The following is a 127,952-nucleotide window of genomic DNA, read 5'->3' as shown; positions in this document are numbered from 1 at the left end:
TACGCACGCGCCCACTCCGGGTCCCTCCACCACTGCCAACCCCACCTCGGTGGGGCTCTGATGGCAGCGGGGCGGGGCATATGTGACGTCACTCCCGCAATTTAATCCGCCAGCGGGGCGTGCGCACCTTTATGGATGGAGTGTGAGTCCCCTCTCAGCGCCACCTCCAGACCACACTGAGGCGGGCCGTTGAGCGCCCAAGCGCATGGGCAGTCCGTCCCAAGCCCTCAACCAGCGTCTCTTCGCCCCGCTAGAGTCTTTAGCCTCGGCGTCACTGAGAGTTCGGGGTAGGGGGCGGGGCCGATGGGAAGTGGTCGGGGCCAGGATCGAGCGAAGGGCTGTGCCCAGGAGAGAGGGGAGGAGAGTCTCCATCCTGCTAGGAGGGAGGCAGCCCCCGTGTGGGCGCAGAGGCTGACTTTTGGAATTTAGCCACGTTATGGTTAAACTTGAGAAACACAGAGAGTGGGGAGGAGGTGAGGAAACAAAAAAGGAAAAGAAAAAAAATAATAATGTGAAACACAGAAACTTGCAAGTCAAATGTAGATCACGGCCGGGCGCCATAGCTCATCCCTGTAATCCCACCACTTCGGGAGGCGAGTCGGGAGGCTCCATTTAGCCCAGGAGGCCGAGGCGCAGTGAGCTGGGACCGTGCCACTGCACGCCAGCCTACACAACAGATCGAGAAAAATGTTTTTGTTTTGCTCTGTCGCCCAGGCTGGAGTGCAGTGGCGCGATCTCGGCTCACTGCAACCTCCGCCTCCCGGGTTCAGGCAATTCTGCCTCAGCCTCCCGAATAGCTGGGATTACAGGCGCTCACTACCACGCCCGGCTAATTTTTGCATTTTTAGTAGAGAAGGGGTTTCACCATGTTGGCCAGGCTGCTGTCGAACTTCCGACCTCAGGTGATCCACTCGCTTCGGCCTCCCAAAGTGCTAAAATTACAGGTGTAAGCCACTACGCCCGGTCCCCCCCCCCAAAAAAAATGTAAATCACAACAGGCTACAGAGCAATGAGTTTGAAATCCCACCCAGCCCCCCCAGGCGTCCCCTCTGCATGTGTTAGTCAGCAGCTACCCTCACTTTGACCCTTTTCCAGGTGAGAAAACTGAACCTCAACAGTGAGGAGTCCCAAGGAGGAAGGCAGCAGGCCTTTGTGGGGAGAGCCCTGTCTGAGGAGGGGAGCAGGGTCTGTGTGGGGAGAATCCTGTCTGAGCAGGGAAGTAGCGTTTATGGGAGAACCGTCTGAGGGACGCAGGATCTGGAGGGGAGGGATCCTGTCTAACGGGAGAAGCAGGCTCTGTAGGCAGAGGCGAACCCGCCTGGGGACTATCAGCGCGTTGAAAACCTTAAGGCTGGTCCCGGGGGGCGCGGGGGGGGTGGGCTTCAGCCCCCAGTGCAGGGTCCCTGGTGTCCGGAGGTCTCCGTGACAGGTGACAACGGTGGGGCGGGGGGGGCAGATGGCAGCTTCTGGGGGATGTTTGGAGGCCGCGAGGACTGGCGCGAACAACCATGAAACCCGCTCGCCACTCCCGAGGTGCACACAGGTAAAGGCGGCGAGCCGGACGGGGCGTGAGGGTAACGGGTCTCAGCCTCCCCAGGCCCCGCTCCCAGGTGCCCGCACGTGGCAGCAGCACCGGCACGTCGGCCGCTGGGCCGGGTGTGGCCTTTGTTCCCGACGGGGACTGGGGGCCGCGGGGCTTTGTCCCCGCCCCTGCCTTTGTTCCAGCCCTGGCGCGCTGCCCCCCAAATCCGGGCCCGCCCCCTCCGCGGCATAGTCACCGCCTCCACGCCCAGCCTGCCCCTTCTGGCGCCACGCCTCGCAAGCCGGCCCGCCCCCTCCAGCCCACCACCCTGACCAGGCCCTAGCCCCGACCCTCGCTTCCTTCCTCAGATAACAGGGAAAGTTGGTGGCGGAGGCTGACGCGGGAAGATCGAAGCCCAGGGAGTTGACTGCAGTCAGCTGTGATCGCGCCTCTGCACTCTTGCCTGGGGCGGCAAAGCGAGACCCTGTCTCTTTAAAAAAAAAAAAAAAAAAAAAAAGTTGCCGGGCGCGGTGGCTCACGCCTGTAATCCCAGCACTTTGGGAGGCCGAGGCGGGTGGATCACGAGGTCAAGAGATCGAGACCATCCCGGTCAACGTGGTGAAACCCCGTCTGTACTAAAAATACAAAAAATTAGCTGAGCACGGTGGCTCACGCCTGTAATTCCGGCACTTTGGGAAGCCGAGGCAGGCGGATCACCTGAGGTCAGGAGTTCGAGACCAGCCTGATAAATATGGTGAAACCCCGTCTTTAAAAATAATAATAAAATAAAAATTTAAGTTAAAAAAAGAAAACGCATGGGGTTTTACTTCTCAGTGCACATTTGTGCGGCCGTGTTTGACCTTAGTTCGTCCCCTCCCCTTGTTGTGTAGAGTCTCACTATATGAATATCCTTCAGTTTGCTTACATGTTCTCTTGACTGCGTTCTCTCTCCTGCCTGGGCTGTTATTAACACAGCTGCTACAGTGGGCAATACCGTATGTGGCTTTTGGCTGGGTGTTTTTTTAACTGTAATGAGCTAACAGAAGGTTTTAGCAGAACGTGGCGTGATATGATTCCCATTTCAAGGGTTCCAGTTAGGGAATGGGTGGAAGCAGGACAGAGAACAAAACATGAGTGTCCAATTAGATCTTCTCAATTGCTCTTTGGAATCACTATGATTCCTCTGTTAGTTTCCTGTGGATTTTGTACATATTACCACAAACATGGTGGCTTAAAACAAACATTTCTCACGCCTATAATCCCAGCACTTTGGGAGGCCAAGACGGGTGGATCATAAGGTCAAGAGATTGAGACCATCCTGGTCAACATGGTGAAACCCCATCTCTACAAAATACAAAAATTAGCTGGGCATGGTGGCGCATGCCTGTAGTCCCAGCTACTCAGGAGGCTGAGGCAGGAGAATTGCTTGAACCCAGGAGGCTGAGGCAGGAGAATTGCTTGAACCCAGGAGGCGGAGGTTGCGGTGAGCCGAAATCGCGCCATTGCACTCCAGCCTGGGTAACAAGAGTGAAACTCCGTCTCAAAAAAAAAAAAAAAAAAAAATTATTCTCTCAAAATCCTGAAGGCCAGGGGAGGATCCTTCCTTGCTTCTTCCAGTTTCGGTGGCTCCAAGATTTTCTGGGCTTGTCACTGCGTCACTCCAATTTTGAAGACTGACATCTTCAAATATCTCTGTTCTCAATTCATATTGCCTGTCTTCTGTACATAGTTGCTATGGACTGAATTGTGTCCCCTAAAACTCATGTGTTGGAGCCCTAAGCCCCATTGTGATTATATTTGGAAATGGGGCCTTTGGGAGATAATTAGGGTTAGATGATGTCCTGATAGTGGGGCCCCCATAATGGGATTAATGCCCCATAAGAAAAAATGCCTTTAGGAGGCCAAGGCAGTTGGACTGCCTGAGGTCAGGAATTCAAGACCAGCCTGGCCAACATGGTGAAACCCTGTCTCTACTAAAAATATAAAAATGAGCCAGGTGTGGTGGTGGGCACCTGTAATACCAACTGCTCGGGAGGCTGAGGCAGGAGAATCACTTGAACCCGGGAGGCGGAAGTTGCAGTGAGCCAAGATCACACTGCACTCCAGCCTGGGCAACAAGAGCAAAACTCTGTCTCTTCGATGGTACCCATCCAGATAAAATAAAAGAAAAAAAAAAAGAAAACTCTGTCTCAAAAAAAAAAGAAACAAAGAAAAAGAAAAGAAAAAATGCCAAAGAGCTCCATCCCAGCTTTCCCCAACCTAGCAAGAGGACAGTCCTCAGAATAAAACCTACTTTGCCTGCACCTTGATTTTAGACTTCCCCTTCCAAAACTGTGAGAAATAGACTTCTATTGTTTGCACCATGTAGTCTATGTTATTTTCTCCTCTGCCCCTCGCTTATGACTCATGTTAATTTACATGTAGGGCCCACCAAATAATTCAAGATAATCTCCCCATTTCAAGATCCTAAGTCACAATTACAAATACCTTTTTTCCCCAATAAGGTAACACTTCCAGGTTCCAGAATTAGGATGTATATATCATTGGGGCCATTTTCAGTTACTTCAATCCCCATTTCACATATGAGAAAAATAATTATCAGAGAGTAGAAGGGGCTGTCCAGAAGTCCACAACCTGTATGAATCCAACCCAGTCCTGGACGTGTCTGTTCCCTTCCCAAAGCGTCCTGTAGCTTCCAGGGAAAGGAGGGAGGGGAGAGGACAGGAGACATTCAGAGCCCAGAGTATCATCCTTTTCCCTGCTAATAGGAAGCAGGACTCCTGGGACTGTACAGGGATGGAACCACACAGGGAAAGTCCCAGCTGAGCCTGAAACACTTTGTTATATTACAAAGTGAGAAGTGCCCAAAGAATGATGGAAATACGTTAAAAGGACTTAGATGCCAAACCTGATCAAACCACTGGAGCATCAGAAAGAACTGACTGTCATCGGCTGATGCACAATGAATCCACGCTACCCATGAGTCCTTAAGTGTTCTCAAATAACAGAGATCCAGAAAAATAAACCATCTGTCACCGTATGATGCTGATTTTAAGCCAGCCCCTCACTCTGAGAACTTGGCATCAACCCTGCCTTCCCAAGGGGAACTGTATTTCAGGGGAACACATGGCCCCAGTTCTTGCTTGCTTACAGAAGAATGCCCACCGATAATTAGATGCTACACTTTGAAAAAGCCTAATTTCCCAACCCATAATGAAATCCCTGCACTGGCCAGGATTATCTACCTATATTATGAGGTACATGGAGGGTGTGGTATCAACATGGCTGCTTAGGGGACCCGTAAGTGGACAGGGGACAGTCCAGCTGCCAGTGCCCACATTAAGGCTGGTGACGTGGAGATCCCACCCTACAAATGCTGGATATATTTCATGGCATCAATACAACTATTTAAAAAGGAGGGGATGAGGTTCAAAGAAGACATCCAAATGGCCGATAAATGCTCCACATCAGTGTTCATCAGGGAAATGCAAATCAAACCACAACGAAATACTGCTTCACACCCACTAGGACGGCTTAAAAATAACCGAAAATGACAAGTGAGAGTGAGGATGTGGAGAAATTAGAACCTTCATACTTTGCTGTGGGAATGCAAAATGGTGTAGCCACCATGGGAAACAGTCTGGCAGTTCCTCAAACAGTTAAACGTGATCCAGCAATTCACCTCCAAAGTATATACCCACAGGAATTGAAAACACGTGTTCAAACAAATCCTTGTGCAGGAATGCTCATAGCAGCACCATTCATAATAATTAAAAGTAGGGCTGGGCGCTGTGGCTCATGCCTGTAATCCCAGCACTTTGGGAGGCCGAGGTGGGCAGATCACCTGAGGTCAGGAGTTCGAGACCAGCCTGACCAACATGGAGAAACCCTGTCTCTACTAAAAATACAAAATTAGCCAGGCATGGTGGCACATGCCTGTAATCCCAGCTACTCGAGAGGCTGAGGCAGGAGAATCGCTTGAACCTGGGAGGTGGAAGTTTCTATGTTTGGAGACAGCGCCACTGCACTCCAGCCCGAGCAACAAGAATGAAACTCGGCTGGGCATGGTGGCTCATGCCTGTAATCCTAGCACTTTGGGCGGCCGAGGCAGGTGGATCATTGAGGTCAGGAGTTCCAAACCAGACTGGCCAACCAGTGAAATCCCGTCTCTACTAAAAACTACAAAAAGAATTAGCTGGGCGTGGTGGCAGGCACCTGTAATCCCAGCTACTTGGGAGGTTGAGGCAGGAGAATCGCTTGAACCAGGAGGGCAGAGGTTGCAGTGAGCCGACATCCTGCCACTACACTCCAGCTTGGGCAACAGAGTGAGACTACACCTCAAAAAAAAAAAAAAACTAAACGTAGAAACAACTAAAACATCCATTAGCTAATGAATTAATGAATTAATACAGAAAAGTGGCATATCCATACAATGGAGATGTGCGTGTGCTCACGCGCATGTGTATGCACGCATGTACGCTCTCATGTCAAGGTCTCTGTCATCCAGACTAGAGTGTAGCAGTGCCATCACGGCTCACTGCGGCCTCGACCTCCCAGGCTCAAATGATCTTCCTGCCTCAGCCTACCCAAGTAGCTGAGACTACAGGCATGCACCATTATGCCTGGCTAATTTTTGTATTTTTTGTAGAGAGGTTTTGTCATGTTGCCCAGGCCGGTCTCAAACTCCTGGGCTCAAGCGATCCACCTGCCTCGGCTTCCCAAAGTGCTGGTCTTATAGGTATCATGAGCCACCACGCCCAGTCATAAGGGGGTCTCATTCAGCCATAAAAAGGAAGTACTAATATGTGCTACGACACAGTCGAATCTTGAAAACCTATGCTAAGTGAAAGAAGTCAGATACAAAAATCACATATTGCATGGTTCAATTTATATGAAGTATCCAGAATCGGGGGTGGGGGCTAGGGGAGCGAGAGCATTAGGAGAAATACCTAATGTAGATGACGGGTTGATGGGAGCAGCAAACCACCACGGCACCTGTATACCTATGTAACAAACCTCCACGTTCTGCATATGTATCCCAGAACTTAAAGTATAATAATAATGAAAAAAATTCCAGAATCAGCACATTTATATAGCTAGAAGTCTAGGTTAACAGTTTCCAGGGACTGGGGAGAGGTGAGAAAAGTTTTTACTTTGTAGCGAGAAAATTGTTTTAGAACTCGATAGAGGAGGTGGTTGTACAGCACTGTGACTATACTAGAAGGCACTGTATTATTCACTTTAAAATGGTTATTTACAGGCAGGCGCAGTGGCTCACACCTGTAATCTCAGCACTTTGGGAGGCTGAGGTGGGCAGATCACCTGAGGTCAGGAGTTCGAGACCAGTCTGGCCAACATGGTGAAACCCCATCTCTACTAAACTTTTTTTTAAAAAGTAGCTGGGTGTGGTGGCGGGCAGCTATAATCCCAGCTATTCAGGAGGCTGAGGCAGGAGAATCACTTGACCCCAGGAGGCAGAGGTTGCAGTCAGTTGAGATTGCACCACTGCACTCCAGCCTTGGTGACAGAGTGAGACTCTGTCTCAAAAATAAATAAATAAATAAATAAATGAAAATGGTTATTTATTTATTTTTTGAGATAGGATCTTGCTCTGAGTGCAGTGGCACGATCTTGCCTCACTACAGCCTCAACCTCCTCAGGCTCCTATCTCAGCCTCCAGCGTAGCTGGGACTACAGGTACATGCCATCATGCCTGGCTAATTTTTTTTTGGTATTTTTTTGATACAGGGTTTTGCCATGTTGCTCAGGCTGCTCTCATACTCCAAGGATCAAGTGATCCTCCTGTCTTGGCCTCTCAAAGTGCTGGGATTACACATGTGAGCCACAACATCCGATGCCATCCTTGTTTTCAAAGGATGCTTCATGAGCTTAAAAAAGGAGTTCATCAGCCGGGCGAGGTGGCTCTTGCCTGTAATCCCAGCACTTTGGGAGGCCAAGGCTGGCGGATCACCTGAGGTCAGGAGTTCGAGACCAGCCTGGCCAACATGGAGAAACCCCGTCTCTACTAAAAATACAAAATTAGCCAGGCGCAGTGGCACACGCCTGTAGTCCCAGCTACTCGGAAGGTTGAGGCAGGAGAATCGCTTGAACCTGGGAGGCGGAGGTGAGCTGAGATTGCGCCACTGCACCCCAGCCTGGGCAACAAGAGTGAAACTCTGTCTCAAAAAAAAAAAAAAAGGAGTTCATCAATGTCTGTTTTATTTGTTTTCTCAGAGTTTTACTCTGTTGCCCAGGCTGGAGTGCAGTGGTATAATCTTAGCTCACTACAACCTCCACCTCCCGGGTTCAAGTGATTCTTCTGTCAGCCTCCTGAGTAGTTGGGATTACAGGCATGCACCACCATGCCCAACTGAGTTTTGTATTTTTAGTAGAGACAGGTTTTCACCATGTTGGTCGGGCTGGTCTCAAAGTCCCGACCTCAGGTGATCCACCCGCCTCAGCCTCCCAAAGTGCTCAGATTACAGGTGTGGGCCACAGCGCCTGGCCCAATGTCTTTTTTTTTTAATTATTTTTTTTATTTTATTTTTTTTGAAGACAGAATTTCACCATATTGGTCATGGTTGGTCTCGAACTACTGACCTCAGGTGAGCCACCCACCTCGGCCTCCCAAAGTGCTCGATTAACAGGTTTGAGCCACCATGCCTGGCTGGCCCAATGTCTTAAACACAAAGCAGGCAGAGCAGAGAGCAGCCCTTGTAAAGAGGGAGGGGTCAAAGTCAGGGTGTGGCAATCCCTCCTGGGGGGATAAAGTCAGGGTGTGGGAAGTCTGGGCTGATCCTTCCTGGACTTTGGCCTTGGCCACCAGGGGTCCAGCAGGAAGACGGCTGGGAGAACAAGGCCGGGTGGCTGTTCTGCCTCAGTTGCCCACTTTAGTAGGGAAGCACTTCTCAGACTAGCCATCCCTGAATGGAGAACACTGAACCACTGAACAATGTGACCAGACGAAATTGACAACATCCAGGTGGCACATGAGCCTGAGACAGTGACAGGGCTGGAGAGAGCAGGGACCAAGACTTCATGTTGTGTGATTCCACTGACAGGATGTGTCCAGAACAGACAAATCGGTGATGACAGATTATTGGGGACAGGGGTGGACACTCAGTAAATGGGCTGAGCAATCTCATGGGGTGATGGAAATGTTCTAAAACAGGAGGGTGGTGAAGGTTACACACATAATAGACTGACTACAAATGACTGAATTGTGCACATGGAAAATTTTATGACACAGTTTGTGTCTGGAGGTGGGAAAGGCTGTCCCTTGGGGCCTTAAAACTGGAGGTGCCAGGCTTACACCTACTGTGGGTGGTGGAATTCCTCACTCCAGGACAGGGCATCAAGGAGCCCGGGGTGCAACAGAGGAAAACTGATTAAACGGAGAACGAGTCTAACCTGGCTTCCATGGAAGTATTACCTTCTCGTGATGAAGCTGCAGCTTCACTATGGCTTTTTGGGATGGAACCATCCAGCTGTCCCACAGTAGGGGATTGGGACTTTCCCATTCAGCTTAGAGCTTTACTCAAAACAAATTTTGTGGCCGGATGTGGTGGCCCACACCTGTAGTCCCAGCTTCTCAGGAGGCTGAGGTGGGAGAATCCCTTGAGCCTAGGAAGAGGAGGTTTCAGTGAGCTGTGATCACACCACTGCACTTCAGGCTGGGCGACAGAGTGAAACCTCTGTCTCAAAAAAATAGTAATAGCTGGGCATGGTGGCTCACACCTGTAATCCCAGCATTTGGGGAGGCTGAGGCAATGTGGATTACCTGAGGTCAGGAGTTTCAGATTAGTCTGGCCAACACAGTGAAACCTTATTTCTACTAAAAATACAAAAATTAGCTGGGCTTGGTGGCAGGCACCTGTAATCCCAACTACTCGGGAGGCTGAAGCAGGAAAATCACTTGAACCCGGGAGGTGGAAGTTGCAGCGAGCCGAGATCGTGCCACTGCACTCCAGCCTGGACGATAAGAGTCGAACTCTATCTCAGAATAATAATAATAATAGTCTTTTTCTATGTGTGTATACTGTAAACAGAACAAAATAAGAACACCGGTAATTTGATAATGTGAATGGTATAAATCAATTCTCCGGTCTGTGCTATATTGTCCTGTGTTTCTGGGGGTTTGTTTGTTTTGAGGTGGAGTTTTGCTCTTGTTGCCCAGGCTGGAGTGCAGTGGCAAGATCTCAGCCCACGGCCACCTATGCCACCTGTCTCAGCCTCCGGAGGAGCTGGGATTATAGGTGCTCACCACCACACCCAGCTAATTTTTGTATTTTTAGTAGAGATAGGGTTTCACCATGTTGGCCTGGCTGGTCTCAAACTCCTCACCTTGGCCTCTCAAAGTGCTGGGATTACAGAGGTGAGCCAGTGCACCCGGCCTGTTTCTTGTTTATTTATTTATTCATTTATTCTATTTTATTTATTTTTGAGACAGAGTCTCTCTCTTTAGCCAGGCTGGAGTGCAGTGGCACCATCTCGGCTCACAGTAACCTCTACCTCCTGGAGTCAAGCAATTCTCCTCCCTCAGCCTCCGAATAGCTGAGATTATAGGCACAGGCCATCAAGGCCATCATGCCCAGCTAATTTTTGTATTTTTAGTAGAGACAGGGTTTAACCATGTTGGCCAGGCTGGCCTTGAACTCCTAACCTCAGATGATCCACCTGCCTCAGCCTCCCAAAGTGCTTGGATTATGGGCATGAGCTACCGTGCCTGGCTATTTTTTACTTTATTTTTTTTTAGAAACGGGGTCTCACTGTGTGGCCCAGGCTAGAGTGCAGTGGCTGTTCACAGGCGCGATCCTACTACTGATCAGCAGAGGAGTGCTGGCCTGCTCTGTTTCTGACCTGGGCCGGTTCACCCCTCCTTAGGCAACCTGGTGGTCCCCCCGCTCCCGGGAGGTCACCATATTGATGCCAAACTTAGTGCGGACACCCGATCGGCATAGCGCACTGCAGCCCAGAACTCCTGGGCTCAAGCGATCCTCCCACCTCAGCCTCCCGAGTAGCTGGCACTACAGGCACGCGCCACCGCGCCCGGCTATTGTTTACCTTTACTTAATTTATTTCTTTTTTTGAGATGGAGTCTCATTCTGTCGCCCAGGCTGTCACAATTTCCACTTCCCAGGTTCAAGAGATCTCCTTTCTCAGTCTTCCTAGTAACCAGGATTACAGGGGCCTGCCACCACGCCCAGCTAATTTTTGTATTTCTTAGTAGAGCTCGGGTTTCTCGGTGTTGGTCAAGCTAGTCTTGAACTCCCGACATCAGGCGATCTGCCCGCTTTGGCCTCCCAAAGTGCTGGGATTACAGGCATGAGCCACCACACCCAGCCTTTGGGTTTTTTAAACTCTTCAAAATTACTCCAAGTGCACAGCACAGGTCAAAGTGCTGGGACCCTGGAAAAGCAACAGTGGCTGCTGTGTCATGACTATTGTTTCAGTTTAGCTTTCCTTCCTGAGTGTCTCAGGCCTCTGTCTCCTAGTATATTCTTCTTTGTATTTTACATATGAAAGCACATTAAGTCTTTTTTACCCCCACCCGCCTTTGTTGATAGCCCTCAATAGCTGTCTGGATGCTGTTACTTTTCTGATAAATCCCAAAGGCACCACCCGTTGCTTCTACCACCTCCCTAGCTCCACCAGGTCCTGGGGCTGGGCCTCCCTCCAGCCCCTCCCTAAGCTGCAGCCTCAGAGGACTTTCTGGAGCATAGAGGGGATCCTGCCACTGCCCCTTCCCCACCTCACACGGTTCCCACGTCTTCTCTGTCCCATCTGAAGGGTTCGAGTCTTCTATAAATTCTTTTAGGCTGACTGATGGCACTACGGACTGCATGGTAACTTCTGTGACCTGCACATACACTTCCAGATGAGTTCCTGGAAGTAACTGGAAAACCACAAAAGGGAAGAATGACCAACCCCTGTGGCGCCCAATTAATTTTGAAACATTCTCTATTGTTCCTTCTTCGCATCACAACTGATAAGTCAACTGGGCTTAGTAATGACCTTGGTCACCCTCCTGACTCCAGACCCTATGAACCCCTCCCAGCTTGCAAAAACCGCCCTTAACTGTAACTTCTGTAACTTTTTTTTTTTTTTTTTGAGATGGAGTTTCGCTCTTGTTACCCAGGCTGGAGTGCAATGGTGCCATCTCAGCTCACCGCAACCTCCGCCTCCTGGGTTCAGGCAATTCTCCTGCCTCAGCCTCCTGAGTAGCTGGGATTACAGGCACGCACCACCATGCCCAGCTAATTTTTGTATTTTTAGTAGAGACGGGCTTTTACCATGCTGACCAGGATGGTCTCGATCTCTCGACCTCGTGATCCACCCGCCTCGACCTCCCACAGTGCTGGGATTACAGGCGTGATCCACCTGCCTCGGCCTCCCACAGTGCTGAGATTACAGGCATGATCCGCCGGCGTAGGCCCCCCACAGTGCTGGGATTATAGGCGTGAGCCACCACGCCCGGCCTGCCACAGTGCTGGGATTATAGGCGTGAGCCATCGCACCCGGCCGACGTCTGTAATTTTCTACTGCCTACCCCAAACCTATAATATCAACTCCTACCCCACGCCCCTGAGCTGACTCTCTTTTTGGACCTCAGCCCACTCACACCTGGGTGAATAAACAGCCTTGTTGCTTACACAAAGCCTGTTTAGGGGGTCTCTTCATTCAGAGCAAGTGTTTTCACATCTTAACTGCTGCTATTTGCCTTTCTAGGGACCACTCCTTAGCCTCTACTCCTATCTGCCTTGTACCAGGAAGGATTTCTGCAGGTATATGCCTAGTGCCTGCTCCTGGGTATACTCATTCAGTATTTGAAATGCCCCCACACCACGGGGCATGGATCATGGGACCTGTATTCCACACCCAGCACAATCCAAACCAACTAGGATGCGGCCGGGTTTGTGGACACAGGGACTTGAGTGTGACTGCCACAGAGGGGAAGCCTCGATGAAAAGCTGGCCTGGAAGTGATGGAGAAGGGAGGGAGGTTGGGACCCTGACTGAGATGGAATCAGGCACAGCTGAGGTCCTGGAAGACTCCTTGGTAGGAGCTGTCTGTTCTCTGACCCACACTGTCAGGGGCCCTGCCTTAGCCAGCTGAGGAGGCCCAGTCACCATGGAGCTCAATTTCTTCTGCTCCCTCACATCTGTGGTCACTGTGCTGTCACACAGTCTTCCCTCAATGGCTAGCCGTTTCCCATCTCAGGCCTTAGGCTTAGCCTGGAGTTTTTAATATTTGCAGACCACACTGTCCCCCTCCCTAGCTTGTTAAACCTGTGTTCTCAGGTACAGGTTTGTTCCTTAAAAGGCCCCCATGACCAGTGATAAAGTCTCTGGGTTCATATGTATATATACACACACACACACAGATATATATTCTTTTTGAGACGGAGTCTCCCAGGCTGGAGTGCAGTGGCATGATCTTGGCTCACTGCAACCTCTGCCTCCTGGGTTCAAGGGATCCTCCTGCCTCAGCCTCCCAAGTAGCTGGGACTACAGGCGCCCACCACCACACCTGGCTAATTTTTGTATTTATTTATTTTTTAAGATGGAGTCTTGTTCTTGTTGCCCAGGCTGGAGTACAATGGCGCAATTTCGGCTCACTGCAACCTCTGCCTCTTGGGTTGAAGCGATTCTCCTGCCTCAGCCTCCCAAGCAGCTGGGATTACAGGTGCCCACCACCATACCCAACTAATTTTTGTAATTTTAGTAGAGACAAGGTTTCACCATGTTGGCCAGGCTAGTCTCAAACTCCTGACCTCAGGTGATCCACCCGCCTTGGCCTCCCAAACCGTTGGGATTACAGGTGTGAGCCACCACACCTGCTCAATTTTTCTTATTTTTAGTAGAGATGGGATTTCACCATGTTGGCCAAGCTGGTCTCGAACTCCTGGCCTCAGGAGATCTGCCTGCCTCAGCCTCTCAAAGGGCTGAGATTATGAGATTACAGGCATGAGCCACCACACCCAGCCTTGTGATAAGATCTTTAGAGAGAACAACCCAAATGCCTGTCAATGATAGACTGGACAAAGAAAATGTGGCACATATACACCATGGAATACTATGCAGCCATAAAAAATGATGATTTCGTGTCCTTTGTAGGGACTTGGATGAATCTGGAAACCATCATTCTCAGCAAACTGATGCAAGAGCAGAAAGCCAAACACCGAATGTTCTCACTCATAGGTGGGTGCTGAACAATGAGAACATGTGGACTCAGGGAGAGGAGCATCACTCACTGGGGGCAGTTGGCGGGGTAGGGGAGAGACAGTGGGGGGTGGGGAGGGATAACATGGGGAGAAATGCCAGATATAGTATGCACCTAAAGTAAAATAAAAATTTAAAAAATTTAAAAAGGATCTTAAAAGAGAAAAGCAAAATAACTTGAGGCTCTCACCTCCTTGGGCTGCCTGAGAGAGGTCAGGGTCTGGGTTTCTTCTTCCTATGTCCTTCCGACCTTCTTGGGCCAGGTCTTCACCCCTATCTTGCCCTAATCCTCCAGGCCCCATTCCTTGGGGCTGAGACTTCCTCTAAAGTCACCCATGGCCGGGCGCGATGGCTCACGACTGTAATCCTAACACTTTGGGAGGCTGAGATGGGCGGATCAAGAGGTTAGGAATTCAAGATCATCCTAACCAACACGGTGAAAACCCGTCTCTACTAAAAATACAAAAATCAGCCAGGCGTGGTGGTGTGCGCCTGTAATCCCAGCTACTTGGGAGGCTGAGGCAGGAGTATCACTTGAACCCAGGAGGTAGAGGTTGCAGCGAGCAGGCACTCCAGCCTGGACCACAAAGAGGAGACTCTGTCTCAAAAAAACAAATAAAAAATAAAGCCACCCGTGTCGTCTCTTTCCTAACCTGAATCAGTTCCTTTCTGCTCTTCCGTCGGAGCAGCTATTGTTTCCTGCTAGGACTCCTGCATTTGCCACCCCACTAGGCACACTGTCTTCCCTACAGCCCCTCAAACATGCTAATGGGACATAGCTTTCCCTCCCTCAACACACTCCAATCCTGCTACTCAGCCCAAGGTTCTCGTTCACCCATTTGTCTTGCACAAGGAAGGGCCACCCTCCCTCCTCAAAGCCCTCATGTACACCTTCCCAACTATCCTATGCTCTTCCCAAAACTCAGCCCAGTGAAAGCAGACTTAGTGGGCCCAGAAGGCCATGGTGTGAGTCTGAACAAACACAATGACGACTGGCTATTAGACTTGTATTTTAATGAGGGTTCCCACCTGGCACGTATTTTCCTCCCCGACCTCCAAATACCACATCTGTAACACAGCAACCCAGTAGTCACCCTGGGTGAGGGACAGGCATCCTGACCTTGTCTCTCTTCTGGAGGCTTTGTTCTAGTCATGCATTTGGACAGTTGGTTCCCTCTTTCACTCCTGAGTCCCCTCTGTCCTCTGAGATAGGGGAGTGAGAACTGCCCCCTGAAGAATGAGATCACGAAATGGCCCGAAAAAGGCTGGGAAGGCACAGAAATGAAGCTTTCAGCAAGAAGGAAATGTGAAGCATGCGTTCATCAGATAGGAAACAAATAGTGGCATTTATTGGACTCTGTGGGGAGGCCCTGGGTCTCAGCAGATGTATTTGTTTCATATTGTTACTGTAACAAACTACCAGAAACTCCAAAGGTTAAAACAATATCCAATTATTAGCTCACCATTCCACAGGTCAGAAGCCCAAGTAGGTCTTCTGTGAGTCTCATAAAGGCTGAAATCAAGGTGTGGGATGGACTAAGCTGCTATCTGGAGGCTTCCAAGCTCATTCCAGTTGTGGGCAGAATCTAGTTCCATGCACTTCTAGGACTGAGGTCTGTTTTCTTGCTGGCTGTTGCAGCTCTTCTCAGATTCCCAGCATGACACCTGTCCCGTTGCATTCCCTCTCATGGACCTCTCTACTTTGAAAGCCTCTGGAACCCTTCTCCTACTTCCTGTTTTAAGATCAGCTAACGACTAACCTTAATTATGTCTGCAAAAACCCTTTCACCATGTAGTGTAACTATTCATAGGTGAGATGATCCTATTTACAGGTTCTGGGGATCTGGGCACGGAATCTTGGAGGGGGCCATTGTCAGAATTCTGTCCCCCATACCAGAGTAACTTGCAATGTCCCAGAATCTCACAGGGACATGCTGTTACTTTTCTGATAAATCCCAAAGGCACCACCCGTTGCTTCTACCACCTCCCTAGCTCCACCAGGTCCTGGGGCTGGGCCTCCCTCCAGCCCCTCCCTAAGCTGCAGCCTCAGAGGACTTTCTGGAGCATAGAGGGGATCCTGCCACTGCCCCTTCCCCACCTCACACGGTTCCCACGTCTTCTCTGACCCTTCTCACAGGGTCTAGCTCAAGGGAGACACAGAGCGGGGTGAAGCAGTTGTCTGCTCCTGTCTGCGTTGCAGCAGAAGGTGCCAAGGCCGAGGTGGGGATCTGCTCTCCATCCCACCCACAGCAGGCCGGCCAGGAGGGACTGTCGTAGGGGTAGCTCGTCTGCGCCTCCCAACGGCCAGGGAGCGAGACCTAAATTCAGCTCTCGCCCGTGTCGAGGGAATAAGGCCACTTCCCCGGCTCGCAGTGGGGTTTAAACTGGCCAGAGGAGGTTGGTGACTCGCGCCGCGAACTGCCTTCCGGTTCTCCATCACGGGGCGTCCGCGGACTGACCGCGCAGGCCCCGCCACACCCACGATCTCCTGGGCGACGCCGGAAGAGCGCTCTGGCCCGCAGATTCCTCGCGTCGCGGCAGCCCCAGCCTCTTCGACTTTGGTTCCGACTAAGAGGAGAGCCGGAGTGCGGACTGGCGGGAGCCGATCGTCACAAAAATACCGGAAACGTGCTTCGGCCTAGGGTTTCCCCAGCGCCGCCGCGGCCGCGGGCTTCGGTTCCGTCGGCGTCGCGGCCCGGAAGTGCGGCCTTGGAGTCGGTGGCGACGGCCGGGCCTGGCGGCTGAAGAGGAGCCGGAGGAAGAGTTGGACGGAGGAGGCTGGGGCGTGCCAGCGGAGGGGCACCCGCGCTCCGCCCGAAGCGCACGCTGCGAACGCGAGGGGGCGCTGCGGGGCCGGGGTACGGCGCGATCGAGAGTGGGGGGCGGCCGCGGGTCACAGGGATGCTTTGGGCTTAGGGTGGGGCGCGGGCAGTGGAGCAGAGTGTGGGAGCGCGCGGCGCCGGGTCCGGGAGGCTGGCCTGGCTAAGTCGGGACCGAGGAATCCAGCCCGCCGGGGGGCGGGGCGGGAAAGGGAGGTCCCGTCCCCATCGCCCGGACACGGGTTAGAAGCGTTTCAGGTGCCAGGTGAATACAGATGGGCGGGTGCTGCTTGCTGAGTTAGCCTTTGCGGGGGTGCAGGCCTGCCTCTTCTGAGGCATTGTACGGGGGGCTCAGCGGAGCCGGGGGCGCGGTGGTGTGTCCGGATCTGTACGGGGGAGCTCAGCGGGGCCGGGGGCGCGGTGGTGTGTCTGGATCTGTAGTCTGGAAACGCTCCCTCTGGCTGCCGTGTGGGGAATAGAAAGGGAGGCGAGGGCGCGGAGAACAGCCAGGTTTCTTCATCTGTCCAGGACAGCGGGAACCGGGCAGTGGAGGTGCTCCAAGTGGTCCGAGGGTCAGATGTGGGGCATGCAAGAAAGGGTGGCGTCTGGCTGAGCAGAGAGACGGCGGATTGGGCATAAGGAGTTGAGACCCCAGTAGAGCCCAAGGGTGTAGGGGCAGCATCGAGCCCGGCCCACTCTGGGGCTTTGTGACCCCAAGGTGGATCCTATAGGGATGCCACAGTCCAGAGCTCGTACTCGCCTCCCTTAGACTGTAGGTGTGAGCAATCTGGGTGCAGGATGAGCCAAGTATCTCATCCCTCGTTTGATAGAAGGGGAAACAGGTCGAAGGATCACGGGTTTACCGGCTGGGTGGAAGGAGTCGCAGAGCTCTTCAGATTCCAGGGTCTTCTGAGGACTACTCCCGCCCCTTTCTGGTGCCTGATGGTGGCCGTGTCCCCGCTTGCTCCATTACCTTTCCAGTCACACACCCTGCTCATTCCACAAGTCCTCTCTCTGTGCCACACCCACACTCTGGGCCCCACAGGCTCCATCGAGATGGCACGAAAGCTGGGGCTGTGGGAGGCACCTAGGGTCTGCCAGGGACCATGTACTGGTTTCCCTGGGACATCTGCCAAGGTCATGCCCAACCTTTTACCCTTAGCCCTTAGTGACCAGGCATATCCAGAACCACTCTGCCCAGGAAGCGGGTCGTGCCATCCCACTCCTGCAAAAGCCCCTATATACTAGTTAAGGTGACCTCCTGAGGCTGCAGTCCTGCCTGTGCACAGGGTGTCATGTTGGGGGATGTGGCTAAAGTAAAACAAATGGAGCTGCCAGCAGGGGTGGGGGAGGAGGGGAAGCTAGCTGGGTGGAGAGCAAGGTCTACTCCGGGTGAGGCAGGTTAGCCAGCTGGGATGGGGGTCCCTGGCCTCTTCTACACACAGGGCTGCCCTCTTGGAAGAGCACATGGGGAGGCTTAGGGTTACTGGAATTGGGGTGGGGTGGGTAACTCAAGATAGAGTAGGCCAAGCTGTGAACGTTTTTGGGGGCAGTGAGCGAGGCCGGGAGAGGGGAGACCTCTCATATCCCCAACACCCTCTCCTAGGGGTGTGCTAGGGTTTGCTGCGGTGGTGGGGGACTGTAGAGGGCCTAGCCAGGGCTGAGCTGGGGGAAGGGGGGAGTGCTGGAGTGTCCTGTGTTGAGAATGGGAGCTGTGAAAGGCAGCTAGGGAAGGATGGGTTGGGGAGGCCTGGGAGCGTGGTGCACTCTTGGGTCCTGTCCTGCAACAAGAAGTGAGGGGAAGGGACTTTGGGAGGAGGAGGGTCCTCAGTCGACCTCTCCCTGCCCCCCTCTTATTTTGTGCAGATGGCGGCTGCAGAGGCTGTTCACCACATACACCTGCAGAACTTCTCACGCTCTCTGCTTGAGACCCTCAATGGGCAGAGGCTGGGTGGGCACTTCTGCGACGTGACTGTGCGCATTCGTGAAGCTTCGCTGCGTGCCCACCGCTGCGTGCTGGCAGCGGGCTCGCCCTTCTTCCAAGACAAGCTGCTGCTGGGCCACTCAGAGATCCGTGTGCCCCCGGTGGTGCCGGCACAGACGGTGCGACAGCTAGTCGAGTTCTTGTACAGCGGTTCGCTCGTCGTGGCACAGGGCGAAGCTCTGCAGGTGCTCACGGCGGCGTCGGTGCTTCGCATACAGACAGTGATTGACGAATGCACGCAGATTATCGCACGCGCTCGAGCCCCAGGCACCTCTGCACCCGCGCCCCTGCCCACCCCCGTGCCCCCGCCACTCGCACCTGCGCAGCTTCGTCACCGCCTGCGCCACCTGCTGGCTGCGCGCCCCCCGGGGCATCCCGGTGCCGCGCACAGCCGGAAGCAGCGCCAGCCAGCGCGTTTGCAGCTGCCTGCTCCCCCGACACCTGCCAAGGCCGAAGGGCCCGATGCCGACCCCTCCCTGTCCGCGGCCCCTGACGACCGAGGTGATGACGATGACGAGGAAACTGACGATGAGACCGATGGCGAGGACGGCGAAGGTGGCGGCCCGGGTGAGGGCCAGGCACCTCCTTCCTTCCCAGACTGTGCTGCCAGCTTCCTCACTGCTGCTGCTGACAGCGCGTGTGAGGAGCCCCCTGCACCCACTGGCCTCGCTGACTACAGTGGTGCGGGGAGGGATTTTCTTCGGGGAGCTGGGGCAGCCGAAGATGTATTTCCAGACAGCTATGTATCCACTTGGCACGAAGAGGATGGCGCTGTCCCCGAAGGCTGTCCAACCGAGACCCCTGTCCAGCCCGACTGCATACTGGCTGGACCCCGCCCACCTGGTGTGAAGACCCCAGGGCCACCCGTCGCACTCTTTCCCTTTCACTTGGGTGCTCCAGGGCCACCTGCACCACCCCCTTCAGCACCATCGGGGCCGGCTCCTGTGCCCCCACCCACCTTCTACTCCACACTCCAGCCGGAGGCAGCACCCAACACTCAGCTGGGGGAGGCCCCAGCTCCCTCTGCTGCTCCCACCACGGCCCCCTCAGGCATCCCTGTTCGCACCGCAGGTGCAGAGCCACCTGCCTATGAGTGCAGCCACTGTCGAAAGACGTTCAGCTCCCGGAAAAACTACACCAAGCACATGTTCATCCACTCGGGTGAGCCAGGGCGGGAGAGGAGAGGGAGCAGTCAATCTCTCATTGGAGTTAAACCTGAGGGGGACTGAGCACTAGGTACAGGGCACTGGCACTGTTCTGTTACTTCTGGGTAGCAGGGGGCCTGGAAATCGAGCCTTCCCCCAAGTGCAAGGCATGTGGGGGAGGGAAAGCCCCGCTGTGCTGCAACAGTGGGCGGTGGCTTCTGCGGAGGGGGATCCTGAGGCTGGGCTGGAAAGCAGGAGCCTATCCTAGCATTTGGAAGGGTGGTGGTGGAGCCTTTAGCAGTCTAGGATGCACGCGACAGGGATGCAGCCTGGGCAGGGCGTCCTGCCGCGGCTGGGAGACCATGCTTCCAAGGAGCCTCCTGTGTCTCTCTGGTTGCCAGCAGTCCCGTTATGGGCTGGCAGAAAGGGAGGGTAGATTTACTGGGCCATGGTAGAAAGCCCTTAGAGAGCTGGTGGGATGAAGGCCCCAGGAGCTCTTGAGATCGGGGCAGGAGAAGGAAAACACGGCTGCAGTGTGGGGACCCCTCAGCTGCAGTGAACAGCCCCCGAAAGCTGTGGGGAGGTTCCCTCGACCTTGGCTGTGTCAGGGAGGCTGCTGTGCAGGGCTGTCGGAGGGGTAAGGGGTGCGAGGATGGCACTGCAGAATGTGGTAGGGGTGCTCCCTGGGGGCTGAGATGGAGGACGAGGGAATGGAAAGCAGAAGCCTGCTGGGCATTGTCAGAAAAAGCAACAATTTGGCTGGAAGACCACAGTGGGAGTGAGGGGGGTTTCTTCAGGGGCTGGAACTTGGGATTTACTGTGAGTGGTGCAGAAGCCATGGTGGTCTAACCTGGGGAGTGACTGAATTGTCAGTTTAAAATCACCTCTGGCTGCCTTGGGGATGATGGGGAGAAGCCAGGGGCCTGGGAATAAGGGAGTAGGGTGATGTGTGATCTAAGCCAGATGCCTGGGCCTGGTTAGTCTGGGGGACCCCCTGGCAGGCATTATCTTTAAGTCCTCTGCCACTGAGAGAGGCATTTTTTGTTTTGAGAGACCAAGTCTTGCTCTGTTGCCCAGGCTGGAGTGCAGTGGTGTGATCTTGGCTCACTGCAACCTCTGCCTCCTGGGTTCAAGTAATTCTTGTGCCTCAGCTTCCTGAGTAGCTGGGACTACAGGTGTGCACCACCACACCCAGCTAATTGTTGTATTTTTAGTAGAGATGGGGTTTCGCCATGTTGGCCAGTCTGGTCTGGAACTCCTGGCCTCAAGCAATTGCCCGCCTTAGCCTCGGAAAGTGCTGGGATTACAGGTGAGAGCCATCATGCCTAGTTGAGATAGGCATTTTGTTAACACCTGATGAATCTAGGGGCAGACCCAAGCTGCCTCCCCTCCCCTAACCCAGAATGAGGAGCTCTACCACACCAAGGACATTATAGTGGCTAGCGGGCAGGGGTTCTGGTCAACGGGGGCTTCCCCCAGGCAGGTGGCAGATGTGCCCAGGTCCCTCCTTATGAAAGGGCACTGGCCTTGTCAGACTGAGTTTAGAAGGCTCTACGGGCATGGGTGAGGGGGGCCGGGCCGAGTGGCTCCCTGTGCCTAAGGGTGGAGGGGGAGGGTCCCTGAGGGTAGAGGAGAGCCCAGTGGGCAGTCCAGATGGGCAACTCATGCTGGCAGGGTGCTTGCTGGATTTAGGGGAGCCCTGTCAGTGGTATCCCAGGATGACAGAAAGGGGGTCTCTGCCAGGAAAGGGTGGGAAAGCCCGAACGTGAAGGGAGGTCCTGGAGAGGAGGGGGTGTCCCTGCTGGGCAGGAAGATCCCATAGTGAGGGGAGGGTTCCCTGACAGACAAGGGATGCCGGGGTGGTGGTTGGGGAGTGGAGGGGAGTCCCTGCCAGGTCCAGGCGCCCAGGGGGCGGGGGGGGGGGGGTGGATAGGGGTGGGGAGGGGAGCTGTAGAGTCTGACTTGCGTTCGCGGCCCGCCCTGTCGTCCTCAGGGGAGAAGCCTCACCAGTGCGCCGTGTGCTGGCGATCGTTCTCGCTGCGTGATTACCTGCTCAAGCACATGGTCACGCACACCGGCGTGCGCGCCTTCCAGTGCGCCGTCTGCGCCAAACGTTTCACGCAGAAGAGCTCGCTCAACGTGCACATGCGCACTCACCGGCCGGAGCGCGCACCCTGCCCCGCCTGCGGCAAAGTCTTCTCGCACCGCGCGCTGCTGGAGCGCCACCTGGCCGCACACCCTGCGCCTTGACGGGGCTGGGCCCGGCCTCGCCCACGCCCGCTGCGGGACGCGTGGTTCCCGCCACTAGGCCACGCTCCCTTCTGAACCCAGATAGTCTCTCTCCCTTCGCCCCTTTCTCCACACCAGGGTCCTAGTCTGCCTCACTCCTCTCCACGCACTTGAACCTTCCGGGTGGTGCCGGGCTGGAACCCGGACTGGTTAGGTACCAAACCACCTGAGAACTAGGCCATTTTCGGCCTAAACCGGGCACTCAGGCCCTGGGACCCGGCCCAAGATTTAACTCCCGGTTCTCGCCCTGCCCTCTTCTGGGGTGGGGTTGAGGGCTGAGTCCACTCCCCTGCCCCACTGTTAGGCCGGGTGAGGTCCCTGGCTCCGTACCCAAGCTATCACTCCCTCGCGGGGCACCTAAGGAGGATCAAGTGGACCTATCATATATGAAGGCTGGACCTCGGGACCCTCACTCAAATAAAGGACTGTAGGCCATGGGGCTACACCACGAAGCTGTGAGCGCCTGGATCAGTGCGCGCCTTGCCCTCATAGACAAGCTGTGGGTGTCAGGGCTTAGTGTCCCTGTTCTTGGGCGGCATCCATGCCACCCACAGGCTCTCCTGGGCAGGGACAGGATGACTTTGCCATCTCGGACCTCTATTCTGTAGAGGATAGGGCGGGCTGCATAGATAATCGGCACTTGGTTCTGCGGGGAGGAAGACGGGCAGGCCACATCTGAGGTGGGCTTCCCCTCCCCCACTCTGAGGGACATGGCTGAGCACCTTACTTGTGGGGAGCCCAAGGGCAGCTGGGGACTCCACCGCTAGTGGCCAGCCAGTGTCCCAGGCTCCTGCATCCAGTGCAGAGAGCAGCCACTCTGCCCCCACCCTTCTTCAGCACATTAGTGGCTCCTAGCCCAGATCCCCTGCCCTAAGGATTTGGAGCTGGTGGAGTGGGGTACGGCCTAGAGGGCCATGCCCCAGCCTGACCTGCCAGACGCCTAGGCCAATGGCAGCTCCTCTGGGTTGACCTTCTGAGACTGCCTCCTAGACGTGAGAGACCAGGGCTTTGACAATCCCACTGTGCATCATGGGCAGACTTCAGTCTCCTGAATCCCAGGACTCCATCTTCATCAAAGCCAGAGGTGGGGCAGAGAGTCACAGAGCCAGCACATGGGTGGGGGGCAGAGCTGGGTTTGAATCCAGGCAATGCAAATGTTCCTCTATTTACTGACCACTTGCTGTATGCCTGGCAGGAGGCTACAATTCCTGGGATCATGGGACAAGGAGCTAAGCCTGGCTGAGTCCGTCTCCCCAAGGGTTAAGTGGGTGCCACAGGATGACCTCCCAGTGAGAAAGGCTATGCTTGGGGAGAGGTCCACCTTGCTGTCGCTTTTGTTTGGCCTGACTGGAGTTTTCCCAAGGGCAGGGATTTCTGTGCTCTGAGTGCCTGGTACACAGAAGGGATAGGAGGGGAGGGAAGGGAGGCAGATGCCAGCCCTGGAGGGTGCATGGGGCAAGCAGAACAGCAGGAAGGAGGCTAGTGGTGGGGCCCAAGGGGCAGAGACCTGGGAGCCCAGAGGCCAGTGAGGGAAAGGGGTCACACCTGGCAAAGGAGGAGGGGGCTTGTTGTGGGAATTAGGAGCCTACAGGAGGGTTTTATTAAGGTACGCACCTGCTCGGTGGATTAGCATCCCAGGCTGGGCGCGGTGGCTCACACCTGTAATCCCAGCATTTGGGGAGGCCGAGGTGAGTGGATCACCTCAGGTTGGGAGTTCAAGACCAGCCTGACCAACATGGAGAAACCCCATCTCTACTTAAAATACAAAAATTAGCTGGGGTATGGGGGCACATGCCTGTAACACCAGCTACCCAGGAGGCTGAGGCAGAAGAATCACTTGAACCCATGAGGCAGAGGTTGTTGTGAGCCAAGATGGTGCCACTGCACTCCAGCTTGGGCAACAAGAGGAGACTCTGTCTCAAAAAAAAAAAAAAAAAAAATCCCCAAAACGGAGCATCGAACAAAGATAGGGCTTGACTTTTATACACAAAATGCAGGAGCAGAACAAAGGCAATTCATCAAACAATGACAGGTTTACAACTCAAGCTTACACATGACTTGCTGTGCGGTCCAGATGCACGGCTTATCTTGCATCCTTATCTTGCATCTTTCGCCATGGGGCCTGGATGGCTGCAATCCAGGCCTGTTTAGACATGTCACACACACTGACCTGTGCTGCTCATATGGAAAACAGAAACTTACAAAACTTGCAGAACAGGTCCACGGGAAGGGGTAAGGTCTCAGGGAAGTTTGCTTCTACCTAAGAAGGAAAATTTGTTTTTCTGCTCCTATCTCTGGCCTCAGGCTGATGAGGGTGGCAAGCAGGCAGAGAGGGGCTGGAGCCATACACAAGACCACGCAGAGCAAACAAACACGTAGAGGAGAAGGGCTGGGGGCAAAGTCCTAGGGAGAGAAGCAGCCACTGTCAGCAGCGCCAGGGTCACCACCCCTGGGGAGGAGCCACTGTGCTACTCTGAGAAGCCAGGGGTGAGCCTGGACATTCGGCAGCTGCTGCTCCTAGGGAGGAGCCGGTACCATGGCTGTCAGGCGACGATTGGCCCTGCTGCCGCTGCTGCTGCTCCTGCTCTGGGGCCTGGGACAGCCGGTGTGGCCGGTGGCCGTGGCCTTGGCCCTGCGCTGGCTCCTGGGGGATCCCACGTGCTGCGCGCTACTTGGCCTGGCCATGCTAGCACGGCCCTGGTTCAGCCCCTGGGTGTCCCATGGGCTGAGCCTGGCGGCCGCGGCCCTAGCACTAACCCTGCTGCCGGCACGGCTGCCCCCGGGGCTGCGCTGGCTGCCGGCTGATGTGATCTTCTGGGCCAAGATCCTCCACCTGGGCCTGAATGTCAGGGCATGCTTAGGCCGACAGCCGCCTTATACCTTTGTAGATGCCTTCGAGCGACGGGCACAAGCGCAGCCTGGCAAGGCAATCTTGGCGTGGACTGGGCCTGGGGCCGGCGCGGTCACTCTTGGCGAGCTGGAAGCCCGGGCCTGCCGGGCGGCATGGGCCCTGAAGGCTGAGCTGGGTCGCCCTGCGAGCCTGCGTGCCAGGGAGCCGGCTGCCCTCCTGGTGCTGGGTTCCCAGGCCGTTCCAGCCCTGTGTGTGTGGCTCGGGCTGGCTAAGCTGGGCTGCCCAACAGCCTGGATCAACCCACATGGCCGGGGGACACCCCTGGTGCACTCTGTGCTGAGCTCTGGGGCCCGGGTGCTGGTGGTTGACCCAGGTGAGGGCCTTGGAGCCAGTGGAGAATTGAAGGGGGCAAGAGCTGGGACCATAGGACGGGGGTCCTGGTGGGACTGGCAGAGACCCATGCTCCCCACCCACCCACCTTCACAGGCAGTTAGAATCAAGACTTATGAGCAGAAAGTAGTTCACAGGTCACCAGAGGTTAATTTTCCCACAATGCTATTTCAATCCTTTTTGACCAAAAATAACTAACGATGGGATTCTTTAGCAAACAACACGGATGTTTTTCTCTGCTAGCTGCTCCTCTGCCTACGTCTGTGGGTCTCAGATCCCGCCTCGTGACCTCTAAGGTAAAAGCTTTGCCTCTCTTTCTCCTCTGACCCATCCCTGCAGACCTCTCGGAGAGTCTGGAGGAGATCCTTCCCAAGCTGCAGGCTGAGAACATCCGCTGCTTCTACCTCAGCCATACCTCCCCTACCCCAGGGGTGGGGACTCTGGGAGCTGCCCTGGATGCGGCGCCCTCCCACCCAGTGCCTGCTGACCTCCGTGCTGGGATCACTCGGCGAAGCCCTGCCCTCTTCATCTACACCTCGGGGACCACTGGTGAGGGTGGCCATCAGCCCTGGCACCAGCTCTGAACTCTCAGGCTGCCCTGACCCCACACTTGACCTGTGCCTCCGTGTTGACCTCTGAAACCACTTTACCCTCTGTCTTGTTTTGTTTTGTTTTGTTTTGTTTTGAGATGGAGTCTCGCTCTGTCGGCCAGGCTGGAGGGCAGTGGTATGATCTCAGCTCACTGCAACCTCCACCTCCCGGGTTCAGGCAAGTCTCCTGCCTCAGCCTCCTGAGTAGCTGGGACTACAGGCATGCGCCACCATGCCCAGCTAATTTTTGTGTTTTTAGTAGAGACGGGGTTTCACCATGTTGACCAGGATGGTCTCGATCTCTTGACTTCGTGATCCACCCGCCTCGGCCTCCCAAAGTGCTGGGATTACAGGCTTGAGCCACCGCGCCCGGCCTTTTTTTTTTTTTTTTTTTGAGATGGAGTCTTGCTCTGTCGGCCAGGCTGGAGGGCAGTGGCGTGATCTCAGCTCACTGCAACCTCCACCTCCCGGGTTCAGGCAATTCTCCTGCCTCAGCCTCCTGAGTAGCTGGGATTACAGGCATGTGTCACCATGCCTGGGTAATTTTTGTATTTTTAGTAGATAGGGGTTCGCCAAGTTGGCCAGGCTGGTCTCAAACTCCTGACCTCAGGTGATCTGCCCGCCTCAACCTCCCAAAATGCTGGGATTACAGGAATGAGCCACTGTGCCCAACCTTGATTTTGACATTTGGCCTGAACTCTGAGCCCCAATGTAATTTGAGCGCTCAATGCCAGAATTCCTCCTGTGTCCAGTAAACAGCCACTGAAACTTTGGTCTTGACAGTTCAAATTCAGCCTGTGACCCAACCTCAAATACTTATACTGACTGCTCTCTGAGAGCCTCAAACCCCAGTGCAGGCCTGGCTGTGGGAGATCCATCCCTCTGGTCAGGCCCCTCTCTGTGCTGTAATTTCACCACCCTACCCTTGCTGTGTCTTCACCCCAAGGCCTCCCGAAGCCAGCCATCCTCACGCATGAGCGGGTACTGCAGATGAGCAAGATGCTGTCCTTGTGTGGGGCCACAGCTGATGATGTGGTTTACACGGTCCTGCCTCTGTACCACGTGATAGGACTTGTCCTTGGGTTCCTCGGCTGCTTAGATCTTGGTAAGCCCACCTCTGAGGATCCGTCCAGTTTGCAGGACTACTGGAGTAAGTGTCAGGGTAGAACTGTCAAGGTAAAAAGACCCTGTAGGTTACCCAGCATCCTGCATTCTCACTTTTGAGAAGGGACATCCACCCATGAGTACCAGGGCCACATGGACAGAAACTTGGACACCCACACAGTCCCTAATGGCTGTGCTTTGGTCAGGAGGTGACAAGACTGGATGTGAGTGATGGTCACAGGCATCCAAGGAAGGCGGGGTGCTCAGGAGACGATGGGGATGCTGGGCCAGATTTGTGACATGGCCCAGGGGGAGATGGAGTAGGAATGCTCCCAAGCACTTTATAGGGCTTTCTGGACACTTGATTCAGAATTTAGATGGGGACCTCTCCATAGCTTGCTCTTTTTCTTCTCTCTTTTTTTTTTTTTTTTTGAGATGGAATCTCCCTCTGTCATCCAGGCTGGAGTACAGTGGCATGATCTCAGCTCATTGCAACCTCCACCTCCCGGGTTCAAGCGATTCTCCTGCCTCAGCCTCCTGAGCAGCTGGGATTACAGGCATGCACCACAATACCTGGCTAATTTTTGTATTTTTGGTAGTGACGGGGTTTCACCATGTTGGTCAGGCTGGTCTCGAACTCCTGAACACAGATTCACCCACCCTGGCCTCTCAAAGTGCTGGGATTACAGGCATAAGCCATCGAGCCCAACTTTTTTTTTTTTTTTTTTAGGCAGAGTCTCATTCTTGTTGCCCAGGCTGGAGTGGAATGGCATGATCTCGGCTCACCACAACCTCCGCCTCCTGGGTTCAAATGATTCTCCTGCCTCAGCCTCCTGATTAGCTGGGATTATAGGCATGTGCCAGCACACCTGGCTAATTTTGTTTTTTTTCCGGGACAGAATCTGGCTTTGTTGCCCAGGATAGAGTGCAGTGACATGATCTTGTATCACTGCAACGTCCACCTCCCAGTTCAGGCAATTCTCCTGCCTCAGCCTCCCAGGTAGCTGGGATTACAGGTGCCTGCCACCACACTCAGCTCATTTTTATATTTGTATATTTTTTTAGTAGAGACGAGGTTTCACTGTGTTGGCCAGGCTGGTCCTGAACTCCTGACCTTGTGATCCACCCGCCTTGGCCTCCCAAAGTGCTGAGATTACAAGCATGAGCCACCATGCATGGCCAAAAAAAAATTTTTTTTTAATTTAAATTTTTATTTATTTATTTATTTACTTTAAAAATTTTTTTTTCCTCAAGGGCATTGCATCCAAAAAAATTTTTTTTAATTATGAAAAGTTTAGACCGGTGCGGTGGCTCACGCCTGTAATCTCAGCACTTTGGGAGGATAAGGCGGGTGGATCAGTTGAGGTCAGGAGTACAAGACAAGCATGGCCAACATGGCAAAATCCCATCTCTACTAAAACTACAAAACCTAGCTGGGCGTAGTGGTGCGATCTCGGCTCTCTGCAACCTCCGCTTCCCAGGTTCAAGCAATTCTCTGCCTCAGCTTCCCAAGTAGCTGAGATTACAGGCGCCCGCCACCATGCCTGGCTAATTTTTGTATTTTTAGTAGAGACAGGGTTTCACCATCTTGGCCAGGCTGGTCTTGAAGTCCTGATTTTGTGATCCACCCTCCTAAACCTCCCAAAGTGCTGGGATTACAGGCGTGAGCCACCGCACCTGGCCACTTCTGTTTCTTTCTAGATTGTATCAGAGCAAATCTGAAACACTATCTTTATGCTGGTAAATATTGCAGTATGTATCTCTAACATATAAGGTCTTTAAAAACTGTAACCAAAGTGATTATCACACCTAACACCATTAGTAATAACCCCTTAATTTCATATGATGCTCAGTCTATGTTCAGATTTCTCTAATGGGCTGTTTTGGCTTGGTTTTGTTTTTTGAAAGTCTTGCTTTGTCACCCAGGCTGGAGAGCAGTGGTGCAATCTTGCCTCACTACAACCTCTGCCTCCTGGGTTCAAATGATTCTCATGCCTCAGCCTCTTGAGTCTGGGCCACTATGGCCAGCTAATATTTTGTATTTTTAGTAAAGACAAAGATTCCCCCTGTAAGTTCAGTCTGGTCTTTCAACTTCTGTCCTCAAGTGATCCGACCATGTCAGCCTCCCAAAGTCCTGAGACTACAGGTGTGAGGCACTGTACTCAGCCAATTGGCTTTTTTAAAAAAAACAAAAACAAAAACAGTTAGTCTCCCCTTTGTATTTGCTTGCAGGTCTCTGTTCCTCTTTCCTCTGCATTTCTTGTTAAATTGGAAACTTTCTTTAGAGGCATTAGGTTACGTTTCAATTTTTTTTCTTTTTTTTTTTTTTTGAGACAGGGTCTCACTCTGTCACCCAGGCTGGAGTGCATTGGTGCAATTTTGGCTCACTACGGCCTCCGCCTCAAGCGATTCTCCCACCTCAGTCTCCTGAGAAGCTGAAACTACAGGTGTGTGCCACCACTCCTGGCTGATTTTTGCATTTTTTGGTAGAGATGGGGTTTTACCATTTTGGCTAGGCAGGTCTCGAACTCCTGACCTTTCAGGTGATCCACCTGCCTCGGCCTCCCAAACTGCTGGGATTACGGGTGTTAGCTACCACGCCCGGCCCCCTAAATCTTATTAATCCATGTGTCCATATATCAGTAAATCCATACATACATCCACCAACCCACCCATCCATCTACTCACCTACTTCCTTATCCATTCATCCTTACACATACCCATCTTTCTACCCACCTGCCTATGCATGTCACCACCCACCCATCCATCCACTCATTCACTAATCTAACTGTCCACCCAATCATCTTTCCATCCATCCACCATATCCATCCACCTGCCCACCCATCTGCTTATTTGGACATTCATTTATCACAATCGAGAATGATTTAAGCTTCAAGTCAGTGACAAGTAAAAATAAAAATAAAAAATGTGGCCGGATACAGTGGTTCACACCTGTAATCCCAGCATTTTGGGAGGCTGAGGCGGGGGAAATCACCTGAAATGTCAGGAGTTTGAGACTAGCCTGGCCAACATGGTTAAAAACCTGTCTCCACTAAAAAAATACAAAAATTAGCCAGCCGTGGTGGCAGGCACCTGTAATCTCAGCCACTGGGGAGGCTGAGGCAGGAGAATCTCTTGAACCTGGGAGGTGGAGGTTGCATTCAGTCGAGATTGCACCACTGCACTACAGCCTGGGCAACAGAGCGAGACTCTGTCTAAAAAATAAAAATAAAAGGCCAGGCGTGGTGGCTCACTCCTGTAATCCCAGCACTTTGGGGGGACGAGGCAGGCGGATCACTTGAAGTTGGGAGTTCGAGAACAGACTGACCAATGTGGAGAAACCCCATCTCTACTAAAGATACAAAAAATTAGCTGGGTGTGGTGGTGCATGTCTGTAATCCCAGCTACTTGGGAGGGTGAGGCAGGAGAATCACTTGAACGCTGGAGGTGGAGGTTGCAGTGAGCCGAGATCACACCACTGCACTCCAGTCTGGGCAGCAAGAGCGAAACTCTGTCTCAAAAACAAATAAATAAAAATGAAAAAATTAATATTTATAGCCCTTATTTAGCAATGCTCATTTTATACCAGGCACAGGGCTTTCCAGGCATTCTGGAGACAGGATTTGAACCCAGGCCTGCCTATGCTCTACTAATGAGGGCATTCCTGTCTGGGCCAAGGACCCAGAGATGAACTCAGTATTGTCCTGTGTTTCAGGGTGTGAGAGTGGGTGAACCCAGGTGGTAAAAGCAGCTTCTTACAACAACTTAGAAGCATGACCTGAAACCCTCTCCCCTCTCCTCCCTCAGGAGCCACCTGTGTTCTGGCCCCCAAGTTCTCTGCTTCCTGCTTCTGGGATGACTGTCGGCAGCATGGCGTGACAGTGATCCAGTATGTGGGAGAGCTCCTGCGGTATCTGTGTAACACTCCCCAGGTGAGGCTCTAAGATTAGGGCTCCCTGATGAACACCCAAGTATGAAATCCCAAATGATATCCCAGGTAAAAGTCTCAGGTAAAGATTTAGGCACTCAACTCAAGCAAGTCCCTCAGATAATACACCCCACGCAAGAACCCTAGATACTGAGTTCCACACAAGGTTACCAACAGTGATTTCTTTGATAGTCAGCTGTGCTACCTTGAGCCTCAGTGTCCTCATTTGGAAAACAGGGATAATAATAGCCACTACCGGGCCGGGCGCGGTGGCGCACGCCTGTAATCCCAGCGCTTTGGGAGGCCGAGGCGGGTGGATCACGAGGTCAAGAGATCGAGACCATCCTGGTCAACATGGTGAAACCCCGTCTCTACTAAAAATACAAAAAATTAGCTGGGCATGGTGGCGCGTGCCTGTAATCCCAGCTACTCAGGAGGCTGAGGCAGGAGAATTGCCTGAACCCAGGAGGCGGAGGTTGCGGTGAGCCGAGATCGCGCCATTGCACTCCAGCCTGGGTAGCAAGAGCGAAACTCCGTCTCAAAATAATAATAATAATAATAGCCACTACCCCTATCATGAGAATTTCCATTATAAATTAATTAAAATTAAATTTCCATTAAATTAAAGTTCTAGGTAACTACTCCCAGGTGAGACCTCAGATGAGGCCTCCAGTCACCCCTGGTAACTTCCCCCAGGCAAAGCTCTCAGGTCACTCCTGCAGGGAACCCCGTATTTAAAAGACTCCAGTAACTACTCTCATGTAAGAAACCCAGGCCGGGCGCGGTGGCTCAAGCCTGTAATCCCAGCACTTTGGGAGGCCGAGGCGGGTGGATCACGAGGTCAAGAGATCGAGACCATCCTGGTCAACATGGTGAAACCCCGTCTCTACTAATACAAAAAATTAGCTGGGCATGGTGGCGCGTGCCTGTAATCCCAGCTACTCAGGAGGCTGAGGCAGGAGAATTGCCTGAACCCAGGAGGCGGAGGTTGCGGTGAGCCGAGATCGCACCATTGCACTCCAGCCTGGGTATCAAGAGCGAAACTCCGTCTCAAAAAAAAAAATAAATAAATAAAGAAACCCAGGTAGCTCCCTTACGTAGAGGTCCCCTATCACCTTCTGGGTAACTCCCAAGGTAAGGACCCAGGACAACACTGCCTCTAGGTAAAGGTCCCAAGGCATGCCCCAACAGCACGTCCTCCTCACCTGTCTGGGGACATTCCTGTAGCGACAAGAGGACCGGACACACACAGTCCGCCTGGCGATGGGCAATGGACTCCGGGCTGATGTGTGGAAGACCTTCCAGCAGCGCTTTGGTCCTATTCGGATCTGGGAAATCTACGGCTCCACAGAAGGCAACATGGGCTTAGTCAACTATGTGGGGCGCTGCGGGGCCCTGGGCAAAATGAGCTGCCTCCTTCGAGTAAGTGTGCAGGTGGCCGGTGTTAAGTTGCCCTGACTGAGGCTGAGCCCACAGGACCTCTATCGATACCCCCACCTTCCACCCCAGATGCTGTCCCCCTTTGAGCTGGTGCAGTTCGACACGGTGGCGGAGGAACCTGTGAGGGACAATCATGGCTTCTGCATCCCTGTAGGGCTAGGTATGGGGTTTGAGGAGCCCTTCCTGGGTGGCTGGGGTGGCGACCCTCGGTCTTCTCCTTGGCTGGAACAGTCTGCCCAAAACGTTGACACTGGTGCTCATTAGATGCAGCCTTCATCTGGACCGTCAGCCAGTGGCCTGTCTTACATCATCTGGGGCCTCTGCCTCCGCTTCTTGGCTCTGCCCTGCTCCCCTGCCTTGATCTGTCGCTCTGGTCTGCTGGGTCTCTGGGTGTCCATCGGATTTGTTCTCTGCAGCTCTCTGTGGAATACAGCTTTCCAAGCACTGGTCCCTTGTCCTGCACCTTCTGTTAGCGTCTTCTCCCAGGGCCTTGCAAGGTCCGGTCTCATCTCTCCTCACTGCCATTTGTCGCTGGCCATCTTCCACCCCTTGTTATCCTTTTCCCGTTTCTCATGGGCTCCCCGACACCGCCTTCTCTTCTGTATTTTTCTGTGTTCCTCGTCGCAGTCTCTCAGTCTCTCTCTCTGAAATCTCTGTCTCTCTAATCTTTGGATATTCCTGTCTCTGTCTTTGGATCTGTCCCTGGCAGGGTGCTGGGTGACGAAGAGTCCACCGTTGTTGAAAACCTCCAGCAGGGGGCTTGGCTGGTGGGCTCCAGGGGTTCTGGTTCCTGCTCCTTCCCCCAGGGGAGTCGGGGCTTCTGCTGACCAAGGTTGCAAGCCACCATCCCTTCGTGGGCTACCGCGGCCCCCGAGAGCTGTCGGAACGGAAGCTGGTGCGCAACGTGCGGCAGTCGGGCGACGTTTATTACAACACCGGGGACGTGCTGGCCATGGACCACGAAGGCTTCCTCTACTTCCGCGACCGCCTCGGAGACACCTTCCGGTCCGAAGCGGGATTTCTCGGGGCGGGGCTGGGGCGGGACCACGGAGGCTTTCATATCCTAGAGGGAGCAAGGCTGAAGAGGCGGGACTTTCCTATCGCAAGAGGGCGGAGCTTGGGGTCACGACTTCCCTTGCAAAAGCAAGGCTTCTCGATTTTGGAGGGGGCGGGCCTGACCGGGCCTCCAGATCCCCAAAAGGGGCAGGGCGGGGCTGAGAGGCGGGGCCTCTCCTCGCTGGGGGCGTGACCACAAGCGCGAGCTCCAACCCTGCAGATGGAAGGGCGAGAACGTGTCCACGCGCGAGGTGGAGGGCGTGTTGTCGCAAGTGGACTTCCTGCAACAGGTTAACGTGTATGGCGTGTGTGTGCCAGGTGCGGAGGGCTCTCATTTTAAACTTCAAACAGCTTTGTGGGTGGAGGGTCGTTATTCCGATTTTACAGGTGGGGAAGTGCTAGGTACGACTTGCCGGACCTCACAGCCAGTGAGCACAGCTGGGCGGGGCTGGAGAGTCAGCTGTGGGCCCTCGAGATGGGTTAGCCGAGAGTAACCAGACTGCTTCCTAGGATGTGAGGGTAAGGTGGGCATGGCTGCCGTGCAGCTGGCCCCTGGCCATACTTTCGACGGGCAGAAGTTGTACCGGCACGTTCGCGCTTGGCTCCCTGCCTACGCCACCCCCCATTTCATCCGCATCCAGGTGAGCCCAGGGTGGCAAGGTAGGTGGGTGGAAGATCATAGCGGGGGGATGGGTGTCACAGTGAGGTGACTATGATCACTGCCCTGCAGGACGCTGTGGAGGTCACGAGCACGTTCAAACTGGTGAAGACCCGATTGGTGCGTGAGGGCTTTAACGTAGGGGTCGTGATTGACCCTCTGTTTATACTGGACAACCGGGCCCAGTCCTTCCGGCCCCTCACGGCAGAAATGTACCAGGCTGTTTGTGAGGGAACCTGGAGGATCTGACCACCTGGCCAACCCACAGGGGCAAGGATCAAAGCCGGCCACCCCCACCCCAACTCACTCGGTGTCACTTTCATCCTGGGCCTGTGTCAATCCCAGCCTGGCCATATCCTCAACCTCAGTGGGCTGGAAATGGCAGTGGGCCCTGTAGCAGTGGCAGAATAAACTCAAATGTGTTCACAGAAGTCTGTATGTCTGCATGGATGAAGGATCAATGGAGGAGTGCAGGGGCTAGTGCCCTGAAGACCTTCCTTGAGGGTCTTCCCTGTCTCCCAGCCAGGAACCTCAGCCTTCGCTGTGGGATGACCCTGTCTGTGTAAGGCCAAGGGTATGGGAGGAGCCGGCCAGCCTCACAGCCGCTCTAATGTAGAGAGATGAAAATCCTGATTCCCTCTGTGGGTCTTCTGTGGCCACTGAAACGGTGGCTGGGCCTGGGTCACAGTGGGCCAGTGGATGTGGAGAATTCCCCTGTATAGTGCTATGGATACACTATCTGACAAAGCCTGGAGGGTGCTGGACTGTGGCTAGAAGGCCAAGCAGGAAGTAACTGGCGGAGTAGTGTCCCTGGCAGTGTGAAAAGCACATACAAAGGCCCTGGGGCGAGCGTAGCAGGTGGGGCACAGCAGGAACAGAGGTCTCTGGAAAATGGGAGTCTGCACAGTCTCAGGAGTTGGCCGTGCTACTCGAAGCATAGTGGAGATGTAGGTAGGGGTGTATGGCTCAAAGGCCGTAAATGCTTCTTGGAGCTTAGTAGGAACTATAGGTTAGGCTGCAGACACAGGAACAATTGTGGTGGTGCCGGGCCAGTGCTCCATGGGTTAACTTTGGGAGCACAGCTGGGGCGATGATGGTGACAAAAGGAACCCCACAACAGTAATGGGCCATTGGTGGGCAGTGCTGCAGGCTGTGACCTGCCCATCCCTTGTGTGCATAGTACACACACCCAATGGCAATGGCAATGGCTTAAGCATACCTGAGAATGGCCCTATGCAGCAGATGCACCTGAGCGTGGTTCATATTTCCTGGCTAAGGAATCTGGGAATGTCCAACTCAGAGATTCATTCCTTACTTTTGAGGAACACCCGATCCTTTGGCCTTGTCCCATGGAACGCTAGTGGTGCAGAGGATCCTGGCCTTTTGCTTTCAGTTAAATGAAGGTTGCCTGAGGGAAGAGTGTTAAGTGAAAATGCTACATAAACTGCATGCTTTTTTTTTGAGACGAAGTCTTGCTCTGTTGCCAGGCTGGAGTGCAGTCTCAGCTCACTGCAACCTCCACCTCCTGGGTTCAAGTGATTCCCCTGCCTCAGCCTCCTGCTGGGACTACAGGTGCACGCCACCCCGCCTGGTCAATTTTTTGTATTTTAGTAGAGATAGGGTTTCACCATGTTGGCCAGGATGGTCTCCATCTTTTGACCTCGTAATCCGCCCACCTTGGCCTCCCGAAGTGCTCGGATTACAGGTGTAAGCCACCGCAGGCTTTTTGCAAGCAGTTCTCCTGCTCAGCCCACTGTCCCTGGACTCTCCCCTGTATATAAGCCCCCAGTAAAACCCTATTACCTTGTTTGCTGGCTCTCGGTCTCTTCTTCTGCCTCTTGAACCTGGTGCCATCCCCACTGGAGTCAATAGGGGTTTGGCACAATATTGTGCTCTCCTGTGCCTCGGCCTCCATCGTGCTATGGGCCACTGTGAGGACAGAACTAGCCTTCGAAGGGAGCGATGCAGGCAGCACCCCACGTGGGCTATGGAGCAGCTGGGCTTCACAGAGTTCCTGGTAGCATTTGGGGCTCTTCCTGTCAGCCCTACAGCCTGGAGCTGAGACAGTACCCTTAGAGTCTGTGGTCATTTCAGTTTGGGTCCCACTATGAGAATCTGTTCATCACTGGTGGTGGCTGTGCACTGTAATTATCTTCTGTGAAGTGATAGTTGTTGTGACTTGCTATTTCTCTGCCCTGCATGGCCAACGGAGCCCCACGTGTTCCCTGAAGAGCGCTAGCCCTTTCATACACCTGGACTTGGGTCCAGGCCATCGTGGTCCTGCCCTGCACACCGTAGGTTGTCCAGTTCATTCATATTCCTCTTTGCTCCAGGAGAGACCCTGGCCAGGAAGGGAGCTAGAGCTGTGTGAACATAGCAGAGGCCCAGGCATTGCCCCTCTTGGGGAACAGTAGGCAGGGACAAGTGGATACCAAGGCCTTGGTATCAACTCTGTTCACAGAAGTCTGTGTGTCTGCCAGTGAAAGAACAGTGGGGGAGTGCAGGGGCTAGCGTCCCAAAGACCTTATTTTGGGAGTCTTTCCTGCCTTCCCACCAGGGACCTCAGCTATCCCTGTGGGATGACCCCATCTGGGCTTCCTCCTCCTGTAGCTAGGTTCTCAAGTTCAGTCTCATTCCTATTTCCTTCAGGAGGGACCCTGGCCAAGACGTGAGCCTGAAGTTGCATGAACATAGCAGCAGAGGTCAGGCTGGTCACCCTTGCTGCTCCTCCAGCTTGCCTTCCCAGATGCATGGTAGGTAGCCATGCTTGAGAAGGAAATTCCCTTTGTGTCTACTGAAGCCAGGAGTGATGAGTTCCAAGGCCAGTGAGGCTGGTGAGTGATGTGGGCAGCCAAGGAGCAAGGGAGGCTGGAGATCTGTGGCAACAGAGGTTTGGCCTTTCTGGGCTCAGCTGCCCTGTAGATTATTATTATTATTGTTATTTTTTTTTTTTGAGATGGAGTCTTGCTCTGTTGCCCAGGCTAGATTGCAATGGTGCAATCTCAGCTCACTGCAACCTCCGCCTCCCAGTTTCAAGTGATTCTCCTGTCTCAGCCTCCCAAGTAGCTGGGATTACAGGCACGTGCCACCATACCCGGCTAATTTTTATATTTTTAGTAGAGGTGGCCAACCACCATGTTGGCCAGGCTGGTCTTGAACTCCTGACCTCAGGTGATCCGCCCACCTCAGCCTTCCAGAGTGCTGGGATAACAGGCATGAGCCATAGTGCCCGGCCCAGAAATCAGGATCCTTATTCAGAAACTCTGTATCATGAAAGTGGAATTTATGTTAAAATTCTAACACACGGAGCAGGAGAAACAGAAGCCAACCTTGCTTTCCTGGGTCTTCTGCTGCCCTCCACACTGAGACCTCAAACCCAGCCTCTGCACAGAGGGGTAGGAAGGCACAGTTTTTGAACACCCACCTGAGGCAAAGAGGTCCCAGGAGAGGGAGGGTTGTCAGCCCGGGCCATGATTCAGGAAGGGAGGGAGCCTGATGCTTGGCAGTCACCCCACAGGCACTGGCCAGTCATAGAAGGGAACCCAGACTTCCCTCCAGGAGGAAGGGGCAAGAAGGGAGGAAGCAGCTCCTTTTCCTTACGCCCAGGTCTTTTGGGGGAAGGCAGGCCAGGGGAAGGGGACTGGCTTGGGACCCCTTGTTCACTCCAGCATTCCCTGCTGCCTCCAGAGTCTTCTGCCGGTGCCCCACAGGCTGCATCCCGGCTCTGAGAACACCGAGGCCCTGAGGGACTGCACCGCCTGGCTGCTCACGGAGCCTCCAGCCGGTGACTCTTAAGATGGATGACCAGCTGTGACTTCCAGTCGAAGGCGCGGCCGCAGTCACTGCAGAAGTGGCGCCGCTGGCCCGCATGGCTCTTGCGGTGGATGACCAGCTGTGACTTCCAGCTGAAGCTGCACCCGCACTCCTCGCATGGGTAACTCCGGGGGCTTGCGAGTGACCGTCGCGGGTGGCGCGGAAAGGCCAGCTCCCCTTGCGGCGGTTTCTCTGTGCCTTCGCCAGCGGCTAGCCCTGGAGACTGCGAACCTGGCCTGCTTGTGTGTGTTCGGTGGTGGATGACAAACACTGACTTCCAGTCAAAGCTGCGGCCACACTGCTCGCACCTGTAGGGCTTCCTGGGGGTGGCGCCCCGCTCCAGTCGAGTCTCTGTGGGTGTGGGCGTAGCGGGCGCTGGCGGTGTCCCTGGGCGTGCAGTGGGGGCAGGAGCTGTGGCCCCAGACGGGCCATCCCGGGCTGCAGGACCTGGGCCCCGGGGTGGCTGGGCCTCTGGGCAGCCCGGCAGACCCTCATTCTCATCTCCTGGGGGCAGGGGCAGACCAGGTGAGTCCCCGCACTCTGCACTTGTGACACCGCCCACCCATCCCTCAGGCTTGTGGCTGCGGCACAAGATCGCACAGCGTGACTCAGGTCCCACCCATCCAGGAGGGGTGGTTCAGGCTGCACGGTGTGGGGCACTCACCTGAGCCCAGGTTTCTGCAGACGCCTGCCCCCGTGAGCAGCATCCCCAACTCCGACGGGGCCTGTGCCTCTGGCTGGTGGGGTGGTAACCCTGCCCGGGTGGGAGGCACAGTCAGGCGAGGGGTTTGCATGAAGGAGGGGTAGGGTGGGTTCTAATAGGTGACAGGTGTCCCTTTGGAAGGTGAGAGAGCTGGGTAGGGCTGGTACCACAGAAGCCCTGCCCAGCTAGGCCTGCTGCAGGGTGGGTGCAGGCCCCAGGGAGAGGGGCGGGGTGGGGCTGGCTGGTCCTCACCCAGGGAGACCACCGTGCCGTACTTCTCCAGCATCGCGTCCCAGTACAGTTCCTTCTGTGACCGGTCCAGCAGCCCCCACTCCTCCTGCGGACGTGGCCCATCACTGTAGGCACCCTTCCACCCTCCCTTGCCCTGTCTGGTTCATAATATTACCTGGGGGAGCCAGCAGGTTACCTACGCCTCATCTGCCCCTCCAGCTGAGAATGATCTTGAGGTAGGTGTTTGTAAGTGCTGGGGTCCTCAGATCTCCTGACCAATGCTGTTGCCAGCACTCATCCCCCCCCCAACTACCCCACCCTGCTGAGAGGGTGTGCTTGGCAGCATCACAGGGACCTGAATGACTATATCAAGGAGTGAACTCCCTGCCTGGGAGTCAGGCCTCCTTGCCACCTGAGTCCCATCATCTGGGGCTTTACTGGGTTGGGAAAAATAATCCTCAAGGACAAGCTGTGGCAAGTTCAGGGGCACGAAGGCAGCAGCTGTGAGGAGCCACAGCTAGACATGGTGGTGCTGGCTGGAGGTGAGGACACCGTGGAAAGTGTAGCCTAGCCACTCTCCTCACTTTCTGACTGTGCCATGGGGTTGTGAAGGGAGCCTGGAAAGACTTCTCCACCTTGAAGCACATCTCAACCAGCAATTCTGCTGCTGAAGCTCCCCAGTGGACTGGCTTAGAAGCAGAGGAGACAGGAGAGGAAAAGGCCTTGCTACCCACACTTGGAAACCAAGGGATCCAGTAGCAGAGACCTCAAGCTGAGCTTCCAGGCCCAAAAGGTCGCCTCTGAGGAAACCCCTAGGAGAGAAGGGACTTTGGGCATTTTACAGGAAGAGTGTCTCCATCTGTTTCAGGTGTTGGGGGAACCCCACCACAGCTGGTCTTCTCCACTCCCCATCTATACACAAAAGTTCAAATCCCCAGGTTCTGGCTCAGGACCTCTGGGAGCAGCAAACCTCCCAACTGACTTCTCTGGATGTGAGAAAGCCATGCCTACTAGTTCCAGCCACTCTAAACTGGGTTTCCATGGCTTGAGGCCCAAATCCTTTTTTTTTTTTTGACATGGAGTTTTGCTCTTGTTGCTCAGGCTGGAGTGCAGTGGTGTGATCTTGGCTCACTTCGACCTTTGCCTCCTGGGTTCAAGCGATTCTCCTGCCTCAGCCTCCGTAGTAGCTGGGATTACAGACACATGCCACCACACCTGGCTAATTTTTGTATTTTTAGCAGAGACAGGGTTTTACCATGTTGGCCAGGCTGGTCTTGAACTCCTGACCTCAGGTGATCTGCCCACCTCGGCCTCCCAAAGTGCTGGGATTACAGGCATGAGCCACCTTGCCCTGCCCCAAATCCTTTCAATAATAGATCACCAGTCTGTCCCTGTGCCCCAGGTCCTGTGGAGGGTACAGCTGCTACACACTCCACTTCTGGGCAGCAAAGAGCCACTAGCCAAGGAGCCTGGAAAACCACAGGGCAGAGGGCAGCCATGGGGACACTCCTTTCCCACACCTCCGGCCTACACCTCCCACCTGGAGCTGCTCACCTGAATCCTAGGTGGGTGGAAGGAGGTAGAGCCTGGTTCTTGGTGTCCATGGTGCCCCTCAGGGGACTGAGCTGCAAGTGGAGGGCTGGAGGGTGCTGGAAAGTGGGGCAGATGGGAGGGTGGTGTCAGAAGCTGCCCAGAAGAGCCATGGCAAATGAGGAGCTCCTCTGCTGTGTGACATGGCAAGTAGCCAGCCCTTTGCTCCTGCCTCCCAGGTCCCCATCCCAGACAGGGACATCCACATTCATTTCATGAGTCCCAAACTTGACACACCTCTCCGGGGACTCCCACCCGAGCCAGGAATGTCCACACTTCTTCCAGGAGCTGCTCATCTCTGGTGGCACCCCAACCTCACCCATTTCCTGTCCATCGACATTGGGCTCCTCCTTCACACTGCAGCCAAGCTGGACAGACCCCTCTATTCTGGTGTCCTGGGGACCCTCCCCAGGGGACTCCACTGTCCCTGAGGGGTGGGGGCTCCCCAGTGATTCCTCTGTCTTCTGGGCTGCAGGGAGCACCTCCTGCTTCAAGACATGGGCTGTGATCTGAGGAGAAGAAGTAAGTCACAAGGGCTCTAGCCTGGGTCTGTTCCTCCAAGAAGCTGATGCCGGCCACACTCACCCAGCCCAATAGCTGCCCAGGGTCATGCTGCAGTCCTTCGACCAGGGCAGCAGCCTCCTCAGGACTGCCTGGCCGCTGACCTCGCACCCAGGCCTGGATCTCAGGAGGCAGAGTGCCCAGGAACTGCTCCAGCACCAGCATCTCCAGCATCTGCTCCTTGGAGTGTGCCTCAGGCTGCAGCCACTGGTGACACAGCTCACGCAGCCGGGCCAGGGCTTCTCGGGGACCTGCCACCTCCTGGTAGCAGAACCCTCGGAAGCGGAGGCGGGCAGTCTCAGGCTCCTCGTGGGTGGTCTCTGGGTCCATGAGCGGCAGGCATGGGGGACCCAGAGGGGATGGCATTCTTGTTCAAGGGGGTGTCTTGGAGTCGTCAAGATGGGTCTACAGAAAAGGAAGGGTCCAAGTGTCAGCCGAGAGAATCTGGCCAGGGGAAGGCAGACACCAGGCCCAGCGCAGGGGGCAGAGACCAGGACCAAGTGTACTCTGAAGCTTCATGGAAAGATAAGGGTCACAGGAGCTAAATAATGATGGCAAATGAGAGCCGGAGGAAGCCTTGGGGACAAATCCTTGGAGGCAAGGTGTCCAGGGAGCTTCCAGGAAATTGCAAACAGTTGGGTCCAACAGGGTGGATAAGGGCAATCATCGCAGGGTTCCAGGGCCAGGCTGGGGAGCCACAGGCAGTGCTTAGCAGAGGTGCGAGGGGAGCGGGCAGCTGGGCAGGTGGGGCTGGATCCAGGGTGAGTGGGATCCCCGAGGGAGGGAGAGGCAGCAGGCAGAAGTGGAGCCAGGCTGTAATGTATGGGGCGAGTCTCCCTCCACAATCTCGGGGATGCTGACTGAGTGGGACATCCTTAAGACTGGCTCTGGGGAGCGATTGCGTGAGGCCTCCGGGGCAGGGCGGGGGCTGATGTGGACACCGTGCTCGCTGACCACAGCGAACTGTGGATGACTCACTGCCTGGGCCCGTGCACGTAAAGAAGAGCAAACAACAGGAAAAACGGAGCTGAAGCTCCACGCTGCGTGGAGTCGAGGGACGGGCACAGCTGCCCGGCCCGAAGGTCTGCAGTGAAACACGCCCGCCTGGAGGGGCCTGACACCCGGCCTCTCCGAGGGATGCTCGGACTTCGGGATCTATCCCCCAAAACGGAAGACAATAGGGAGGCGTTCACGCGGACGCGCCCGGCCTCGGTCACCCGGAACGGTGTTGGGAGGAAAGGCCTGTGCGAAGGCTGAGGTGACCGCGGGGCCGGTAGGGAGGTGGGCGGGCCCTCCAGGGCGCCGAGAGCAGGAGTCCGCAGGCCCCAGAGGGCGGCCCCAAACCCTCCCACGGGGAGAAAGGCCGCGCCTCGCTCGGGCAGCCTCCGCTCACCTCAACTCCGGAGCAGTTGCTGGGAGGCCGCTTCCCGGAAGTGGCGCCGCGCAACCCGGGGCGCCCCAGCCGGGTGTTGCCCCGGCGACGCCGCGCTGACCAATCCCGCGCCTGCACCGAAGGCACCGCCCACGCCCTTTAAACTACGTTTCCCATGAGCGTCAGCGAAGACAGGAGGGACAGTGTCCCCGGACTCGTATTTGCAGAGGCCTCTGACGCCTGAGAGACGCTCTGTTCCTCTAGGAGGTGCCGCAGTGTTCCAGAGTTATATGCGCTCCCCTCGCTCTGGGAGCAGCGCTCCCTTCCCATGTTACAAACCTGCGCCTCTGTATAGTGGCCCGGTTCCTATTAGCAGGTGAGGGGAGAGGCGGGAGGTTTTGCCCAATGAGAGGTGGCGCTTGACTGGCCCCGCCCCCACGACATTCCGCTCGACCAGCCCCCAGACAAAGGCCAGGGCATATCCGCCAGCCTCCAGCTGTTCTCATGACGGCAGGAGAGTTGCCTCGACTTCCGAGGAGGACGGAAACGGTGGCCCAGTGGTCTCCTGGGTCGAGTAGTTCGCTGTGACTCTTTCCAAGTGGTCCCGGGAGAGGCAGGGTCGGGTGTGGTACACCACCTGAGCTTGGGCTTTCTCCCTCCTGGAGAGCACGGGGGGCTTCTCTGACCTCTGTTAAGCGCCCTGCGCTCACGCGGGGCAACAGCGACCCTGAAGAGGTACCGACGGTTGTGACCACAGTCTCTGACGTCTTCAGATGTCAGTCCTGCAAAGTCGGGGGCGGAGGTTTCCCTCCAGGCTGATGGGACGTGCTCAACCGTTTATTAACCTTTTATTTAATTTGGGGAGAACTAGACAGGGTGCCACTAGTTTCTCCCAATAAGCAATGTTACAGTTTTCTAAATCTGTGGGATCCGTTTTGCTTCCACACTTAAAATGACCGAGCCATGACTTATTATCAGTCCTAAATTACACCGCCTGTTTTGGTTTCTTTGGGTACTTGGGAATCTCTGCTGCCTGCTCTGGATGCAGAGCAATGGTCTTAATCACAGATTGGAAGCACTGAGCACATGCGTGGTGGGACTTCTCAACTTTGAGCTTTCCAGAGGCCTCCTCAGGTGGTTTTTGGGGATGGGGTGCTTAGGCCTTTTCTCTGGGACTGTGCAGATTCCCAGGAGAAAAAAAAACAAAAAAACTTTTATCCTCCACCAGGTGGGGAGAGCATTGGGTTGTTAAGGGCTTCCTCGGTAGCTATTCCCCAGGCAGCTTTGTTCTAGGTCTCCCGTATCTGGGCTGCTGGTTCTCTCAGCCTTCTGCTGTTCTGCCGTCAGCTGGGTAGGAACTCTCTGCACTTCCCCAAGTGGCCACACAGTATATGGCCTTCCCTAACTTAGTGACAGCTCCATCCACTTGTAGATTAGGAATGCCGATGCTGCTGACTTATTTTTCGCCATCCTCATACTTGTGGATTTGTGTTTTAAATGCTCCCCTCTGTGGTTTCCACGGATTTCTAAGTCCAGTGAGATGTGTGTTCGCTCTGACCTTTTGACCTAGAAGCCCAGGGACACTTTTACAGTCACTGCCTATTCAGGAGTAAGAACACAGGGGGAGGCTGGATGGAGGTCAGCTAAGGGGCCAAGACCTGGGTGGAGGCGGGAGCCTAAGTTGGGGGCCACCGACCAGTCATGGGTTTAGGGAGGGCAAGATTGGAGGAGGGTGGACAAACCGAGAGACAACAGGGACACAAGCAGATGTGGAAAGGAGCCTGATGGAGGGAAGAGCTGGTGGGAAGACAAGGTAGGGCACTGAGCCCAGCCTAAGGGGTCAGGCGGGGTCAGGCGGAAACTTCAGCGTCTGTCAAAGGCACAGAAATGATTTCATGTGACTCTCTGGGTATCCACTTGTTTGACAGATGCTTTTGCTCCTGACTCCCATGGCCTCCCCAGAAAAGTCCTCTTTCAGACAGGGAAGGGTTGTCTGCATTTCACAGCTCTGCAGACTTAGTGGGGGACTTACTGGGATCCTGGAGGTCCAAGTCTTGCAGGCTCCGGGAGAGCTGGGTCCTGCATGTCTCCACTCCCTGCAGGAACCTGTGAGGTTTCACAGGTGGAATATCAAGTGGGTGGGGCCCGAGTTTCTGCTTTTTGTGTATAGAATGGGATCACTGCAAGGCTTTGGAAGCCATGGGATGGAGCGATCACTGGTCTGGAGTCAACCTTGCAGGGTCATCACACATGGCCACACCCTCTGTCTCAGCAGCAGGGGAACACAGCCCTGCTTTGGTTTCTCCACCTACCATCATCCCATCACCAGGATCCACCAGGACTCATCACCTAACAGAGCTGCTGCTCTAGGCAGCCGCACCCCATCCCACTTTATCCAGCTCCTGGCTCCCGCAACCCACCTCGGCCCTGAAAAGGATACAGGTAGCCCACTCCCTCGCTGGACCGCAGACAGCCTGCATCTCTACTCTGTGGCCTCTTGAGGGTGCCCAGGTTGAAGCCAAGTCCGGGAACTTCTGTGATGATGACACATGCTGATGGCATGTCAGGGTATGTTCAATATCATCTGCATTGTATGAGGGTGAAATGGGTGTTGGGTTGCTACTGTTCACACAAATGTTTAAAAAGAAAGCTTTATCAGAGAAGCTCTTTGAACTGTTATTAAAAACTGAATCATGCTCTGGAGTAGGGCCAAGAAACTGTGCTGTGGCAGTCCAAACTGCTGTACAGGAAACTGCAACACCTACTCTGAGTTGCAGACGCTAGTCTTTTTTTTTTTTTTTTTTCCCATTAAAGAGACCTTGAATGTCCTTGGAGGTGATGCTCCAGGTAGGGACAGGGCCTGGTCTGCTGAAGGCCACAGGAAGCAAATGGCCCCCAGTCCACCCTTCTGTTCCTGCCATGCAGGGCCATTACACTGGGGTGGGGAGGTCCTCAGGAGGATGTCACGCATGGGCTTAGGTAATGGCAAGTCATTCCTATTCAGCTCTCTGTCCAGCCTCCAACTGACGAGGGATAATGGGGCTAAGATGAGACGGGGGTGTAGGGGGGAAGTGGCCACCAAACCCAGCAAAAATGAGCAGCTCCATCTTGTCTGAAGTTAACATCGTCCCCTCAGAAGTAAAGGCTCCTCATCACATCGACTTTGGTAAACGAGTCAGTGACAGGCCTTGGCCAAGCTGAGACGTGGATGAGAACCTGAGCAAGTGCCACTGGAAAGCCATCATCCTAGCTCTGTCCTTCCAATGCTGAGAGCCACATGTTCCCCCACGGGCATCCCTCTCCTGAGGCGGCTGTGTGTGTGAAGCCAGGACAGGCCCTCACACCTGGCCAGAGTGCAGCCCAGAACATGAGGTATCTGGACGCTGGGTCAGTCCACCTGGGCTTGGGTCCCAGCTCTGCTGTGTGCCATGGCAACTCACCTCCGCCTCTGTGTGCCTCAGTTTCCTCATCTTCCAAGGGGGGATACCAGCTACAGCAGCCATCTCTCAGGGCTTCAAGAGAAATTTCCCAGCACTTAGGACAGGAGCTGACAGTGAGCACATGTTGGCTCTCATTAGGACCCCACCTGTCAGTATCTGAAAACATGATGTTCGGTAGACCCAACCCTTTTCTTTTTCCCAGAGGTGGTGGCTGACACTCTGAGCCCACCTGATCCCATCACTTGTGGTCTCCTGTCTGCTAGGCTGGCCCCTAGGAAGCCTTGGATGAACAGAGGCAGTGGTAATGGGTGGGGGCGGGGGGAGGAGAATGCCCTCAGCATCTATCCAGCAGCTAGTTTGTGTGCAGATGTTTCTCTGGGTCACACAACCTATGTCCACATGCCCCTCACCTTAGCATCCACTGTCATAACACATGAAACAGTACCACATGGCAGCGCTGTGACTGTCAGCCTCCTACTGGCTCTGAATAGTCCCAGCCCCACTAGAGTTTCAGCCACCATGTCCTCCCGCTGATGTTTCTACAGTGCTACTTCTTCGGGGATGCAGATACTGGCAAATCCTGTCCCCACGTGCAAATAAAATCACAGCCAAAGGGGCTCCCTTGTCCCTGACTAGCAAGTACGAGGCTTTTTCTCTGCTGTGGATCTGCAGAGGACATATGCCCTTTGGCCAGGGCTGCAACCTGTGACCTCAGACCTCTGCTGGCTCCGAGACTGCGGCTGGGCCCAAGGCAGGAGTGGGCTCCCTTTCCTTCACTGGCGCACCTTCTGATGATGCCCCAGAAACAGACCTGGCCTGGGGCTGCAGGCTGGCCCTGGATCGCCGGACGGTCTTCTCACCAGTGTGTATCCTCTGGTGGTGGAAGAGGGCCGGGCGCTCACGGAAGGCGCGACCACACTGCGTGCACACGAAGGGCTTCTCGCCCGTGTGAATGCGGCGGTGGCTCAGCAGCACAGCGCCCTTGGCGAAAGCCTTGCCACAGTCCCCGCAACGGAAGGGCCGCTCGCCCGTGTGCAGGAGCTGGTGCTGGGTCAGGTTGGAGCTGTGGCTAAAGGCACGGCCGCACTGTGCGCAGGCGAAGGGCTTCTCGCCCGTGTGCACACGCTGGTGCTTAAACAGCGAGGAGCCCTGGCTGAAGGCGGCACCGCAGAGCGCGCACACAAAAGGCTTCTCGCCCGTATGCGTGCGCTCGTGCTGGATCAGGTGCGAGTTGCGGCAGAAGCGGCGCCCACACTGCGCACAGGCATAGGGACGCCCGCCCGCGTGTATCTTGCGGTGCTGGCTGAGGTTGGAGCCGTGGCTGAAGGCCTTGCCGCACTCGGAGCAGCGGAAGGACTTCTCAGCCGTGTGGATGCGCTGGTGCCGCACCAGTGAGGAGCTGTGCCTGAAGGCCTTGCCACACGCGGGGCACGCGTAGGGCGTCTCGCCGCTGTGGATGCGCTGGTGCTGCGTCAGGTGCGACGTCTGGCTGAAGGCCTTGCCGCACTGGGAGCACTCGTAGGGCCGCTCCCCGGTGTGGGTGCGTAGGTGCTTGAGGAGGTCGGAGCTCTTCACGAACACTTTGCTGCACGCCCTGCATTCGAAGGACTTTTCCCCAGCGTGGAGAGCCTCGCCCAGCTCATCCCAGGTCGAGGGCTCCTGGCCACCGAGGAGTCTCTGAGGCTCCTGCCAAGCCGCACCCATTCCGTGATCCCTTCCACCACTGGCGGCCTCCAGGTCCGGGGTGTTCCCGAAGGCTCTCCCAGGGGCCTCCTGTGCACATGGCTTCTGACGTTCAGGCGTCCTGGGCTGCCTCCCAGGCACCGGGTGCTCTGTGAGGGTCTCTTCCCTAAGCTGGCCAACCTCAGGAGGCCTGAGCGGGGAGGTCAGTCGCAGGCTGATGCTGGCTTGCCCACTGCCCGAGCCTAGCAGGAGCCTCTCCCAGTAGATCACCGACACCCCTGTGGGTTTTCTCTCCCGAGATGGGGAGGCACCTGGTTGTTGCTGCAGGCCTTCTGTACTGTGGCAGGTGCCCGCAACAGGGAAGACACTAGTAGTCATTACGGGTAGGGTATCTGGAAAAGCCCGTTGCCATGCTGCTTCTCCAGAAACATCTCCATCTTCTGCCAAACTCCAGGAACCTGAAGGTAGAGAAACGGTGGTTGCCTGGGGCAACCTGGTTAGGAGAGGACCAGGGTAGGCTGAGTGGACAAGCAAGAGGGAACGTGGGGGCTGGCACAAAAGCTTAGGGGCAAAGTAGAGGTGAGGCCAGCCCTGGGTCTTTGGGGGAAGCATCTGCCCTGACGGATGTGGCACTGACTGCAGAGGGAACTCCCATGATCAAGGCGACAGCCCCCAGACACCCAGGATGCGGGGCTGAGGAAAACTGAGCAGCTGCTGTGTGCCACCCAGGTCTCCATACTGGCTGTTCCACCCACTCCCTTTCCATAGCTCACCCCCTTCTTCCCCGGTGCCCCCCTCTCGGGCACCGACTCCCCAGCCTGCTCTTGCAATGACCTCCATCCAGTGCTCTAGACTGTACTCCTGAATCCTGCTTACCGACAGCCTCTCCCACCACACCACAAGCCCCACAAAAGCAGGACCAGGATTAGCCTGGTTGAGGTTTTGTCTACATTGCCTGGAATGGGCCTGGCCACTGTGAGCACTCGGGAAACGTTTGCTGAACACAAAGATGAATGATGGGTTAAAGAAATGGCCCATTAATCGTGGCAGTGACTAGGCCGTGGGGGGTTTGAAGCCACACAGCCCCGCTGATGGCAGGACTCTGAGCTGGTCTCACCATAGCCTGAGGGCCCTTCTGTGCCAACCCAGCTTCTGTGCCCTTGGAGCTCCCCCTTCAGGGGCAGCTAAGGCTGCAGCCTCCAGGAGAGGCTGATGATGGAAGAGAAGCGAATCGGGTGGGAGGTAGGTGAGGAGGGTGCTTCTTGGGAGTATGGGAAGCAGGGACAGAGGCATGGCCACAGGTTGGTCCCAAGTTCACCCCACCCTCAGCTCCCACTCACCAGGGTTGCACCTCCTGTGGGTGTTCCTGGACATGGTCATGTCCGTTCCACTAGGAACCCAGGGCTCCTCGCCATGCTCAAGTTGGATGACCACACGAGGTCGAGAGGTGGAGAGTCCTGTGAGGAGGTGGTATAGGTTAGAGTCTAGCCCCAGATCAAGACAACCCACCTCCCAACAGAGGGCAAGAGTCAGGGCTTCATGGAAATAGAAAACGTCATCTGTGCAACCAGGAGAATCTAAAGATGGCACAGGGCAAGGGTCTCACAGGAATAGCTCATTCATCGCCAGGGCAGCAACTGTGCCCAGAGCACCAAAGGAAGGGGACTGAGCCCAAGCACGGAGAGGCCACAGCTGGACAGGGCCACAGGGAGCAGTTGAGCCAACCAGACTGCATGTCTACAGGACCAGCCCCCTATTATTCCACGTGGCCCCTGGCTGCAAGGTATGGGCCTGCTCATCAGCCACCAGGGAGGTGAGGGGGCAGTCCTGGCCAGTCAGCTTGTCATCTATAGCCCATTTCATGGAGTATCCAGGGCCTTACCCAGTGAGGCCACAAGTGCAAAGTTGTCTAGCATCACGCGGCGGTACAGGGCCCTCTGGGCTGTGTCCAGGAGCCCCCACTCCTCCTGGGAGAAGTACACAGCCACATCCTCGAAGGCCATCTGGTCCTAAAAGAGCAGGGAGGGGGAGATAGGCATGGTCTAAAACTGGGTTATCCAAGCTTTTGGCTTCCCGGGGCCACACTGAAATAATTGTCTTGGGCAACACATAAAATACACTAATACTATTAATAGCTGATGACCTAAACAAAAAAAAATTGCAAAAATATCTCATGTTTTAAGAAAGTTTAAGAATTTGTTCTGGGCCACATTCAAAGCCATCCTGGGAAGGGGGTTGGACAAGCTTGGCTTAAGGTATGATTGTGAGCCAGGATCAAGCTCCCCATCTCAACAGCCACCTCCCATGATGTCCCTCAGACACGCACCCTCCTTCCCTGGGTTCTGCCCCCGCTATCTTCAGATGGCACTCCCTCACATGTCTGGGACCCCTCCCCTCTTCCCTTCCTGTCCACACCACAGATGCCTTCTTGGCCTCCCCACTGGCCACTCCATACACAAGCAGTCTAGCGCAAGCCCTGGCTGGGCCCTCAGTTGCCTCACCAAGAGCAGCCGCAGGTGTCCACTCATGACTCAGTATGACCGCTCATGACCGTCCTCAGATGTGCCCTTTCTGTTCTTGTAACAATAAACTGTGTAAGTCCCAGCTGGGGCTTCCCAGGAATATCCATCACTGGTACCCTCCCCTACTGAGCCTGCTTGCCTGACATTTCCAGGCTGCTCATGCAGCCTGAGAGACTGGATGATTCTTACCAGTAGCACAGGGGAGCATCCCAAGAACCTGTGAACACAGAGGAACTCAATCCCTTCTTCCTTCCACAGGATGCCCCCTCTATTTCTTTCCCTCTCCGTTGCCACCCTCCCCTCCTCCCCTTCCCGATAGCCCCAGGCATCCCAGCTGGTCTTCTTTACCCTCAAGCTGTAACTGCCCACACCTGGCTGAGTCTCTACCCACTCCTCAGTTCAATTCATAGGCCCTGTCCACAGCCTAGGACACCAACAACGTCAGATCCAGTGACATGACCAACCTGGGACATCCCAGACTCCTGATCTTTCGCCTGGAGGAAACCTGCTTTCCCATTAATCCTCCTTTCTGTTTACAGCAGCTCCCTTCTTCCAGGCGCTCAGACTGAACAACATGGGGTAGTTCTTCAGCCACCCCACACGTGATGCATCCGCAGATGCACCTGGAATTCACCTGATGTCACCTCTACAGCTGCCCAGACAGGTTCTTCCATTCATGCCGACACCCCTGCATGTCCGTTTTCCACGCGGCAAACGGTGGAACCATTTTAAAACCCCAACTCAGAGGATGTCCTGATTCTGTTCAAAACCTTCCATGTCTCCCGACGCCCTCGAGATGAAGCCCACCTCCTCGCCGGCTGCTGCAGCCACACACGTCCCCTCTCCCCGAGTCCCAGAAGCGCCTGGGCTCCGGCTCCCCGCCCAGGTTTTGCACACTCGGGACTCTGCCCTCCGAGCTTCCTTCAGGACCTCAGCCGCTTGGCTGCCGGAAGTCGGGAGCCCACCAGTGCCGTGGACACCGGGGTAAGCACCCAGGGCAGGGAGAAGAAATACGACGAGGCGAGGTCCAGAAAGGGGCCTCCCTCCGTGGGGGCGCGGTCTGTGGGAGCAGGGGCTCCCCCGCCTCCCCGGCGCGGGCTTGTCAGGGCCGCCGCCGCAGCGGAACCCGCAGCCGGGAGGGAAGAAAAGCGTGGACCGCCCGGCACCGCCATCCCCACGCGCAGCATCCCCGGCCCACCCCGCGCCTCGGCCTCCCCGGCCGTCACGGAAGCGGAACGCTCAGCGCGCAGCCTCCTGGGCTGCCGTACGGCGGGAGGGCGCACTGCTCCCGCTGCGGCCGACAGTCCCCGGAACGCCCACGACGCGCTGAGAAACAGAGGTTCAGGGGGCGCGGCCGGCGCCCTTGGTCACGACGCGTGAGCAGGGCGAGCCCGCGGCGGGCCCTCAGCCAGTACCTTCCTCGCCGCCCGCCTCGGGCCCCGGGAACCTCCTGGAAACCGACCCCAACCAGCGGGCCCCAACCCAGACCACCGGTGTGACCTGACGCGAGCGGCGAACTGACAGCCCCAGCGCCGGAAGTCCAGCCCTCCGGTTCTCATTGGTCCAATGCGCGCCGCGGATGCTTGCGCGCAGCCTTCGGGGTCACGTGGCTCCCGCCAGTTTCTCGCCGTAGAGGCGGGGCCCGTACCGGTCTCCATGGCAACGGCCAAGCGCCGCTGCGCGGGGCGCTGGGAAATGGAGTTGCGTGGCTGCCCCGGGCTTTCAAGGTCTTGGTGGCGCTGGTGGACTCGCCTGGTGGGTAGTCCTGCCTCCGGGTTACGGGTTCCTGGCACCCACCCAAGCAGCCCCGAGACTAAACCCTGCAGGTACGGAAGCAGAAACTGCCAAGGCTCCAGAAGGCAACACCAGCAGGGAGCACGGGGGAGAAAACGCACCGGGTAGGGCAGGTGGAGGTGGAGGAGTCGTTGCCTGGAGCTCCGGGTTCCCTTCCCAGCTGTCTCTCACTAACCGTGCGTACTGGGCACGGGTTTGACCTCTTGCTGTGTCAGTGTCCCGTAAATGTTTAAGGTGTTTTTTTGTTTTTTTTTTAGACGTTGTCTTGCTCTGTCGCCCAGGCTGGAGCACAGTGGCACAATCTCGGCTCACTGCAACCTCCACCTCCCGGGTTCTAGTGATTGTCCTGCCTCAGCCTCCAGAGTCGCTGGGACTACAGGCGCGCACCACCACGCCTGGCTAACTTTTGTATTTTTAGTAGAGACGGGGTTTGGCCATGTTGGCCAGGCTGGTCTCAAACCCCTGACCTCGTGATCCGCTCGCCTCAGCCTCCCAAAGTGCTGAGATTACAGGTGTGAGCCACCGCGACCGGCCTAAGGTCAGTTTTTCAACCTCTAAGCCAAGAATTCTCAGCCTGTAAGCCTGTATTTGTCTTGAGTCTGTGATTGTTCTTGGACGCTTGCCCAAAGCGTCTGTTTTCCTTGTAATTTGGATGGGCAGAAGGTACTTCCCCAGGCTTGCTTGTCCTTAGACCATCTAGTTCTTGTCTGGCCCCACATATCACAATATTGATTCTTTTTTCTTGGAACCAATTTAAGTTTTTGTTTTGTTTTGATTTTTTGACAGGATCTTGCTCTGTTGCCAATGCTGGAGTGCAGTGGTGCGATCTAGGCTCACTGCAACCTCCGCCTCCAGCTTCAAGTGATCCTCCTGCCTCAGCCTCCCTACTAGCTGGGACCACAGGTGCACACCACCACACCCGGCTAATTTTTGTATTTTTAGTAGAGATGGGGTTTCACCATGTTTGACAGGCTGGTCTTGAACTCATGACCTCAGGTGATCCGCCTGCCTCAGCCTCCCAAAGTGCTGGGATTACAGACCAATTTAAGTGTCTTTGACACATAAAACGAAGGGCAGAGCAGTCTCAATGTAGACTGTCCTTGTTGGCAGAGAATAAAAGGTTCTCTCTTTGTCTTGTTTTGGGACCTGTAGACAGTTCTCAGGTGTGAAGTTCCTTAATTCTTTTTGCCTCCCTCCCTCTATACCTACCTCCATCTATAACTCTCTCTGTCTACTGTCAGCTCTAACTGTCCACCTAATTGATTCTACTTGTAAATCCTTGTAGCGCAAGAAGGCTCATCACGTTTGGAATGTTTTAATATAAATTTTGTTACTTTGAAATAATTTAAACTTTTTTTTTTGAGACAGCATCTTGCTCTGTCACCCAGGCTGGAATGCAGTGGTGCAATCTTGGCTCACTGCAATCTCTGCCTCCTGGGTTCAAGAGATTCTCATGCCTCAGCCTCCCGAATAGCTGAAATTACAGGTGCATGCCACCACACCCAGCTAATTTTTTGTATTTTTAGTAGAGACAAGGTTTCACCATGTTGGTAGGGCTGGTCTCGAACTCCTGACCTCAAGTGATCTGCCTGAATCTCAGCTCACTGCAACCTCCGCCTCCCCTTCAAGTGATTCTCCTGCCTCAGACTCCCGAGTAGCTGGGACTACAGGCACACACCACCATGCTCAGCTTATTTTTGTATTTCTTAGTAGAGATGGTGTTTCACTGTGTTGGCCAGGATGGTCTCGATCTCTTGACCTCATGATCCACCAGCCTCAGCCTCCAAAAGTGCTGGGATTACAGGCGTTAGCCACCATGCCCAGTGCTGAGTGATATTTTCTAATACATTTTCCACTTCTCATCCTGGTTTGAACAACAAGATGACTGGTATATGGTATGCTATCAGTCATAATTATGATTATTATGTTGAGTTTTCAGCCACAAAAAATAAAATGACCATTTTTTTTTTTTGACAATCACATCTTTAACCACGGCCATTTTAAGTTTTGTCCTTTTCCTTCTTGGGGAGTAGCACAGCCTGTTAGCGATCTGCAGTGATCGAAGACGTCTACTCAAGCAGGGCTGCATTTTTTTTTTTTTTTTTTTGAGATGGAGTTTCGCTCTTGTTACCCAGGCTGGAGTGCAATGGCGCAATCTCGGCTCACCGCAACCTCAGCCTCCTGAGTAGGTGGGATTACAGGCACGCACCACCATGCCCAGCTAATTTTTTTTTTTGTATTTTTAGTAGAGATGGGGTTTCACCATGTTGACCAGGATGGTCTCGATCTCTTTACCTCGTGATCCACCCGCCTCGGCCTCCCAAAGTGCTGGGATTACAGGCTTGAGCCACCGCGCCCAGCCAGGGCTGCATTTTTTAGAAATGAAAAATATAGGCTGGGTGCGGTGGCTCACACCTGTAATCCCAGCACTTTGGGAGGCCAAGGCAGGCAGATCACGAGGTCAGGAGTTTGAGACCAGCCTGACCAACATGGTGAAACCTCATCTATGTAAAAAACTGACACAGTTGAAAGGCAGAGCATCTAGCGCTTTAAAAATCAAGAATCCCACTTTTATATGGAATCTTGAGTCCCCCACAAGATAGAAATACCACAGGATGGGGCTGTGCTTCCACAGGCTGGTGGAAGACCTAGCACCAATTAGCCCACTTTGTGATCAGCCCGTCTCCCACAGGATTCTTATCCCTTGGTGCTGAGTGTTTCTATAAGTCTCCAAGTGTTCAAACAAAGGTTTTCTTATTTAAACATGCAAAGGAATTAGTAGACCACTCACTGACAACTGCTATCACGTACCACCAAAACTGCAGCCCTTGCCAGTAACTTGCCAGCCATTACTCACCCAAAGATCATGTTCTTTCATAGAACCCCTCAAGCCAAAACATCAGAGAACTCAATGTAAAACAGATCAGAGCTTTAGACTTAAAATAAACTGCCTGCTACTCTAGGACTCCATGAGGAAGACAGAAGACTCCACAAAAGGTATATATGACACTTCTTCTGTGTTCCTCAAAGGGTCTCAGGGACATTAGAAGACTCTTCCAGATTTCTTTATGTGGTATCAAAGATAGCAAAAGGAAGAAAGAGCAGAAGAAAATGGGAGAACAACTCAAATAAACCAATTTGGAGAGATTTTAAGTTTTTCAGAAGGCCAGTAAAATTGTACATCATACTAACAAGAAAAGAAGGAAACAGAGGGACCAAACATATTTAAAAAGGAGTTTCAGTCAAATGAAAAAAAAAATTCTGGGCCGGGCGCAGTAGCTCACGCCCGTAATCCCAGCACTTTGGGAGGCCAAGGCGGGTGGATCACGAGGTCAAGAGATCGAGACCATCCTGGTCAACACGGTGAAACCTCGTCTCTACTAAAAATACAAAAAATTAGCTGGGCATGGTGGCAGGTGCCTGTAGTCCCAGCTACTCAGGGGGCTGAGGCAGGAGAATCGCTCGAACACAGGAGACGGAGGTTGCGGTGAGCCGAGATCGCGCCACTGCACTCCAGCCTGGGCAACAAGAGCGAAACTCCATCTCAAAAAAAAAAAAATTCCCAGAACAGGATCCAAATGAGAAAAAGCAGAAAGGTTATTTTTTCTTTAAAAAAAAAATTATATATATATATATATATCTCCTGAATATCAGCTCAGCTTTTAATTAAGCTGACATCTGATGATAGAGCTCTTTTTATTTCACCCAGACTGGAGGTTGCTGTGGTTCAATCTCAGCTCACTGCAACTTCCACCTCCCAGGTTTCACCCTGTCGCCCAGGCTGGAGTACAGTAGTGCAATCTCAGCTCCCTGCAACCTCCACCTCCCAGGTTCAAGCAGTTCTCTGCCTCAGCCTCCCGAGTGGCTGGGATTATAGGCATCCGCCACCACGCCTGGCTAATTTTTGTATTTTTAGTAGAGAAAGGGTTTCACAATCTTGGCCAGGCTGCTTTTGAACTCCTGACCTTGTGATCTGCCTGCCTTGGCCTCCCAAAGTGCTGGGATTACAGGCGTGAGCCACTGTGCCCAGCGATTCACTCTTTTATATGTCCTGGAATCTATGATCACCTGCGTTGGCAGAGTGCTCAAAGTGCCAGATGACCAACCTTTATGTGAACCTTCTGGCTGAGCCAAAAGTCCCTGAAAGTGGTGTTCTTGCAGAAGTAGGGAGACCCTATGAGGCCACAACACATCATGAACAAACATCCCTCCACCTTCATAAATCTCTAGTCACCCAGAATTGGTTTAGAGGGAGCAGGTGCCTCTTAACTTACAGACAAGAAAACTGATATGGTTTGGATGTGTGTCCCCTCCAAATCTCATGTTGAGATGTGATCTCCAATGCTGGACGTGGGGCCTAGTGGGAGGTGTTGGATCATGAGGTATATTAAGCCATTCCTGTATTACTACAAAGAAATACCTAAGGCTGGGTAATTTATAAAAAGGTTGACTTGGATCACAATGATGGTAGAATGAAGGGGGAGCAGGCATCTCACCTGCTGAGAGCAGGAGCGAGAGAGAAAGGAAGGAGGTGCCACATACTTTTAAATAACCAAATCTTGTGACAACTAACTATCACGAGGACAGCACCAAGACATTCACGAGCCCTCCACCCCCATGACCCAAACCCCTCTCACCAGGCCCCATCTCCAACACTGGGGATCACATTGCAACATGAGATCTGGAGTAGACAAACATCCCACGGTAGTCTGGCGGCAGATCCCTCACAAGTAGCTTAGCACCATCCCCCTTGGTGAGAAGTGAGCTCTTGCTCTGAGTTCATGAAAGAGTTGGTTGTTTAAAAGTGTGTGACAGCTGGGCGCAGTGGCTGATGCCTGTCATCCCAACTCTGGTAAGCTGAGGCGGTGGATCACTTGAAGCCAGAAATTTGAGACCAGCCTGGCCAACATGGCAAAACCCTGTTTCTACTAAAAATATTATACAAAAATTAGCTGATATGGTGGTACATACCTATAAATCCCAGCTACTCAGGAGGCTAAGGCAGGAGAATCACTTGAACCCAGGACACAGAGGTTGCAGTGAGCTGAGATCGTGCCATTGTACTCCAGCCTGGGCAACAAGAGCGAAACTGTCTCAGAAAAAAAAAAAGTGTGTGGCACTTCCTCCGTCTCTCTCTTGCTTCCTGTCTTGCCATGTGATATGCCAGCTCTTCTTTCACCTTCCATCATGATTGCAAGCTTCCTGAGGTCCCACCAGAAGCCATGCAGATGCTGGTGCCATGGCTGTACATCCTGCAGAACCATGAGCCAATTAATCCTCTTTTCTTTATATATTACCCAGCCTCAGGTGTTCCTTTATAGTGACACAAAACAGACTAATACCGGAACTCACCCTCATGCACCTTTCAGTTTGAAACAGAAATTGGTTACCACTAAAAAGACAAGACTGAGTTACAAGCAACAGGGAAGCACTGCAACTTTAAAATCATGGTATGTAGGCAGGCATGGTGTAGGCAGGCACGGTGGCTCACGCCTGTAATCACAGCACTTCGGGAGAACAAGGTGGGCCGATCACTTGAGGTCAGTTTGAGACCAGCCTGACCAACATGGTGAAACCTCATCTCTACTAAAAATACCAAAATCAGCCAGGTGTGGTAGTGGAAGCCTGCGATCCCAGCTACTCAAGGTGCTGACGCAGAAGAATGGTTTCAACTCAGGAGGCGAAGCCGAGAGTGCCCCACTGCACTCCAGCCTGGGCAATAGACTGAGATGCTGTCTCAACAAACAATCAAACAAACATGGTGGCTCACGCCTGTAATCACAGCACTTTGGGAGGCAGAGGTGGACGGATCACCTGAGGTCAGGAGTTTGAGACCAGCCTGACCAACATGGAGAAACCCTGTCTCTACTAAAAATCGAAAATTAGCTGGGTGTGGTGGCACGTGCCTGTAATCCCAGCTACTCAGGAGTCTGAGGCAGGAGAGTCACTTGAACCCAGGAGGTAGAGGTTGCAGTGAGCAAAGATCATGACATTGCTCTCCAGCCTGGACAACAAGAGCGAAACTACATCTCAAAAAAAAAACTGAACCATGCCCTGGAATAGAGACAGGAGGCTGTGCTGTGGAGGTCCACACTGCTGTAAAGGAAACTACATCTATTTTAAGTTGCAAATGCTCGTCTTTTTATTTTTTCCATTGAAAAGACCATTAATTTCCTTGAGGGTAAGGTCCTGGGTAGGGATGGGGTATAGTAGGCTTAAGGCCATGGGCAGCAAATGGCCCCCAGTCCACCCTTCTGTCTCTGCCATCCAGGGCCATTACACTGGGGTGGGGAGGTCCTCAGGACGGTGTCATGCATGGCCCTAGGTAATGGCAAGTCCTTCCTATTCAGCTCTCTGTCCAGCCTCCAACTGAGGAGGCATAATAAGGGTAAGATGAGACAGGGAGTTGCGGGGGGAAGTGGCCACCAAACCCAGCAAAAATGAGCAGCTCCGCCTTATCTGCTCTGAAGCTATCACTGTCCTTTCAAGTGTAAAGGCTCCTCATCACATCGACTTTGGTAAATGAGTCAGTGACAGGCCTTGGCCAAGCTGAGACGTGGATGAGAACCTGAGCAAGTGCCACTGGAAAGCCATCATCCTAGCTCTGTCCTTCCAATGCTGAGAGCCACATGTTCCCCCACGGGCATCCCTCTCCTGAGGCGGCTGTGTGTGTGACCCCAGGCCAGCCCCTCACACTTGGCCAGGAGCCGGCAGTGAGCACAGGTTGACTGTCATTAGGATCCTGCCTTGCGGAATCTGCAAACATGACACTAAGTAGACCCAAACCTTTCCTTTTTCCCAGAGGAGGAGGCTGACACACATAGGCCACACCCTGATTCCCAGCCCCCTGTAGTCTCCTGTCTAGCGGGATGGCCCCCACGAAGACTTGAACAGATGCCTGGGGGGAAACTGTCCTCAGCGTCTGTACAGCAGCCAGTCTGTATGCAGATGGCCTAAGCTTCTCTGGGCTACCCCTACCCCACGTCTGCATTCCCCTCACTTCAGCATCCAGTATCGTAACACATGAAGTAGCACCATCGTGCAGTGCTGATTTTGTCAGCCTCCTATGGCTCCAGCTACAGCCTCAGTCCCACCAGAGGCCCAGCTGACATGTCAGTCCCTCTGATGTTTCTGCAGTGTTACAGCTGGGACTGACATGTCCTCTCTGACGCTTCCGCAATGTTACCTCTTTGGGGATGGAGGTGTGAGCTATGAACAAACTGGCAAATTCTGTTCCCACCTGCAAATGGAACCACTGCCAAAGGGTCTCCCTCTTCCCTGACTCTCAGGCACAGGGCTTTTCCCCATCGTGGATTTGAAGAGGACATGGACCCTTTAGCTATGAAAGGGATTCACAAAAGGCCAAGAAAGGGTGAGGCTGCAACCTGTGACCTCAGACTTTCGCTGGCTTCAGGGTTGGGCTTGGCTTCCCTCCCCGACGCACCTTCCGACAATGCACCTGAAGGAGTCCTGGCGCAGGGGTGCAGTCTGCTGCTCCGGCATTGGTCTTCTCTGTGCTGTGGGTCCTCTGGTGGTGGAAGAGGGCCGGGCGCTCACGGAAGGCGCGACCACACTGCGTGCACACGAAGGGCTTCTCGCCCGTGTGAATGCGGCGGTGGCTCAGCAGCACAGCGCCCTTGGCGAAAGCCTTGCCACAGTCCCCGCAACGGAAGGGCCGCTCGCCCGTGTGCAGGAGCTGGTGCTGGGTCAGGTTGGAGCTGCGGCTAAAGGAGCGGCCGCACTGTGCGCAGGCGAAGGGCTTCTCGCCCGTGTGCACACGCTGGTGCAAAAAGAGTGAGGAGCCCTGGCTGAAGGCGGCACCGCAGAGCGCGCACACAAAGGGCTTCTCGCCCGTATGCGTGCGCTCGTGCTGGATCAGGTGCGAGTTGCGGCAGAAGCGGCGCCCACACTGCGCACAGGCATAGGGACGCCCGCCCGCGTGTATCTTGCGGTGCTGGCTGAGGTTGGAGCCGTGGCTGAAGGCCTTGCCGCACTCGGAGCAGCGGAAGGACTTCTCAGCCGTGTGGATGCGCTGGTGCCGCACCAGTGAGGAGCTGTGCCTGAAGGCCTTGCCACACGCGGGGCACGCGTAGGGCGTCTCGCCGCTGTGGATGCGCTGGTGCTGCGTCAGGTGCGACGTCTGGCTGAAGGCCTTGCCGCACTGGGAGCACTCGTAGGGCCGCTCCCCGGTGTGGGTGCGTAGGTGCTTGAGGAGGTCGGAGCTCTTCACGAACACTTTGCTGCACGCCCTGCATTCGAAGGACTTTTCCCCAGCGTGGAGAGCCTCGCCCAGCTCATCCCAGGTCGAGGGCTCCTGGCCACCGAGGAGTCTCTGAGGCTCCTGCCAAGCCGCACCCATTCCGTGATTCCCCTGACCGCTGGCGGCCTCCAGGTCCGGGGTGTTCCCGAAGGCTCTCCCAGGGGCCTCCTGCGCACATGGCTTCTGCCGCTTGGGCACCCTGGAGTGCCTCCCAGGCACCGGGTGCTCTGTGAGGGTCTCTTCCCTGGGCCAGCTGCTCTTAGGGGGCCTGAGCGGGGAGGTCAGTCGCAGGCTGATGCTGGCCTGGTCCCTGCCCGAGCCTAGCAGGAGCCTCTCCCAGTAGATCACCGACACCCCCGTGGGTTTTCTCTCCCTAGATGGGGAGGCACCCGGTTGTTGCTGCAGGCCTTCTGTACTGTGGCAGGCGCCGGCAACAGGGACGACAGTAGCAGTCATGACAGGTGGAGTATCTGGGAAGGCCCCTGGCCGTGCTGCTTCTCCAGAAACATCTCCATCCTCTTCCAAACACCAGGAACCTAAAGGCAGAGAAATAGTGGTTGCCTGGGGCATCCTGGTTAGGAGAGGACCAGGGTAGGCTGAGTGGACAAGCAAGAGGGAACGTGGGGGCTGGCACAAAAGCTTAGGGGCAAAGTAGAGGTGAGGCCAGCCCTGGGGGTTTGGGGGAAGCATCTGCCCTGATGGGTGTGGCACTGACTGCAGTGGGAACTCCCATGATCAAGGCGGCAGCCCCCAGACACCCAGGATGCAGGGCTGAGGAAAACAGCAGCTGCTGTGTGCCACCCAGGTCTCCATACTGGCTGTTCCACCCACTCCCTTTCCATAGCTCACCCCCTTCTTCCCCGGTGCCCCCCTCTCGGGCACCGACTCCCCAGCCTGCTCTTGCAATGACCTCCATCCAGTGCTTTAGACTTTTACTCCAGAATCCTGTTTACTGAGTGTCTCTCCCCATCAGCCCCACAAAGGTAGGACCAGAAGTGTCCTGGTCAAGGCTGTGTCTATAGTTCCTGCAAGCCCTCAAGAAACATTTGATGAGGGCGGGCATGATGGCTCATGCCTGTAATCCCAGCACTTTCGGAGGCTGTGGCGGGTGGATCACCTGAGGTCAGGAGTTCGAAACCAGCCTGACCAACATGGAAAAACCCCGTCTCTAAAAAAAATAAAATAAAATAAAAAAGAAACATCTGATGAATCCAAAGATGAATGATGGGAGAAATAAATGACCTATCAATCATGGCCACTAGTCATGGAGGATTCGAGGCCACACAGCCCAGCTGAGGTTGGGCCCTTCTGTGTGAACCAGCTCTTGTGCCCTTGTAGCTCTCCCTTCAAGGGCACCTACTAAGTCTGCAGCCTCCAGAAGAGGCTGATGATGGAAGAGAAGAAGTAAGGTGGGAGGCAGGAGAGGAGGATTTGTTTCCAGAGTCAGAAAAGGGGGGACAGAGGCTTGGCCACAGGTTGGTCCTAAGTTCACCCCACCCTGAGCTCCCACTCACCAGTGTTGCGCCTCCCATAGGCGTTCCTGGCCAAGGTCATGTCCTTCACACTGGGAACCCAGGGGTCCTCACCACGCTCAAGTTGGATGACCACAAGAGGTCGGGAGGTGGAGAGTCCTGTGAGGAAGAGAAGCAGGTGAGAGCCCAGCCCCAGCTCAAGACAACCTACCTCCCAACAGAGAGCAGGAGTCAGGGCTTCATGGAAATAGTCATCGGTGCAACTGGGAGAATCTAAAGATGACACAGGGCAAGTGGACCATAGGAGTAGTTCATGCGTCCCCAGAGCAGCAAAGGAAGGGGACTGTGCCCAGGCACAGGAGAGGCCACAGCTGGACAGGGTTGCAGGGAGTGGTTAACCCAACCAGACTACATGTCTACAGGACCAGACCCCTATTCCACATGGCCCCAGCGAGATTTGATCCTGCTCATTGGCCAGGAGGGAAGTGAAGAGGAAGTCCTGGCAGGCCAGATGGTCACCAACTGCACTTTCCAGGGAGCATTCAGGGCCTTACCAAGTGAGGTCACAAGTGTGAAGTTTTCCAGCATCACATGGCGGTACAGGGCCCTCTGTGCTGTGTCCAGGAGCCCCCACTCATCCTGGGAGAAGTACACGGCCACATCCTCGAAAGCCATCAGATCCTAAAAGGGCAGGGAGGTGGAGGTGGGCATGGTCTAAGGTATGGATATGACCCAGGACCAAGCTCCCCATCCCAACAGTCACCTCCCCCGATGTCCCTCCTTCCCTGGGTTCTGCCCCAGGATTATCTTCAAGTGGCACTTCCCTCACCTGTCTGGAACCCCTCTCCTCTGCCCTCTTGGTCCAGGCCTCTGATGGAACTCCCCATTGGCCACCCCTACACAATCAGGCTAGAGCAAGCTCTGACTGGGCTCTTAGCTGCCACACCAAAGGCAGCCCCAAGTATCCACTCATGTCTCAGCATGACCACTCATGTCCCTCCCCAAATATGTCCTTCTTGCTTTTGTAATGAGCAACGGTGTAAAGTCCCAGCTGTGGACCCCGCACACATGCCCACCACTGAGATCTTCCCCTGCTGTGCTTGCCTGACAGCCTGAGGGAAAGGATGATCCCCACCAGTCATCAAAGGGGAATAGCCCCAAGAACCTGTGAACACACAGGAATTCAATCCCTCCCTCCCTCCACATGGCGCCCCTATTTCTTTCCCATTTTGCTGCCATCTTCTCCTTTCAGTAACCTGCCCCGAACTCCTCCCCTGATAGCCTCAGGCCCCCCAGCCAGTTTTCTTTACCCTCAAGCTTTAACTGCCCACGCCTGAGTCACTACCGCCTTCCTCAGTCCAGTTCATATGCCCTGTCCTCAGCCCAGGCCACCAACAACGTCAGGTCTAGTGACATGACCAGTCTGTGACATCCCAGACTCCTGATCTTTCCCCTGAAGGAAACCTGCTTTCCCTTCGATTCTTTGTCTACAGCAGCTCCCTTCTTCCAGGCGCTCAGGGTGAACAACGTGGGGCAGTTAATTCTTCAACCACCCCACACCTGATGCATCCACAGATTCACCAGAGTTCACCTGGTCGCCCACCTCCACTGCTGCACAGATTGTGGCAGTAGGTTCTTCCATTCAGGCCGACACCCCTGCATGTCTGTTCTCCACGCAGCAAGCGGTGGAACCTTTTTAAAATTCCAACTCAGAGGATGTCCTGATTCTGTTCAAAACTTTCCATGTCTCCCGACGCCCTCGAGATAAAGCCCACCTCCTTGCCGGCTGCTGCAGCCACACGCGTCCCCTCTCCCCGAGTCCCAGAAGCGCCTGGGCTCCAGCTCCCCGCCCAGGTTTTCCACGTGCAGAACTCTCCCCTCCGAGCTTCCTTCAGAACCTCAGCCCACAGGTGCCTTGAACACAGGGGTCTGCACTGACGCCCCAGGGCAGGAAGAGGAAAGACGCCCGGGCGAGAGGTCTAGGAAAGGGCCTCCCTCCGTGGGGGCGCGGTCTATGGGAGAGGGGCTCCCCCGCGTGGGTCTGTCAGGGCGGCCACCGAAACCCGCAGCTGGGCGGGGAGACAGGCGTGGACCACCCGGCACCGCCATCTCCGCCCGCAGGGTCCCGCGACTGCCCCGTGCGCGCCTCAGCCTCCCCGCTAGTCTTAGGCGCAGAATGCCCGGTGCGCCCCTCCGGGGCTTCCACGGCGCCGGAGAACGCGTGGCTCCCGTTGGGGTCCGACTGCCCCCGGGCCGCCCACGCCGCACTGAAAGAAACCGAGGCTTGCGACAGCCAGCGGGTGCTCGCGGTCAGTACCTTCCTAGCCGCCCGCCTCGGGCCCCGACCCGCGCGCCACAGCCCAGGCCACCGGTACGGCCTGACGCGGGCAGCGAAATGACAGTCCCAGAGCCGGAAGTCCAGCCCCCTCAGCTCACATTGGCCCAATAGGCACGCAGACGCTTGCGCACAGGCTTCTGGGTCATGTGGTTCCCGCCTGTTTTTCTGGCGTGGAGGCGGGGCTATTACCAGTCTCCATGGCAACGGCCAAGCGCTGCCGGGTGTGGTCGGGGGAAATGGAGTAGAGCGCAGCCGCCCCGGGTTTCCAAGGTCTCCGTGGCACTAGTGGAGTCTCCGGACGCTCCGCGTTGGGATTCCCGGTTCCTCGCGCCCACCTAAGCAGCCCTGGAGACTAAACCCTGCAGGTGCAAAAGCAGAATCGGCCGAGGTTCCAGAAGAGCACAGCCGCAGAGAGCACGGAGAAGAAAACGCACTGGTTAGGGCAGGTGTAGGTGGACGAGCAGTAGCTTGGAGCTCCGGGTTCCCTTCTCAGCTGCCTCTCACTGGCTGTGCGTCCTGGGCGCGGGTTTGACCTCTCCGTGTGTCAGTGTCCTGTAAAGGTTGAAGGTCAGTTTTTCAACCTCTACACAAAGAATTCCCAGCCCGTAAGACTCCATTGTTCTTGAGTCTGTGATTGTTCTTGGACGCTCACCCAAAACTTCTGCTCTCCTTGTAACTTGGATGAGCAGAAGGTAATTCCCAGCCCTGCTTGTCCTTAGACTATCTAGTTCTTGCCTTGCCCCACACATCACAAACTTGCTTCTTTGTTCCTTTTTCCTCTGGACCAATCTAAGTGTCCTTGACACATAACAACGAAAGGCAGGGCAGTCTCAGTGAAGAATGTCCCTGTTGTTGGCAGAGAGTAAATGGTTCTTTGTTGCTCCCCTGTAAGGGTCTTGTTTTTAGGATCCTTAGACAGTTCGCAGATGTCAAGTACCTTAATTAATTTTGCCTCCCTTCCTCTATACATACCTCCATCTTTAAATATCTATCTGCTTTCAGTTATAACTGTCCACAGAATTGACTCTACCTGTAGATCCTTGTAGTGTAAGATAGCTTGTCAATTTTTGAATGTTTTTATTTAAAATTTTCTTGCTTTGAAAAAATTTAGGAACACAGGTATAATTGTGATTAAATCAAATGCTTAGAGGCATTATTAACATTTCAAGCAATTTTTTTAGTTTTTTTTTTTGAGACTGAGTCTCACTCTTTCACCTAGGATGGAGTGCAGTGGTGCATACTCAGGTCACTGCAACCTCTGCCTCCCAGGCTCAAGCAATCCTCCAACCTCAGCCTCCCAAGTAGCTGGGACTACAGGCAGGAGCCACCATGCCTGGTGTATTAGTCTGTTTTCACGTTGCTGATAGAGACATATCTGAAACTGGGTAATTTATAAAGAAAATGAGGTCTAGCTGAGGCGGGTGGATCACGAGTTCAAGAGATCGAGACCATCCTGGTCAACATGGTGAAACCCCGTCTCTACTAAACATATAAAAAATTAGCCGAGCATGGTGGTGCGTGCCTGTAGTCCCAGCTACTCAGGAGGCTGAGGCAGGAGAATTGCTTGAACCCAGGAGGCGGAGGTTGCGGTGAGCCAAGATCGCGCCATTGCACTCCAGCCTGGGTAACAAGAGCGAAACTCCATCTCAAAAAAAAAAAAAAAAGATACATCATCAGTTCAAGACATATTAAAGGGAGGCCAATGGTAGAAGACCTGGCCATTGGAGGGAAGAGGGAAGAAGAAGAAAGAATGAGTCTTGGAAGCTAGAGAAAGGAGGCCATCCAGGGGACAGAAGTCAGGGCAAAGTAGGATAGAGTGTCAGAAGGTCGGGAATTTTTTTTTTTTTAATGGAGTCTCACTCTATTGCCTAGGTTGGAGGACAATGGCATGATCTCGGCTCACTGTAACCTCTGTCCCCCAGGTTCAAGTGATTCTCTTGCCTCAGTCTCCTGAGTAGCTGGGATTACAGGAGCACACCACCATGGTTGGCTAATTTTTAAATTTTTCTTTCTTTCTTTCTTTTTTTTGAGACAGAGTCTCGCTCTGTCGCCAGGCGCCAGGCTGGAGTACAGTGGCGTGATCTCGGCTCACTGCAACCCCTGCCTCCCGGGTTCAAGCAATTCTCCTACCTCAGCCTCCCAGGTAGCTGGGACTACAGGTGCACGCCAAAATTTCTTTTAGTAGAAACAGGGTTTTGCCATATTGGCTAGGCTGGTCTCGAACTCCTGACTTTGTGATCTGCCACCCCCGGCCTCCCAAAGTGCTGGGATTACAGGCATGAGCCAATGTGCCAGGCCAGGAAAAAATTTTTTAAAAAGGCACGGCTATACATCCTGGTGCCAGGACAACAGAGGGCACAACTCGGGTACCAGGTGAGCCACCAGGGCACTGCCAACAGCTCTCCAACAGCTGTGTTCCATTCAACAGAACTGGTGCACCATGCGGCCTCTCTGTCCATGGCCTAATTTAAGCCACCCTGTCCACCAGTTAGGTCTCTTCATTTGTTCTAGTTAGGTGATCACATTGCAGAAGTGGGAGGCAGTGATCCTACAGAGCTCTGATCAGGTGGTTTGTGAGAAGGCAGCACACGCCAAGGTGAACCACTCCATGACAAACCACAGTAGGTGAATATCAGCTGTGCAGGTATATAGCTGGGAAGAACTGAACATCCCAAAGTCAGTGCTCAGTGATCCCACAATCAATGACAATGTCAGTGCCCACTGGGACTCATGAGAGACAGCTGGCAGAAAACTTCTACTAGAATGAGGGAATGTGGCAGAAGGGACAGAAAAGTCACAGATCCTGACAGGTAACCTAGCCAGGAAAAGACCCAGCTGCATGTGATATGCCACACAGGGCGCTGAGGGGCGGGACTTCTGGCACTGCCATCACGGTCCTCATTTTGCCGCTGGTGAATTGGGCTACAGGAGGCCTCAGGCGCCAGACAAGCGCGCAGGAGTGAGCGCAGGGACTGTCACTGTAGCTTTGCAGAAGGTGTTATTTATGCAGCAGCCAGGAATAAGCAGCAGGACACTGGCCAGTGCCAGGGCCAACAGCACCTCCCATAGGGAACAAGGGAGAGGCAAAGGAAAACAGATTTCAGGTGCAGGGCAAAGAGGAGGCACAGCAGCCTTACCTGGTGAGCACAGGAGCACAAAGCTCTCCGGTATCACGTCACTGTAGAAGCCCCCCTGGACCTCACTAAGGAGCCCCACATTTGGAAGCTGTACTGACCTTGTCCTCAAAGGTCACTAAGCCCTGCAACACCAAGCCAATGGGCAGACAGATGAGGTCTAAGCACTGGGCACGAGCCCTAGTCATTGGTCCTTAGTCTCAACACATCACACTCACCTTGAGGGTGCACCGGTAGCTGCAACCGAAAACCCTCCTTCCCATATCGTGTATCTTCAGGCCCTTCCCTGGTCCAGACCAGCAACATAATGCAGTCTGGACTTCCTGAAGCCACACCAGAATTTGATGTATCTATCCAGGGGCCCATTCGACACCCACTCACAGGTCTCCAGACAATTCAGATTCTATACCTACAAATCCATCCTCCTCCTGCCAATCGCCAACCTCTATTCTCCACAGGAGGCATCCTAATTCTTCCTAAACACTTAAGATGGTTCTTCACCCCTATTCATGCTTACTCCACTTATGTAAGGTAACAAGAAATTCCATCAACTCTACCTGGAAGATTTATTAGGATCACTTCTCCCATCACTCCTGCTTCCATTCTGGACAGGCCACTATCATAACTGTCCGGAACAACACTGCAATAACCTCCCCATAGTCTCCCTGCTTCCAGCCCCGCTACAACCACCTTCTCCAGTAGTGTGTTCATTCAGCAGCCACTGGAATACTTTCAAAATTCTAACTCAGATCACGTCCATCCCTTTTCTGTGCAAAACCTTTCATGGCTCCCAGCACCCTCAGCGTGTCAGGAGAGGCAGGACCCCTCTTACGCTCTCCACTCGCTGCGGAGGGGGCACGAGAGCCTTCCTGAACGCTCGGGTGGGTCTCACGTCTAAGTCTTCGCATATGCAGATCCCTCCTCCTGTACCCTCCACGTCTCAACAACCTGGATTCTGAAATGGTGACACCCCCGCCCCCACCTGTGAACGCTGCACACTGCTCGGTAGGGCCGCGGGGGACCTGGGGCAGATACGTCTCAATCAGAGAGTTTGGACGCTGGTGATGGGTCCGACCGAGTGGGTGCCAGGAGACCCCTGGCACACGTTCCATGCCTGGAGCCGTCCGCACGCTGGGTCAAGACCTCCAAACGCGTAGCTTTTCTCGGCTTCTGCCTCGCGCCCCATAAAGCCGACACAACGCCAACGACGACGACCCCCGAAAGCTGCGGACACCCCCACGCGGTGCGGCCCGAGGGTCCCACTGGGCCGCCTTTATCTACGGCAGCGGGGAACGCTGGGGCTCGGGGGCGATGTTCGTCGCGGTAGGGACGCTTATACGTCACGGAGGCGGAACTTCCCCGACTCTCGTGCCTCCCTCGCTCCTGCTTTCACGGGCCCAGAAAGCTCCCAAGATCACGTCCCTCGCCTGGAAACGCGGCCCCTTCAGGCGCAGACAAAACCGATAAACGCCAAAGCGGTAGTCCGAGAGCGACGACGGAAGTCCCGCTTGCAGGCTGTGATTGGCCATCGTCTTTACGCCCCGCCCGGAAGCGCCCTTCTCCTGGGCTGCCAATCCAGCCCTGACGCTCGGCGCGGGTCCTTCTGGATAATGTAGTTTGCGTTGCGTGAGCGGCGGCGCAAGAAGCGGCGACGCAAGAAACGCCTTCCTTCAATCACCTTGGCAACGACATAGACGCAGCGTGACGTCATAGTCGGCAGCGTGCCCAGAGCCAATGAAGGCTCCGACGAGGGGCGAGGCCGAGCAGGTATTGAGGGGCGGGACTTCCGGCGCCTCCATCGTGGTGCTAAGTTTGCCGCTGGTGGGTTGGGCTGCAGCAGGACTGTGGAGCTGGACGAGGGCGCGGGGACCGTCACCGCGCCTGCGCACACACCCTAACCCCCGGCTAATGAGTCTGCTTTTCTGAACCAAGGTGATCCCGAAAGCTGGAGCCAGCGCCACGGGTCTCTGGAGTCTCCTTACCCAACTTTGGTTTCTGCGGTGCCCGGAGGCGGCTCCCTGTTCCTTGCGCGCGTTTTGTTATCTAGGAAGACAGGCCCCGAGTGCGACCGTCAGCCAATGTTCGCGCCACCCAGTGGAGGTGTGAGGGTTCGGCTGAGCTAGCCTGGCACCTCCTGTTATGGCACTGCCCAGCCCACAGGTTCCAATGGGGTTGCCAGCGTCGCTGATGGGCCCGGCGCGGGTGAGTGGAGTGTGCCCCGGGCCCTCACCGCTGGGATTCCGGCACTCAGGATCCTGAAGCCCAGATATAGGGGATGTTGGTGTCCTGGGACTCTTGGCTGTGTCCTGTCCTCACACATGGGTCTTGGGCCCTGCCCTGGCAGTCACTTACCCTTGCCATCCTGAATCCAGGGCAGGGGGTTATATCGAGGGATTCCCATTTCTGGAATCCTATGGAATGAAATCTGGAAGGCTGTCCCAGGCACAGGGACCCAGCATGTGTGCCTTGCGTAGTGGTGATGACATGGAAGCATTCCAGGGACTGCAGGTCTGCATTTAGTCTGGTGGAAACAGAGCACATAAACCACACTTAGGCCTGGAATGGCAGCCTGAGGAGCTGGGCCTCTATTCTGATGGTGGTGATAACCACGGAAGGTTTGGAGCAGAGGAAGGAGGTGCTCTGACTCCAGTCTTAACAGACTCCCTATAGATGCCTAGTGGAGAGCAGACTGGAGGGATGGTGAGGGTGGAGCAGGAAGGCCAGTGAGGGGCTGATAGACATGGTCCAGATGTGTGCTTTGGGTAGCTGGACAGAAGGGTACTTGTGGAGGTAGGACAAATGGTTGGCTTCTGAATCTGCCCAAACTGGGCCATAGATTACCTGATGTGGGACAGTGAAAGAAAGTGAGATGTTAAGATTGACCTTAGGCTGGGCGCAGTGGTATATGCCTGTAATCCCAGCACTTTGGGAGGCTGAGGCAGGCAGATCACTTGAGGTCAAGAGTTCAAGACCAGCCTGGCCAACATGGCGAAACCCCATCTCTGCTAAAAATACAAAAAAATTAGCTGGGGCATGGTAGCATGCACCTGTAATCCCGGCAACTTGGGAGGCTGAGGCAGAAGAATTGTTTGAATCCGGGAGATGGAAGTTGAAGTGAGCTGAGATTAGGCCACTGCACTCCAGCCTGAGTGACAGAGCGAGACTCTGTCTTTAAAAAAAAAATGACGTTAGATCTTTCAGATGTGGAAGTTTGTGTGAGGAGTAGATTGCAGGGAGAAGATCAAAGAGTTGGATTTTGGCCATGTTGTATTTGAGATGTCCCAGAGACTGCCAAACTGAGGTGCCAAGTGGACCTCTAAACGTGCAATTATGAAATTATGTCGGGTTTAGGCTGGAAACATCCAACGGACGGATGCTTGTGTGTGGACACTGCATGCAATTGTTGGTTGGGTTTAAGATAGTGGCCAAGCCTGAGCAGAGAGTAGGTCTAGGACAAAAATGAAGCATAGCAATAGAAGCATGAGAGCTGGGCTTTGGTTTAGGTTGACTTACCTCTCTACAGCTCAGTACGTTTTTGTGGCCATCCTTTTTATGGTAAGGGCACGTTATCTCCTCTTAAGTGGGGTTCTGGGGTTTTTTGTTAGGCTGGTGGAGTGGCAAGATCAGAAAGGGTCAGCCTAAGCTGAGTCCCCAAGCCAAGGTGGGGCCAGTGAGTCTTGGATTTGAGTGTTAGGAATAGCAAAGACAGCTATGACTAGGAAGGAGACAAAACATACAACGGCAACGATGTAAGAGGGAAAAGATATTTGAGATCTGCTTTTGATTCTGGGCAGCTGATGGTTGAAGGAACAGGGCAAGGAGGGGAGGCATTGACTTCAGGGCTATGGCTGCCTCTGGCAGTGGAGTATTTGGAGCTCTGTAGCTGGCTTGGACCAGGATTGGATCCTGGTTGCGTCTGTCAGGAATTCTATGCACATGGTGAGATGCTAGGGAGAAGCCTACAGTGTGGACAGGGAGGGGATGGAAACATAAGAATTGTCTGGTCTGAGGAGTGACATGTAAAGGTGAGGGAATGTGAACCATTGGGCCCATGGCCCTGGTACAAGAGGCATAAAGAGAAAGGAAAGCCCAGATTTTCTTGTTTGGGAGGTATGAGCCAGAAGACACAAGGAAAATTGGCCAGCAGGAGGGAGGAGGCAGCATCCATCTGCCCATCGGCCTATTGCTTCTCTAGGTTGGGTTGTCCTGGATACAGTGACCAGTGGGACTACTAGGAGAGAGAGGGGCACCATTAAGTCCAGGGCATGTTAAGTGGGGCTCTGAGGAAGAAGATAAGCTGTGGGTGAGTAGTAGACGGACTGAGAGAATCATAAGAAAAAGAGATGTCAGTGGTAGATGTGTCAGAATTCTGAGTCACATGGCAAGGGCCTACATATTTCCATTTGATCATTTGTGTTTCTTTTTCAGCATACCTGTTGGCCCTGTGGCTCAGCTGTCCCCTCATTGAAGAGCCTGGTAATCTTTGAAGATGTGGCTGTATATTTCTCCCAGGAGGAGTGGGGGCTCCTTAATGCAGCCCAGAGGCACCTGTACCACAATGTGATGGTGGAAAACTTTGAGCTCATTACCTCACTTGGTAATGCCCTGCCCCAGCATGTTGGTGACCAGCTTATGCCCTGTGTCTCTTCCCCATAGAAAGTTCTGTTCATGCCAAAGCCAGATCATGGGTACTGCTTCCTTCTCAGGTTTCCTGTTTTTTTTTTTTTTTTTTGGAGACGGAGTTTCGCTCTTGTTACCCAGGCTGGAGTGCGATGGCGCGATCTCGGCTCACCGCAACCTCCGCCTCCTGGGTTCAGGCAATTCTCCTGCCTCAGCCTCCTGAGTAGCTGGGATTACAGGCATGCGCCACCATGCCGAGCTAATTTTTTGTATTTTTAGTAGAGACGGGGTTTCACCATGTTGACCAGGATGGTCTCAATCTCTTGACCTCGTGATCCACCTGCCTCAGCCTCCCAAAGTGCTAGGATTACAGGCGTGAGCCACCGCGCCCGGCCAGGTTTCCTGTTTTAAGTGCTGGGGTGCTGAGACTCTGCTGTGTGTACTTCCCCTGTCTCTCTTCTGAGCAGCCTCATGAACTTTCCTAGTAGCTGTTGCCCAGGAGCCTTGTGGAGGCAAAGGTTGGGGATCAGACATCTCCAGTCTACCTAACAGATCCCACTGAACTTCACCAATCCCTGGTTTGGTTACCTAGTATGAGGCCATGCCCAGATTCTGTTTCTTTCCCTAGTGAGATATTTTTTTAAAAACAGCTTTATTAAGATAAGCCATACAATTCACTTTTTTTTTTTTGACACAAAGTCTTGCTGTGTCTCCAGGCTGGAGTGCAGTGGTGTGATCTTGGCTCACTGCAACCTCTGCCTCCTGGGTTCAAGTGATTTTCCTGCCTCAGCCTGCTGAGTACCTGGGAGTACAGGCGCCCACCACCACGCCTAGCTAATTGTATTTTTAGTAGAGACGGAGTTTCACCATATTGGCCAGGCTGGTCTCAAACTCCTGACTGCATGATCCACTTGCTTCAGCCTCCCAAAGTGTTGGGATTACAGGCGTGAGCCACCGTGTCTAGACACTATTCACCCTTTAAAGTATACAGGTTAGTCCAAAAAAAAAAAAAAAAAGTATAAGTTTAGTGGTTTTTATATGTTTTTGCATGGTATAATCATTGCTATAATGTAATTTTAGCATGTTTTCATCACCTAAAGAGAAATTTTACGTCTCATTAGCAGTCCCATTAGCTGTCACTCCCCATCTTCCCTTATCCCTTATTTCCCCCTGGTCCAGGCAACCATGAATCTGCTTCTTGACTATATGGACTTACCTTTCCTAACTATTTTATAGAAATTGACTCTTACCATGTGTTTTTCTGTGACTGGCTTTCTCTTAACATGTTTTTGAAGTTCATCAATGTCGTAGCATGTATCAATATTTCATTCTTTTTTACAGCCAAATATTCCAGTGTATTGATAGACTACAGTTTGTTTATCCATTTATCAGTTGATGAGAATTTGGCTTGTTTCCATTTTTTTAGGTTTCAGAAAAAATGCTGCTATAGAAGCTGAGTGAGGTGCCTATAATCCAGCTACTCAGGAGGCTGAGGCAGGAGGATAACTTGAGCTCAGAAGTTTGAGACCAATCTGGGCGACACAGCAAGACCCCATCTCAGTTTTTAAAAACATACTGCCATGAATGGTTTTGTACACATTTTTGTGTAGATAAGCTTTTAGTTCTCTTGTGTAGCTCTGTAGGAGCAGACTTGCCAAACTGTTTCCCAAATTGGCTGCCCCATTTTACATTCCTATCTGCAGTGAATAAGTGCTCCAGTTTTTCTACTTCATCTTCATTTGTTGCTGTTATTATAGCTATGCTAGTGGGTGTGAAGTTGTATCTCACTGTGGTTTTGGTTTGCATACTCCTAATGATTAAGGATGCTGAACTTCTTTTCAAATGCTTATTGATCATTTATGTATATATCTTCTTTTAGAGAAATGTCTATTTAAGTCCTTTGACCCATTTCTGTGTCCTTACCCTAGTGAGGTCTCCCTTATTCTACTGCTTGGCTGGTCCCTATCCTGCATAGTAATGGGCCCTTCTTCACCCTGATGATGGTCCTGTTGGCCTGTCAACAATCCCTGGGACCTCTTCTTGGGTGTGAATTCCTGGGTAACACATTTCTAATGAAGGCATCCATTACCACCAAGTGGAATACCTAGTTAACTGGCATTTCTCTACTTTCAGGTTGCTGGCATGGAGTAGAGGGTGAGGAGCCCCATCCCAAGAAGAATGCTTCTGTAGAAGAGGTGTTACAGGTCAGGATTGCAAATGCAGATCCCTCCACCCAGAAGCCTAACCCCTGTGACATGTGTGGGCCATTCTTGAAAGACATTTTGCACCTGGCTGAGCATCAGGGAACATACTCTGAGGAGAAACCCTACTCATGTGGAGCATGTGGGAGACAGTTTTGGTTGAGTGCAGACCTTCACCAGCAGCAGAAGTATAGTAGAGGGAAGCCCTTCAGATGGTGTAAGGACAGGGATGCACTTATGAAGAGCTCTGAAGTCCACCTGTCAGAGAACGCCTTGACTTGCAGGGAAGGTGGGAAGGCCATCCTGGACAGGCATGACCTCCTCCAGCTTCAAGCTGTTGACAGCGGGAGGAAGCCATATTCCAATCTTAGGCAGATTCCAGAAGTCTGTACCACACAGAAACTCTTCAAGTGCAGCGACTGTGGAAAAGCCTTCCTGAAAAGCTCCACTCTCCTCAACCATTTGAGAACTCACTCTGAAGAGATAACATTTAGATGCCCAACGGGTGGAAATTTCTTAGAGGAGAAATCAACCCTTGGTAATCAAAAACTTCACACTGGGGAAAAATCTCATGTGTGCAAGGAGTGTGGAAAGGCCTTTAGTCACCCATCTAAGCTGAGGAAGCACCAGAAATTTCACACAAAAGTAAAATATGAGTGCACTGAATGTGCAAAAACCTTCAACCACAAACTGACATTTGTTCATCATCAGAGAATTCACCCAGGAGAAAGATATTATGAGTGCAGTGAATGTGGGAAAGCCTTCAATAACAGATCACACCTCATTCGACATGAGAAAGTTCACACCGGAGAAAGGCCTTTTGAGTGCCTGAAATGTGGAAGAGCCTTCAGCCAAAGCTCCAATTTCCTTCGGCACCAGAAAGTTCACACCCAGGTAAGGCCTTATGAGTGCAATCAATGTGGTAAATCCTTCAGCCGAAGCTCTGCTCTCATTCAGCACTGGAGAGTTCACACTGGAGAAAGACCATATGAATGCAGTGAATGTGGAAGAGCTTTTAATAATAACTCCAACCTTGCTCAGCACCAGAAAGTTCACACTGGAGAACGGCCTTTTGAATGCAGTGAATGTGGAAGAGACTTCAGCCAAAGCTCCCATCTCCTTCGACATCAGAAAGTTCACACTGGAGAACGGCCTTTTGAATGCAGCGAATGCGGTAAAGCCTTCGGCAATAGCTCCACCCTCATCCAGCACCAGAAAGTACATACTGGGCAAAGGCCTTATGAGTGCAGCGAATGTAGGAAATCCTTCAGCCGCAGCTCCAGCCTGATTCAGCACTGGAGAATTCACACTGGAGAAAGGCCTTATGAATGTAGTGAGTGTGGGAAAGCCTTCACTCACAGTTCCAGTCTCATTGAACACTGGAGAGTTCACACAAAAGAAAAGCCTTATGAGTGCAATGAATGTGGGAAATTCTTTAGCCAAAACTCCATTCTCATTAAGCATCAGAAAGTTCACACTGGAGAAAAGCCTTATAAGTGCAGTGAATGTGGCAAATTCTTTAGCCGAAAATCTAGTCTTATTTGTCACTGGAGAGTTCACACTGGAGAAAGGCCTTATGAATGCAGTGAATGTGGAAGAGCCTTCAGCAGTAACTCCCACCTGGTTCGTCATCAGAGAGTTCACACAAAAGAAAGGCCCTATGAGTGCATTCAGTGTGGAAAAGCCTTTAGTGAAAGATCTACACTTGTTCGGCACCAGAAAGCTCATACCAGAGAAAGGATTTATGAGTGTAGCCAGTGTGGGAAGGTCTTCAGCCATCTTTGTAACCTTGCTCAGCATAGAAAGATTCATACCTGAGTGGAGCCTTATGGGAGTGGTCTTTGTGAGAAAATCTTCAGCCAAGTCAGACTTCATGCAGTAGGATCCCCATATTAGAATTTACCTACATGTACTCCTAATGTGGAAAAGCATTTAGAAGCTACTCTGTTTTCACCAGCCCAGAAAACTCTGCAGGGCCCATGGAGCATAAGGCAGAAGCCATAGCCACTTTCCATCTCTCCTGGATCCAAAAATTTGCAGCAATCCTGTCCTCATGAATAGAGAAAACAGTTCACTGAGCCTCCCTTACCCTGTCCTGTAGGGATTCAGGACCATCCTCAGCTCATTGGAATGGTTTAATTCCCATTGCCTCTGAGAGGGTTAGGCAGTGAACTGAACCCATGGTGATCAAGGGGCCTTGAGGGAAATCTAATTTGAGCTCAGGAAGAAATCAAGTCTGTGTTTAACCCCTAAGATGTGTCCATTGAGACCACAAATCACCCTCCACCGGAATAACCTACCTTGTCTGCATTATACTGTGTGATAATAAAGACCTTATTGATGAGGTCACCTTTTAGTCTTAGGGATTCTGTTGGAGTAGGTTGAGAAACTGAATGGATAGAGTGGGGGCACGAAATCTGCCTAAGGGCACAGTAGAAGAACAGGCAGTTGCTCTGTCCTGTTGTAGCCTACTTCACATTACTATGTGAAGGACTGGGAAAGACTCAAAGGCTCTGGACTGAACATAGTGGCCTATGTTTCAGAATTACCTTAGGACCCAGAGCTTACCCTGAGGAAAAATAAATTAGTCTACAACACTAAAATAGTCACAGGGTCACCAAGGCAAAACCTAGAGGGAAAAAAAAATTAAAAATGGAAGGAAAAAAAAAAACCTAGAGGGGCGCCCAGGGAGTACTCCCATGTTCATAGAGAAACACTGGATGTGAGGTAATAAATAAGGATTTGGGGAGACTGTGGTAAACTGGGGCACATGCTATCCTGGACAAAGGAGTAGCCATAGTTCCCCATCAACTGTGACTGCAGGGTGAGGGTGTGCAGAACAACTCCAGAGCTGCAGACCTTCATATTTGCCATGTTAAAGTTTTTGCCACAGTTAAAACAGATAAATGCAATTTTGTGTGCATTCACTTCACTTCTCTTGCACTGTATCTTGGCACTCATCACTCCCCAGGTGGGAACTGAGGACTGAAAAAAGCAACAGCCTATAGTCCAGGAAAGTGGTTTTTATACTCTGGCCAGGGTTTCTGGTCAATAACACACACTTCGGGGCCTGGTGCAGTGGCTCAAGCCTGTAATCCCAGCACTTTGGGAGGCCAAGGTGGGTGGATCACGAGGTCAAGAGATCGAGACCATCCTGGTCAACATGGTGAAAGCCCGTCTCTACTAAAAATACAAAAAATTAGCTGGGCATAGTGGTGCGTGCCTGTAATCCCAGCTAGTCAGGAGGCTGAGGCAGGAGAATTGCCTGAACCCAGGAGGCGGAGGTTGCGGTGAGCTGAGATCGCGCCATTGCACTCCAGCCTGGGTAACAAGAGCGAAACTCCGTCTCAAAAAAAAAAAAAAAAACACTTCATGGCTTCACAGTCTTGCTGGCCAACAGAGTGGGCAAAGGCAGAGGGGAGTATTTAACACAGTTGACAGATCTGGTATTTTAGAAAAAGCTTGAGATCCAGAACCTTGTAGAATATGGTGCTTGGCACCTATTTTTCAAAGCTTATTTACCATGTAATTTCAGCATAATCTACATGTGAGCTGTTGCTGTTTCCCTGACCTCCCTCATACAAGGAAGTACTCATGAGAGCATTAGCTGGGATGTGAATAGGAGTCCCCATAAAGAGAGGTCTGGCCAGGTGGAGTGGTGCACACCTATAGTCCCAGCCACTTGAGAGGCTGAGGCAGGAGGATCTCTTGAACGCAGGAGTTTGAGTCCACCTGGGCAACATAGCAAGGCCCTATCTCTAAAACAGAAAAGAGGGCTAGGTGCAGTGGCTCAAGCCTGTAATCCCAGCACTTTGGGAGGCTGAGGTGGGCAGATCATGAGGTCAGGAGATCGAGACCATCCTGGCCAACATGGTGAAACCCCATCTCTACTAAAAATACAAAAAACAAAATTAGCTGGGTGTGGTGGTGCACACCTGTAGTCCCAGCTACTCGGGAGGCTGAGGCAGGAGAATTGCTTGAACCCAGGAGGCAGAGACTGCAGTGAGCCGAGATCGTGCCACTGCACTACAGCCTGGGAGACAGTGTGAGACTCCGTCTCAAAAAAAAAAAACAAAGCAGGCCGGGCGCGGTGGCTCACACCTGTAATCCCAGCACTTTGGGAGGCCGAGATGGGTGGATCACGAGGTCAAGAGATCGAGACCATCCTGGTCAACATGGTGAAACCCCGTCTCTACTAAAAATACAAAAAATTAGCTGGGCATAGTGGCGCGTGCCTGTAATCCCAGCTACTCGGGAGGCTGAGGCAGGAGAATTGCCTGAACCCAGGAGGCACAGGTTGCAGTAAGCTGAGATCGCGCCATTGCACTCCAGCCTGGGTAACAAGAGCGAAACTCTGTCTCAAAAAAAAAAAGCAAAGAGTGGCCTGGGCTCACATCATTGAACAACAGTTTCAGTAGCCAATGCTGCTGCCAATCTGTCCTAGATTCCTCTCTGTTCTCCCTGCCCATGTGAATGTCACTTAACAGGCTCAGCAGTGGGGTATGTCACAGGGCCAGTACTCCATGACTGGTCATTCCTCACCCTGACCATGGCACCCTTAGCCTGCCAAAGATTGTACTCCTGGCTGAATGTTAGGAAGGATACTCCAGATAGAAACCCCACACAGGAGTGGATCAAACCTTCACCAACAACATTAATGGTGGAGACCACCTTTTAAGATGTGACGCGACTCACAGTCTCATTTGTAAAGAGCATTGTTCATGCACGGCAGAATTCATAAGTGAGAGGACTCTAGGGCCAGGCACTTGTGAAGACTTTCCAGGGTAACTACCCCCTTTCCAGCACTGGAGTACCAGAATAATGAGCTCAAAAGAGAATGTGGAAACACCTTCCTTTCTCCATCACCAGAGCACCCAAGGCACAGGGAAGCCATGAAGAGCTGAGTAGGAAGATGTTGCCACACAGCTCCAACATCAGTTAACACTGGGCAGGCCATGAGAGAGAGAAGCCCTTCAAGAGCATTGGCTATGGGAAGGCCCTCATGAAGACTTTAGCCCTCTTCAACCACCTAAGAGCCCACACTGAAGAGAGACTCTTGAAACACTTGGTATGAAGAAAGACACTCAAGAAGAAATCAATCCTTATCTATAACCAAAAAATTCACATGAGACAAAACCCCTGCATGCAAGGAATACAGGAGGGTCTTCAGTCACCTCTCCTATATGAGAGAGCAATATAAAGTTCCTATGGGAAAAAGGCCTTACACGTGCAGTGAAGGAATACAGGAGGGTCTTCAGTCACCTCTCCTATGTGAGAAAGTGTAAGGGTTAACTAGATTGTTTATGAAGTCTTATACAGACTCCACATAATCTTCATTTCCTTGTATAAGTTGAGAGCATTCGGTGCACAGAGTGAGCTCAACTCACCTTGAACCCGGATCTGGGAACCTGGCCAGTTCCCGTGGTCCACTTTTTAATAAGCAATTCAAGGACGCAGTTGCGTAATGAAGATGGAGTCAGCATATCTTAAACTGTAAATAAACTTCTTTCTTTAGCACAGTATAAAAGAAATGAATTTTTTTTTTAGTACAGTATAAAGATAGTCCAGTGTTAATACAGTATAAAGAAGACAGTTTAGCGTTATGAAGAGAGAGAGAGAACAGTCTAGTGTTACGTTACGGAAAAGGGCTTATTACTAAGAGTCGACAGAAGGCTTGGCCTTGCAGTTACCCGTGCTGATTTCTTTGCCGGACACCCGTGCTGATCTTTGTTGCCGGACGCCTGTGCTGATCTTTGCCGGTGTATACCCGTGCTGATTTCTTTCCGGTGTATACCCGTGCTGATTCCTTTCTGATTTCTTTGCCGGACACCCGTGCTGATCTTTGTTGCCGGACGCCCGTGCTGATCTTTGCCGGTGTATACTCGTGCTGATTTCTTTCCGGTGTATGCCCGTGCTGATTCCTTTCTGATTTATTTGCCGGTGTTGCTGTGAGGCCTCCAGATTGACTTTGCGATTACCCGTGCTGATTTCTTTGCCGGTGTTGATGCAGATGGTAATGTAAATATATATATATATATTGTAAATAAATCTCTTTTTCTATATACTCTCGGCTGGTGTTTTTCCTCCCCACGAACCTGCCTGTTAAAACAAAACCAAGGTTGGTCTCTTTGGTATTTGTCTTGTACCAAAACAGAAAGCAATATAAAGTTCCTATGGGAAAAAGGCCTTACACGTGCCGTGAAGGAATACAGGAGGGTCTTCAGTCACCTCTCCTATATGAGAGAGCAACATGAAATTCCTATGGGAAAAAGGCCTTACACGTGCAGTGAAGGAATACAGGAGGGTCTTCAGTCACCTCTCCTATATGAGAGAGCAACATGAAGTTCCTATGGGAAAAAGGCATTACACGTGCCGTGAAGGAATACAGGAGGGTCTTCAGTCACCTCTCCTATATGAGAAAGCAACATGAAGTTCCTATGGGAAAAAGGCATTACACGTGCCGTGAAGGAATACAGGAGGGTCTTCAGTCACCTCTCCTATATGAGAAAGCAACATGAAGTTCCTATGGGAAAAAGGCCTTACACGTGCCGTGAAGGAATACAGGAGGGTCTTCAGTCACCTCTCCTATATGAGAGAGCAACATGAAGTTCCTATGGGAAAAAGGCCTTACACGTGCAGTGAAGGAATACAGGAGGGTCTTCAGTCACCTCTCCTATATGAGAGAGCAATATAAAGTTCCTATGGGAAAAAGGCCTTACACGTGCAGTGAAGGAATACAGGAGGGTCTTCAGTCACCTCTCCTATATGAGAAAGCAACATGAAGTTCCTATGGGAAAAAGGCCTTACATGTGCCGTGAAGGAATACAGGAGGGTCTTCAGTCACCTCTCCTATATGAGAAAGCAACATGAAGTTCCTATGGGAAAAAGGCCTTACACGTGCAGTGAAGGAATACAGGAGGGTCTTCAGTCACCTCTCCTATGTGAGAAAGCAACATGAAGTTCCTATGGGAAAAAGGCCTTACACGTGCCGTGAAGGAATACAGGAGGGTCTTCAGTCACCTCTCCTATATGAGAAAGCAACATGAAGTTCCTATGGGAAAAAGGCATTACACGTGCAGTGAAGGAATCCAGGAGGGTCTTCAGTCACCTCTCCTATATGAGAGAGCAACATGAAGTTCCTATGGGAAAAAGGCCTTACACGTGCCGTGAAGGAATACAGGAGGGTCTTCAGTCACCTCTCCTATATGAGAGAGCAATATAAAGTTCCTATGGGAAAAAGGTCTTACACGTGCAGTGAAGGAATACAGGAGGGTCTTCAGTCACCTCTCCTATATGAGAGAGCAACATGAAGTTCCTATGGGAAAAAGGCCTTACACGTGCCGTGAAGGAATACAGGAGGGTCTTCAGTCACCTCTCCTATATGAGAGAGCAACATGAAGTTCCTATGGGAAAAAGGCCTTACACGTGCCGTGAAGGAATACAGGAGGGTCTTCAGTCACCTCTCCTATATGAGAGAGCAATATAAAGTTCCTATGGGAAAAAGGCCTTACACGTGCAGTGAAGGAATACAGGAGGGTCTTCAGTCACCTCTCCTATATGAGAAAGCAACATGAAGTTCCTATGGGAAAAAGGCCTTACACGTGCAGTGAAGGAATACAGGAGGGTCTTCAGTCACCTCTCCTATATGAGAGAGCAACATGAAGTTCCTATGGGAAAAAGGTCTTACACGTGCCGTGAAGGAATACAGGAGGGTCTTCAGTCACCTCTCCTATATGAGAGAGCAACATGAAGTTCCTATGGGAAAAAGGCCTTACACGTGCCGTGAAGGAATACAGGAGGGTCTTCAGTCACCTCTCCTATATGAGAAAGCAACATAAAGTTCCTATGGGAAAAAGGCATTACACGTGCCGTGAAGGAATACAGGAGGGTCTTCAGTCACCTCTCCTATATGAGAGAGCAACATGAAGTTCCTATGGGAAAAAGGCCTTACACGTGCAGTGAAGGAATACAGGAGGGTCTTCAGTCACCTCTCCTATATGAGAAAGCAACATGAAGTTCCTATGGGAAAAAGGCCTTACACGTGCCGTGAAGGAATACAGGAGGGTCTTCAGTCACCTCTCCTATATGAGAGAGCAATATAAAGTTCCTATGGGAAAAAGGTCTTACACGTGCAGTGAAGGAATACAGGAGGGTCTTCAGTCACCTCTCCTATATGAGAGAGCAACATGAAGTTCCTATGGGAAAAAGGCCTTACACGTGCCGTGAAGGAATACAGGAGGGTCTTCAGTCACCTCTCCTATATGAGAGAGCAACATGAAGTTCCTATGGGAAAAAGGCCTTACACGTGCCGTGAAGGAATACAGGAGGGTCTTCAGTCACCTCTCCTATATGAGAGAGCAATATAAAGTTCCTATGGGAAAAAGGCCTTACACGTGCAGTGAAGGAATACAGGAGGGTCTTCAGTCACCTCTCCTATATGAGAAAGCAACATGAAGTTCCTATGGGAAAAAGGCCTTACACGTGCAGTGAAGGAATACAGGAGGGTCTTCAGTCACCTCTCCTATATGAGAGAGCAACATGAAGTTCCTATGGGAAAAAGGCCTTACACGTGCAGTGAAGGAATACAGGAGGGTCTTCAGTCACCTCTCCTATATGAGAGAGCAACATGAAGTTCCTATGGGAAAAAGGCCTTACACGTGCCGTGAAGGAATACAGGAGGGTCTTCAGTCACCTCTCCTATATGAGAAAGCAACATAAAGTTCCTATGGGAAAAAGGCATTACACGTGCCGTGAAGGAATACAGGAGGGTCTTCAGTCACCTCTCCTATATGAGAGAGCAACATGAAGTTCCTATGGGAAAAAGGCCTTACACGTGCCGTGAAGGAATACAGGAGGGTCTTCAGTCACCTCTCCTATATGAGAGAGCAACATGAAGTTCCTATGGGAAAAAGGCATTACACGTGCAGTGAAAATGGGAAAGCCTCCAGCTATAGACACCCCCTTCAGAGAATTCACAACAGAGTGATGGGAAACAAATGTGGGACAGCCACAGCTCTCAGAATCAGGCAGCACTGTATTACTGCTGCCTGAGAGGAACAAGTAACTAATTAATACAGAAAGGTTTCTCTTCACGGACTTGTTTTTGCTTGTACATGTGACACTTGGGAATGATTTGTTTAGTCTCAGTGACCCAGACCTGGATCTGCCTGTCTCTGAGATAATCAACGCCTTGATGGTTAGCCACTTGCCTCAGAGGTGGTGAGGTGAGTTTAAAGACTTTTTGCGGGGGGTACTAAGTGAGTGTCTGATTGGGCAGGAAGAGCTCTCAGTCCAGATTTGGTTGAATTTGCCTTGTTGCCCTAAGGCCTCCTGTGAAAGACTGACAGGCTCTGTGGACTGAATCTTGTAGTCTGGACACCAGGAGTCACCTGTGGGGCCAGACAGAGCTAGCTCTGAAAAATGGGGTGGTTTCTTTGAGAACCTCCACAGCAAAAGTTTGGTCCTCTGTTCCCAGTGCATGTCCTACTTTACCAGCTATGTGTCCCAGGACCTGCCCCTGGCTCATGACTCATGAAATACAGAACTCAGTAGGCAGGTATAACTGGTTCACATCTGCCAGGGCTATGTGGAAATTCTCATTGGTACAAAACTCTAGGTGTGGAGAAGACTGTAAACAAGAAGGGACATGTCTGTTCTAAAGGCACATTAGAAACTTCCAGTGACTATGGCCAAGTGACCTAAGGGTATACACAACTTCTCAGGACACGCAGACCTACCTGTCACTCATAACTGTTTTGTGGATTCCTGTGGACTCTCTGGGCTGTTCATCTCATGGCCATCACTGCACAGGTAGGAACCTCAAGACAGAGAAGACAGAAATCATGGTAGAGTGGCCTATGTGAGTAGCCAGGGTTTCTAGAGAGTCACATGGCCAGGGCCTTCATAACGCCACTTATGGCGGCCACCAAGCAGGTCTGCCCCTCTTAAGGGGTGGGGAAACAATATGGTGGTGTCTTCCTGGTTTTGCAACAAGAGCCAAATATTTGGATTTTTATGTGGCATCTGATTTCATAAACGGTGAAAATCATTTCCAAAAATATTTCAATACAAACTCAGTTCACCAAAACTGTAAGTTGGCTTTGTACATTTCCCTGGGTCCTCCTGAAGACTAGGGGAGAAAAGACCAGAAATCCTCTGACATGAGGCTCTTTGGCCTGTGGTGTCCATCCATACTATATGACAGATCAGAAGCCACTGCAGCTGCCACCTCTCTCGGAAGCCCCTGAGGGGATGGACAATGATAACTACATCATGAGCAGAAGCCACAACAGTTTGACAGTCAGCAGAGATTACAGCAGGGCTTCTCAAGTACTCAGCAGCACAGTGAGGTGTCTGGGGGATCCCTACCCTGCTCAGGCTTGCCTTCCTGAGTATAATGTCTCCAATATGGAAGACTCGTGTGGGATCAGAATTAAAGGCCAGCTGAGTCACATGGGGCTTCTAAGCAAATAAAGTTAGGGTAGACATGTCATCAGAGCGCAATCCTCTGTGTGAGTGGCCAAGATTAGATCTCATAAAGTGGTGCTGGGCATGATGGTAGCATGCCTGTTCCCAACTATTTGGGAGACTGAGGCAGGAGGATCACTGGATCCCAGGACTTAAAGACTGCCATGAGCTAGCTACGTTTGCACCACTGTACTCCAGCCTGAGCAACAGAATGAGAGCTTGTCTCTAAAAAAGGAAAAATAAAATGGTTATCAATACATGAATAGAGTCCTGTGTATTTCTGCTGAACCTGCCTTCTGATCTCCCACTGGGGCTCAGTGTACAGGAGCCAACCTGTTAGGGGAAGGGAGATGTTTGCCAACAATGCCAGAATCTTCCAGGCAAAGTCCTGATGGCTCTGACCTTTGAGCTGTGCGGTTACCAGCTTTCGGGGGATTCAGTGGTTTCACTGCTTTCAGACTATGCTCAACCCAAAAGGCAGCTGCCTTCAACCCGCTGACGCAGTACACCGTCTCCCTGTTAATTTACACTCGCGCCTTCCACCCGCTCATGCGGTACACCATCTCCCTGTTATTTTACACTCTTGTCTTCCACCCACTGATGCAGTACACCGTTATTTTACACTCCTCTCGTCTTCCACCCGCTGATGCAGTACACCGTCTCCCTGTTATTTTAAACTCTCGCCTTCCACCCGCTGATGCAGTACACCGTTATTTTACACTCCTCTCGTCTTCCACCCGCTGATGCAGTACACCGTCTCCCTGTTATTTTACACTCTCGTCTTCCACCCGCTGATGCAGTACACCGTCTCCCTGTTATTTTACACTCTCGCCTTCCACCCGCTGATGCAGTACACCGTTATTTTACACTCCTCTCGTCTTCCACCCGCTCATGCGGTACACCGTCTCCCTGTTATTTTACACTCCTCTCGTCTTCCACCCGCTGATGCAGTACACCGTTATTTTACACTCCTCTCGCCTTCCACCCGCTCATGCAGTACACCGTTATTTTACACTCCTCTCGTCTTCCACCCGCTGATGCAGTACACCGTCTCCCTGTTATTTTACACTCTCGCCTTTCACCCGCTGATGCAGTACACCGTTATTTTACACTCCTCTCGTCTTCCACCCGCTCATGCGGTACACCGTCTCCCTGTTATTTTACACTCCTCTCGTCTTCCACCCGCTGATGCAGTACACCGTTATTTTACACTCCTCTCGCCTTCCACCCGCTCATGCAGTACACCGTTATTTTACACTCCTCTCGTCTTCCACCCGCTGATGCAGTACACCGTTATTTTACACTCCTCTCGTCTTCCACCCGCTCATGCAGTACACCGTTATTTTACACTCCTCTCGTCTTCCACCCGCTGATGCAGTACACCGTCTCCCTGTTATTTTACACTCTCGCCTTCCACCCGCTGATGCAGTACACCGTTATTTTACACTCCTCTCGTCTTCCACCCGCTCATGCGGTACACCGTCTCCCTGTTATTTTACACTCCTCTCGTCTTCCACCCGCTGATGCAGTACACCGTCTCCCTGTTATTTTACACTCTCGTCTTCCACCCGCTGATGCAGTACACCGTCTCCCTGTTATTTTACACTCTCGTCTTCCACCCGCTGATGCAGTACACCGTTATTTTACACTCCTCTCGTCTTCCACCCACTCATGCAGTACACCGTTATTTTACACTCCTCTCGTCTTCCACCCGCTGATGCAGTACACCGTCTCCCTGTTATTTTACACTCTCGCCTTCCACCCGCTCATGCAGTACACCGTTATTTTACACTCCTCTCGCCTTCCACCCGCTCATGCAGTACACCGTTATTTTACACTCCTCTCGTCTTCCACCCGCTGATGCAGTACACCGTCTCCCTGTTATTTTACACTCTCGTCTTCCACCCGCTGATGCAGTACACCGTTATTTTACACTCCTCTCGCCTTCCACCCGCTCATGCAGTACACCGTTATTTTACACTCCTCTCGTCTTCCACCCGCTGATGCAGTACACCGTCTCCCTGTTATTTTACACTCTCGCCTTCCACCCGCTGATGCAGTACACCGTTATTTTACACTCCTCTCGTCTTCCACCCGCTCATGCGGTACACCGTCTCCCTGTTATTTTACACTCCTCTCGTCTTCCACCCGCTGATGCAGTACACCGTTATTTTACACTCCTCTCGTCTTCCACCCGCTGATGCAGTACACCGTTTCCCTGTTATTTTACACTCTCGCCTTCCATCCGCTGATGCAGTACACCGTCTCCCTGTTATTTTACACTCTCGCCTTCCACCCGCTGATGCAGTACACCGTTATTTTACACTCCTCTCGCCTTCCACCCGCTCATGCAGTACACCGTTATTTTACACTCCTCTCGTCTTCCACCCGCTGATGCAGTACACCGTCTCCCTGTTATTTTACACTCTCGCCTTCCACCCGCTCATGCAGTACACCGTTATTTTACACTCCTCTCGCCTTCCACCCGCTCATGCAGTACACCGTTATTTTACACTCCTCTCGTCTTCCACCCGCTGATGCAGTACACCGTCTCCCTGTTATTTTACACTCTCGCCTTCCACCCGCTGATGCAGTACACCGTCTCCCTGTTATTTTACACTCTCGCCTTCCACCCGCTGATGCAGTACACCGTTATTTTACACTCCTCTCGTCTTCCACCCGCTCATGCGGTACACCGTCTCCCTGTTATTTTACACTCCTCTCGTCTTCCACCCGCTGATGCAGTACACCGTTATTTTACACTCCTCTCGCCTTCCACCCGCTTTTGCAGTACACCGTTATTTTACACTCCTCTCGTCTTCCACCCGCTGATGCAGTACACCGTCTCCCTGTTATTTTACACTCTCGCCTTCCACCCGCTCATGCAGTACACCGTTATTTTACACTCCTCTCGCCTTCCACCCGCTCATGCAGTACACCGTTATTTTACACTCCTCTCGTCTTCCACCCGCTGATGCAGTACACCGTCTCCCTGTTATTTTACACTCTCGTCTTCCACCCGCTGATGCAGTACACCGTTATTTTACACTCCTCTCGCCTTCCACCCGTTCATGCAGTACACCGTTATTTTACACTCCTCTCGTCTTCCACCCGCTGATGCAGTACACCGTCTCCCTGTTATTTTACACTCTCGCCTTCCACCCGCTGATGCAGTACACCGTTATTTTACACTCCTCTCGTCTTCCACCCGCTCATGCGGTACACCGTCTCCCTGTTATTTTACACTCCTCTCGTCTTCCACCCGCTCATGCAGTACACCGTTATTTTACACTCCTCTCGTCTTCCACCCGCTGATGCAGTACACCGTCTCCCTGTTATTTTACACTCTCGTCTTCCACCCGCTGATGCAGTACACCGTCTCCCTGTTATTTTACACTCTCGCCTTCCACCCGCTCATGCAGTACACCGTTATTTTACACTCCTCTCGTCTTCCACCCGCTGATGCAGTACACCGTCTCCCTGTTATTTTACACTCTCGTCTTCCACCCGCTGATGCAGTACACCGTCTCCCTGTTATTTTACACTCTCGCCTTCCACCCGCTCATGCAGTACACCGTTATTTTACACTCCTCTCGTCTTCCACCCGCTCATGCAGTACACCGTCTCTCTGTTATTTTACACTCTGTTGTATCCAATGGTAGTCCTCTTCTGGGATCTACTGGGCAGTTCCTTTCCCCTGGGCCTTTGCTTGTGCCCCCCTACATCAGGGACTCCCCTGAAAGGCTTCTCACCCTCTCCCAGTCATACCTCCAGATCAGCTGCAGTCTCTCCTCCATGCTACTGTTCACATCTGTCTTCTCTTTGATGCCCATGTTGATTCCCTCATCTCCAACTCCCAAGCTTTGAGTGGATTATCCAGAATATGGCGGCTGTGAAATCTGAATAGTAGTAGATTAAGGTCAAGGGTGCCGAAACACTCAGTAACCCTTCCGGCTTGGTTCACCTTGGACCCCTACTGCTAATGAATTGTGTGATCTGGAACACAGACTCCTGAGCTTCAGTTGTCTCATCTATAAAATCCATGAAATCTGTGTTCACAGAGCCCACCAGAATTTCTGACAACACTAATGTAAAGCTCCTGACACAGAAAGCTCCCCAGCAATATGAAGCACTTTACACCTAGAGTGGGAATTACTACATTTACCTTAGGCCACACCCACTCACCAGTGCTTCAACCATCATACCCAAATGGCAGACAATGTTGTCCTACTACGTCATGCTCTCACCCTGGACCCCAATTTTGACATTTCCAGACTTGCCTCTTGTAAAACCCAGATCCTCTCCCCACCTAGCCTTCTTCTGACACTCAGAGCAGTCTAGCTTCAGTTGTGTGATGGGGGAGGCTCCATCTAACAACAAATGACTCAGAGCACCCAGTCTCCAGCTTCTCCAAAATGCCAAGGACTCATCTATCTTCAGACCTGGTAACCCTCAGGGAATCACTATACCCTCAATAGGTATGAAAATAGACACCACTGTGATTCAAGAAGGTGATCCCAGAAGGGAGCACAAGCAAAAATTTATAACCAGGAGATTTCAACACGGGAGGGTGAAAATCTAGAGGCAGGAAGAAAGGAGTAAACAGTAGAAACATCAGACCCAGTTCACCTGCCTTAAAATCCCAGCTCTCTTTCTTACTAGAGCCTATCTGCTATGTGACCTTTGTGTTAGGCCATTTTTGTGTTACTATAAAGAATTATTTTGGGCCGGGTACAGTGGCTCACGCCTGTAATCCCAGCACTTTGGGAGGCTGAAGCAGGTGGATCACCTGAGTTTGGGAGTTTGAGACCATCCTGGCCAGCATGGTGAAACTCCATTTCTACTAAAAATATACTAAATTAGCTTGATGTGGTGACGCGCGGCTGTAATCCCAGTTACTTGGGAGGCTGAGGCAGGAGACTCACTGGAACCCGGGAGGCAGAGGTTGCGGTGAGTCGAGATTCCGCCATTGCACTTTAGCCTGGGCAACAGAGCAAGACTCCATCGAGAAAGAAAGAAAGAAGAGAGAAAGACAGAGAGAGAAGGAAGGAAGAAGGGGAGGGGAGGGAAAAAGAAAGGAAGAAAAAGGAAGGAAAGAAAGAAGGAAAAGAAAGAAGGAGGGAGGGAAGGAAGGAGGAAGGGAGGCAGGGAGGGGAAAAGAAAAGAAATATTCCAGTCTAGATAGTTTATAAAGAAAAGAGGTTTGGCCGGGCGTGGTGGCTCACGTCTGTAATCCAAGCACTTGGGAGGCCAAGGCAGGCGGATCACCTGAGGTCGAGAGTTCAAGACCAGCCTGACCAACATGGTGAAACCCCGTCTTAAAAAAAAAAAAGAAAGAAAAGAGGTTTGGCCAGGTGTGGTGACTCAGGCCTGTAATCCCAACACTTTGGGAGGCGAAGGCAAGAGGATCACTTGAACCCACGAGTCTGAGACCAGCATGGGCAACACAGAAAGATCCCATCTTTTTTTTTTTTTTTTTTTTTTTTTGAGACAGTCTCACTCTGTCACCCAGGCTGGAGTACAGTGGCACAATCTTGGCTCACCACAACCTCTGCCTCTCTAGTTCAAGTGATTCCTCTGCCTCAGCCTCCCAAGTAGCTGGGATTACAGATGCCTGCCACCATACCTGGCCAATTTTTGTATTTTTAGTAGAGACGAGGTTTCGCCATGTTGGCCAGGCTGGTCTCGAACTCCTGACCTCAGGTGATCCACCTGCCTAGGCCTCCCAAAGTGTTGGGATTACAGGTATGAGCCACTGCACCCAGCCGTCAATTTTTTTTTAAAGGATGTTTAAATGACTCACGGTTCTTCAGGCTTTTACAGGAAACATGGTACTGGCATCTGCTGCTAGTGAGGCTTCAGGAAACTTACAATGACGGAAGGTGATGGGGAGCCAGCAGGTCATGTAACAAGAGTCGGAGCAAGAGAGAAAGGGTGGAGGGGCCACACTCTTTTAAATAACCAAATCGCATGTGAACTTAGAATGAGAACTCACTCATTATCATGAGGACAGCACCAAGCCATTCTGAGGGATCCACCCCCAAGACCTGAACACCTCCCACCAGGCCCAACCTCCAACATTACTTCTGTGTTCCAGTCTTCTTATTTGTACAATGGGAATAACAACGGTTCCCAACCCATACAGTTTTTTGTACTATTAAGTGCATTTCTACACACTAACTGCAAAGTATTAGCTCTTATTCACATAATGAACAATTTTGTAAGTGTAAATTCAATGCAAAGGAATGACTGTTGAAATGTGTTTGTCCTGTATTTTTTCTTTCGAGATAGAGTCTCACACTATTGCCTGAGCTGGAGTGCAATGGCATCAATCTCGGCTCACCGAAACCTCTGCCTCCCAGGTTCAAGTGATTTTCCTGCCTCAGCTTAGCTTGGATTACAGGTGCCCATCACCATGCCTGGCTAATTTTTTTGTATTTTTAGAAGAGACAGGGTTTCACTATGTTGGCCAGGCTGGTCTCAAACTCCTGACCTTGCGATCTGCCCGCCTCGGCCTCCCAAAGTGCTTGGATCACAGGCATGAGCCACTGTGCCCAGCCTGTCCTGCATTTTTATGCATTTAAGAGAGTAAGATGCAGTAAAATTTTATCAAAAATATTAATTTTCAGGGCCGGGCGTGGTGGCTCACGCCTGTAATCCCAGCACTTTGGGAGGCCGAGGCGGGTGGATCACGAGGTTAAGAGATCGAGACCATCCTGGTCAACATGGTGAAACCCCGTCTCTACTAAAAATACAAAAAATTAGCTGGGCATGGTGGCGCGTGCCTGTAATCCCAGCTACTCAGGAGGCTGAGGCAGGAGAATTGTCTGAACCCAGGAGGCGGAGGTTGCGGTGAGCGGAGATCACGCCATTGCACTCCAGCCTGGGTAACAAGAGCGAAACTCCGTCTCAAAAAAAAAAAAAAAAAAATTAATTTTCATAAAGTTTGAATGTTTACATACATTTCTATGATTTCTAGTAAATGTTTAATCTTTTTTTAAAAAAACAGCACATTCAAATATAATTGGCCAATAATAAACTGTGGGTATTTCTTTTTATTTGAGACAGGGAGGCTGAGGCAGGAGAATTGCTTGAACCCGGGAGGCAGAGACTGCGGTGAATGGAGATTGTGCCATTGCACTGCAGCCTGAGCGACAAAGCGAGGCTCTGTCTCAAAAATAAATAAATAAATAAATAAATAAATAAATAAATCCAATGTTCATTAATTTCCTATCTAGATGATCTAGCTAATACTGACTGGAGCATTAAAGTTCCTATTATTTTATCAGAGTCTACCTCTACCTTTAGATCAAATCGTATTTGCTTTATGTATCTGGGTGCTCCAGTGTTGGGTACATACATATTGAGAATTGTTACATCCTCTCGCTAAGTTCATCTCTTTATTATATAATGATGTTGACTGTCTTTTTCTTTTCTTTTTGTAGAGACGGGGGTCTAACTCCTGGCTTCAAGTAATTCTCTCACCTAAGCCTGCCAAAGGGCTGGGAATTTAGGTGTGCACCACCACACCTGACCCTCTTTTGACTTAAAGTATGTTTTATCTAAGTATAGCTACTCCTGCTCACTACATTTTCTATTTGCATGGAGTATTTTTTTCCATCATGTTACTATCGGTCTTTATGTGTCTTTACAGGTAAAATCAGGCAGGCTAATTCTTAGGCCTACAGATGGCTTGCTCAAGTGCCAGCAGTGGCAGAGGTGGGCCAAACAGGTGTGTGGGTCCTTGGGGCCCTGGGAATCACGTGTGGCACGGGTAGTGGCAGTGGCAGGACAATCCTCAAGTTCCTAGGCAGCATGCACAGGCATTACCCATTCTACAACCGGCAGCGCTGGCCAGTCCCCAGAACCCCAGGTGGCATGTGTGGGTGCGTGCTGGTAGTGGCAGCAGATTGGGTGGGCAAATCCTCAGGCCCCCAGGAGGAATGCACAGATGTCAGCAGTGGTGGACAGGGAAGGGTGATGACTAAGGCCCCAGGCAGTGTGGACACCATTCAAGCACACTGCATGGAGCCCTAGGAATCACCAGTGCATCCCTGTTCACCACTGCTGGCATCTGTGCCAGGGAGAACCTGTCCTCGAGATGTGTGCAAGTGTGTGGTGGCCCTGCTGCTTGGTGGGGGTAGGGGTGCTATTAGTGGCAGCAGCCCCAGGCAAGCAGCTCTCAGGCTCTGGGGGTCACACTTTGGCTCCCTTTTTCCCCAGGGCAACCTCCCAGGTGCACTACACTGCCTTGGGTGTGGAACACTGTAGGTGCTAGAGTGCAGGGGACCCTACCACACTGCTGGGCCCAATCCGTGTACAGCCACTGCAGCCTTAAAGATGGATGTGGAGGGATGTCAGAGGGGCTCCAGGGTTGTGTAGATGAAGGGGTTGTTGAGTCCCAAGACAGGATACAGTCTGGTGGGGGCCTGGTCTCTCAAAATATGGCCATGTGGCATCTGACCTTAGATCCAGCAGTGAAGAGGGCGGTGTGGGGGGAGGCGGGACACCACATGAGCTCCCTGTATGGAATAATGTCATTGTGCAAACTCTAGACAAATCCCTATGCTAGTCTTGGGGCCTGTGACAACGAAGGGGATGTGACCAGGTGCAGTTGCTCACCCCTGTGGGTGCTATATAAAAGGATACATCAGGCTGAGCATGGTGGCTCACCCCTGTCATCCCAGCACTTTGGGAGGTGGAGGCGGGTGGATCAACTGACGTCAGGTGTTCAAGACCAGCCTGGACAACATGGCGAAACCCTGTCTCTACTAAAAATACAAAAATTAGCTGGGCATGGTGTGGGCGCCTGTAATCCCAGCTATTTAGGAGGCTGAGGCAAGAGAATTGCTTGACCCTGGGGGGCAGAGGTTGCAATAAGCCGAGATCATGACACTGCACTCCTGGGTGACAGAGACTCTGTCTCAAAAAAAAAAAAAGTCTAGTGAAGCTGAATGAGGTGGCTCATGCCTGTGTTCCCAGCATTTTAGGAGACTGAAAGGGGTGGATATATCACTTGAGGTTAGGAGTTTGAGACCAGTCTAGCCAATATAGAAAACTCTGTCTCTACTAAAAATACAAAAATTAGCTGGGCGTGGAGGCACGCACCTGTAGTCCGAGCTACTTGGGAGGCTGAGGCAGGAGAATCACTTGAACCTGGCAGGCAGAGGGAGGCAGAAGTTGCAGTGATACGAAATTGCACCACTGCACTCTGGCCTGGGTAACAGAGTGAGTCAAAAAAAAAAAAAAAAAACCTAGTGACATTTTTATTGAGACTGCATTGAATCCACAAACCAACTTGGGGAGGATTAACATATCAAGACTTCCAATTCATGAACATAATAAATGTCCTCATTCACTGAGGCATTCTTCAATTTATCTCAGCAATGTTTTGTACTTTTCAGTGTACAAGTCTTGCATAATTTTGTAAAATTTATTTCTAAGTACTTCATAATTTTATGCTCTTATAAATTACATTTTTTTTGAGAGAGAGTCTTGCTCTGTAGCCCAGGCTGGAGTGCAATGGCACAGTCTACGCTCACTGCAACCTCCGCCTCCCGGGTTCAAGCGACTCTCCTGACTCAGCCTCCCGAATAGCTGGGAGTACAGGTGCGTACCACCACACCTGGCTAGTTTTTGTCTTTTTAGTGGAGATGGGGTTTCACCATATTGGCCAGGCTGGTCTCAAACCCCTGACCTTGTGATCTGCGCACTTGAGCCTCCCAAAGTGTTGGGATTACAGGTGTGAGCCCCTGTGCCCGGCCATAAATTACACTTTTAAAATTACAATTTGGATTGGCTTCCCTTCCCCCTAAATAAATAGCACTGAGATTTCCACAGGCAGCAAGGTGGTCAATATCCTATCCGGCAGCCAGTCCTGAGTGCACAGCCCTGGGAAGTGGGGCAGCAATGGAAAATGAAGATAATTCCTCCTTCATGGGATTTTTGTGAAGCTGAGGTAGGAGCCAGATGGGAAGCAACTCCAGACCAGATTGAAGACACTGAAATCAGGAAGAGGCACTGAAAGCATTTCCCCATAAGACATGCCCACCATTGCCATGGAGTTTGCAACTGTCTTACTGCCCCTTAGCAGGGCAACATCTGGACGTTACCACCCATTTTCTAGCCCGTTCTGAATAATATTTGGCATGTCACATGTTATTAAAAGTGGGTAAATGGGCCGGGTGCAGTGGCTCAGGCCTGTAATCCCTTTAGGAGGCTGAGGTGGGTGGATCATGAGGTCAGGGGTTCAAATCCACCCTGGCCATCATGGTGAAACCCCATCTCTACTAAAAATACAAAAATTAGCCTGGCATGGTGGCGTGCACCTGCAATCCCAGCTACTCGGGAGGCTGAGGTAGGAGAATCGTTTGACCCCGGGAGGCACAGGTTGCAGTGAGCCAAGATCACACCACCGCACACCAGCCTGGGCAACAGAGCAAGACTCTGCCTCAAAACAAAACAAAATAAAGTGGGTATAAGCTGGGCACAGTGTCACACCTGTAAACCCAGCACTTTGGGAATCTGAGGCTGGAGGATCACTTGAGCCCAAGAATTCAAGATCAATCTGGGCACATGGTAAAACCCTGTCTCTTAAAAAAAAAAAAATTAAAGAGATGGTGTCTTGCTGTTTTGCCAAGGCTGGTCATGAACTTCTGGGATCAAGCAATCCTCCCATCTGAGTCTCCCAAAGTGCTGGCATTGCAGGCATGAGCCACCAATCCTGGCCCCCCAAATATATTTTTTTTGAGACAGAGTCTTGCTCTGTCACCAGGTTGGAGTACAGTGGCGTGATCTCGGCTCGCTGCAACCTCTGCCTCCCCTGTTCAAGCGACTCTCCTGCCTCAGCTTCCTAAGTAGCTGGGATTATAGGTACCCACCCACCACACCTGGTTAATTTTTTTATATTTTTAGTAGAGATGGGGTTTCACCATGTTGGCCAGGCTGGTTTCAAACTCCTGACCTCAAGTCTTCTGCCTACCTTGGCCTCCCAAAGTGCTAGGATTATAGGCATGAGCCACCACGCCCGGCCTAAAACATTTTTTTTAATTAGCTGGATGTGGTGGCATGCAACTGTAGTCCCTGCTACCTAGGAGGCTGAGGTAGAAAGATCACTTGAGTCCCAGAAGTCAAGGGTGCAGTGACCCACGATCACACGGTTGCATTCCAGGCTGGGTGACAGAGCAAGACTCTGAAAAGGTCCCATAAACCACAAGATCTGGATCCATACTTTGGTTAACCCACCTGTCTCCCTTGAACCCCAGAGGGAGTGCCCTGACACTGTGACAGCAAAAATGTGACAATGACAAAGGCCACAGCATCCAGAGACACCAGAAGCACTGGATGGGTCACAAAGGCACATCCCAGGACTACAGAATCTTTCAGTCTCAGGATAATGGCCATGAGAGGTAAACAGCCCAGAGAGGATATGAGAATCCAGAAAGCCTATATATTATTTGCTGACAGTAACCTTGCCACACATAACAGATCTGTAATTGCTGAGAAGTGCTGGTGTCCTCACCCCATAAAACCTCAGTTGCTGGAACATTTGTGGGTGCCTCTTTAGAGCTGGCTCAAGCCCTCTTGGTCACTCCATACGACTGACTTGGCATTTCTATGCCCACTTACTCTACCCAACAGGCCCCTATAGGTTTTACAGTCAGTCTAGAACTTACCTCCATGTTCAAGATTTTGGAGAATATGGCTTCTGAGCTGAATCTGGAAACACCTCCTTCTGACCATTGCTGGAAGTTCTGGAACATTCCCTGGGAACAAGGAATCCAACGTTTTCTGTCCATAAACATATAGATCTCACACCAACTATCCCCTTCTTCAAGGTGAGCTCTGGACCCACAAACATGCCTGACATCCAGGCTACAGGTCTTTCTTTCCCTGAATGACTCAGGGGCCAATACAAATTAGGCCAACTTGACTAGAGCTATTTTCTGTCATCCTGCCATCCCCACTGAGGCAGAAAAAAACTCAAGAGACCACCTCCACAAAAGCCACTCCCTCAACTTATGGTGATAGTGCCTGGTTCTATTCTCAATCTCTCCACACACAGGGATCAGAACCTCGATATTAAAAGTGACTTGGTGGAGCACAGTGGCTCGCAACTATAATACCAGCACTTTAGAAGGCTCAGGCAAGAGGAGTGCTTGAGGCGAGGAGTTCATGACCAGCCTGGGCAATGTAGCAAGATCCTGTCTGTACAAAAACATTTTTAAATTAGCAAAACATGGTGGCACACAAATGCAATCCTAGCTATTCAAGAGGCTGAAGCAAGAGGATCATTTGAGTCCAGAAGTCCAAGTCTGCAATGAGCTAGGATCATACCACTGCACTCCAGCCTGGGAAAGAGTGTGAGACCCTGTCTCTAAAAAAACTAGGCCAGGCGCAGTGGCTCCTAGCACTTTGGGAGGCCAAGGCAGAAGGATAGCTTGAGGCTCAGAGTTTGAGACCAGCTTGGGCAATGTAGCGAGACACTGTCTACCAAAATTTAGTCAGGTGTGATGGTGCACACCTGTAGTGCCAGCTACTTAGGAGGCTAAAGCAGGAAGATCCCTTGAGACCAGGAGTTCGAGGCTGTGGTGAGCTGTGATGGCACCACTGCACTCCAGCCTGGGCAACGAAGCAAGACCATCTCAAAAAAAAAAAAAAATTTTTTTTAAGTGGCTTAAGCAATAAAGCCTTTATTACCACAGTCCAGAGCAGTATGAGACAGTCCATGCTAGGGCATGACAAATACCCCATGTAATATCAACCATGTCCATGAAAATGGTAAACCTTCCCAACAAGCCCGCAGCATATACCAGCTCAGCTCCTCTGGCCAGAGCTGGATCATGTTCACAGCTAAACCAGTCAGGGGTAAGGAATGAGCTGTTTTGGGCTCCACCATTAATGATTCTCTACAGTTTAGAGCAAGGAGCCCAAGGTCTGCTGTACCACTTGCTGTAGGGACCTTATAGGGTGGATGGAAGTGGATGGCTTCTATCATATAAACTGACAATGACATGAAACTGCCAACAGCCTCAGGCAAGTCAGAGTCCAGTGTGGCTCCTGAAAGCCTCCCACAAACCAGGCACACATGGGAACTCTCCCCAGGGTGGATGTTGGGATATACAAGGTTAAGCTTCTTTCACATGGCACTCTCATGGTCACTCTCCTCAATCTTCTTTCTGGAATAAGACCTTTTCTGATGAACAAGTGCTGGCAGCTGACAACTTTCATGTGACCTGTCCTCCTGAGGCCTTTCTGAAGAATGAACTTTCTTGTGCTGGAGGAGAGTAGAACCATGTTTGAAGGCTTTCCCACATTCTGTACATTCATAAGACCTCTCTTCAGTGTGGAACTGCTGGTGCCGATTCCGGTAGGACCTGGTAGTAAAGGTCTTCCCACACAGGCTACATTCATAGGGCCGTTCTCCAGTGTGGACTTTCCAGTGCTGATAGAGGCCTGAACGAGTCACGTAGGCTTTCCCACATTGCTTGCATTCAAAAGGTCTTTCTCCAGTGTGAACTCTCTGGTGAAGAATGAAGCTATTACTATATTTAAAGAACTTCCCACATTCTGTACACTCATAGGGCCTTTCTCCAGTGTGCACTTTCTGGTGCCTAATGAGGGTAGACAGAACACTGAAGGTTTTCCCACATTTGCTGCACTCATAAGGCCTTTCTCCAGTGTGAATCCTCTGGTGTAGAACAAGAGCATCTTTGCGGTTGAAGGTTTTCCCACATTCACTACACTTAAAAGGTTTTATGCCTGTGTGAACCTTCTGGTGTTTCCTCAGCTTAGACGGGTAACTGAAGGCCTTCCCACACTCATTACACACATGGGATGTTTCTCCAGTGTGAATTTTTCGGGGGTTAATATGAATTGACTTCTCCCTGAAAGCACTTCTGCCTGTTGGGCATCTGAAGAGTCTCTCTTCAAAGTGTGTTATCAGATGGTCAAGGAGGGCAAAGGCCTTCAAGAACACCTTCCCACAGTCACTGCATTTGAACAGCTTCTCTGCCACATGGACTCCTTGCTGTTGCCCACAACTGGAACTAGGTGGGAAGGCGGCCTCATACTCAGTGTGCCTTCTTGGTTTCCCCTCACTACGAGTGTCTTGGTGCTGGATGACTCTGCAGCTCTTCACATGCTTGGGAGGGGCTCTCTCATCCTCCACTCTACACAGACCAACTGAAAGCAGAGATGAATCTATTACTGAGAGTTGAACTACAGGGAGGAGGTACCTTCATCACCAATGCATGTCAGACACACCCAAAAGGACTCCACAGAATTGCTGAGATTGCTGGGAAAGGTCTGGGTTAGAAAAGGCTGGCCCAACTCAACATGGCTCCATCAGACTACAGAATAAGAAAGATCTCTTAAAAAAAAAAAAAAAAAGAGCCAGGCGCCGTGGCTCAAGCCTGTAATCCCAGCACTTTGGGAGGCCGAGGTGGGTGGATCACAAGGTCAAGAGATCGAGATCGTCCTGGTCAACATGGCGAAACCCCGTCTCTACTAAAAATACAAAAAATTAGCTGGGCATGGTGGCACGTGCCTGTAATCCCAGCTACTCGGGAGGCTGAGGCAGGAGAATTGCCTGAACCCAGGAGGCGGAGGTTGTGGTGAGCTGAGATCACCGCATTGCACTCCAGCCTGGGTAACAAGAGTGAAACTCTGTCTCAAAAAAAAAAAAAAAAGAAAGAGGGACGGGCGCGGTGGCTCACACCTGTAATCCCAGCACTTTGGAAGGCCGAGGCGGGTGGATCACAAGGTCAAGAGATCGAGACCATCCTGGTCAACACAGTGAAACCCCGTCTCTACTAAAAATACAAAAAATTAGCTGGGCATGGTGGTGTGTGCCTGTAATCCCAGCTACTCAGGAGGCTGAGGCAGGAGAATCGCTTGAACCCGGGAGGCGGAGGTTGCGGTGAGCCAAGATTGCGCCATTGCACTCCAGCCTGGGTAACAAGAGCGAGACTCTGTCTCGAATGAAAAAAAAAAGAAAGAAAGATCTCAACTGTAATGAGGGCACAAGATAGGGTGCAGTGCAGGGAGGGGAGGTGGGGTCTCCAAGTCACTCCTCTGCAAAGGGTTTCAGCAGGACCTTGGCTGCTGGGGACATGCAAGCACTGTGAGAAGGCAAGTGTCTAGTTCCAGCAAAATCTGATTGCAAAATAGTAGCTGGTGTTTAAGTATTAATTAAGGGTTGGCTGAAGTTCAAATACCTATTTAAGGATATGCGCACATCTCGAGTCATGCGCTGAGTGGCCAATAGTAGACAGCTCTGCATAGATACAGAGAAGGGCAATGAAGAGGCACAGGCTGAAGAGGCAGGAACATGCAGAGCCTGAAAGTCACAGCAGAGATGGCAGACTGCACCATGTTCAGATATGAGGAAAGGTGGAAATAAGGTATGGTCACTGCCCTCAACACCACGGTATGAGTGTATGCAGGTACCCAGCATTCTCAGCCCACTGCTGAAACCAAGGTATTCCCCTCTGCTCCACTTACCAAGACCAGGACCAGGACCTCTGCTGGCTTCTGTTCTGCTGACTAGAGTCACATCCACCCAGCTGGGCACGAAGGACTGTTCATCATCCACCAGTTGGGTAAACACAGGGGATCTTGAAGGTGCAAGTCCTGGGGTTGATAGGTAGTAAAAGAAACAGGTTGGGCATGGTGGCTCATGCCTATAATCCCAACATTTTGGAAGGCTGAGGTAGGAGGATCACTTAAGGCCAGACATTTGCAACCAGCCTGGGCATCACAGTAAAACCCCATCTCTTCAAAAATTATATATTTTTTAAAAATTAGCCAGGCATGATGGCATGCACCTGTAGTCCCAGTTACTCGGGAGGCTATAGTGAGAGGATTGCTTCAGTCCAGGAGATCAAAACGTCAGTAAGCCACAATCAGATCACTGCACTGCAGCCTGGGCAACAGAGTAACACCCTGTCTCAAAAACAAAGAAACAAACAAACAGAAAAAAAAAAGCCTTCCTATGCAGCAAAACTGACATAATTGAAGAAACAGACAGTTTAGCAATAATAAAGATTGTAATTTCCCATCATCAATAATGAATAGAATCATTAAAAAGAAAATGAAAAAGGACGTAGCAGGCTTGAACAACAATGAAAACCAACTGGACCTAACAGACGTCTATAGAGCATGCCACCTAACAACAGCAGGATATACATTTTCACGTGCACATGGAACAGTCTTCAGAACATACCATTTGCTAGGATATAAAATAAGCCTCAATAGGTTCTCCGTCTACAAACTAATTAAAACAGAAATCAACTGGCCGGCATGGTGGCTCACGCCTATAATCCCAGCACTTTGGGAGGCCGAGGCGGGTGGATCATGAGGTCAAGAAATTGAGACCAGCCTGGCCAACAACATCCCTACTTAAAAATAAAAAAATAAAATAAAATAATTAGCTGGGCATAGTGGCATGTATCCATAGTCCTAGCTACTCGGGAGCCTGAGGCAGGAGAATCACTTGAACCCGGGAGGTGGAGGTTTCAGAGTTGAGATTGCATCACTGCACTCCAGCTTGGGCAACAGAGTGAGACTCTGTCTCAAAAAAAAAACAAAAAACAAAAAACAAACAAACAAAAAAAAACAAATCAACAACAGAAATTTGGAAACTCATAAATTTAAGGAATTTAAAGAAAACATTCCTAAAAATCCAGAGTCAAATAAAAAAAAAGACATGAAAATTACAAAGTACTTTGAGAGGAATGAAAATTAAAACACAACAAACAAAAAATTATGGGATGCAGAAAATGCAGTGCTTAGTGAGAGCATTACACCTATAAATACCCATATTTTAAAAGATCTCAAACCAGTAACCTAACTTGACACCTCAAGGAACAAGAAACAGAAAAACTAAAGCCAAAGATAGCAAAAGGAAGGAAATAATAAAAATTAGAGCAGAAACCAAACAGAGATTAGAAAAATAAAGAGAATCAATAAACCAAAATTTGGTTCTTGGAAAAGATAAACAAAATTGGCAAATGTTTACCTAGAGTGAAAAAATAGAGAGAAGACCCAATATTACTACAAACAGGAATGGAAAAAGGACATCACTAGTGACCTCATAAAAATTAAAAGATTATCATGAAATACTATGTACAAATGCATGCCAACAAATGAGATAACTTAGATGAAATGCACAAATTCCCAAGTTGACACAAACTACCAAAACTGATTCAAGAAGAAAAAGAAAATCTAAATAAACACATAACAAAAAAGGTTTGCTTGTTATTAAAAAACTTTCCCCCACCACACACACAACCCCAGGCCCCGATGACTTCAATGGTCAATACTAACAGTAAAGAATAAGAATTAACACCAATACTTAACAAACTCTTCCAGAAAACAGAAAAGGAAACATTTCCCAACTTATCCATTGAAGCCAAAATTACCCTCATACTCAATACGACGACATTGTAAGAAAACTACACTGCCAGGTGCGGTGCCTCATGCCTCTAATCCCAGCACTGTGGGAGGCCAAGACAGGTGGATCACGAGGTCAAGAAATCGAGACCATCCTGGCCAACATGGTAAAACCCTGTCTCTACTAAAAATACAAAAATTAGCTGGGCATAGTGGCGTAGTCCCAGCTATTTGAGAGGCTGAGGCAGGAGAATCGCTTGAACCAGGGAGGTAGAGTTCGCAGTGAGCCGAAGGTAGCAGTGAGCTGAGATCTTGCCACTGCACTCCTACCTGGCAACAGAGCAAGACTCCATCTCAAAAAAAAGAAAAGGAAAGGAAAATCAATTACTGTAATATACCATGTTAACAGAAGAAAGGACAAAAATCACATGATCATTTCATTAGACATTGGAAAAGTATTTGACAAAATTTAGTGACCTTTCTTTTTTTTTTTTTTTTCTGATAGAGTTTCGCCCTTGTTGCCCAGGATGGAGTGCAATGGCGCAATCTCGGCTCACTGCAACCTCCACCTTCCAGGTTCAAGAGATTGTCCTGTGTCAGCCTCCTAAATAGCTGGATTACAGGCATGTGCCACCACGCCCGGCTAATTTTGTATTTTTAGTAGAGGTGGGGTTTCACCATGTTGGCCAGGCTGGTCTTGAACTCCTGACCTCAGGTGATCCACCCACCTTGACCTCCCAAAGTGCTGGGATTACAGGTGTGAGCCACCGCGCCTGGTCCTGACCTTTCTTAATAAACACATTAAACAAACTAGAAAGAGAAGGGAACTTCCTCACCTAAAATGGGTATCTGCAAAAAACTAACAGCTAACACCATACTTAATAGTGAAAGACTGAACACTCTTAAGATAGGGAACAAGGATGTCTCCTCTCCCCATTTCCACTGAATAAAGAACTGGAGGGTCTAGCTAGGTCAGTGAGGCAAAGAAAGAAGCAAAACTATCTCTGTTCATAGATGGCATGATCTTATACATGGAAAATAGGAAGGAATCCACTAAAAACTATTTAAACTAATAAACAGATTTAGCAATGCTTCAGGAGACAAGATTAGTATACAAAAAATGACTATATTTCTACAACTAGCAATGAACAATCCAAAATTAAATTAAGAAAACAATTCCTTTTTTTTTTTTTTTTTTTTTTTTTTTTTTTTTTTTTGAGACGGAGTTTCGCTCGTTACCCAGGCTGGAGTGCAATGGCACAATCTCGGCTCACCGCAACCTCCACCTCCTGGGTTCAGGCAATTCTCCTGCCTCAGCCTCCTGAGTAGCTGAGATTACAGGCACGCGCCACCATGCCCAGCTAATTTTTTTTGTATTAGTAGAGACGGGGTTTCACCATGTTGACCAGGATGGTCTCGATCTCTTGACCTCATGATCCACCCGCCTCGGCCTCCCAAAGTGCTGGGATTACAGGCTTGAGCCACCGCGCCCGGCCAACAATTCCATTTAAATAGCATCAAAGAATCTGGGTACAGTGACTCACGCCTGTAATACCAGCACTTTGGAAGGCCAACGTGGGTGGATCACCTGAGGTCAGGAGTTCAAGACCAGCCTGGCCAACATGGCAAAACCCCATCTCTACTAAAAATACAAAAATCAGCCAGGCGTGGTGGCACGCACCTGTAGTCCCAGCTACTCAGGAGGCTCAGGCAGGACAATTGCTTAAACCCCAGAGGCAGAGGTTGCAGTGAGCTGAGATTCTGCCACTGCACTCCAGCCTGGATGGCAGAACAAGGCTCTGTCTCAAGAAAATAAAAATAAAAAAGCATCAAAAAGGATAAAGTACTTAAGAATGAATTTAATGAAAGTATCTTTGTACACTGATAATACAAAATATTATTTTTTAAAAAAAACAAAACAAGGCTGGGCGTGGTGGCTCACACCTGTAATCCCAGCACTTTGGGAGGCCGAGGTGGGCGGATCACGAGGTCAAGAGATCCAGACCATCCTGGCCAACATGGTGAAACCCAGTCTCTACTAAAAATACAAAAAATAGCCGGGCATGGTGGCACGTGCCTGTGGTCCCAGCTACTCGGGAGGCTGAGGCGGAAGAATCGCTTGAACCCAGGAGGTGGAGGTTGCAGTGAGCCGATATTTTGCCACTGCACTCCAGCCTGGCGATAGAGCAAGACTCCGTCTCAAAACAAAACAAAACAAAACATTATCGGAAAAATAAAAGAGCTAAATAAATAAAACATATCCCATGTTCACTGACCTAAAGACTTAATATGATTATTAAGATGGTAATATTCCCCAAACTGTTCTGATTAAAATTCGTGGTTCAAGTCTGGCCCAGGGAGCTCTCTGTAAAATTTCTTTTGTAGAAAGGGAAAACCCGAGCATAGAGAGGCCATGTCTTCAACAGAGTCACACGGCCAGGAAGAGACAGAGCTTGGTGGGATTTGGTGGGCAAACTATGAAACATCTGACCCCCAGGAAGAGACAGAGCTTGGTGGGATTTGGTGGGCAAACTATGAAACATCTGACCCCCAAAACCTGCTCCACTATCTCCTGGGGCAAGAGATGTTGACGCTGCTAACAGTACCGCTCAGAGAAAGGCAGGGAAAAACCCAGGAAAAAGCCAGCCTAGTCCCAGCACCCACAATAACTACAACAGGGAATCTGGGAAGGAAACAGCCCCTGTGGTCGGACTTCGATATGGACAGAACTTCCCATGGGGAGAACGCAGAGGTAGTCAGTGGGCTGGGGGACAGTGTGAGAGACTTACCCAGTGAGCTAAGGAGTGCAAAGTTCTCCAGCATCACATCCCGGTATAGGCCCTTCTGGGTCACATTAAGGAGCCCCCACTCCTCCCTGGAGAAATATACCGCCACATCCTCAAACATCACCAAGCCCTGCAATGATGGGTCCAACTGAGCCTTGGGGTCAATGATGGACAGAAAAAAACAACCAAAATATGGACAGACGGACACATACATGCCCTTGACCTGTGTCTGAGGGTCCTATCGGATCTCCCACTGAGATTCTTTCCCTAGGAGCCCCAAGCCCTTCCCCGCCATACTCCCTACACATATGTTCCTTCTCCTGCCTCAGAGGAATACCAGAGTTGCTGGTGTCACTGATGCCTCTAGTGTTACTACTGGACACTGTGTCCAGCCCAAAGTGACAACAGGCTGGTGAGACTGATGCCTCTGTCCAGGGCCAAGCACACAGGCCCCACTCTATCTCCTGCCTGCCATTTCCAGTCCCAGAGATCACAACTCTCAGATGCAACCAAACCTATGCTCATCCTTCTCCCTTAGGTGCCAAGTACCTGGCCTCAGGGCCCAGTTTGCCCTCCTGCTCACCAGGCACAAACTGAACAGCAGCATGCCTCAATCTCTACACCCTCAGCACAACCTCCCCAGTTCGCCCGACATTGCCTGGCCTTACACACGCTGCTCTGCACCTGTGTCTCCAGAGTGCCTGACACAGCAACTGCAAGCCCATCCCGTCCCAGCCCTGCGGCACATCTCCAATGCCTGCCACTGCCACGGGCATGCCCCGGCCCTGCATCTGAGACCTCCCCTGGACCCATATGCCCATCTCTGAGACCCTGCCCTCCTCCAGCTCTGCCCTGGGACATGCTGCCCCCACCTGGCGGCCCTCCTCATTCCTCGGAGGCACCCTCCGCTCACCTGCACCTCCCCGGCCATTGGACCGTGACGGCGGAACCGGCCCGGACCCTCGGCCTCAACCGAAACGCGTCGGGGACGCGGAAGCCCTGGGTAGCCGTGGAATCTTCCCGGGAAGCTCTCCCCGCGCGGGTGAAATGAATCCGAAAACAAAGAGCCGCTTCCGGGAGCCGCGGGAAAGGAGGGCGGTGCAGGGGCCCGGGAGACCCACGGCGACTGTCCGCGCGCCACAGGTCTGAGGAAGAGGAGCCACTCGCCGGTGGGGCGCGGCGCGTGGAGGGCGCGGCGAGGGTCCCTGCCCTTCACCTCGCCCCGGGGATCGCGAGGAAGTCACCCCGGCCCGCGCAGAGCTGCCTGAGGCGCCAAGACAGACCTCCTGCCGAGGACTGCCGACTGCCGGGCGACGCCGGAACTCTGGGAACTCCGTGCCCTGCGCCTCCCCTAGCGCGGCGCCCCTCAAGCCACGACCTCCATTCCCGGCTCTCCTCGCGGCGCGGCTAGGTCGTTGCCAAGGCGACGAGGGAGGACGCCGCTAGCTCTTGAAGAGGGGGACGTGAACTACATTTCCCATAAGGCGTCTCGACGCGCGGCCATGCAGACGTAGCCAATGGCGGCCCAGGAAGGTGAACGATCCGGCGGGCCTCGTGGGGGCCGGGGCTACCGGCGTTGGCTTTAGGCACTTGCTTTGGGGCGCCTTGCGGCGGTGGGATCGTTGGGCGGTGGGCGGCGTCGAGGAGGCTCCGCTGGTCCCCAGGAACAGAAGCGACGGGTTAGGGTTAGGCTCACCGCAACCTCCACCTCCTGGATCAAAGTGATTCTCCTGTCTCAGCCTCCCGAGTGGCTGGGATTACAGGCATGTGCCACCATGTCCAGCTGATTTTGTATTTTTAGTAGATGGGGTTTCTCCATGATTGTCAGGCTGGTCTCGAGCTCCTGACCTCAGGTGATCCGCCTGCCTTGGCCTCCCAAAGTGCTGGGATTACAGGCGTGAGCCCCCGCGCCCAGCGAATTATATTAGTTTTTACATGCACTCTGTTTAGTTCTATGACCAAAAAAAAAAAGTTTTTTTTTTTTTTTTTTGAGATGGAGTCTTGGCCAGGTGCAGTGGTTCACGCCTATAATCCCAGCACTTTGGGAGGCCGAGGCGGGAGGATCATGAGGTCAAGAGATCAAGACCATCCTGGCCAACATGGTGAAACCCCATCTCTACTAAAAATACAAAAAGCTGGGTGTGGTGGCGCGTGCCTGTAGTGATTCTCCTGCCTCAGCCTCCCGAGTAGCTGGGACTACAAGCACATGCCACTGCTTTTTTATATTTTCAGTAGAGGCGGAGTTTTGCCATGTTGGTCGGGCTGGTCTCAAACTCCTGACCCCAAGTGATCTGCCTGCCTTGGCCTCCCAAAGTGCTGAGATTACAGGTGTGAGCCACCACGCCCGGCCATTCTATGAAGTTTTATCGTGCAGATTTATGTTACGTCTGTCACTACAATCAGGGTTACCGAGCTGTTCCATCTCCACAAAGAAACTCCTTTGTGATGCCACTAATAGTCACACCCCTCCCGACCCTGACCACCACTGATCTGTCCTTCATCACTACAGTTGTGTCATTTCACTGTAATATAAATGGAATAACACAGTATGGAAACTTTAGGCTTATGTCATTCACCATAATGCACTTGAAATTGATCCAAGTCGTGTGTGTCAATAGTTCATTCCTTTTTATTACTGAATAATATTATGTGAATTGCCACACTTTCTCTTTCCATTTATCTGTTAAAGAATATTTGAGTTGTGTACCTTTTTCTGGCTATTACAAATAAAGCTGCTATGAACATCTGTATTGAGTTTTCTATGAACAAATTTTTATTTTTGTGTAGACATAAGTGCTCACTCTTGGGGGGATAAATGTCCAGGAAGGAGTGCAACTGCAGGGTGTGCAGTAAGTGTACTTGTGATGTGTTAAACTACCAAATTATTTCCCATTGTAGCTGTACCATTTTACATTCCCACAACCAGTAGCTGTTGAGCATCCTTTCATGGACATATTTGTTATCTATATATCCTGTTTAGTGAAGCATTTGCTCAAGTTTTTACCCATGTTTTCTAGCTGGATTTTGTTAGCCAATTGTGTTAATGTATAACATACAGTAGGCCAGGCACGATGGCTCATGCCCGAAATCCCAGCACTTGAGGAGGCTGAAGTGGGAGGACTGCTTGAGCCCAGACGTTTGAGACCAGCCTGGGCCACATAAGGAGACCCTGTCTCTATAAAACATTTTTTGAAAATACAAAAAGCCTGCCAGGTAAGGCTGGGCACGGTGGCTCACGTCTGTAATCCCAGCACTTTGGGAAGCCGAGGCGGGCGGAGCACCTGAGGTCAGGAGTTTCAGACCAGTCTGACCAACATGGAGAAACATCTCTACTAAAAATACAAAATTAGCTGGGCGTGGTGGTGCATGCCTGTAATCCCAGCTACTCGGGAGGCTGAGGCAGGAGAATTGCTTGAACCCAGGAGGCAGAGGTTGTGGTGAGCCGAGATCACACCATTGCACTCCAGCCTGGGCAGCAAGAGTGAAACTCCATCTCAAACAACAACAACAATCTGCCACCTGTGGTCCCAGCTACTCAGGAAGCTGAGATAGAAGGACTGCTTGAGTCTGGAAGGTCAAGGCTACTGTGAGTCATGATCATGCCAGTGTACTCCAGATTAGGACACATATACTCTAAGACCTTGTCTCTGAAAATAAATGAATAAATAACATACAGTAAAATGCACTCATTTTAAATGTGCGATTTGATGAGGTTGGACACATGAATACACCTGTGCATTCGATCGGAGTTACTCTCTGGTGTCTTTCCTCAGTCCAGTGTCTCTGCTCCACCCTCATCCTCTTGCTGTGATTGGCAAATATATTTTTGTTATAGGTCAAACGGTAGAATTAGGAGCCCGGTGAGGGTGCTCACGCCTGTAATCCCAACACTTTAGAAGGCCGAGGTGGGTGGATCATTCGAGGTCAGTTCAACACCAGGCTGGCCAACATGGTGAAACCCTGTCTCTACTAAAAATACAAAATTAGCTGGGTGTGGTGGCGCGTGCCTGTAATTCCAGCTGCTTGGCTGAGGCACTAAAATCACTTGAACCTGGAAGGCGGAGATTGCAGTGAGCCTAGATCAGGCCGCTGCACTGTAGCCTTGGCTACAGAGTAGTGAGACCCTGCCTCAAAAAACTTCTTTTTTTCTTTTTCGAGACAGAATCTCACTTGTTGCCCAGGCTAGAGTGCAGTAGCACGATCTCGGCTCACTGCAACCTTCGCCTCGCGGGTTCAAGTGATACTCCTACCTCAGCTTCCGGAGTAGCTGGGACTACAGGCACCTGCTGCACGCCCACCTGGACCTCTCAAAGTCTTGGGATTACAGGCGTGAGCCACTGCGCCTGGCCCATACTTGGTTATTTTTTTTGTTATTTTTTTTGTTTTTTGAGATGGATTCTTGCTCTGTCACCAGGTTGAAGTGCAGTGGGCAATCTCGGCTCACTGCAACCTCCGCCTCCTGGGTTTAAGGTATTCCTAAAGTGCTGGGATTACAGGCGTGAGCCACTGTGCCTGGCCCCATACTTGTTTTTCATGTCAGTAAAGAAAGGGGAGGCCGGGTGTAGTGGCTCACTGTAATCTCAGCACTTTGGGAGGCCAAGGCAGGAGGATCACAAGGTCAGCAGTTCAAGACCAGCCCGGCTAATATGATGAAACCCCATCTCTACTAGAAATACAAAAATCTGGGTGTGGTCGTGGGCACCTGTAACCCAGCTACTTGGGAGGCTGAGGCAGGAGAATCGCTTGAACCCGGAAGGCGGAGGTTGCAGTGAGCAGAGACTGGGCCATTGCACTCCAGCCTGGGCAACAGGCCAAGACTCTATCTCAAAAAAATGTAAGGAACCAGCCCCCACACCCCACCCGTGGGTGGCCCGAGTTCAGTGACAACCAAAGAATGAGAAAAAGACAGATTAAGAATGAAAGTGGAGCCCGGGACCATCACTTGTAATGGAAGCAGTGAAGGTCCGGAACATAGGTTCTCCACAGTATTGATTCGTTACAAGCACTTTGAGCAGTCAGCAGATAGTGGAGTGAAGGTGAGGTGATGAGGGGGAGCGGGTGGCATGAAGGTAGAGCAATCTTCAGTGAACAGGAACTGAGGCATCATTGTAAAGACTGCTAGCAGTGAAGGCTTTGTGAGAAACTCAAAAGCAGAAGCACGTGGTCATCTAAAGATTGTAGCAGCTGGAGGGAGTGAGTCTTAAAGGAGCCTACAAGTCTGGTTGCTTTGTAACGCTACAAAAGTAACTTGAGCATGTTATGCACTGTCACAGAGTCAAGGTCACTCTGCACCTGAAACATGAAGGCTTAGAGAAGTCTGCCTCCCCAGAGGCCTGATGCAGCTCGCCTAAGTTTACTACTCCCAGTACTTGTAACCATTTTAGGTAGCACTCCGTAAACCCTTGTTTCCCCCAACCCAAAAAATAAAAATAAAAAAAAGTGGGAGGGGGAAATGCATTTATAGTTTTTATTTAGTTAGTTAGTTTACTTTTTAGTACAGATGGGGTCTTGCTATGCTGCCGAGGCTGGTCTTAAACTCCTGGCCTCAACAAATCCTCCTGCCTTGGCCTCTCAAAATGCTGGGATTACAAGTTCAAGCCACCTGATCCGGCCTATACTTCGGTGCTTTTAGTTTTTTTCATGATGACAATTACTGTGTGGGGTCACCCGCTTTCAGCTTTAAAAACTTCCTTTAGGGCTGGGCACGTTGTCTTATGCCACTAATTCTAGCACTCTGGGAGCCCGAGGCGGACGGACAGTTCAAGACCAGCCTGATCAACATGGTGAAACCCCATCTCTATTGAAAATACAAAAATGAGCTTGGCATGGTGGTGCGTGCCTATAAAGCCAGCTACTTGGGAGGATGAGGCAGGAGAATCGCTTGAACCTGGGAGATGGAGGTTATGGTGATCTGAGATTGCACCACTGCATTCCAGCCTGGGCAACAGAGCGAGTCTCCGTTTCAAAAAGAAAAAACAAAACCTCCTTTAGTACTTCTTTATAGACATTGGATGAGACAGCCCCCCAGCATGCAGCTCACCAGGCTCCTCAGGAAGGAGGAGCAGAGCAGACTGGGAACTTCCAAGTCACCAAGATGTAGGCCTGAGTGGGGACACTGTCCACTATTTAAAACAAGCAGATATTTTCTTCTCTTTAGCAAAGGATGTTTATTTGCAACAATGCCCTATAGACACTTTCCCTTCAAAACAGTGTAGGTATTTGATTCGTTACACATGCCTTCCTGGGCATGTCATGAGGGAACTGTGGTTTACATTTGAGCGGTTTACACACTGGCCAGCTGTACTCTGGTGTGAATTCACATGCATGTCCCACTTAATGCTCCTCGTCTTACTCTGTCGCCAGGCTGGAGTGTGCAAAGGCGAGATCTCGGCTCATTGCAACCTCCACCTCCTGGATTCAAGCGATTCTCCTGCCTCAGCCTCCCGAGTAGCTGAGACTACAGGGACCCGCCGCCACGCCCAGATAATTTTTGTAATTTTAGTAGAGACGGGGTTTCATCTTGTTAGCCAGGATGGTCTCGATCTCTTGACCTCGTGATCCGCCCGCCTCGGCCTCCCAAAGTGCTGGGATTACAGGCGTGAGCCACTGCGCCCGGCCTGCTTTACTCTTAATAAATTACAAGACATTGGTCGGGCACCGTCACTGAAGCCACAGCCTCCCGCGTTCAAGCTATTCTCCTGCCTCAGCCTCACGACTAGTTGGGACTACAGGCGCCCGCCACCACGTGCGGCTAAAAAAACACTGTTTTTTAGAAGATCCACTTTATATCGGATCCTCACGTTAAACTGTGTGTTTGGACCTGCGTTAAAACGTGTTCATAACTATATGATCTGTACTCACGGCCACCGGCCCCCAACAACTCAGGCCCCGGCGTGGCGTGGAGACGAAATGTGGGAGGGCGCTCGCTGCTCACCTGAAGCCCCGGAGCCTCGGGTCTCACAGTCTTGGGTCCCACAGCGGCGCTCTCCGCGCCGCGGCCTTCGCTTCCTCCAGCACCACCACAGCGCTGAAACTCACCGCTCCCTCCGCCGGCTCCCCGAGTTCCCAGCGGCCCTAGCGCCTGACGCACTCTCAGGCGCAGCGTGGTCGTCGTGGCAACAACGACCTCGGGCCTCTGATTGGCCGTCAATTCTGGCGCGCCTTCCCTGCCGCACCTAGTGCGGCTGCGTGATGGAAGCAGTGTGCGCGCAGCAAAGGCGGGACGGGTTGTTATGGCTACAAGAGTCCCGCCTCCTCAGTCCTATTTGCGCCTCCAATTGGTTCGCGCTTCCGCGAAGGCCTCTCCGCATTCTGGGCCCCCCGGGACCCACCCCCGGTGTGAGGAGGGAGAAGGCAGGACCGCGAAGGGCGCAGGAGAGATCTGCGGTTGTGACCGGGGGAAGGAGGGAAACCCGAGGATGCCGGCACGTGCGGTGGACGTGAGAAGGGATCGTGCAGATCGCTCCCAGGACCCAGGTTCCAATGCACGCTCTGCCTAGCTGGTCTGCCTCAGTTTCCCGACACGTCAGTCTGGACAACGATGCTTCCAGCGTCTCGCGAAGCCCCCCCTCTTGGCGCTTGGTCCCTCGGCCTGATCACGAGAGGGTGCCCCGACGACGGCCGGCGACGGGTCTGGCATGGGCAGGGACCTCTCCGACCCTCATTGAGGAAAGAATGGCGGAACCCGTAGACCGGACCCTGGCGTACCTCCTGCAAGGTGGGGAGGAGAGCTGGACGGCAGGGTTTGGGAAAGGCTTGGGGAGCAGCGTGACGGAGGAGGCAGTGAGACCAGAAGCACGGCTCGGTCGGCTCAGCCTCCCGGACCCCATCTGCCCCCTGAAGTTGGTCCTCGCTCCCAACGTGCCCTGGTGCCGCCTGCTACATAGAATGCGCTCAGTAAACACTTGTGGATGAAGGAAAAAGATTTATTGTCGTCCATTTACAGAAAAGAGAATCAAACGCTGTCCCATGCTGATCCCTGGCACCGGCCTTCACAAGTACCCAGACCTGCCAGGAGAAGCAAGTCTCGGGCCAAAGTGCCAAGAGGCAAGGTGTACAGCAGTGATGGGGTGGGCGGAGGGAGGCTGGGAGGGCCCAACTTCAGCTCTGAGGAAGAGAAACAGGAGAGCTGAGGCCGGGCAAAGGTGGGAGGCGTCCCCCTCGGTGTTTTCAGGCAGCTCCTTTGTTTAAAGTGGTAGGCAGACACCTGGAACCAAGGTACTAATGAGCAGACCAGATGCTCAGCAACCCCTAGGCTCGGTTATCTGCCTCATTTTACTGCAAGAGAGAATGAGGCTCCTGGCTCCAAGCTGGTAGAGTGCAGAAGCCACAAAAGCCCCTAGGAGGGAGCTGGTTAAGACAGAGAATGGGGTCAGCCCCACCCACTACCCTCAGCCGCACCCCTGGCCTCCCTAGGTCCTCCTGTCTTTGCAATAGGCTATGCCACTGTTTTCAATACCAGCTCTTGAGCATCCTTTAGGATACAGCTTCCTCCTCCAGACAGCCCTCCTGGACCACCCTCAGACACAGAGCATCCTCTCTCTTCTGTGCACCACCAGGCAAGGGCCCCTTTCTAACCCCTCTCCTTGGACCATCTGGGTCAGATCTACTATTGTACACCCTGACTCCCCTAGGTTGGGGTGGGACGGGGAGGCAATGAAGAGAATCTCAGATGCTATGGTAGGCAGAATAATGGCCTCCAAAGATATCCAGGTCTGAATCCTTGGAACCTGTGAATCTTTTACCTGACACCACAAAGTGGACTGTGCAGGTGTGATTAAGTTAATGATCATGAGATGGGAGACTATCTTGGTTTATCTGGGTGGGTGCAACGTACACGTAGTGTCCTTAGAAGTGAGAGGGAGGCAGGAGGGTCAGAGAGATTTGAAGATGCTGCACTGCTGGCTTGGAAGGAGCCAGCAACCAAGGAATGGAGCCCTAGACGCTGGAAAAAAACGAATGAAATGGATTCTCTCTTAGAGCCTGCAGAAAGAACTAGCCCTGTGGGCACCTCAGCTTTAGCCCAGTGAAACTGATTGCGGACTTCTGAAGTGCAGCACTGTAAGATAATAAGTGTGTGTTTAGCCAGGCACGGTGGCCGATGCCTGTAATCCCAGCACTCTGGGAGGCTGAGGCGGGTAGATCACTTGAGACCAGGAGAGTTCGAGACCAGCCTGGCCAACATGGCAAAACCCTGTCTCTATTAAAAATACAAAAAGCGGCCGGGCGCGGTGGCTCACGCCTGTAATCCCAGCACTTTGGGAGGCCGAGGCGGGTGGATCACGAGGTCGAGAGATCGAGACCATCCTGGTCAACGTTGTGAAACCCCGTCTCTACTAATACAAAAAAATTAGCTGGGCACGGTGGCGCGTGCCTGTAATCCCAGCTACTCAGGAGGCTGAGGCAGGAGAATTGCCTGAACCCAGGAGGCGGAGGTTGCGGTGAGCCGAGATCGCGCCATTGCACTCCAGCCTGGGTAACAAGAGCGAGACTCCGTCTCAAAAAAAAAAAAAAAAACAAAAAGCTTAAGATATTTACATGCCAGAGAAAAAGAAGAAAAAAAGTAAAAAAAATACAAAAAATACAAAAAGCTCGGCGTGGTGGTTTATGCCTGTAATCAATCCCAGCTACTTGGGAGACTGAGGCAGGAGAATCGTTTGAACCCGGGAGGCAGAGGTTGCAATGAGCCGGGGTGACGCCACTGCACTCCAGCCTGGGCTACAGAGCAAGACTCTGTCTCAAACAAAATAAAGAAAGAAAGTAAGGCCGGGCACAGTGGCTCACACCTATAATCTCAGCACTTTGGGAAGCCATGGTGGGTGAATCACAAGGTCAGGAGTTCAATACCAGCCTGGCCATCATGGTGAAACCCTGTCGCTACTAAAAATAAAAAAATTAGCTGGGCATAGTGGCAGGTGCCCAATAATCCTAGCTACTCAGGAGGTTGAGGCAGAAGAATTGCTTGAACCCAGGAGGCGGAGGTTGCAGAGAGCCAAGATTGCACCACCGCACTCCAGCCCGGGTGACAGAGTGAGACATTATTTAAAATAAATAAAATAAACTCGTGTTCTAAAGAATTGGGTTGGGGGTATTTTGTCACAGCAGCCCGATGAAATGAATAGACCACCAACTCTGATGCCCTCTGACCAGGTTCCTTCCCTACGAGGCTGGGCTGTGGCTGCCCAGTGACCCAGTACACTGGTCCCAGCCCCCGCAGGTGACATCGGCATGTGGGTGTGGGCACAAACTGGTCTGGGAAGACATGCCCATGGACTCCCTAGTATTCCTCCTCTGGATCCCACCGGGAAGCAACAGCTCACACCAGAGCTAGCTCTAGACAGTCCTGGGCCCAGGGTTCATTCCCAGGCTGCCAGGGATCATTCCCAGGGCCCGGGGTTCATTCCCAGGCTGCCTGGGTTACCTGCAATTCTGTCACTCCCCTATTTGGCACCTACTGTATGCTAGTGCTGAGGACACACATAAATCAAACAGGAGCCTCCAGCCACACAGAAGTCATGTTTCTCTTTGGAACATGCTGGGTGCCCATTCCCAAAATACAGCATTCCTCCCCAGAATAAGGTGAGGCAGGATCGGTGGGGGGTGCAGGGCCTGGGAGGAGACAGAAGCCCCATGTTCAGTCTGCACAGAGGATAGCTGCCATCAACCCCCCAGTAACGAACCCAGGAAGACTTCTGAGAGGAAGAGAACAGGAGCCCACACGCCACCTTCCCTGGAGGCTGCTAGCAGGAAGGCTCAGGCTTCACCTTGAGGCACAAGAAAGGAGGCTGGGTGACAGATGGAGCCCTGGAGGAAGAAGTGCAGGAACTGGCACCAAGATATTAATCGGGGGTGATGGGGACTCTGGTGGCCAGGGAAAGGGACTAGGCTCCCTGTGGCTAACCAAGGAGGTCCAGGACTCCCACTCCCACCATTGTCTGCCTCCATCTGACCCCTGGGGTGACCTTGGCCTCTCTGAGTCACGATGAGCACAGCTGCACCACAGCACATTGAGAGGATCCTAGAAGCCACAACCCAGGGGGAAGTTGAGGCTCCCAGAGCAGCTGGGGACTTAGGATTGGGGTGGGAGCAAGTCTCTAAGACTCAGGTTCCTCCCCAGCCCTGGCCAGGACACCCCGCTCTTTCAAGCCGGAGCCCCAGCCCCAACCAGGTGTGCAGGATGCAACGATATGCCCCGGGATCAGCGGGTAGACTGCTGGAGCCCACTCAGGCCCAGCCTGCAGGCGATAGAAAAGAAACTCCACAGTGGAGTGGTGGGAGGCCCCCTGCAATGGCCAGTCGGAGACACACATGACCAGGGAATAGTAGCAGCAGCTCTGCCCTCCAAAGATGGGTGGGCCCCTGCCACCTGTAGCCAGTTCAAAAGATGAGTGGGTCAGGACCTTCGGCCTCTGGTGCTGATAAGGATGCTCCCCCAGGACTCTGGGGTCAAGATGACTGGGGCACTCCCAGCAGGACCCGTTCAAGGATCACTGTGGGGCTGCCTCTGGCTGGGCACCTGCATGGATGTTGGTCGGGGGTGTTCGCAGCTGGACTCCCACAAGGGATGAGGACTAGGGATGCTTCCAACTGCACCCCCACGGAGTCTGGGTTCTGGACCAAGCCCCAGCAGGACCCTTACAGAAGTCATGGTTAGGGCACCCTCCGCCTGTAATCCCAGCACTGGACAGCCACAAGAATGGGGGTCGGGGTGTCACCTGAGGATCCCTGTGGGACGACTGCTGTGGCTGCTCCTTGAGAGGGACCTGCCCCATGGTGACAATGCCAAGGATGCTTGCTCCAGGTCTGAATCTGGAGATAAGTGCTGTGCACCCTGCTAAGGCCCCCAGATGACACGGAGGTGCCAGGACTGGCGGTAGGACTGCAGCGCGGGCGCATTTATTGTGGGCGCCACAGCCTCCTTGCGCCCCGTACCCACGGGGCCCAGCCAGGGCCAGCCTCTGTGCCCCGCGGGCTGTCCGGCTGCTTGTCCAGCACCCCCTCGGTCTCCGCCGGGTCCTCGGGTCCCCCCTCAGCCTCTGCCGGGTCCTCGGGACCCCCCTTGGGCTCCAGCACATCTTCCGCAGTTCCTGGCAGGGCCGCGTCCAGGTCAGGGCCCGTGGGGCGCGGCGTCCAGGCGGGGGTCCAGGGCGCCCCCGGCGTGGGCCTCGGCGGGAACCAAGAGAAGCCGGGCGCTGGGGCGAGCGCCACGAGCTGGGGCCGCGCGGGGCCGGAGGAGGTGGCGTGTGGAATGAGGAAGAAGATGTAGACGGCCGAGACCACGAGGCCCGCGGTCACCAGCACGGCCACCGCCACGGCCGCGTTGAAGACCCAGGCCGGGCTGTCCAGCGTCAGGCGGCGCGACAGCGGGCGGCCCAGGCGCAGAGGCGGGGGGGGCGGCGGGGCGCGCGGGGCGCGCGGGGCGCGGGACTTACGGGGCCCGGGCGCGGGCGGCGGCGGCCGCAGGTAGAGGAGGCCGCGGCGCCTGTCGAAGCGCACGGAGCCCTGGCGCGAGGGCGGCGTGCGCGCGGCGCGGGGCAGGAGAGCGGACTGCGTGGGCAACGCGGGCGGTCCGCGGCGGGGGGCCAGGCGCGTGGGCGCGCGGCACACCGGGCAGGCCACCACGTCGCCGCCGCCCGCCGTGGCCAACGACAGGCGCGCCAGGCACTCGAGACAGAAGACGTGGCCGCAGTCCAGGCGCTTGGGCAGCTTGAACACGCCGTCGAAGGGCGACACGCAGATGAGGCACTCCACAGGGGAGGCGGGGAGCAGGACGGGGCCGGAGCCTGGGCTGCAGTCTCCCTCCTCCTCTTCCTCGCCCTGGTCCTGGTCCTCCCCTCTGCTCGGGGAGCGGGGTGCAGAGAGCGAGGCTGGGGAGCTGGGACCCGAGCCCTGAAGGGCCCGGGAACGGAGGAGCCAGGGCGGCCGAGGGCAGGGCATCCGTACGGACCTGCGAGGAGACGGGAGTCAGGTAGGGAAGGAGGGGTGGAGCATGGAGCCGCTTCTGAGACCAGCAGGAACTCCAGGGAAGACGGGACTGGACTTTGCAGAGGATCCCCTAGTACAGAGCAGGACCTTCCCGAGAAGGGTGTGTGTGGCTAGTGTCGAGGGGCAGAGATGAGTAGACCCATGGCAGGGACTGTGGATAGGAATGGACTCACAGGGGACCGGTTCTTGAACTGGAAACGGGGAGACAGACTGGAGCCGAACACAGACATGGGGAGGACACCAGACAGGGATGGAAAGGACCCAGCCCACAGAGGAGCAGACAGGAACCCCTGGAAGACCATCCAAGACTCCAGTGAACAGACATGGACACCTACGCAAGGGAAAGGATCCCAGCTGCTGAGAAGCCCAGCACAGGGCCAGGGGCTGTCGAACCCTACCTACCTGTGGACGCCTCCTCCCTCTGGCCTGTGGCGTGTCCCTGCCTGTTCTGACCCGTCTCTGGCCTACCTGTAGCTGGGTTCAAAAGTGCCCTCCCAGGAGGAGGTTGCTCATCTAGGGCCACCCCTCTAGGTCCCAGATACCCGCTGGACCCGTTTGACTGCCTGCCCCGCCCCCTGGGCCAGCCCCACCAGGATCAACGCCAAGCCTGCCTTGGCGAGATGCTGGGGGTGGTGGAACGGTGATGGCACAGGGTGGGCGGGCTTGGGCCCACCCCACCCATCAGAACCTGATGAATCTTCTACAGGAGTCACCAGCCTGTGGCCCTGGGTGGGCCCCAACCTGCGCCAGCAGCCTGATGACACTGCATGCACATTGGTGGAAGAGAACCTGTACAGCCCGTGGAAACTGGGTGTACAGGTCCGGGCTGCAGCCACACCAGTATGGCTGGGGAGGTAACCAGGAGTGCAGCCTACACTCCAAGAGGGTGAACCAGAGGTCTGCAAGTGTGGCCCAACACCTGAACTTCCCTTCTCTCCCTAGGGCTACTTCAACAAGCCTCTCAGGATGGCCTTGTAACTACCCAGAACTCACAGGCACCCAGGCCACCCACCCACCCAGACCACAGCGATAATTCATGTGCCAGAAGTTACGGACAACCCCTCCTGTCTCATTTCCAGTACCTGCTGGGACATTCTAGGCAGCCTGGTCTACCACTAGTGCCCCACCTGCTAGCCCTGGGGTGCCATGATTCTGAGTCAGCAATGCTTCCAGGTCCCCACAGGGCAACAGGTCAGGAAGGTGAGCAACTCCCAAGGCCACCAGCCCCATGCCACCCACAGCCCCCACTGAAGACAGACAACGGCACCAGTGGGTGGGGCTGCCCCACAGGGCAGACAGGTTTATTGGGCAGCAGCCGGGAAAATCAGCGGTTGGACTTGGCCACACGCTCCAGCTCATCCTTCTTCTTGATAGCATAGGAGTTGGAAGAGCCCTGCAAGGAGACAGACAGTTTTGAATCTGAAGGACCCCCACCAAATGCCCTACTTAAGACCTCCCCACCAGAGTGCCCTCCTCCACCTTGGCAGCATTGATGAGCTCATCTGCCAGGCACTCAGCAATGGTCTTGATGTTCCGGAAGGCAGCCTCACGAGCGCCTGTGCACAACAGCCAGATGGCCTAGGGAGAGAACAGGGGTCAGGCTAAAATGACAAGCTGCAGTCCTCCAGCACCCTGGGCCCACCCCCAACAGATGCTGGCAGCCATGTTGTCTCCCATAGGCCCAGAGACAAGATGTTAGGGGAGATGACATCATGCCCAATTTGCAATCAGAAAGAGGGCCACAAAAGCAAGTGTCCAGAAACACACACACAGGCTGATGCTGGGTCCCCAAAGACAGGAGATTGAGACCCGCCTCAACAGCAAAATGCCGTGGCCTGGTGTGGTGGCTTGCACCTGCAATCCCAACACTTCGGGATGCTGAGATGGGAGGATCAAGCAAAATGCCGTGGCCTGGTGTGGTGGCTTGCACCTGCAATCCCAACACTTCGGGATGCTGAGATGGGAGGATCAAGCAAAATGCCGTGACCTGGTATGGTGGCTTGTACCTGTAATCCCAACACTTCAGGATGCTGAGATGGGAGGATCAAGCAATATGCCGTATGGCCTGGTGTGGTGGCTTGCACCTGTAATCCCAACACTTTGGGATGCTGAGGTGGGAGGAGCACTTGGGCTGGGAGTTTGAGACCAGCCTGGCAACCCCATCTCTACAAACAACAACAAAAAATGCAGCCAGGTGTGGTGGCTCACGCCTGAAACCCTAGCACTTTGGGAGGCTGAGGGGGCAGGATCATTTGAGACCTGGAGTTCAAGAACGCCCTGGGAAACAGAGACCCCATCTCAGTCATTTCTAAAAAAAAATTTTTTTAAAGGGGAAAAGGCCGGGCGCAGTGGCTCAAGCCTGTAATCCCAGCACTTTGGGAGCCGAGGCGGGTGGATCACGAGGTCAAGAGATCGAGATCATCCTGGTCAACATGGTGAAACCCCGTCTCTACTAAAAATACAAAAAAAAAATTAGCTGGGCACGGTGGCGCATGCCTGTAACCCCAGCAACTCAGGAAGCTGAGGCAGGAGAATTGCCTGAACCCAGGAGGAGGAGGTTGCAGTGAGCCGAGATCGCGCCGTTGCACTCCAGCCTGGGCAACAAAAAGCGAAACTCCGTCTCAAAATAAATAAATAAATAAAAGGGGGAAAAAAAAAAGGCAATACATATGCTCTTAATTGGGACCCCCAATTCACAACTGGCCACTATAAGGGACACTCTGGGGACAGATGCATAAATGGAACAATGACTAATCTGATGATTCTATCGATGTTAAATTCCTTCGGTTCGGGGGAGGGTGACGATGGAGATAGGTCATCCCTGTTTTTAAAATACCTGTTGTGTTAAGGGGAAAATTATTGTAATGTCTGCAATTGATTCTTAAACTGTCCAATAAAAAAAAAAGTACATATACACACATAGTGTAAAAATATACTCCCAAATGAAAGAAGACCTCAGCCAGATGTGGTCCAGAAGACCCAGAGCCTGGATCTGCCCTCATGGAGGGTGGGAATCCAGGAAGGCTTCCTAGAGGAAGTGATCTTGCAGGTAAAACATGCAACAGAGACAAGCCTTCCTGCCCCAGGCAAGACTCCACCCACTCCTGTGGCTGTGTCCACCCTCCCACGTGCATAAGCCCTAGGCTCACCTGATTTACCCGGCGCAGTGGGGACACGTCCACAGCCTGTCGTCTCACAGTCCCAGCTCGCCCAATGCGTGTGGAGTCCTCCCGGGGACCACTGTTGATGATGGCGTTTACCAGGACCTGCAGAGGGTTCTAAAGAGAAGGGGGGCTCTGAGCCCGACATCCAGCCCCATGCATTCCTCCCCTAGTCGCACCACACCACACGGGGCTAAGCCTGGCATACGCAGCATGGGGTCTGGGGTGTACTGAAGGCGCGGCCTGCCATCAGGGCCCTACCTCGCCTGTGAGCAGATGGATGATCTCGAAGGCGTGCTTGACGATGCGCACGGTCATGAGCTTCTTGCCGTTGTTACGGCCGTGCATCATCATGGAGTTAGTGAGGCGCTCCACGATGGGGCACTGGGCTTTGCGGAAGCGTTTCGCGGCATACCGCCCTGCGCTGTGAGGCAGGTACTTGGCATACTTCTCCTTCACGGCAATGTAATCCTGGGGTGGCAGGGAGCAGGAAATGAAGGGAAAATGGTCGGGAGCAGCACGGGCCTTGGCCAGGGCCCAGAGGAGGAAGCAAGTACCCATTCGAGGTAGCCCGACAGCTGTCTGGGGTGCTGCTGTGCCTTCCCAGGGGACTCGGATGTAAGCCCCATGCACCGTGAGAAAAAAACCTGGAACAGGTGACTTTACTAAGTCACCAAAAAGGATACTTACTTCATAATGAATGAGAGAGTAGGAACGTAAGGAGACTAGAGCCCATGATTCCAGTTTTCTAAAACGGCATCCTCTAACTCTGCACTATTATTAATGGTTTGAGGGGCTGTCCTGCATACTATAGGATGTTTAACAGCATCTGTTATGCCACTGGCAACCCCTTCGATTTTTTTTTGAGGGGGATTCTAGCTCTGTTGCCTAGGCTAGAGTGCAGTGGTGAAATTTTGGCCCACTACAACCTCCACCTCCTGGGTTCAAGTGATTCTTCTGCCTCAGCCTGCAGAGTAGTTGGGACTACAGGCGCATGCCACCACACCTGGCTAATTTTTTGTATTTTTAGTAGAGACAGGGTTTCACTGGGTTAACCAGGATAGTCTTAATCTCTTGACCTCGCGATCTGCCCACCTCAGCCTCCCATGCTGGGATTACAGTCGTAAGCCACCATGCCTGGCCCAAATTTTTTTTTCCCTCGAGATTAGGTCTTGCTCTGTCACCCTGGCTAGAGTGCAAAGGTGCAATCTCGGCTCACTGCAACCTCCACCTCCTGGGTTCAAGAAATTCTCCGCCTCAGCCTCCCGAGTGGCTGGGATTACAGGCACGCACCACCATGCCCAGCTCAGTTATTATTATTTTTTTGAAATGCAGTTTCACTCTCGCTGTCCAGACTGGAGAAGTCCCAAGCAGCTGGGACTACAGGCATGCATGACCACACATGACAAATTTTTGTATTTTTAGTAGAGATGGAATTTCACCATGTTGGTCAGGCGGGTCTCCAACTCCTGACCTCAGATGATCCACCCACCTCAGCCTCCCAAAGTGCTGGGATTAGAGGCGTGAGCCACCGTGCCTGGCCCAGAACAACAGCTGCCTTCCTATACTATACATATACATAGCCATCCCTCCACAAAAATCTAAAAAATGCCAAAAACTTAACCTTGCATGTGTAAAAGGGAAGAATGAGGGGAGCTATGTGTATTCAAAGGAGACTGCTGTTGACAGTTCCGTTACATAATGTCCCCAAGGCCATCCTTTCACTTGCCTCTGAGAACAGACACAATTACCTGTTTCTACAAATACAAAGAATGTTTGAAAAAGAACACACTACATCAAAATTTACACTATTTCACAATCTGGCTGCAAGAAAAAAAAATGCACAGTCCAGTGCTTAAACTCAAAAGTCCTATTTCATGGTGGCTGCAAGAAACACCCACCCCCCGACCAAAAAAAACACCTCACAGTCCAGTGTCTACCCCAAGAGAAGCACCTGCACAAAGAGACAAAGTAAGGCATTCACGGAGGGTTTTCAACATGCAGCAAAAAATTCCAAACACCAAATTTCCCAGTTGGCCCAACAGTGGAGCCCTGCACAGGTGTTTAAAACACAGTGAATGCTGGGCGCGGTGGCTCACGCCTGTAATCCCAGCACTTTGGGAGGCCGAGGCGGGTGGATCACGAGGTCAAGTGATCGAGACCATCCTAGTCAACATCGTGAAACCCCGTCTCTACTAAAAATGCAAAAAATTAGCTGGACAGCGTGGCACGTGCCTGTAATTCCAGCTACTCAGGAGGCTGAGACAGAAGAATTGCTTGAACCCAGGAGGTGGAGGTTGCGGTGAGCCGAGATCGCGCCATTGCACTCCAGCCTGGGTAACAAGAGCGAAACTCCATCTTAAAACAAACAAACAAACAAAAAAAAACAGTGAACTCCCATCGATGTTTATTTCCCTAGCAGAACAGGCACTTAATAAACGTTTAGTAGAGCAAGGGATAGTGATAATTCATATTTTAAATGCATTTCACAAAAGCTTTAAAGAGAAAAGTAGGGCCGGGTGCAGTGGCTCACGCCTGTAATCCCAGCACTTTGGGAGGCCGAGGTGGGTGGATCACGAGGTCAAGAGATCGAGACCATCCTGGTCAACATGGTGAAACCCCGTCTCTACTAAAAATACAGAAGTTAGCTGGGCATGGTGGTGCGCGCCTGTAATCCCAGCTACTCAGGAGGCTGAGGCAGGAGAACTCCCTGAACCCAAGAGGCGGAGGTTGCGGTGAGCCGAGATTGCGCCATTGCACTCCAGCCTGGGTAACAAGAGTGAAACTCCGTCTCCAATAAAAAAAAAAAAAGGAGAAAAGTAACACATTAAAATGAGTAATAGAGGCCAGATGCGGTGGCTCAAGCCTGTAATTCCAGCACCTTGCAAGGCTGAGGCAGGTGGATTACCTAAGGTCAGGAGTTCTAGCCTGCCCAACATGGTGAAACCCTGTCTGTATTAAAAATACAAAAATTAGCCAGGCGCGGTGGCTCAAGCCTGTAATCCCAGCACTTTGGGAGGCCGAGATGGGTGGATCACAAGGTCAGGTATTTAAGACTAGCCTGCCCAACATGGTGAAACCTCGTTTCTTAAAAAAAAAAAAAAAAAAGAAAAAATTACAAAAATTAGCTGGGCATGGTGGCATGTACCTGTGGTCCCAGCTACTACGGAGGCTGAGGCAGAAAAATCACTTGAACTCAGGAGGTGGAAGTTGTAGTCAGGTGAGATCTTGCCACTGCATTCCAGCTTGGGCAACAGAGCGAGACTCTGTCTCAAAAATAAAAATAAGAAAAAAAAAATACAAAAATTAGTTGGGCATGGTGGTAGGCACCTGTAATTTCAGTTACTTGGGAGGCTCGCTTAAACCTGGGAGGTGGGTGTTGCAGTGAGCAGAGAGTGTGCCACTGCACTTCAGCGTGGACAACAAAAGCGAAACTCCCGTCTCAAAAAAAGAATCAATTAATTAATTACATAAAATGTTTGTGGACCCCCTGAAATAAACCCATGAAGGAAAGAAATCAAAGATCTACAAGATATTCAGAGTGAAAAACGAGGCTGAATTATCCACTAGGCATAGTGCCTAAGTTCCAAGACATCTTTATAGACAACAAAAAAGTTTTCATTCTTTCTAAAACAAAAGGTAGCAAGTTTGGTGGCATGCACCTGTGGTTCCTGCTAGCTGAGTATCCCGAGCCCAGGTGCATTGAGTCTGCAGAGCAAACTGTGATCACGCCACTGCGATCACGCCACTGCACTCTAGCCTGGGTGAGAGAGATCCTGTCTCAAAGAGAGAAGTGAGTGAAGTACAACCCAAATTATATTCATCTTTATACCAATGCAGTCACAAAATATAATTTCAAATACTTTCTTTTAATGGAGGAAGGGCTCACAGAAGCAAAAGTTCCTAAGGCCCACAATATTCATAACGGTGCCCTGGTGGGGAGGGGACAAAAGGGGTTTGTAAAACTGTACAGAGTAGGAACAAATTAGGACAACTCAACTTCCCAATTCCAAAACTTAATATAAGGCAGGAAGGTGTGGTACTGGCATCAAGACAGACATATAGACCAATGGAATATAACTGAGCGTCCATAATGAAACCCATACATCTATCGCCCAAGGCCATTCAATTGGGGAAAAAAATAATCCCTTTAAGAGACGGTGCTAGATAATTAGATATTCACATGCAAAAGAATGACAGTGGATGTGGTATGTATTCTTACTACAAAAACGGTAACAAAAATACCTTTATGTCAGATGTGATGCTCCTTTTTAAATTTATTTTTATTTTGGTGCCATGACTCCTCTGTTCCTTCTGATTAAAGAGCCGTCTCAGGACAAAAGTTGTAGTAATCTTTGAACAGGACGTAAGAAGGGATGTGGTGGTCGTGGGATGCCTTCTTTACGTGTTATGACCTCTATTGTTCACTTAGTGGCACAGCAACAAGTTTGATGTGCTGCTCCCGGAATGTCAGCCCCAACCGGGAAGGCCCATGTCCCCCTCACCTGCAGGGAAATGTCATTGATCTGCACATCATCGGTGCTCCACTTCCCGAAGAGCTTGATGTCAGGGGTCTCTGCTACCGCTGGCGCTGCTGTCTCCCACTCGGTCATCCTGGGATAAGGTGACGACAGGAAAAAAATGTCAGAGCCCAGCTAGCGTGGAGCAGAGGCACACTCATCCCAATTCCGAGGCTAGCCGCCATCCAGTGTTGAGCTGGGGCATTGCAAAGGACCAAGAAAGGCTGTGAACTGTTTTCAAGCACTAGAAAAATTACTCAGCTCTGAGCAAGAAGCATCTGTCTTTCACCTAGAACCCCTGGGTCCAAGGCTTGGCAGTCATCAGTCAACAGCTGCCGCATAGGACCAAGGTATAATGCCTCAGCAGATGCCAAATGTCCTGACATTGCAACGGCTGTAATTCAAACCCCAACCATGCCATTTACATCCTCTTTGACCCAAGCTAACATTCTGCCTCGGACTGTTTCCTTGGCCGTGAAGGGAGACCGTTATATGACATCAAGGACCACGGGAGGTACCATGTGGCACAGTCAACCCAAAGGCTTTGATTCTTTACTGACGGTGTGAAGGTTCTAGGAGCTTCTATCAACGAGGGAAAGTTACACATAGCAAAAGAGCGCATAGTGTGTCTAAGAATGGAAACTTCCCATCTCAGAGTGCAACTGCACAGTCCAAACCAAGATCCCCGAGCCCCGCCATGCGGAAAAGCTAGGAGCGGCGGAGCAAAAGGAAGTCAAGAGTAACTCGTCCCGCGCCCGTTTCTTCGTTTTTCCGGATGCAGAAGTGAGATCTAATGAAAAAAGCCTCAGGCCGCGGGACATGATCCCCGAAAGACCCTGAACCGTCCCAAGGACCACTGGTCCTAAGGCGGTCTCACCTGAGAGCACAGCTTGAGCGCCTCTATCGCTCCGCGTGGCACACGCGCCGCTCTGGTACAGACAGGAAAAGGCCGCGCGCAGCGATCCAACGCTTTTAACTGGAGGAAAACTTCCGGGTCAGCAGCTGCGACGCCTGCGTAAAAAGCCATCGTGTCCTTACGGACCAATCCGGAGGAAGGATGTAGAGGAACGTTTTGGGCTAGACAGAACGTATGCAGCCCAGACGCATGCGCACTTGCAGAAGCGGACCCAGAAGCGTGCCTGGCGGATGTCGGCTATCCAGTACTTGCCGTAGCTTGTGAGCGCCTGCACAAGCGCAGAGATCTCCCTGAGGCCAACGCCGCCATGTCTAATAAGGGAAAACGTCCGGCCCGCGCTCGCTTCTTTGTTCAGCGGCTGACCTTAAGTCCCACCTGCCGCGGGAGTAGCCAGTTCAGTTCCCTCTGGCTCCTCGCCGGGCCACAGGCGCCTCACAGGCACGCGCGCGATGCGGCGCTGGGCTGGCGGAGTAGGGCCTAGTGGTCACTGCCGCCCTCCACAGGTCCGGGTCGCCGCGCGCATGCGTGTGTCCACACGTAGCCCCCCGCCCCAACCTCCCGGCCCAGGAATCCCACGCTCTCGTGTCCTGGGTCCTGAGCCTCGGGCTGGGTCTTTTTTCCCGCTGGACCCCTCCTGTCATACCACGCTGGGGACCCCCACAACCTCCGCACCCTTCACTTCTGCTGTGCAGTAATCGCGCGCGTGGAAGAGGGGAGACCTGGCACTAGGGCCGGGGTCGCGGCGTGGAGCGCGGAGGTAGCCTACAGTCTACGCGCGGTGTACTGGAGGAGGGGTTGGCCAGTCGGGGACCCTGCGCGTTTTCCTTGCGTTCTCCACGGCCGGGGAGCCCGCGCGAGGGCTTGCAGCCCCCTGCGCTCGGGGCTACCGTCACGAGGCTCTCGTGTCTCCCGACCTGGCTCTCAGGGGTACCTCTTGATCTCTCGAAGGCTGAAAGGAAGGATAGAAGATGAAGCCATGAGATGAAGGAGGTGATTCCCACCAGCACATAATCCCCTGCCCCCCACCTCTGTCGCTTCCCCCAGCTGCTTCTGGTAGGGCCTCTGAACCCCTCAGCCCTGACTGGGGGCAGACAGCGAACCCTCTCAGGGCTTGAGCTAATGCGTGACGAAGGACGTGGGCCTTCAGCCCAGGGTCCTCGTCCGTGCGTGGAGTTGGCACGGTAGCGAGTGCCCCAGCTCACACTACTCACTTGGCCACCCTGGCAGCCAGTGTGAACAGTCTGCCGGCCCGTGACCCCTTCATACCCCTCTGCCTGTCCCAGCCTCTTAGACCTAGGCTCGTGAGCAGAACTGGGCGTTTCCAGACGTAGCCACCACGGTCACTGTCTCTGCCTGCAGCATGCATAGATGTGGCCTTTCCGAAATCAGACTCTAGGACCACATGGGGCTGCTCTGTCTTTGATGCCCACCTCTGTTTCCAAGGGGGTGTCCCTCCAACTCGAGATTCCAAGGGCCCAGCCACTTGACCCAGGGCAGCCTTTTCACAGTCCCAGGCTGGGCCTGCCCCCTACTCCCACCCCTGAGGTATGCACATAGGAGGTGCCCAGCAGCTTTTTGTTCACTGCCTGACTGTAAAGCCTCTTCTTACCCCAATTCCGGGGGTGTTTCCGTCCCAACACTGCTGATGACTCCCCACGGTGGGTCCTAGGACCGTCGTCAGTCACAGCTCATCAAAGGACACATGCCCTGAAGCTGACCTGGTCAGGGGGTCAGACCTCAGCCTCTGGTGGTGGGGGGGCATGGTCGACCGTTGCCAGCCATGGCTTTTACCCCTGCTCTCCATCCTGTGCAGAGCAGCAGCCTTGGGGTTCCCACTGGTGTCTGTGTGATTGCAGGAAGGACTAGGTGGGGTTCTCCCTGGTCCTGGGTAAGGGGCATGGAGGGTGCTGGTTGTAGGGAGGGTGGAAGCAAACAGGCAGCAGTCATCAGGACAGTGGGCCCACCCCTTTGAACCTGTTTTCCCCTTCAGTGT

General features: G+C 52.5%; 9 protein-coding genes and 1 long non-coding RNA gene across 34 annotated transcripts in view; 4 read left to right on the top strand and 6 right to left on the bottom strand.

Moving 5' to 3' along the window:
- Positions 1 to 18,251: 18,251 nt before the first annotated feature.
- On the top strand, positions 18,252 to 21,941 carry ZBTB45 (zinc finger and BTB domain containing 45). The gene is made up of 2 exons (XM_012473153.3): positions 18,252 to 19,707; positions 21,685 to 21,941. The coding sequence occupies exons 1-2, from the start codon at positions 18,429 to 18,431 to the stop codon at positions 21,939 to 21,941; spliced, it is 1,536 nt and encodes a 511-aa protein (XP_012328576.1). The 5' UTR covers positions 18,252 to 18,428.
- A 1,615-nt stretch (positions 21,942 to 23,556) lies between these two features.
- Positions 23,557 to 34,428, top strand: SLC27A5 (solute carrier family 27 member 5). Its single transcript, XM_012473178.3, has 10 exons — positions 23,557 to 25,204; positions 25,561 to 25,770; positions 26,758 to 26,916; positions 30,723 to 30,847; positions 32,071 to 32,265; positions 32,353 to 32,443; positions 33,090 to 33,288; positions 33,560 to 33,657; positions 33,850 to 33,980; positions 34,070 to 34,428. Exons 1-10 carry the CDS (start codon positions 24,517 to 24,519, stop codon positions 34,244 to 34,246), a joined length of 2,073 nt encoding a protein of 690 aa, XP_012328601.1. The 5' UTR covers positions 23,557 to 24,516; the 3' UTR covers positions 34,247 to 34,428.
- ZNF446 (zinc finger protein 446) lies at positions 25,370 to 44,770 on the bottom strand. 6 transcript variants are annotated; one of them, XM_012473189.2, is made up of 8 exons: positions 44,688 to 44,770; positions 40,920 to 41,300; positions 40,654 to 40,843; positions 40,299 to 40,393; positions 38,766 to 38,850; positions 38,475 to 38,564; positions 32,049 to 38,314; positions 25,370 to 26,979 (listed from the first exon to the last, which is right to left on the bottom strand). In XM_012473189.2, the coding sequence occupies exons 2-7, from the start codon at positions 41,259 to 41,261 to the stop codon at positions 37,764 to 37,766; spliced, it is 1,353 nt and encodes a 450-aa protein (XP_012328612.2). In that variant the 5' UTR covers positions 41,262 to 41,300; positions 44,688 to 44,770; the 3' UTR covers positions 25,370 to 26,979; positions 32,049 to 37,763. The 6 variants fall into 6 exon arrangements, with proteins under 6 accessions (XP_012328612.2, XP_012328610.2, XP_064223495.1 ...); XM_012473187.3 differs by lacking the exon at positions 44,688 to 44,770 and adding an exon at positions 42,289 to 42,373; XM_064367425.1 differs by lacking the exon at positions 44,688 to 44,770 and having other exon boundaries at positions 32,049 to 33,361; positions 35,217 to 38,314; positions 40,920 to 41,281.
- Positions 44,771 to 46,410: 1,640 nt separating this feature from the next.
- Positions 46,411 to 51,424, bottom strand: LOC105731438 (zinc finger protein 324A). 7 transcript variants are annotated; one of them, XM_012473180.3, is made up of 5 exons: positions 50,377 to 50,869; positions 49,892 to 50,129; positions 49,273 to 49,399; positions 48,731 to 48,847; positions 46,411 to 47,848 (listed from the first exon to the last, which is right to left on the bottom strand). In XM_012473180.3, the coding sequence occupies exons 2-5, from the start codon at positions 49,916 to 49,918 to the stop codon at positions 46,419 to 46,421; spliced, it is 1,701 nt and encodes a 566-aa protein (XP_012328603.1). In that variant the 5' UTR covers positions 49,919 to 50,129; positions 50,377 to 50,869; the 3' UTR covers positions 46,411 to 46,418. The 7 variants fall into 7 exon arrangements, with proteins under 7 accessions (XP_012328603.1, XP_012328604.1, XP_012328605.1 ...); XM_012473181.3 differs by having other exon boundaries at positions 49,892 to 49,961; XM_012473182.3 differs by having other exon boundaries at positions 49,892 to 49,961; positions 50,547 to 50,869.
- Positions 51,425 to 55,072: 3,648 nt separating this feature from the next.
- Positions 55,073 to 68,412, bottom strand: ZNF324B (zinc finger protein 324B). Of its 5 annotated transcripts, XM_021668150.2 has the most exons (6): positions 67,893 to 68,412; positions 63,966 to 64,328; positions 61,993 to 62,119; positions 61,481 to 61,597; positions 59,151 to 60,502; positions 55,073 to 56,958 (listed from the first exon to the last, which is right to left on the bottom strand). In XM_021668150.2, exons 3-6 carry the CDS (start codon positions 62,111 to 62,113, stop codon positions 56,695 to 56,697), a joined length of 1,854 nt encoding a protein of 617 aa, XP_021523825.2. In that variant the 5' UTR covers positions 62,114 to 62,119; positions 63,966 to 64,328; positions 67,893 to 68,412; the 3' UTR covers positions 55,073 to 56,694. The 5 variants fall into 5 exon arrangements, with proteins under 5 accessions (XP_021523825.2, XP_021523826.2, XP_021523823.2 ...); XM_021668151.2 differs by lacking the exon at positions 63,966 to 64,328; XM_021668148.2 differs by lacking the exon at positions 67,893 to 68,412 and having other exon boundaries at positions 63,966 to 67,886.
- Positions 68,413 to 68,715: 303 nt separating this feature from the next.
- ZNF132 (zinc finger protein 132) lies at positions 68,716 to 79,793 on the top strand. 3 transcript variants are annotated; one of them, XM_012473221.2, is made up of 4 exons: positions 68,716 to 68,731; positions 68,843 to 69,112; positions 71,339 to 71,507; positions 73,664 to 79,793. In XM_012473221.2, exons 2-4 carry the CDS (start codon positions 69,050 to 69,052, stop codon positions 75,547 to 75,549), a joined length of 2,118 nt encoding a protein of 705 aa, XP_012328644.1. In that variant the 5' UTR covers positions 68,716 to 68,731; positions 68,843 to 69,049; the 3' UTR covers positions 75,550 to 79,793. The 3 variants fall into 3 exon arrangements, with proteins under 3 accessions (XP_012328644.1, XP_012328645.1, XP_064223492.1); XM_012473222.2 differs by lacking the exon at positions 68,843 to 69,112 and having other exon boundaries at positions 68,723 to 68,842; XM_064367422.1 differs by having other exon boundaries at positions 68,723 to 69,112.
- ZNF584 (zinc finger protein 584) lies at positions 79,218 to 105,400 on the bottom strand. 8 transcript variants are annotated; one of them, XR_010339078.1, is made up of 8 exons: positions 105,292 to 105,400; positions 104,382 to 104,508; positions 99,703 to 99,831; positions 95,874 to 98,382; positions 90,002 to 90,064; positions 87,967 to 88,097; positions 83,469 to 83,549; positions 79,218 to 79,830 (listed from the first exon to the last, which is right to left on the bottom strand). XR_010339078.1 is itself a non-coding variant. In XM_012473207.2 (4 exons), the coding sequence occupies exons 1-4, from the start codon at positions 105,307 to 105,309 to the stop codon at positions 97,337 to 97,339; spliced, it is 1,320 nt and encodes a 439-aa protein (XP_012328630.1). In that variant the 5' UTR covers positions 105,310 to 105,400; the 3' UTR covers positions 93,449 to 97,336. The 8 variants fall into 8 exon arrangements, 2 of the variants coding, with proteins under 2 accessions (XP_012328630.1, XP_021523835.1); XR_010339079.1 differs by lacking the exon at positions 90,002 to 90,064 and having other exon boundaries at positions 95,874 to 95,963; positions 97,011 to 98,382; XR_010339077.1 differs by lacking the exon at positions 90,002 to 90,064.
- A 10,873-nt stretch (positions 105,401 to 116,273) lies between these two features.
- On the bottom strand, positions 116,274 to 117,886 carry RNF225 (ring finger protein 225). Its single transcript, XM_021668163.2, has one exon. It carries the CDS (start codon positions 117,312 to 117,314, stop codon positions 116,274 to 116,276), a length of 1,041 nt encoding a protein of 346 aa, XP_021523838.2. The 5' UTR covers positions 117,315 to 117,886.
- A 746-nt stretch (positions 117,887 to 118,632) lies between these two features.
- Positions 118,633 to 126,024, bottom strand: RPS5 (ribosomal protein S5). The gene is made up of 6 exons (XM_012473152.3): positions 125,921 to 126,024; positions 125,029 to 125,137; positions 120,785 to 120,994; positions 120,512 to 120,640; positions 118,842 to 118,940; positions 118,633 to 118,755 (listed from the first exon to the last, which is right to left on the bottom strand). Exons 2-6 carry the CDS (start codon positions 125,134 to 125,136, stop codon positions 118,687 to 118,689), a joined length of 615 nt encoding a protein of 204 aa, XP_012328575.1. The 5' UTR covers position 125,137; positions 125,921 to 126,024; the 3' UTR covers positions 118,633 to 118,686.
- Positions 126,025 to 126,727: 703 nt separating this feature from the next.
- LOC135270935 (uncharacterized) overlaps positions 126,728 to 127,952 on the top strand; it is a 4,041-nt gene continuing 2,816 nt past the window's right edge. Inside the window, exon 1 of the long non-coding RNA XR_010339086.1 lies at positions 126,728 to 126,949. This is a non-coding gene — a long non-coding RNA (uncharacterized LOC135270935). The remainder of the gene's footprint in view (positions 126,950 to 127,952) is intronic.

This window comes from Aotus nancymaae, unplaced genomic scaffold (genome assembly GCF_030222135.1).
Source record: "Aotus nancymaae isolate 86718 unplaced genomic scaffold, 86718_ANA_hifiasm-v0.15.2.pri h1tg000069l, whole genome shotgun sequence".
NCBI lineage: Eukaryota > Metazoa > Chordata > Mammalia > Primates > Aotidae > Aotus > Aotus nancymaae.
Note: the sequence above shows the minus strand (reverse complement) of the source record. Positions and strands in the feature narration are given on the sequence as shown.

Bases quoted from the DNA above. Each gene is read 5' to 3' on its own strand.
- ZNF446 (XM_012473189.2), bottom strand. From the start codon at position 41,261: ATGCCATCCCCTCTGGGTCCCCCATGCCTGCCGCTCATGGACCCAGAG. The intron at 40,394-40,653 runs GTGAGGTTGGGG...CCCACTTTCCAG, and splicing joins TGTCGATGGACAGGAAATGG to CACCCTCCAGCCCTCCACTT. The intron at 38,315-38,474 runs GTGAGTGCCCCA...CCCTGCCCCCAG, and splicing joins CTGCAGAAACCTGGGCTCAG to GAGATGAGAATGAGGGTCTG.
- ZNF132 (XM_012473221.2), top strand. From the start codon at position 69,050: ATGGCACTGCCCAGCCCACAGGTTCCAATGGGGTTGCCAGCGTCGCTG. The intron at 69,113-71,338 runs GTGAGTGGAGTG...TTTCTTTTTCAG, and splicing joins CGCTGATGGGCCCGGCGCGG to CATACCTGTTGGCCCTGTGG. The intron at 71,508-73,663 runs GTAATGCCCTGC...CTCTACTTTCAG, and splicing joins TGAGCTCATTACCTCACTTG to GTTGCTGGCATGGAGTAGAG.
- RPS5 (XM_012473152.3), bottom strand. From the start codon at position 125,136: ATGACCGAGTGGGAGACAGCAGCGCCAGCGGTAGCAGAGACCCCTGAC. The intron at 120,641-120,784 runs GTAGGGCCCTGA...CCTTCTCTTTAG, and splicing joins TCCATCTGCTCACAGGCGAG to AACCCTCTGCAGGTCCTGGT. The intron at 118,941-120,511 runs GTGAGCCTAGGG...TTCTCTCCCTAG, and splicing joins CACTGCGCCGGGTAAATCAG to GCCATCTGGCTGTTGTGCAC.
- LOC105731438 (XM_012473179.3), bottom strand. From the start codon at position 49,918: ATGAGTGGACACCTGCGGCTGCTCTTG. The intron at 49,400-49,891 runs GTGAGGCAACTG...CTGCTCTTTTAG, and splicing joins GACACCTGCGGCTGCTCTTG to GACCAGATGGCCTTCGAGGA. The intron at 47,849-48,730 runs GTGAGTGGGAGC...CTCTACCTTCAG, and splicing joins CCACAGGAGGTGCAACCCTG to GTTCCTGGAGTTTGGCAGAA.
- ZNF584 (XM_012473207.2), bottom strand. The intron at 99,832-104,381 runs GTAAGTCTCTCA...TATCAACCCCAG, and splicing joins TGCACTCCTTAGCTCACTGG to GACTTGCACCTTCAAGATCC. The intron at 98,383-99,702 runs GTAAGTGGAGCA...CTCTGCTTTCAG, and splicing joins AGGTCCTGGTCCTGGTCTTG to TTGGTCTGTGTAGAGTGGAG.
- ZNF324B (XM_064367423.1), bottom strand. From the start codon at position 63,080: ATGGAAGAACCTACTGCCACAATCTGTGCAGCAGTGGAG. The intron at 61,598-61,992 runs GTAAGGCCCTGA...TCTTCCTCACAG, and splicing joins CACACTTGTGACCTCACTTG to GACTCTCCACCTCCCGACCT. The intron at 60,503-61,480 runs GTGAGTGGGAGC...CTCTGCCTTTAG, and splicing joins CTATGGGAGGCGCAACACTG to GTTCCTGGTGTTTGGAAGAG.
- ZBTB45 (XM_012473153.3), top strand. From the start codon at position 18,429: ATGGCGGCTGCAGAGGCTGTTCACCACATACACCTGCAGAACTTCTCA. The intron at 19,708-21,684 runs GTGAGCCAGGGC...TGTCGTCCTCAG, and splicing joins GCACATGTTCATCCACTCGG to GGGAGAAGCCTCACCAGTGC.
- RNF225 (XM_021668163.2), bottom strand. From the start codon at position 117,314: ATGCCCTGCCCTCGGCCGCCCTGGCTCCTCCGTTCCCGGGCCCTTCAG.
- SLC27A5 (XM_012473178.3), top strand. From the start codon at position 24,517: ATGGCTGTCAGGCGACGATTGGCCCTGCTGCCGCTGCTGCTGCTCCTG. The intron at 26,917-30,722 runs GTAAGCCCACCT...CTCCTCCCTCAG, and splicing joins CCTCGGCTGCTTAGATCTTG to GAGCCACCTGTGTTCTGGCC. The intron at 32,266-32,352 runs GTAAGTGTGCAG...CTTCCACCCCAG, and splicing joins AAATGAGCTGCCTCCTTCGA to ATGCTGTCCCCCTTTGAGCT.